The sequence below is a fragment of the Notothenia rossii genome (assembly GCF_949606895.1).
Source record: "Notothenia rossii genome assembly, chromosome: 4".
NCBI lineage: Eukaryota > Metazoa > Chordata > Actinopteri > Perciformes > Nototheniidae > Notothenia > Notothenia rossii.
The window spans coordinates 5141804-5257442 of record NC_136902.1 but is presented as its reverse complement, the minus strand read 5'-3'; the positions used below and the strand labels follow the sequence as shown (position 1 = coordinate 5257442).

Genomic DNA, 115639 nt, shown 5'->3' with positions numbered 1-115639 from the left:
AAAGAATGGATTCAAAGCTTTCCGCACTGTACTCTATTGGCCCTTTTTTTGTTGTATGGACTTGTTCAACATGTAATTGTCAAACTCTGTCAATTGCAGACTGATTCTTGGTACATAATACACTCTATCGCTCCTATTCACCTTAGCTGAAATATTTTGCTGTTTTGCTTCATCAATCAATGTTTATTTATATAGCCCAATATCACAAATGTTACATTTGTCTCAGTGGACTTCACAGTTAGTACAGAATATCAGTATGACAATACGACACCCTCTGTCCTTAGACCCTCTGTCCTTAGACCCTCACATTGTACAAGGAAAAACTTCTGGAGAAAAACCAAAGTTTAAAGGGAAAAATGGAGAAACCTCAGGGAGAGCAACAGAGGAGGGATCCCTCTCCCAGGACGGACAGACGTGCAATAGATGCCGTGTGTAAATTGAAAAGATAATACATTTGCAACATAGGTAGTCCAAATGTTTGGAAATGCATGTGTGTATAATAGGAAGATGAATCCATGAGGATATCCATCCAGGACTTATGATCCAGGACTCGCGATCCATGACACAGGACCGCAGGATCATCCATGACTCCGGATCCCGGCGTATATAGACACCAAAAAGAAAGACATTTGGGGAAGCTGGGTTAATCGGAACATGAGAGTACACAGGTATAGACAGAGAGAAGGAAGAAGTAAGATGTCCCCCGACAAACTAAGCCTATATCAGCAAAACTAGGGGCTGAATCTAATCAGCCCTAACTATAAGCTTTATCAAAAAGGAAGTTCTTAAGCGCACTCTTAAAAACGGATAGGGTATCTGCCGCCCAAACACAAACGGGAAGCTGATTCCACAAAAGTGGAGCTTGATAAGAAAAGGCTCTGGCTCCCATTGTACTTTTGGAGACTCGAGGAACAACCAACAACCCTGCATTCTTGGAACGCAATGCCCTAGTAGGACAGTAGGGTATAATGAGTTCTTTAAGGTAAGATGGCGCCTGCCCATTAAGGGCTTTGTAGGCGAGAAGAAGAATTTTAAATTCTATGCTGTGTTCTATAGGGAGTCAGTGTAAGGCAGCCAGAACAGGAGTAATGTGGTCCCTTTTCCTAACTCTGGTTAGTACACGAGCTGCAGCATTTTGAATCAGCTGAAGCGACTTGACTGACTTCTTGGTACACCCTGATAATAAGGAGTTACAATAATCCAGCCTTGAAGTAACAAATGCATGGACTAGTTTCTCTGCATCGTTTTGAGGCAAGATATGCCTGATTTTTACAATGTTACGTAGATGGAAGTAGGCGGTCCTTGAAATAGATTTTATGTGGGTGTTAAAGGATAAATCCTGATCAAATATAACACCAAGATTCCTTACAGTCTGACTGGAGGCCAAATGAATGCCATCCATAGTTAGTATATCTTTAGATAATTTGTTTTGTAGATTCTTCGGGCCAAGTACAATAACTTCAGTTTTGGTCGTGTTTAATATCAAAAAATGTTAAGGTCACCCACGTTTTTAAGTCCTTGAGGCAGTCTTGAATTTCATTTAGATGATTAATTTCATCAGGCTTGATTGATAAATATAGTTTAGTATCATCCGCATAACAATGAAAGTTTACAGAATGATTCCTTATAATATTGCCTAACGGAAGCATATATAGTGTGAACAAAATAGGTCCAAGCACTGAGCCCTGTGGCACTCCATGGCTAACTTTTGTTTGCATGGAAGATTCATCGTTGACACGTACAAACTGAGAGCGTTCAGATAGATAGGACCTAAACCAGCCTAAAGCAGTTCCCTGTATGCCAACTAAGTGCTCTTGTCTTTGCAATAGGATATCATGGTCGATAGTATCAAATGCAGCACTAAGATCGAGCAAGACAAGAATAGAGACAAGTCCCTTGTCTGAGGCTATTAGAATGTCATTTGTGACTTTAACCAGAGCTGTCTCTGTGCTTCATGACTAAAGAGACGATGATTTAGCCTAATATTTATTGAACTAGGAGAGGAACTGTCTTTTTTGTATCATGGGCATCGCAGCCATTATATGACACTTTTTGAAATGATTAGTTTTGACCCCCCCACTTCAACCATGTAGAAAGTCCGTGAATCGGTCTATCCACTCGCCACACTTTGTAGAGAGCTGTGTCAGTGCTTCACTATGAAATCCATTCCACATGCTTATTGGAGAGTGGTTTCTTAGCCTGCTTGTTATGTGTTTCTTAACAGAGAGAGAGGAGAGGGAGAGAGAGGTCAACATGTGTTTTTAGTTTTATGTATTCATGTATTTGTTTCTGTTCAAGAACCCAAATAGAGTTGTTATAAATAAAACATGTTCAGCCCCCTTGCAATTTGGGATTTTATTTTTGGTTGGTAGAGCTGGTCATTTCAAAAGTAGCTCACCAGCCAAAAAAGTGTGGGCACCCCTGACCTACAATATTCTGCTTGAAAAGGACTTTGCGTGCGATTGCCAACCACAACACTCAGGCTGCGACTCGTTCATGGTTCTGCCAGTCTTAATAATGACTTTCTTCACACTGTGGACAAACAGTTATTTTCAAAGTGCCTGTAGAAACTGGTGCTCATGCACTAAATGCCACGAAGTTCCTTGGTGTTTTTATTTCCTTCACATTCTCAAGGCTTTTTTAGTTGGTGTGCTGTGGGTTGCTTTTGTGCTCCTCGATGGAGACTGGTATGTGTGCTGTAGGAATGACGGCTCTGAGAAACAGGTAGTTAGCCTGCAAAGCTGAGGCGAATATCACGGACAACCAGAGTCATCATTGAAGAACTGAAAAACTCTTCCCAGGTGAGTGCTTCCGCTCTCGATCTACTTTATCAGCATCACTTCCATATTAAAAAAAACAACAGGAATGCAGTTTTGCTGTTATAATATAACCATCTTTCTTTATCTTTCTTCAGCATTACGGTGGCTTTTGGGCATTTTGTATCACTATTGTGGCTTTCATCTTGTCATTCTGTGAACGATGCAAATGCGGTGAAAAAGTACCATGTTGTTTCGACAGTAAACATCTGATTGAGGAACTGATATTCACAGAAGAAGAAAATGTGCTGGAAGAGGTTTTGATGAAAGCAGTAAAAGAGAAGTTGGCTGAAGAAGTCAAGGAGAAAACCCGAGATAAGCCATGGAGTGAGTATAAAGGGACTGCCAGAGCGCTGTTTGACGAGGCCATGACGCAACTGAGCAATTCTTAACAAGAGGAACAGCCAGGAGCATGTGAACGAGAACCAGGTAAAGAATACAGGAAAGTCTCAAGGCCTACAGAAAACACATTTTGTAGGTTGGTAACTTTTTTTATGAGCAATTTCTAATAACTAAGTTACTTCATCTAATTCGGTTCAAGCAACAATGAGGTGCAGAGTATTTGTTTTATAACTGTAACTGTTTTAACTGGACATATTTTCTGTTCCTACCAGCAGGTGGATCAAACAGAAAAACGAATTTGGTGTTTGTATTTAACCCTATCTGCAGGTTTACTGATTATGAAGAATGAAAAACATTTGTTTTAATAACTTGCAACAGGTCACATGCTTAAAATGTTTCTATTAAATCAGCAACTCCAAAACGTTTGGTCATGATCAAGTTGCTTTATCTTAGTGTTAGCCGTTTTACTACACCTTCATGCATAAATATGGCTTAACATGATTGCAATTAAAGACATTTTTTGTCAATATGACAACATTTATTTAGCTTTTACTTAGAGATACTGCATATTAAGGAATTAAGAATGTTATACAAAAACTTGCTTGATAATGATCTGATACAAAAAAAATCTGGTTTTAATTAAATAATAAATATATATTTTGATTGAGTTCAGTAAACTTTCTATTTGAACATTTTGTTTTTGTGTCCTTTGTGAATTTTCTTTTTTTACGTGTAATTCAAATGTTATCAAATCAAAATAAATCAAAAACATTTGTAATAGATGGAGCAGGATATTTTCATGCATGTTTTCAGGATAAATCATTTCTGATAATACTGAAACATGACGTGAGGTGAGTCAATATTTATGAGGTGAAAGCAAAAGAAAAGAAGTTTAGGATGATTCTGAAATGTTTTATATATTTGTTGGAACATTTCCAGAGTGATCCATGACGGCACACAGCACGGAGTCACTCACAATGACGGTGAACGGCTCCGACTAAAAAGAGCCTTTTTAAAAACACAGAATATGACAAAACACCAACAATCAAAACTAAATCTGAGCCAGTTCCAATCCCAGTTGTTTAATAACATACTGTACATCAAATAAAAACGTTTATTTTCTCATACATCTGTGCAAAGATCCCCAAATTCCCTCGAACACCACCACCGCCAAAGTGCATAACTGGAAGAACACTGTATGCTATGCATATCTTCAACACTCACATACTGGAGGTTTTACTAAAGCTCAGGACAGTAGGAGTCATTATATGACAACATCCAATGGAATTAGCTTAACGTAACACATGACACCTTACAAACGTGGAAATGTAGGTAGTCTCCTCATGCAACTTTTTTATAGTGTCCTTTTTCGCCTAGTATCACTTTTAATAGGCTTATAATGCAGTCTGTATGAGCTGTTAAAAGTGATACTAAGATTTATGTATTGGAAAAAAATACTTGAGACACAGCAGTCGTTTTCTCACCTAAAGCGAAAAGTACTTTAGTCAATTTGAACCTAAATCGAGAACTCCTTTTCAAGTTGGATCCAGGCCTCGGTCCGGCCCGGCGCTCACTTTGAGCATCATTCATCCATCAAAAAGTACAATAAATGTCACAATTATTAAATAACTTTAAATAATTTTTTTCCACAATACACGTTACTATGTTTAGATCAGATATGTGGGCAGGCAGTCAGGCAACGTGTAAAAAAGCCTCAACCCCAAGTGAGCTACAGTAGTCTTAATGTTAGCGTGTGTGCTAGCTGTAAACACAGTCGGATGGGTGAACAAAACGTCCCCGTTTTCGGTGATGGTACCCGGTTGAAACTCCCGAAAATGTTCCCGTTTTTGAACGTGCGTTAAAAAAAATAGAGCAAGGTGAAATCAAATGTTACATGTCAGTGACAACAGAGTAACAGCGTTGTGCCTGTTTGTAGCGTTAGCGTATTTCTTCTTCTTCTTCTTCTACTTCTTCTTCTTCTTCTTCTTCTTCTTCTTCTTTTGTCTTTATTGGCGAATCGCTTCCCCTTGGATCATATATCGCCACCTACTGTTGATTTATTAAATGTTCATATTAAATCCTTGTCCTCAGACCAGTGTTTTTGAGGAACTTGAAGATCAGCTTGTTTGCTTAATTTCTTGATTTACTTTCGTATATTGACTTGAAATCCATCCACTACAGATAGCACCACACGTGATGGTTACTTGTTATTATTTAGGGCTGAATGGATCAGGTTTTTGCCAAAGCGAGCCCTTTTACTAGAATAATAATATGTTATGTATTATATCAACCATATTGGTACAATGAGTGACATCTCGTGACAGATTTTGGAACATTGATTTGATTTTTCTCATGGCAGTTAGACTCTAGACTAGAGACAAACCAGGGGACTTTATTTTAATTTTTAATCTGTGTCTGTCCATTTGGTGTAGTATTTGATCCAATATTACATTTGGTTTATATATTAGTCACTTTCTTATGACATGCCAGGTTTTAGGCCTTGATTTGAACATTCAATCCTGAAAATAAAAAATCAACCAGATTAATGTTTATTTAATCCTGACTTGACTAGAGGTAAGTAAATCTGTATAGGAAGACGAGTTAAGGGATAGAGGAGAAAAGGTTATGGTATAATTACAGAGCCTGTCCATTTATAAATTGAGGAAATCAATGTTAGTCTGTTAAACAAAGTTCGGCCATCTAATAATGTGCTATCTAATATTAAAGATCAGAGGAAAAGAACAGAACGACAGAGGTAAATCCAGAATAACAAATAAAGAAGCAAAGAGATTGTATAGCAGTGAGAAGGAAAAAAGCTTGGTGTGTCAATTCATTACATTGCCAGTATTTTTCGTTGTTGTGAAAAAAAAATCGCCCCCTCGGATTTTTTAACAGCCCCCTCAGTCATTTCATCCTGGAGCCGGGCCTGCCTCGGTCTCTGATGTGAAAGCCTCCTTACAAAGATCATCTGTTGGAGCGTTACACTCTGTACATCTTTCCCACCTTAATGCACTTTGGGCATCTGCACCAACTCAATCAAAAAGGCTAAAGCTAACTTTAAATAAATGTCTCTTACACTTTAATGTTGGTAATTATCTTTTTGTTTCTTTTTGGACTGACTGATCTATACAGAGGCCACCAGAGGACGCTGCTCTATTCATTTCAGTCCATGACAGCGATCTGTCTGTTCTGGATTAACAATGTGTCACGTGTTCTGAATTGACCAATCAAAATCGAGTATTCAACTAAGCCATGTAATACAAGTCGTGAAATAACTGCACATAATTAACAGGGTTCTTTGTAGTACTTCCATTTACCGACGGTGGGGGCCAGGGACGTGCACAGACATTTTGGGGGGCGGGAGCTCAAGTGAGAAAAAGGGCACTTCCCATAATCATTTATTAATTAATGTAAAACAAAAGGTTAAATGTAGTTTCACATCTCTGACTTACTAACCTGTAGGTATATTGACTTGGAAGCTTGTTATGGTTGGGCTGATTTTAGAAAATTGCCTTTAAGTAGTTTCATCTGAATTGTTGTATTGTTTTATAAATAGTGTTGTATGTAAAATAATCAGGTAGTTTTTGAAAAATAAATTCAGTAGAATAAAAAAAAAGAAGCAATTAGGCAGATAAATAAAAATGTACTTGAATAAGTGTAATATAAATGATCCAAATGAAAACTCTACAATGAAATTGAATGTGAAATGACACCCCAGTATAAGTAGACAGGTGCTGCCCGGCTCTCACACAGGTGTTGCTCGTTCAGCTCATTTGGCAGGGAGTCTACAAATGGTGCCACTTCCTGTGTGATCTAGATCATTCAGTCATGGGGACTCAACTCTACCTAGGTGTGATAGTCGTGACTCTTTTTGCGACGACTGTTGCCAATGCAGGTATGCTTAGCACATGTATGTAAACATCTGCTTTTGTTGGGGAATGTAGGGAAATATATAATAATGATTTGTTTGCAGAAATCAAAGTACAGTGTGAAAAAGACTCCATAAGCATCACATGGACGATCCCCTCGAGGCTGCGGCAATATGCAGCTCGTCACTTCCTCGGAACCTGCATGCCATCTGGGTTTCATGTTCTGCCCAGGGGAGAGGGGAAAGCTGAGTTTAACTACAAACTAGATGACTGCAATTTTAAAAGACTGGTAATGTAACTGCCATGTTTCACCAAAATACCTGTCAGCCTTTTCAATGTCATAATGAGCTTCTTTTTTTTTCTTCAGGTGAAAGGGAAGAATCTCATCTACAAAAATGAGCTGACTTTCAGGCCCCAACCAAGGTCGAGTCCTGCAGCTTATGTGTATCCCATCGAGTGCGTTTATCCAAGGTAGGAGCTTCTTTCTTATTTAAATTCAAGATTAAAGCTGATATATGGGATAAATGTTGTTAATATATTTCAGACCTAAGGGGTGGGTTCCTCCTTTCCTGAACCCGGGGTCAGGTGTTGCCGAAGGCCGAGGAGGGCTGGAGTTCCACATGCTGCTCCTAAATGGTGAGGGCTCATGCGCCCAAAGGCAAAACACTCAAAAAATGCACACTAAGCCGTTTTTACTTTTCCCCTTACAGAACAAATAACAGCGGTAGCAGAGACGAATGTCATCCCCCTGGGTTCCTTCATGCCAATATGGGCAACAGTGGAGCAGAAGTCCCATCAGCCATTGCTGCTGCTCATGGAGGAATGTGTGGCAGCCACTACGCCTGAGCTGCAGGCTAACAGCAATGTGTACCCCATCATTAGAAATAAGGGGTGAGATCCAGTCTCTGATTTCTTTCATTGTTTTCTGGAGTTTAGTCCTTATCGCTGATCTGAATTTCTTCAGGTGTCTCCTGGACAGTGTGAAGGGAAACTCCAGGTTTCTCCCTCGGTACCACTCGTCTGCAATCATCCTCTACCTGCAGTCCTTCAAGTTTGGTCTCGGCGAGGAGGTGAGGGGGTAAAAGTAAAGTGCTCAGAAGAATATTTGGTTCCTAGCAAACATGTATGTTTCATGTGCTCCTCAGGTGTACATTCACTGCAAACTGCTCGCATGGGATCCTGAAGTTCTAAGTGAGAGCAAGAAAGCTTGCCACTATGTAAAGGAAAATGAGCGGTAAGGGAAGAGTTTGATTTGTTGGAAGTATGTGAGAATGTTCTGGCCAGCAGTTTAATATGATGAATGCAACTGATGCCATGAGCAACAAGTATGCACCATTAGCCAAGGATGCTAGCTTATGTTAGCAAAACATATCCCACTTGAAGTAGATCAATGCATGTACTTTGATCAGTATTGTGCTTTTATATATCTATAATAAATGATCTCCTGCTAACTAACAAAGTATAGATAACAATTGTGACGAATGATAATTTTAAAATATTTGAGAATAACAATATATATGTTTTAAAAGGAGGGGCACTCAAATGATCAGCCAACCTAATGAGATTTATGAAATAAAAAAAGCCCTGAGCTTTTGTAAAATGTTGACCTTTTTCTGCACTGTAGATGGAAATATATCTTTTGGTCATTAACTTGATATTTATAATTATAATTACGTTTTGTTTTTTATAGAAACATCACACCATTTTATAACGGCTTTTTTCTTCTGTGTATACAAAATGTTTTAAAGCCATGCTGATGTATTTGAGCCTTAACGATTGCTGCCTCCTCAGATGGGAACTCCTGGATGACCCCATGCAGAGCTCCATGTGTGACTGCTGTTCTAGGACCTGCAACACTCGCTCCAAGAGAGGAGACGAATGGGGTATCTCTTTCATGCTAACTTGTATGCTTTTTTTAATCTAGTCTTTTTCATTATGACGTTATTGTTTTTTTTTTTCCACTTCAGAATCCAACGGCTTCATGCACACTTCTGTGTTGGGTCCCCTGATCATAATGGATCCATCGCAACAAAATGCCCACAATGCATCAGAAGTTTCCATTGCTGACCAAGGTTAATGAGTATTTATTTGTCTTGAAGTTTTGTTCAAAACTTGCCATAAGACTAATGTTGCTAAACATTTTCTCAACAGGAAGTCCAGTCTAAGATTGGAGACTGAACAGAGGGCCCAGGTGGACGACATCCATATGCAGATTAAAGTTGTCTATAATCTCTGTATGAATAAAACTATTAACTCCTGTTGAGTATAAAACGAGTTTCCTTACTTCATATGAAGGTCCTACTGTCCTCAACTGTGTCCATCTGTCCCATCAGTAGAACTTTACTAATTATGTGTGACTTTTGTCATTGAAAGATACCGTCAATTATAATGTAACCTTTAATGGCCATGTGAGTTGGAGTATAGCCCCTGAATTTCTTTCACTTTCCATTTTACATTTTGCTCTGCACATGATATACATTCTGACATTACATACACCAGCAGATTTAAAAGCTATGGTGATCTGTCTGGTATTACAACTATGGCAATTATTTATGTTGAGCCTCATTTGAAAAGACAATTCTGATCTGAATTTATTTTCTGGGCACTCATGCCTGCAGTTGAATGTAGCTTAGTTTACTTTCTGGCCATGAATATAAAACCAATAGGGATGGCCTGCATGGCACGTGTTTATGCAGTTAAAAGAGGACATCATAGCAACACAACTAATATTCAGATGTGTGAGTGTGGATATTTTCTAACTGAATACAACTTAAATGTACCTTTTTCCCTTACCTTGAGTTTCCATTTGGTCAAAGATATAAAAATAACACATTTGAATAGGACAGGACATCTGATAAAGGAATACTACCTTCCCCCAAATGATCATTTGTTTAGAAATGACTCCTTTTAATTCTCAAAGAAAACTTTTTCTTGCATGACTTGAAGTTGAACAAAGAATCCCAACGTATACATATATTAATGTTAATATATATAACAGCAAAACTAAATCAAAACATCAGTAAGACCATGCACTATCATCCTTAAAGTGTTTTAAATAAGAATGTAAGGTAGTCACACAGGATAATAAATTGATTAACAAATGGTGATTTTGTGCTGCTGATGACGCTGAATAAAAATGAATTGGGTGTAAGGACTAATGTGATTGGATGCTCCCCATGCTGTAATCAGTGTGTTATCTGCTGCAGCTGGGACTGTTGACAGGCACCAGGTGAAATACGTTATCTTGATGAATGCCTCTCAGGAACAAGGTATAAGAACATGCACTGTGTCAGTAGCAAGCATTCGGTCATGATGGTTTCATTTTGTCAAGGTGCACTGCTTCTGAGCCTGGCAGCTGCCATGGCGGTATATGCAGGTAAGACTGGAAACAATTAAATCCATGTTATTATCCTTGACTCAAATATTTGAGTCTGAACTTAATTTCTTTGTGTTGCAGACATGAAAGTGGACTGTGGGCCAGATTTTGTGACGCTGATGTGGACAGAAAGCCGACCCCAGGCCGACACGTCGCTTCTCCGTCTGGGTAACTGTTTCCCAACTAGCTTCTCAGCAGGAGAGGCCTACTTCTATGTGGATCTCACTGACTGTAACTTTAGGAGACTGGTATGTGTATATATATTTTAAACCTGCAAGCTGTGAGTCTGCTATATTTCCTACAGCTCTCTCAGGGGGTCTTTGTCTCTCTAACAGGTCACCGGGGATGCACTGGTGTACAGCAATGATCTGACCTACGTTGCTTCTGCGGATTCTTACAATTTGGCTTTCACCCACCCAGTAGTCTGTGCATATGAGAGGTTAGTTTTCGTACCAACATAAGGTGCTAAAGGGTGACCCTACCCTTAACTAACAATTCCAATGTGGCATTTTCATGGCCTGGGAAAGTTAAATGTGTTAATAAGCTTCTCCCTCTCAAAGCCACCAAGCATGGAAGTACGTCTCAAACTTGTGATGTCATCAGGTATAAAGTCTGAAGCTGCTATATAGACAATGAATGGGAGAATGATTTAGAGAATCTACAGCCTGTTTCTGTTCTATTCCCAAATTAGCTTAATCTATTGAAGTATTCTCAACAAAAAAAATGTACATTTACTGAGAACAATCCCTAAGGTACACTGTGTTCCCAATTCATTGTCAATTGAGTTTGTCCCACAGTTTTAATTGAACATCACAAATTTAAGTTCACTCTAGTTTTTTGCATTTTGGAGGAAGTAGTTCATGTCTACTTATTTTTGGGCTATCTTGTAGCATAGGAGTAACAGTTAATAACTAGAGAATGCAATTCCTGAAGAAATTGCAAGTGGGAATACTTTATGCTGATGCTTAAATGTAATATGTAAAAAGAAAGTGAAGAATTTGATTGAAATGATACATGAACACTGGGGGCTTGAATGTCTGAGAAGAAAATAAAGTGGAAAAGCAGCAGAATATTTGAACTGCAAACTATTGAACTAACTTGATGGCAAATTATCTGTCACCATGGCAATGGTATTTGATGACTCCCCATAATACGCTTAGATATGTGCATGGCTTCATTGTTACCAAACCTGTTACATTTTGGGCAGTTTGGAGCGTTTTCACTGAAGAGAACCATGTTTCATGGCGAGCATCGTGTTACCATGGCAACGGAATTTGAAGAAATCTCAACTGTCCCTTCGATGTCTTCACGGCTGGACTGTTAGCACACATGTGAAGTTTTAGCACTTTTTGACCATTTCCATAGGAGTTATAGCAATATTGTGTTATTGCAAGGGATGCGTTCCCATGGCAACAGCTTTTTGAGGAAAATTCACTAATGGCACAGATATGTTGAGGGCTGGACCGTTAACTGTCATCTGAAGTCTGGTGGTGTTTTGACCATTTTCATATCAGTTACGACAACATCGTGTTTTATGACGAGGGATGCGTTTTCATGGAAACAGCCTAAGGTGAGATCTCAGATTTTGCGTAGAGCTGTTAAGGCATGGACCGGTGATATACAAGCGAAGTTTGGGGGACGATTGGACTGTCTCCATTGGCATTACAGCGACATCGTGTTTCATGCCGAGGGATGCGTTTCCATGGGAACGGCATGGGATGAAACCCCATAATTGACACAGAGCTGTTGAGGGCCAGATCATTAACCATTATCTGAAGTATGGTGCTGTTTCAGACCATTTGCTTAGGTATCACGACAACATCGTGTTTTAAGGCGATGGATGCGTTTCCATGGAAACGGCATATGGTGAAATCTCAGATTTGGCGTACAGCTGTTGAGGCATGGACCGGTGATATACAAGTGAAGATTGGGGGACGATTGGACCGTGTCGATTGGAGTTACAGCGACATCGTGTTTTAAGGCGAGGGATGCGTTGCCATAGTAACACTGGCATTAACGAGCTGCGCAAAACACACTAATGTTACGTAACATCAGATTTGATGTAGAGCTGTTCAGGGCCACAGTGTTAACCATCATGTGTTGGTTGGTGGCGTTCTGAGCATGTCAGTTGGCGTTATGACATCATCATGTTCCATCACACAGGTGTTTGAGCTAACGACATTATGAAACGCCTTTCCTTGAGCCCAGAGGTCAAAGGTTTCCATGGTGATGTGCAGTTATCAGTGAGGGGAGAGCCTTTCCATTGTTCTGAATGAGAGATAAACGTGTTGCATGTGAACGTTTTGTCTAAGAACCGTAACATATATCGTTGAAGCATCTCAAGAACCCTTGGCATCTGAAGTTTGCTTTGTTTGTAGTTTTGCATCAGTAATTTGCCATTTTTGGCAGACTAACTAAAGGTGTGCGGCTGCTGCTGTGAGGAAAGATGAGCCTGAATGTACAACATGCTTTAATGGAGCTACGAGATGTTTTTCTACATTTCCCATGAAAAATGATGTCTCAGGAGTGTAGGGTTTGGGAACTGAGGCAGGTTTAAAAATATATATATGAAGGCGAATTTCAAGCGGTCCTCCACTCTAGCTGTGACTCAAGCACTCTAGCATTAACGAGCTGCGCAATACACACTAATGTTAAAATCTGAAGAAGGCCTCTTTATCAAGGTCTGAGCAATGGTTAATATGAATCTGATTTAAAAGTTGAATATGAATAATGTCAGAAAGATGTGTAACATTTTAAAGTTGGAATGAGGTTTCTGAGTGAAAGTGTGAAGGAACAGTTAGCAGTTGAAGTCACATGACGATTTTTGAAGTCTAAAGCGTTCCTCCATTGACTTCCATGTTAAAAATGTGATGAATTATGGGATGTATCTCGGGAATTATGAATGAGAAGTAATATTTGAACGGAATTTCTGCAATGTGGGAGAAGAAGACGGACAAAATAACCCGGCGGAATAAGAATAAAGAATTTGTCCGTAGGAGTAAACAAGCTTGCACTAATAAGTTCAAAGGTTTCACTTTGCAGCATTTTCTGTACCCTTCTGCTTTATTTTGTGCAGGCCCAAAGACTGGTATGCTACGATCTATGACCCGGTGTTTAAAACCTACAGTCTAGGAGATCTGCAGTTTAACATTGGCCTGATGAATGGTGGGTAAACAACATGAGAAACTCTCTACGAACGGCAGCTCTCCCTGACTTTTGTAACTTAATGACTCTTCCTCTGTTTACTGCCCTAGACGACTTCTCAGGTCCTGCTGAATCTACACGCTTTCCTCTGGGCTCCATCATCCCCATCATGGCTAGTGTGGTGCAGAACACCCATCAGCCCTTGCTGCTGCTTCTTGAGGAATGTGTAGCAGCTACCACACCAGAGCTGTACCCTGAAAGCACCATGTACCCTATAATCTCCAATAAAGGGTACTCATGGCAACGAGCATTGATTAAAAAAAAAAACGTATTTTGGTGGAAACCTTGGTAGTAATGCTAATACATTTTCTTAATCCAACAGATGTCTTTTGGAAAGTGTGTCGTCACGATCAAAATTCGAACCAAGGCAAAAGTCATCGGAGATCCGCCTATCACTTCAGACCTTTACGTTTGCTATGGGAGAAGAGGTACATTGGCCTTTACATTTTTTTCAGATTCAAGGTTTTATTGTGGATACTGAGATTAATTTCTGCCATGACGCCTATATTTCCCCTCTACTCAACAGGTCTTTATCCACTGCAAACTTTTGGCTTGGGATCCCAATGGTCTTGACAGCACTAAGAAAGCCTGCCACTTTGTCCAAGGGCATGGGTAAAAATAGTACTTTAATATATCAGAATTTGACTTGTAGGTTAATTTGTTTTACATGAGATGACTTATTCAGCTTAAGCCCAGTCTACTGAAGATACAGATGGATCCCGTTCATAACTATTCAAACTTTGTGGAAACTTTATTTGGAAGAGTTGAGATGCATTTTAATTATCTTTTCATCCAATCTTCATGAACTCAGTTGGGAGTTGCTGGACAACTTGGCCCAGAGCAATCTTTGTGACTGCTGTGAATCGAAATGCAAGTCAAGGAGGCAGAGGAGTGTTGCGTCAGGTATGTACACAACTTCTGCTGTATTACACTTGTTTGGTTGACTTGTACTAAAATATGTATTTTTGCAGAGAACCATGGAATGGTACAAAAAGCAGTCATTGGGCCATTTACCATCATAGATATGAATTCCTGAAGGTAAGGGTTTCGTATTGCAATATAGATTTATTCTGAACGGCTATTATAAACTTTGTTCTCCCAACAGGAATGGATCCATTTCGCTGACTGGTTTCTTCAATCTGAATTTGGTTTTTATTCTTGGTTCTCTTTGCATTTCAGATTGTATTTGGCCAATAAAAATAAAAAAAAGTTTCCAAACTACTTAATTGAAGATCTGAAATTATTGGGTTTGACTTGCCTTTTGTGTGAAATGGTTTAAACTGAGCTGTATTACTGAATCTTGATGACCTTGTCTTATTTCTGGGAACATTTCCAGCTCTGTTCAATGTCATGAACTTTTTTCCTGTGTCAATTTCCCAGAAATATTGATCACTAAATCTTTGAAAGCAATATGATTACGTTCAACTTTTTGTTCAAATTTCCAAACAAGAACTCTAAAATACTTACATGATAAGCATTAACTGTTAATTCTGTATTCTTCAAGCAGGTCAAGGCTAAACTCAGTAATTGTCCAAAGAATATTATGGCTGAACAATGAAAAGAATGGATTCAAAGCTTTTCAGCACTGTACTCAATTGGCCCTTTTGTTGTTTTATGGACTTGTTCCATAAGATTCAACATTTAATTGTCAAACTCTGTCAATTGCAGACTGATTCTTGGTACATAATACACTCTATCGCTCCTATTCACCTTAGCTGAAATATGTTGCTGTTTTGGTTCATGACTAAAGAGACGAGGATTTAGCCTAATATTTATTGAACTAGGAGAGGAACTGTCTTTTTTGCATCATGGGCGTCGCAGCCATTATATGACACTTTTTGAAATGATTAGTTTTGACCCCCCCACTTCTACCATCTAGAAAGTCCGTGAATCGGTCTATCCACTCGCCGCACTTTGTAGAGAGCTGTGTCAGTGCTTCACTATCAAATCCATTCCACTTGCTTATTGGAGAGTGGTTTCTTAGCCTGCTTGTTATGTGTTTCTTAACAGAGAGAGGGAGAGAGGTTAACATGTCAAAAAGTCTTGAGAAAGCAGTCGCAAAACAGCTGTGTGATTACTTAAAACTAGGATTTATTTGAAGATTTTCAGTCCGGCTTTAGAACACAACATAGCACAGAGACAGCTCTGGTTAAAGTCACAAATGACATTCTTATAGCCTCTGACAAGGGACTTGTCTCTATTCTTGTCTTGCTCGATCTTAGTGCTGCATTTGATACTATCGACCATGATATCCTATTGCAAAGACTAGAGCATTTAGTTGGCATACAGGGAACTGCTTTAGGCTGGTTTAGGTCCTATCTATCTGAACGCTCTCAGTTTGTACGTGTCAACGATGAATCTTCCATGCAAACCAAAGTTAGCCATGGAGTGCCACAGGGCTCAGTGCTTGGACCTATTTTGTTCACACTATATATGCTTCCGTTAGGCAATATTATAAGGAATCATTCTGTAAACTTTCATTGTTATGCGGATGATACTCAACTATATTTATCAATCAAGCCTGATGAAATTAATCATCTAAATAAAATTCAAGACTGCCTCAAGAACTTAAAAACGTGGATGACCTTAAATATTTTGATGTTAAACACGACCAAAACTGAAGTTATTGTACTTGGCCCGAAGAATCTACGAAACAAATTATCTAAAGATATATTAACTATGGATGGCATTAATTTGGCCTCCAGTGAGACTGTAAGGAATCTTGGTGTTATATTTGATCAGGATTTATCCTTTAACACCCACATAAAATCAATTTCAAGGACCGCCTACTTCCATCTACGTAACATTGCAAAGATCAGGCATATCTTGCCTCAAAACGATGCAGAGAAACTAGTCCATGCATTTGTTACTTCAAGGCTGGACTATTGTAACTCCTTATTATCAGGGTGTACCAAGAAGTCAGTCAAGTCGCTTCAGCTGATTCAAAATGCTGCAGCTCGTGTACTAACCAGAGTTAGGAAAAGGGACCACATTACTCCTGTTCTGGCTGCCTTACACTGGCTCCCTATAGAACACAGCATAGAATTTAAAAAATTTCTTCTGGCCTACAAAGCCCTTAATGGGCAGGTGCCATCTTACCTTAAAGAACTCATTATACCCTACTGTCCTACTAGGGCATTGCGTTCCAAGAATGCAGGGTTGTTGGTTGTTCCTAGAGTCTCTAAAAGTACAATGGGAGCCAGAGCCTTTTCTTATCAAGCTCCACTTTTGTGGAATCAGCTTCCAGTTTGTGTTCGGGCGGCAGACACCCTATCCGTTTTTAAGAGTGCGCTTAAGACCTTCCTTTTTGATAAAGCTTATAGTTAGGGCTGATTAGATTCAGCCCCTAGTTTTGCTGATATAGGCTTAGTTTGTCGGGGGACATCTTACTTCTTCCTTCTCTCTATCTATCTCTGTCCGGAGTCATGGATGATCCTGCGGTCCGGTGTCATGGATCGCGAGTCCTGGATCTTGAGTCGTGGCTGTGGTCCTGGATCATAAGTCCTGGATGGATATACTCGTGGATTCATCTTCCTATTATACACACATGCATTTCCAAACATTTGGACTACCTATGTTGCACATTTATTATCTTTTCAATTTACACACGGCATCTATTGCACGTCTGTCCGTCCTGGGAGAGGGATCCCTCCTCTGTTGCTCTCCCTGAGGTTTCTCCCATTTCTCCCTTTAAACTGTGGGGTTTCTCTGGAAGTTTTTCCTTGTACGATGTGAGGGTCTAAGGACAGAGGGTGTCGTATTGTCATACTGATATTCTGTACAAACTGTGAAGTCCACTGAGACAAATGTAACATTTGTGATATTGGGCTATATAAATAAACATTGATTGATTGACATGTGTTTTTAGTTTGATGTATTCATGTATTTGTTTCTGTTCAAGAACCCGAATAGAGATGTTATAAATAAAACATGTTATTCAGCCCCCTTGCAATGTGGGATTTTATTTTTGGTTGGTAGAGCTGGTCATTTCAAAAGTAGCTCACCAGCCAAAACAGTGTGGGCACCCCTGACCTACAATATTCTGCTTGAAAAGGACTTTGCGTGCGATTGCGAACCACAACACTCAGGCTGTGACTCGTTCATGGTTCTGCCAGTCTTAATAATGACTTTCTTCACACTGTGGACAAACAGTTATTTTCAAAGTGCCTGTAGAAACTGGTGCTCATGCACTAAATGCCACGAAGTTCCTTGGTGTTTTTATTTCCTTCACATTCTCAAGGCTTTCTTAGTTGGTCTGCTGTGGGTTGCTTTTGTGCTCCTCGATGGAGACTGGTATGTTTGCTGTAAGAATGACGGCTCTGAGAAACAGGTACAGTTAGCCTGCAAAGCTAAGGCGAATATCACGGACAACCAGAGAGTCATCATTGAAGAACTGAAAAACTCTTCCCAGGTGAGTGCTTCCACTCTTGATCTACTTTACCAGCATCACTTCCATATTAAAAAAAACAACAGGAATGCAGTTTTGCTGTTATAACGAGAACCAGGTAAAGAATACAAGAAAGTCTCAAGGCCTACAGAAAACACATTTTGTAGGTTGGTAACTTTTTTTTATGAGCAGTTTCTAATAAATAAGTTACTTCATCTAATTCGGTTCAAGCAACAATGAGGTGCAGAGTATTTGTTTTATAACTGTAACTGTTTTAACTGGACATATTTTCTGTTCCTACCAGCAGGTGGATCAAACAGAAAAAGGAATTTGGTGTTTGTATTTAACCCTATCTGCAGGTTTACTGATTATGAAGAATGAAAAACATTTGTTTTAATAACTTGCAACAGGTCACATGCTTAAAATGTTTCTATTAAATCAGCAACTCCAAAATGTCTGGTCATGATCAAGTTGCTTTATCGTAGTGTTTATGGATTTTTAAACCTATTTTGATATTAGAATGTGCTTTTTATGTTAAAAATCATCATCACATTTATTTAAATAAATGTAAATGCTCTGTGCTCAATGTGACAGGCGTTGGTTCCAGACAGTCTGCTAGTGTGTTTGTTTTCTTCACCTCCTGCTCTCTTTTCTCTTGGATTAGGGGTAAAGTCCAGGATGGTGATGAGATACCCTTGCTCCCTTTATCTACATGGGCTGATAATTGAAGAGGCACACCCTGAAGAGATCTGTCTCTCCATGGATCATGATCTGTTGCTGAATACAGAGCTTAAGTGTAGACAACATCTCCCAGTATGGCTGGCAAATGTTATAGATGCCATTGCTCCCCACCAAGGTAAAGGAAGTGTATGGCAAGAAAATATCTCCATGCAGAAAGGCCATGACCTGCTAAATGCAGGTGGCGAAAAAAAACAAATCTCCAGGTTCATTTTGAAATCTATAAAGAGAGACTTGGCTTTTATCATTTGGAATTGAAAAGTGCACGAAAGTCTTTCTTCTCTGACATCATTGCCAAAAAACAACGCACGTGCCTTGTTTGCTACCGTCGACAGACTAACAAACCCCCCAGTGTCAGTAGCCTCTGAACTTCTATCCACCAGGGCGTGCAATGATTTTAACTCCTTCTTCACTGACAGAAAATCAGAGAATCAGACAAGCAGTCAGTGCCTCTGCATCAGGTACAGCAAATGTGTTGTCTCTCTAACCACCTAAAATAAATTCAAACACCATGACACAATTCCATCAGATTAATGGTAAAAACCTAGAGGACATTATTCAACTTCTGAAATCCTCCTCCAGCTGCCTTGATATTATTCCAAAATGATTTGATGTTTCATTTTCATTTTCATTGCATGGCCTCAGATCTACTTCATATAGTAAACAAGTCTCTTCACTCAGGTGTTTCTCCACAGGCCCTGAAAAATGCAGTCATCAAACCGCTCTTAAAAAATAATAATCTAGATGCTTCAGTAATGAACAATTACAGGCCCATATCAAACCTGCCATTTCTAGGTAAAATCATTGAAAACGTAGCTTTTCAACAGTTGAGTAATTTCTTGCATTCAAATAACTGTTGCGATGTGTTCCAGTCAGACCAAACCACATCACTGAGACTGCTCTTGTAAAGGTCTTCAATGACATCCACTTAAACACAGACAGTGGCAGAACTTCAGTGTTAGTATTAGATCTCAGTGCTGCGTTTGACACTGTTGACCACAACATATTACTAGACCGACTGGAAAACTGGGTGGGACTTTCGGAAACAGTTCTAAATTGGTTTGAATCCTACTTAAAGGACAGAAACCACTTTGTTTCTATAGGTAAATACACATCTGAGTTGACAAATATGACATGTGGGGTTCCTCAAGGCTCCATCTTGGGGCCTCTTCTCTTTAACATCTACATGCTACCTCTGGCTCAGATAATGAAGAACAACAAAATAAGCTACCATACTGTAGCTTGACACACACATTTACATAACCATTTCACCAGGAGACTATGCTCCAATTCTAACACTGAGTAAGTGCATTGAACAAATCAATGGCTGGATGTGTCAGAACTTTCTCCAATTAAACAAAGAAAAAACTGCGGTAATGGTTTTTGGAGCCAAGGCAGAACGTATAAAAGTTAGCGCTGAGCTTCAGTCTGCAATGTTCAAAACAACAGATAAAGCCAGAAGTCTAGGTGTAGTCATGGACTCTGACCTGAGTTTCAACAGTCACATTAAAACAGTTACTAAATCAGCTTACTATCACCTAAAGAACATATCTAGGATTAAAAGACTGATATCACAGCAGGATTTGGAAAAACTTGTCCATGCTTTTATCTTCAGTAGACTGGACTACTGCAATGGTGTCTTCACAGGTCTCACTAAAAAATATATTAGAAAGCTGCAGCTGATTCAGAACGCTGCTGCTCGAGTCCTCACTAACATTAAGAAAGTGGATCACATCACTCCAGTTCTGAAGTCTTTACACTGGATTCCTGTGTGTCAAAGAACAGATTTCAAAATACTGCTGCTGGTTTATAAAGCTTTGAATGGTTTAGGCCCAAAATACATTTCTGACCTCCTGCTAAATTATGAACCATCCACAACTCTCAGGTCTTCAGGGACTGGTCAGCTTTCTGTCCCCAGAGTCAGAACTAAACATGGAGAAGTTTAGTTATCATGCTCCAAATATCTGGAACAAACCAGAAACCTGCAGGTCCGCTGCAACTCTTACTACTTTGAAATCCAGGCTGAAGACTTTTCTTTTTGTCACTGCTTTTAATTGATATATTCATATCTTAAACTGCACTGTAACTTTTATTCATGTTTTATAATATTTGCTTTTAAATTAATGTCTTAAAATGCCATTTAATACATTATTTCTTAATTCTCTTAAAGGTCCCCTATTACACTGTTTTTCATCAATAAATTATACAAAACATGTCTCTGAAGTTTTTGGCTCCAGACACCAAACAGATCATTGCAGCATTACCCATAATCCCCTCTGTTTCAGCCCTGTTTCCAAAGTGCTGATTCTCTGTCTGTTACTTTAGATGAAAATAAGGAGCCTCTCCCCACGCCCCTCTGCAGGGCCGTGGGAAGTAGGGGTGCTGGGGGTGCTGCAGCACCCCCTGGTGGAGGACAGGGGATCTGCACTTCCACAAGATATCATTTAAAAAAACGAATTTTCAGCCTTGATGTAACAACATTCATAATTAAGTAAAGATAACAACCTTTTCACCCCGGTTACATTTTCCATTTGCCCTGTACGATGGGCGCTGTAGTGATGAAAGTGAGGGATGTTGGCTTCAGGCGCCCGCAGCTCACAGCCAAAGTGAGAGAGATAGAGAGAGGGGGTGCACTGGTGCCGGCGGGGATTGTTGTTAGCTTCTGCTGCGCTAACGGATATAAGAAGCTGTTTCTACAATAATGTGGAGGGAGAGTCCTCTCCTGTCAGACTGAGAGGCTCAGTGAGGTAAAGGACTCTGAGGGCTTAGATATTTCACTTTAGTCTAAGTTATCTCAGTGAGTCTCAAACGTATTGATCACAATTATGTAAACAAATATTTCCAAGGCACTCCTTTATAATTATTAGGATCAATAAAAACAGTTTTGAAATCATTCCAATGTATAGCCTACTATAGGACAGTAAACCAAAAATATCGTTTAAAACTGGAGAGATTTAAAAATATGCAAAAAAAATAAATGTTAACTGATAAAATAAGATATAAATGAACAACAAAAATAAAATAAGTTACATTTATTTGTTATTGGCTATGGTAGGTTATTGGAAATGTTCACATACCTGCTGATTTGATTAATAAAATGCAAACCGATCTTTTTCATATGGGTGTTTAGAGTTTATCCCTGAGATCAGTCTCTAGTAATTGGGCGCTCAAAGTGCACCAGATTGAAGCATTTTACTTTAAAATGTTAAAAATATCTTCCCGGGGGGGCACCCCCGGACCCCCCTAGAGGATGTGAAGTCCACCCCCCAATTAAAACATGTTATAATACTAAATACATTTGAAGCCTTGTTATATAAGCTGTCCACCATGTCAATATGTTTCTCTGTTTGTAACTTTTGCAGAGGTTTTTCATTGCCAGCTAAAATCTTGCCTATAGGGCAGCACATTGGTCAGAACCAGCCCTGGTGTCATCCCCACAGCACCCCCCATTTGAAACATGTTCCCACGGCTATGCCCCTCTGAGAGACATTTGGTTACAAAGAACACAATGCTGCTCTAAGAGGAGATTCAGGTGATAAGGGGGGGGGGGGGGGGGGGGGGGGGGTTACCTTGGTTGCTGATTGGCTAATGGTTACTCAAGCCAAAACATTGTTATGACATCATAAAGTGGCCAAAATCTGATCAGCTCATTTTCAGACAGGTTTTTATAGAAATGGATCAAAAAGAGAGAGAATCTTTGTTCCTGAAACTTTCAGATTCTCTTTCCACAGAGGGGACACATGTTGATGTAGAAGAGACATGAAGAAGAGGGGACACATGTTGATGTAGAAGAGACATGAAGAAGAGGGGACACATGTTGATGTAGAAGAGACATGGAGAAGAGGGGACACATGTTGATGTAGAAGAGACATGAAGAAGAGGGGACACATGTTGATGTAGAAGAGACATGAAGAAGAGGGGACACATGTTGATGTAGAAGAGACATGAAGAAGAGGGGGCACATGTTGATGTAGAAGAGACATGAAGAAGAGGGGACACATGTTGATGTAGAAGAGACATGAAGAAGAGGGGACACATGTTGATGTAGAAGAGACATGAAGAAGAGGGGGCACATGTTGATGTAGAAGACATGAAGAAGAGGGGACACATGTTGATGTAGAAGAGACATGGAGAAGAGGGGACACATGTTGATGTAGAAGAGACATGAAGAAGAGGGGACACATGTTGATGTAGAAGAGACATGAAGAAGAGGGGACACATGTTGATGTAGAAGAGACACAAACTGTATTCTTGTTTGTTAATAACAACTTTTTTTACTGTCATATAGTATTTTATACTATAAGTTAACTTATTTTTGTATAACTATAATGATCATATAAAGGTGTGCCTTTACCTCACTGAGCTGAGGTTATCAGAGCCGCTCAGTCTTTCAGGAGAGAGCTCTCTAAAGCTCTCCCCCCCGTGGCCGCTTACACAGTAAATTCCAATGTTAATAAAAGCTGTATACGTTTTTTGGGAGTTAGATTTATTTTAAATGAACACAAATACAACATTTAAAACCTATAATTGCACACTAAAACCATTATTTCAAAAAAGAACTATTTCACATAAACCCATAGTTTATGGGCGCTGTACGCAATATAGGCGTAGTTCTGTTAGTATAAGATAATAAGATGTACTTTGTTGATCCAAAATCGGGAAATTGTGTTGTTATGAAATTAAATAAAAAATAAAAAAATTAATTTCTAAATTTTTTTAAATTTTTTTGATTTTTATTTTTGGCGTCCCCCATTGATTGATGCTCCCTTAGCATTCGCCTATACTGCCTATGCCAAGGGCCGGCCTTGTCTACACCGGCTGATAATCTAGAAAGCACAGCCTTTAGAGTTCTGTCTCTCCATGGATCATGATCTGATGCTGACTGCAGAGCTGAAGTGTACCTTGTTTAAAATGTCAACTGTAAAATGTGTTATACGAGGTTTAGGACTTTAGGTGGTACATCTCTTCCTCACGTAGTTCAGCTTTATTTAGGTTTATTGGTCTTTGCCTAGGCGAGATTTCAGCTGGCTCAGTCTGACAGGAGAGGACTCTCCCTCCATATTATTGTAGAAACATCTTCTTCTTATATCCGTTAGAGCAGCTAGCACCAGATTCTAATAATAACAGGCCGGTACTGGTGCACCCTCCCTCTCTCCCTCACTCACTCGCACTTTGGCTGTGAGCTGCGGGCGCCAGATAAACCAACATTCGCCATTTTCATCACTTACAGCGCCCATCGTACAGGGCAAATGAAACGTGTAACCTGGGTGAAAAGGGTGTTACATTTATTTAATTATGAATATTGTTACATCAAGGCCGAAAATTAGGATGAGCACCAACGCTCAAAAAAAAAGTTTCCCTCCCAGAACTGCCAGCGCAGCGCCTCCCCAGATCTGGCGCCCGAGGCGAACATCTATAACGCCAGTGCTGCGGGCCGGCCCTGTGTATAGTGGATCTAGGCTGCAGTAGCTCAGTCTGTACAGACGGTGCTTTGTAACGGAGGGGCGCCGTTTTACTACACCTTCATGAATAAATATGGCTTAACATTATTGTAATTAAAGACATTTGTTGTCAATATGACAACATTTATTTAGCTTTTACTTAGAGATACTGCATATTAAAGAATTAAGAATGTTGTACAAAAACTTGCTTGATAATGATCTAATGCAAAAATCTGGTTTTAATTAAATAATAAATATATGTTTTGATTGAGTTCAGTAAACTTTCTATTTGAACATTTTGTTTTTGTGTCCTTTGTGAATTGTCTTTTTTTACGTGTAATTAAAATGTTATTAAATCAAAAACATTTTTAATAGATGGAGCAGGATATTTTCATGCATGTTTTCAGGATGAATCATTTCTGATAATACTGAAACATGACGTGAGGTGAGTCAATATTTATGAGGTGAAAGCGAAAGAAAACAAGTTTAAGATGATTCTGAAATGTTTTATATATTTGTTGGAACATTTCCAGAGTGATCCATGACGGCACACAGCACGGAGTCACTCACAATGACGGTGAACGGCTCCGACTAAAAAGAGCCTTTTTAAAAACACAGAATATGACAAAACACCAACAATCAAAACTAAATCTGAGCCAGTTCCAATCCCAGTTGTTTAATAACATACTGTACATTAAATACAAACGTTTATTTTCTCATACATCTTTGCAAAGATCCCCAAATTCCCTCGAACACCACCACCGCCAAAGTGCATAACTGGGAGAACACTGTATGCTATGCATATCTTCAACACTCACATCCTGGAGGTTTTACTAAAGCACAGGACAGTAGGAGTCATTATAGGACAACATCCAATGGAATTAGCTTAACGTAACACATGACACCTTGCAAACGTGGAAATGTAGGGAGTCTCCTCATGCACCTTTTTTATAGAGTCCTTTTTCGCCTAGTATCACTTTTAATAGGCTTATAATGCAGTCTGTATGAGCTGTTAAAAGTGATACTAAGATTTATGTATTGGAAAAAAATACTTGAGACACAGCAGTCGTTTTCTCACGTAAAGCGAAAAGTACTTTTGTAAATTTGAACCAAACTCGAGAACTCCTTTTCAAGTTGGATCCAGGCCTCGGTCTCTGATGTGAAAGTCTGTACATCTTTCCCTACTTAATGCACTTTGGGCATCTGCACCAACTAAATCAAAAAGGCTAAAGCTAACTTTAAATAAATGTCTCTTACACTTTAATGTTGGTAATTATCTTTTTGTTTCTTTTTGGACTGACTGATCTATACAGAGGCCACCAGAGGACGCTGCTCTATTCATTTCAGTCCATGACAGCCGTCTGTCTGTTCTGGATTAACGACGTGTCACGTGTTCTGAATTGACCAATCAGAATCGAGTATTCAACTAAACCATGTAATACAAATCGTGAAATAACTGCACATAATTATCAGGGTTCTCTGTAGTACTTCCATTTACCGACGGAGGGGGCCAGGGACGTGCATAGACGTTTTGGGGGGGGCGGGAGCTCAAGTGAGAAAAAGGGCACTTCCTATAATCATTTATAAAAAAAAGTTTTAAAACAAAAGGTTAAATGTAGTTGCACATCTCTGACTTACTAACCTGTAGGTATATTGACTTGGAAGCTTGTTATGGTTGGGCTGATTTTAGAAAATTGCCTTTAAGTAGTTTCATCTGAATTGTTGTATTGTTTTATAAATAGTGTTGCATGTAAAATAATCAGGTAGTTTTTGAAAAATAAATTCAGTAGAATAAAAAAAAAAAGCAATTAGGCAGATAAATAAAAATGTACTTGAATAAGTGTAATAGAAATGATCCAAATGAAAACTCTACAATGAAATTGAATGTGAAAGGACACCCCAGTATAAGTAGACAGGTGCTGCCCTGCTCTCACACAGGTGTTGCTCGTTCAGCTCATTTGGCAGGGAGTCTACAAATGGTGCCACTTCCTGTGTGATCTAGATCATTCAGTCATGGGGACTCAACTCTACCTAGGTGTGATCGTCGTGGCTCTTTTTGCAACGACTGTTGCCAATGCAGGTATGCTTAGCACATGTATGTAAACATCTGCTTTTGTTGGGGAATGTAGGGAAATATATAATAATGATTTGTTTGCAGAAATCAAAGTACAGTGTGAAAAAGACTCCATAAGCATCACATGGATGATCCCCTCGAGGCTGCGGCAATATGCAGCTCGTCACTTCCTCGGAACCTGCATGCCATCTGGGTTTCATGTTCTGCCCAGGGGAGAGGGGAAAGCTGAGTTTAACTACAAACTAGATGACTGCAATTTTAAAAGACTGGTAATGTAACTGCTGTGTTTCACCAAAATACCTCTCAGCCTTTTCAATGTCATAATGAGCTTCTTTTTTTTCTTCAGGTGAAAGGGAAGAATCTCATCTACAAAAATGAGCTGACTTTCAGGCCCCAACCAAGGTCGAGTCCTGCAGCTTATGTGTATCCCATCGAGTGCGTTTATCCAAGGTAGGAGCTTCTTTCTTATTTAAATTCAAGTTTAAAGCTGATATATGGATAAATGTTGTTAATATGTTTCAGACCTAAGGGGTGGGTTCCTCCTTTCCTGAACCCGGGGTCAGGTGTTGCCGAAGGCCGAGGAGGGCTGAAGTTCCACATGCTGCTCCTAAATGGTGAGGGCTCATGCTCCCAAAGGCCAAACACTCAAAAAATGCACACTGAGCCGTTTTTACTTTTCCCCTTACAGAACAAATGACAGCGGTAGCGGAGACAAATGTCATCCCCCTGGGCTCCTTCATGCCAATATGGGCAACAGTGGAGCAGAAGTCCCATCAGCCATTGCTGCTGCTCATGGAGGAATGTGTGGCAGCCACTACGCCTGAGCTGCAGGCTAACAGCAATGTGTACCCCATCATTAGAAATAAGGGGTGAGATCCAGTCTCTGATTTCTTTCATTGTTTTCTGGAGTTTAGTCCTTATCGCTTATCTGAATTTCTTCAGGTGTCTCCTGGACAGTGTGAAGGGAAACTCCAGGTTTCTCCCTCGGTACCACTCGTCTGCAATCATCCTCTACCTGCAGTCCTTCAAGTTTGGTCTCGGCGAGGAGGTGAGGGGGTAAATGTAAAGTGCTCTAAAGAATATTTGGTTCCTAGCAAACATGTATGTTTCATGTGCTCCTCAGGTGTACATTCACTGCAAACTGCTCGCATGGGATCCTGAAGTTCTAAGTGAGAGCAAGAAAGCTTGCCACTATGTAAAGGAAAATGAGCGGTAAGGGAAGAGTTTGATTTGTTGGAAGTACGTGAAAATGTTCTGGCCAGCAGTTTAATATGATGAATGCAACTGATGCCATGAGCAACAAGTATGCACCATTAGCCAAGGATGCTAGCTTATTTTAGCATAACATATCCAACTTGAAGTAGATCAATGCATGTACTTTGATCAGTATTGTGCTTTTATATATCTATAATAAATGATATCCTGCTAACTAACAAATTATAGATAACAATTGTGACGAATGATATTTTTAAAATATTTGAGAATAACAATATATTTGTTTTAAAAGGAGGGGCACTCAAATGATTAGCCAACCTATTGAGATTTATAAAATAAAAGCCCTGAGCTTTTGTAAAATGCTAACCTTTTTCTGCACTGTAGATGGAAATATATCTTTTGGTCATTAACTTGATATTTATAATTTTACCAGTTTTTGTTTTTTATAGAAACATCACACCTTTTTATAACGGCTTTTTTCTTCTGTGTATACAAAATGTTTTAAAGCCATGCTGATGTATTTGAGCCTTAACGATTGCTGCCTCCTCAGATGGGAACTCCTGGATGACCCCATGCAGAGCTCCATGTGTGACTGCTGTTCTAGGACCTGCAACACTCGCTCCAAGAGAGGAGACGAATGGGGTATCTCTCTCATGCTAACTTGTGTGCTTTTTTAATCTAGTCTTTTTCATTATGAAGTCATTGTTTTTTTTTTCCACCTCAGAATCCAACGGCTTCATGCACACTTCTGTGTTGGGACCCCTGATCATAATGGATCCAACGCAACAAAATGCCCACAATGCATCAGAAGTTTCCATTGCTGACCAAGGTTAATGAGTATTTATTTATGGTATTTGTCTTGAAGTTTTGTTCAAAACTTGCCATAAGACTAACGTTGCTAAACATTTTCTCAACAGGAAGTCCAGTCTAAGATTGGGGAGACTGAACAGAGGGCCCAGGTGGACGACATCCATAAGCAGATTAAAGTAGTCTATAATCTCTGTATAAATAAAACTGTTGTTAACTCCTGTTGAGTATAAAACGAGTATCTTTACTTCATATGAAGGTCCTACTGTCCTCAACTGTGTCCATCTGTCCCATCAGTAGAACTTTCCTAATTATGTGTGACTTTTGTCATTGAAAGATACCGTCAATTATAATGTAACCTTTAATGGCCGTGTGAGTTGGAGTATAGCCCCTGAATTTCTTTCACTTTCTATTTTAGATTGAGCTCTGTACATTCTGACATTACATACACCACCAGATTGAAAAGCTATTGTGATCTGTCTGGTATTACAACTATGGCAATTATTTATGTTGAGCCTCATTTGAAAAGGCAATTCTGATCTGAATTTATTTTCTGGGCACTCATGCCTGCAGTTGAATGTAGCTTAGTTTACTTTCTGGCCATGAATATAAAACCAATAGGGATGGCCTGCATGGCACGTGTTTATGCAGTTAAAAGAGGACATCATAGCAACAACTAATATTCAGATGTGTGAGTGTGGATATTTTCTCAATTACAACTTAAATGTACCTTTTTCCCTTACCTTGAGTTTCCATTAGGTCAAAGATATAAAAATGACACATTTGAATAGGGGAGGACATCTGATGAAGGAATACTACCTTCCCCCAAATGATCATTTGTTTAGAAATGACTCCTTTTAATTCTCAAAGAAAACCTTTTCTTGCATGACTTGAAGTTGAACAAAAAATCCCAACGTATACATATATTAATGTTAATATAAATAACAGCAAAACTAAATCAAAACATTAAGACAACCCATGCACTATCATTAAAGTGTTTTAAATAAGAATGTAAGGTAGTCACACAGGATAATAAATAGATTAACAAATGGTGATTTTGTGCTGCTGATGAAGCTGAATAAAAATGAATTGGGTGTAAGGACTAATGTGATTTGATGCTCCCCATGCTGTAATCAGTGTGCTATCTGCTGCAGCTGGGACTGTTGACAGGCACCAGGTGAAATACGTTATCTTGATGAATGCCTCTCAGGAACAAGGTATAAGAACATGCACTGTGTCAGTAGCAAGCATTCGGTCATGATGGTTTCATTTTGTCAAGGTGCACTGCTTCTGAGCCTGGCAGCTGCCATGGCAGTATATGCAGGTAAGACTGGAAACAATTAAAGTCTTGTTATTAACCTTGACTCAAATATTTGAGTCTGAACTTAATTTATTTGTGTTGCAGACATGAAAGTGGACTGTGGGCCAGATGTTGTGACGCTGATGTGGACAGAAAGCCGACCCCAGGCCGATACGTCGCTTCTCCGTCTGGGTAACTGTTTCCCAACTAGCTTCTCAGCAGGAGAGGCCTACTTCTATGTGGATCTCACTGACTGTAACTTTAGGAGACTGGTATGTGTATATATATTTTAAACCTGCAAGCTGTGAGTCTGCTATATTTCCTACAGCTCTCTCAGGGGGATCTTTGTCTCTCTAACAGGTCACCGGGGATGCACTGGTGTACAGCAATGATCTGACCTACGTTGCTTCTGCAGATTCTTACAATTTGGCCTTCACCCACCCAGTTGTCTGTGCATATGAGAGGTTAGTTTCCGTACCAACATACTGTAAGGTGCTAAAGGGTGACACTACCCTTAACAAACAATTCCAATGTGGCATTTTCATGGCCTGGGAAAGTTCAATTTGTTAATAAGCTTCTCCCTCTCAATGCCACCAAGCATGGAAGTACATCCCAAACTTGTGATGTCATCAGGTCTGAAGCTGCTTTATCGACAATGAATGGGAGACTGATTTAGAGAATCTCCAGCCTGTTTCTGTTCTATTCCCAAATTAGCTTTATCTATTGACGTATTCTCAACAAAACATATACCCATTTACTGAGAACAATCCCTAAGGTACACTGTGTTTTCCCCAATTCATTGTCAATTGAGTTTTTCCCATAGTTTTAATTGAACATCATACATTTAAATTCACTCTAGTGTTTTGCATTTTGGAGGAAGTAGTTAATGTCTACTTATTTTTGGTCTATCTTTTAGCATAGGAGTAACAGTTCATAACTATAGAGAATGCAATTCCTGAAGAAATTGCTAGTGGGAAAACTTTATGCTGATGCTGAATTGCTATGCTGAAATGTAATATGTAAGAAGAAAGTGAAGAATTTTAGATTGAAATCATACATGAACACTGGGGGGGGCCTGGAATGTCTGAGAAGAAAAGAAAGTAAAAAAGCTTGGAAAAGCAGCAGAATATTTGAACTACAAACAATTGAACTAACTTGATGGCGAATGATCTGTCACCATGGCAATGGTATTTGATGACTCCCCATAATACGCTTAGATATGTGGATGGCTTCATCATTACCAAACCTGCGAAGTTTTGGGCAGTTTCATTTTCACTGAAGTTATGAGAACCATGTTTCATGGCGAGCATTGTGTTGCCATGGCAACGGAATTTGAAGAAATCTCAAAGCTGTCCCTTAGGTGTCTTCACGGCAGTACTGTTAGCACACATGTGAAGTTTTAGCACTTTTTGACACTTTTCATTGGAGTTATAGCAATACTGTGTTTTATTGCAAGCTTTTGAGGAAAATTCACTAATTGCACATTGACATATTGAGGGCTGGACAATTAACTGTCATCTGAAGTCTGGTGGTGTTTTGACCATTTTCATATCAGTTACGACAACATCGTGTTTTATGGCAAGGGGTGCGTTTCCATGGAAACAGCCTTTGGTGAGACCTCAGATTTTGCATAGAGCTGTTTAGGCATGGACAGGTGATGTACAAGCAAAGTTTTGGGGACGATCGGACCGTGACCATTGGAGTTACAGCAACATCGTGTTTTATGGCGAGGGATGCATTTCCATGGAAACGGCACATGATGAAACTCCATAATTTACATAGAGCTGTTGAGGGCCAGACCATTATCTGAAGTCAGGTGCTGTTTTAGACGATTTGCTTAGGTATCACAACCTCATTGTGTTTTAAGCTGAGGGATGCATTTCCATGGAAACGGCATATACTGAAATCTCAGATTTGGCGTAGAGCCATTGACCGGTGATATACAAGTGAAGATTGGGGGACGATTGGACCGTGTCCATTGGAGTTACAGAGATATCATGTTTTATGGTGAGGGATTCGTTGCCATAGTAACACCAGATTACTGCAAATCAGATTTGATGTAAAGCTGTTCAGGGCCACAGTGTTAACCATCATGTGTTTGGTGGCGTTCTGAGCATGCCAATTGGAGTTATGACATCATGATCCATCACACAGGTGTTTATATTTGAGCTAACAACGTTATGAAGCACCTGTCCTTGAGCCCAGAGATCAAAGGTTTCCATGGTGATGTGCAGTCATCAGTGAGAGGAGAGACTTTTCATTGTTCTGAATGAGAGATAAACCTCTTGTATGTGCACGTTTTGTTGAAGAACCGTAACAGTTATCGGTGAAATTTCAACGTGTGAAGCATCTCAAGAACCCTTGGAATCTGAAGTGTGCTTTTTTTGTTGTAGTTTTGGGTCAATAATGTGGCATTTTTGGCAGACTAACTAAAGGTGTGCGGCTGCTGCTGTGAGGAAAGATGAGCCTGAATGTACAACGGGCTTTAATGGAGCTACGACATGTTTTTCTACGTTTCTCATGAGAAAGGATGTCTCAGGAGTGTAGGGTTTGGGAATTATGGCAGGTTTAAAAATATATATATATATGAAGGCGAATTTCAAGCAGTCCTCCACTCTAGCTGTGACTCAAGCACTCCAGCATTAACGAGCTGCGCAATACACACTAATGTTAAAATCTGAAGAAGGCCTATTTACCAAGGTCTGAGCAATGTTTAATATTTCTAAAAGTATAAATCTGATTTAAAAGTTGTTTAATATGAATAATGTCAGAAAGATGTGTAACATTTTAACACTAGAACCGCCAGAGGTCGCTGTATACCTAAAACCGCCAACGGGTAAAATGTACCCACTATTGATTTTCAAGGTCCAATGTTCTTTTATTTATCATACAGAACAGTGAGTTTTGATCGCACAGGGATGAAACTTATACCAATAGAATATGTGGACTCTCAGCTTTTCATATGATATAGTTTGTGCAGATTACATGAAGTATAAAATATCGCTAAGAGTGCTGATTTAAACGCCTGGTGTTAGACTTGTGTTTTGTTTAGGTACAAATCTCTCTATCTATAACTATATATCGATCTATCTGTAATGTTCTGTTCAATGGACATATAATTGTCTACAGTACATAAACAGACGACGCGGACTACTTCTCTCATTCCGAGTGTCCATCTTTATTCAACTGACACGTAACCTGCACACATGCATTACGTCCTCAACGTGAGCTCAGTCATCCAAAATCTTGTATTCTCCAAGATGTTACACTATCTATAACTCTCTCTCTCTCTCAATCTCTCTATCATAAGGAACCGCAGTAGACAAAAGGCGTTGCTATAGCAACACTTCATGTTTACGCTGCATTTTCAATGAGGTAAATATTACCCGCTGGCGGATATAGGTATAAATGGCATTTTTTGGGGCGATTTTTTTCAATCTGACTTCATATTGACAATTGTTAACAACAGAGGGTGCTACATAACACACTTTCAGGAAATGTCACGGACTGGGAGACTTTAATATGTTATTGAAAACAAGTTACATACAATCAAACAGCTGCAGGTAAAATTTACCCGTTGGCGGTTCTAGTGTTAAAGGTAGAATGATGTTTCGGAGTGGAAGTGTGAAGGAACAGTTTGCAGTTGAAGTTGCATGACGATTTTTCAAGTCTGAAGAGTTTCTCCATTGACTTCCATGTTAAAAATGGGAAATTCTGGGATGTATCGCGGGAATTATGAAAGTTATGAATGAGAAGTAATATTTGAACGGAGTTTCTGCGATGTGGGAGAAGAAGATGGACAAAATAACCCGGCGGAATAAGAATAAAGAATTTGTCCGTAGGAGTAAACAAGCTTGCTCTAAAAAGTTCAATAGTTTCACTTTGCAGCATTTTCTGTACCCTTCTGCTTTATTTTGTGCAGGCCCAAAGACTGGTATGCTACGATCTATGACCCGGTGTTTAAAACCTACAGTCTAGGAGATCTGCAGTTTAACATTGGCCTCATGAATGGTGGGTAAACAACATGAGAAACTCTCTACGAACGGCAGCTCTCCCTGACTTTTGTAACTTAATGACTCTTCCTCTGTTTACTGCCCTAGACGACTTCTCAGGCCCTGCTGAATCTACACGCTTTCCTCTGGGCTCCATCATCCCCATCATGGCTAGTGTGGTGCAGAACACCCATCAGCCCTTGCTGCTGCTTCTTGAGGAATGTGTAGCAGCTACCACGCCAGAGCTGTACCCTGAAAGCACCATGTACCCCATCATCTCCAATAAAGGGTACTCTCGGCAATGAGCATTGATTTTGGTGGAAACCTTGGTAGTAATGCTAATACATTTTCTTTAACCCAACAGATGTCTTTTGGAAAGTGTGTCGTCACGATCAAAATTCGAACCAAGGCAAAAGTCATCGGAGATCCGCCTATCACTTCAGACCTTTAAGTTTGCTATGGGAGAAGAGGTAAATTGGCCTTTACATTTTTTTCAGATTGAAGGTTTTATTGTGGATACTGAGATTAATTGATGCCATGACGCCTATATTTCCCCTCTACTCAACAGGTCTTTATCCACTGCAAACTTTTGGCTTGGGATCCCAATGGTCTTGACAGCACTAAGAAAGCCTGCCACTTTGTCGAAGGGCATGGGTAAAAATAGTACTTTAATATATCAGAATCTGACTTGTAAGTTAATTTGTTTTACATGAGATGACTTATTCAGCTTAAGCCCAATCTACTGAAGATACAGATGGATCCCGTTCATAACTATTCAAACTTTGTGGAGACTTTATTTGAAAGAGTTGAGATGCATTTTAATTATCTTTTCATCCAATCTTCATGAACTCAGTTGGGAGTTGCTGGACAACTTGGCCCAGAGCAATCTTTGTGACTGCTGTGAATCGAAATGCAAGTCAAGGAGGCAGAGGAGTGTTGCGTCAGGTATGTACACAACTTCTGCTGTTTTACACTTGTTTGGTTGACTTGTACTAAAATATATATTTTTGCAGAGAACCATGGAATGGTACAAAAAGCAGTCATTGGGCCATTTACCATCACAGATGTGAATTCCTGAAGGTAAGGGTTTCGTATTACAATATACATTTATTCTGAACGAAAATATTAAACTTTGTTCTCCCAACAGGAATGGATCCATTTCGCTGACTGGTTTCTTCAATCTGAATTAGTTTTTTATTCTTGGTTCTCTTTGCATTTCAGATTGTATGTGGCCAATAAAAAAAAATAAAAAAGTTTCCAAACCACTTAATTGAAGTTCTGAAATTATTGGGTTTGACTTGCCTTTTGTGTGAAATGGTTTAAACTAAGCTGTATTACTGAATCTTGATGACCTTGTCTTATTTCTGGGAACATTTCCAGCTCTGTTCAATGTCATGAACTTTTTTCCTGTCAATTTCCCAGAAATATTGATCACACTAAATCTTTGAAAGCAATATGATTACGTTCAACTTTTTGTTCAAATTTCCAAACAAGAATTCTAAAAATACTTACATGATAAGCATTAACTGTTAATTCTGTATTCTTCAAGCAGGTCAAAGCTAAACTCAGTAATTTTCCAAAGAATATTATGGCTGAACAATGAAAAGAATGGATTCAAAGCTTTTCAGCACTGTACTCAATTGGCGTTGTTGTTGTATGGACTTGTTCCATAAGGTTCAACATGTAATTGTCAAACTGTCAATTGCAGACTGATTCTTGGTACATAATACACTCTATCGCTCCTATTCACCTTAGCTGAAATATGTTGCTGTTTTGCTTCATGACTAAAGAGACTATAATTTAGCCTAACAGGAGTCATTTGGGATAAAAGGTTGGGAACCACTGCTCTAAAGAATACTTGGTTCCTAGCAAACATGTATGTTTCATGTGCTCCTCCAACCCAGTCTCATGGCAGTTTGTGTTCACCAACACGATTTTCCCCTTTTTTTCGTGTTGCACAGCACGATTTTAAAAGCAATGTATTTCTACTGGTAATGTGTTTCGTGCCTGCAGCACGTCTTTTTCTCCGGTCGGGTTGTGGAAGACCGGAAGCTGTGTGGTTCATAAAAACATGTTCTTACCCAATATCAAGCCACAATTATTGCTTTTATTTTAAATCGTATAATTTCGGACTTTTGTTTCCGTCTGAGGAAAATAAATGGGGCCCAGAGCCTCAGAACATTGAAATCTGTATTTTTTAAATCTTTTTTTCCTTCTAATTTGTTATTCTTTTCTAAATAACACTGTTATTTACTCACCAATAACACACAATTATCCTTGCTTTTATTTATTGGTTTGATTCTATAATCTCGGGCTTTTTTGGTGTCCGTCAGGAACTGAATTTCAAAATAAAAATAACCGGAAACAGACGTAGGCATTTCGAGCGATTACCCAAGATCCTCAGCTGTGGTTTAAGCTCGCTGATTGGATGTTTTAGCCGCAATGCATGCTGGGATTTGGTGTTTATATGATATGAAATCCGGAAAACATTTTAAAAGAATAAAATAATACTTAATTCCGAGTGTTTTTGCTTTTCTCTTTGAAAGTCATCACATAACGGCATTGTAATACACGGTTCGGCTGCAATAAATATTACAGATCTGCCGTAGTTCTTTATTTATAGAGCCCTGATGAGAAGACCTTTGGAAAAACTGGAAGAAATGCCGCCGAAACTGAATACTTAACGTGGATCATAAATATATCAACAATTAAACAACATCTTCAATTTCTCTTCACACAATACGTCTCCTTGCAGTATCGACCTTAATTCGGCCTACTTTTATATTTGATCTAATTCGTAGATAGGTTATATTTACACCATAACGGTGCACAGCTGATATAAAAGGACTTTGATTTTCTTTGAATATAAGAATGTAAATACTGAGTCTGAAATAGTATAGCAATATGCTATAAAATTATGTGAAAACATGAATAAAACTACACATCTTCAGATGTTGTACATACATAAGTGTCCTACACTAATAATACAAAGTCATTATGGCTGCGTGTACCTTGTGTGCACCGCCTAGTGGTTAAAGCACGTTATTGAATTATTGTTTTTATGTGTTATATTTGATTAAAAAAATATTAAGAGTACATACTTTCATAGGGGGAAAGTAGAAGGTCTGTGATAGAAATATAGAATATAAAAAATCAAGAAGATACTGTAAGTGATCTCTACAATAAAACAGTTTCGAGCAGGATGTACAAAGATATTAATAGGAGGAGGTGCAAAACAGAAAAACGAATTAACCTTTATTTAAACATTAAATAATACTTTAGATTAAGGTCCTCTTTTGAATAAGAAAAAAACTTTGGGGGTATCTCCAGATAAATATTTAGCCTGACAAAGTACTTAACGTCTAATATATTGCTTTCCTGCAATGTTAACTATGTTGAAGCACTTATTTTAACTGATATTATACATATAAATTATACTCTTATGTATGTAGATAGTATAAGAAATGTGCAGAATATGACAGTTTAATGGTGGAGGTACAAACACATATTGATAGATGTCTTGTAATGTGCTGTTGAGGAACCTGTGACCCAAGATTTTCATTCATTGCATACACCGTAGTTGTGTATATGATATGTCAATAACCTTTGAAAATCTTGAAATCTTGAAAGGGATGTGCAAAATAGCCATTATACAGTCTTTAATTAACTATTAGTAGAGAATAACAAGTAATGAATATACTTTATTACTCGTTTCCATTCATGTCAATTGCAGATAAATGTTTAGTCTTCTCAAGCACCAACTATCAAATATCTCTCCTGATTGTTGGCACTTGGCAATCAGGTTAACCTCTGAATTGTGGAGTAGAATTACAAAGTAACAATGAGCTGTCACGTGGGTATATATTAATGCTGCGCATTATGGACACAAGCGATTTTCACCCATTTATTAATTATATGTTTTACATTTGATAACACCAATGTGTTTAATAATGGCAACTTCTAATTGTGGGAAAAACGAAAACGTTCAGTCGAGACGTCCCATGGAACATTTTGCGAAACACAATAGCCAGCATGTGTAGTTCTGGGGGGGGCGTTCGATTCCAGTTTTGGATAGTCTGGCGTGGTTTTGTTCCATTTCAAACAGCTGTTTGAAGCTCGGCGTAGCCTTGGCGCACTGCCACTCCAACATCCAATCCCAGCGCTTGAAGATTAATCATGGGGACTGTAGTCCTAAACGATAGCTGGGGATTATGGGTAGTGTAGTGTCTTCGGCCATCCTAAACTCCTAGAGGCCTACGTCTGTTTCCGGTTATTTTTATTTTGAAATTCAGTTCCTGACGGACGCCAAAAAACCCAGAGATTATGGAATTAAACCAATAAATAAAAGCAAGGATAATTGTGTGTTATTGGTGAGTAAATAACAGTGTGTTATTTTGAAAAGAATAACAAATTAGAAGGAAAAAAAGATTTAAAAATACAGATTTCAGTATTCTGAGGCTCTGAGCCCCATTTATTTTCCTCACAGGCGGCAACAAAAGTCCGAAATTATACGATTTAAAATAAAAGCAATAATTGTGGCTTGATATTGAGTAAGAACATGTTTTTATGAACCACACAGCTTCCGGTATTCCACGACCCGACCGGAGAAAAAGACGTGCCCGTAGGCACGAAACACATTACCAGTAGAAATACATAGCTTTTAAAATCGTGCTGTGCAACATGAAAAAAATGAGAAAATCGTGTTGGTGAACACGAAATTACATGAGACTGGGTTGGCTCCTCAGGTGTACATTCACTGCAAACTGCTCGCATGGGATCCTGAAGTTCTAAGTGAGAGCAAGAAAGCTTGCCACTATGTAAAGGAAAATGAGCGGTAAGGGAAGAGTTTGATTTGTTGGAAGTATGTGAAAATGTTCTGGCCAGCAGTTTAATATGATGAATGCAACTGATGCCATGAGCAACAAGTATGCACCATTAGCCAAGGATGCTAGCTTATTTTAGCATAACATATACAACTTAAAGTAGATCAATGCATGTACTTTGATCAGTATTGTGCTTTTATATATCTATAAAAAAGAGAGGAGACGAATGGGGTATCTCTCTCATGCTAACTTGTATGCTTTTTTAATCTAGTTTAGTCTTTTTCATTATGAAGTTATTGTTTTTGTTTTTTATAGAAACATCAAACCATTTTATAACGGCTTTTTTCTTCTGTGTATACAAAATGTTTTAAAGCCATGCTGATGTATTTGAGCCTTAACGATTGCTGCCTCCTCAGATGGGAACTCCTGGATGACCCCATGCAGAGCTCCATGTGTGACTGCTGTTCTAGGACCTGCAACACTCGCTCCAAGAGAGGAGACGAATGGGGTATCTCTCTCATGCTAACTTGTATGCTTTTTTAATATAGTCTTTTTCATTATGAAGTTATTGTTTTTTTTTCCACCTCAGAATCCAACGGCTTCATGCACACTTCTGTGTTGGGACCCCTGATCATAATGGATCCAACGCAACAAAATGCCCACAATGCATCAGAAGTTTCCATTGCTGACCAAGGTTAATGAGTATTTATTTATGGTGTTTGTCTTGAAGTTTTGTTCAAAACTTGCCATAAGACTAACGTTGCTAAACATTTTCTCAACAGGAAGTCCAGTCTAAGAATGGAGAGACTGAACAGAGGGCCCAGGTGGACGACATCCATATGCAGATTAAAGTTGTCTATAATCTCTGTATAAATAAAACTGTTGAGTATAAAACGAGTATCTTTACTTCATATGAAGGTCCTACTGTCCTCAACTGTGGCCATCTGTCCCATCAGTAGAACTTTACTAATTATGTGTGACTTTTGTCATTGAAAGATACCGTCAATTATAATGTAACCTTTAATGGCCATGTGAGTTGGAGTATAGCCCCTGAATTTCTTTCACTTTCCATTTTACATTGAGCTCTGCACATGATATACATTCTGACATTACATACACCACCAGATTGAAAAGCTATTGGTGATCTGTCTGGTATTACAACTATGGCAATTATTTATGTTGAGCCTCATTTGAAAAGGCAATTCTGATCTGAATTTATTTTCTGGGCACTCATGCCTGCAGTTGAATGTAGCTTAGTTTACTTTCTGGCCATGAATATAAAACCAATAGGGATGGCCTGCATGGCACGTGTTTATGCAGTTAAAAGAGGACATCATAGCAACAACTAATATTCAGATGTGTGAGTGTGGATATTTTCTCAATTACAACTTAAATGTACCTTTTTCCCTTACCTTGAGTTTCCATGAGGTCAAAGATATCAAAATAACACATTTGAATAGGACAGGACATCTGATAAAGGAATACTACCTTCCCCCAAATGATCATTTGTTTAGAAATGACTCGCCTTTTAATTCTCAAAGAAAACGTTTTCTTGTATGACTTGACGTTGAACAAAGAATCCCAATGTATAAATATATTAATGTTAATATATATAACAGCAAAACTAAATCAAAACATTAAGACAACCCATGCACTATCATCCTTAAAGTGTTTTAAATAAGAATGTAAGGTAGTCACACAGGATAATAAATTGATTAACAAATGGTGATTTTGTGCTGCTGATGAAGCTGAATAAAAATGAATTGGGTGTAAGGGCTAATGTGATGGGATGCTCCCCATGCTGTAATCAGTGTGCTATCTGCTGCAGCTGGGACTGTTGACAGGCACCAGGTGAAATACGTTATCTTGATGAATGCCTCTCAGGAACAAGGTATAAGAACATGCACTGTGTCAGTAGCAAGCATTTGGTCATGATGGTTTCATTTTGTCAAGGTGCACTGCTTCTGAGCCTGGCAGCTGCCATGGCAGTATATGCAGGTAAGACTGGAAACAATTAAAGTCTTGTTATTATCCTTGACTCAAATATTTGAGTCTGAACTGAATTTATTTGTGTTTCAGACATGAAAGTTGACTGTGGGCCAGATTATGTGACGCTGATGTGGAAAGAAAGCCGACCCCAGGCCGATACGTCGCTTCTCCGTCTGGGTAACTGTTTCCCAACTAGCTTCTCAGCAGGAGAGGCCTACTTCTATGTGGATCTCACTGACTGTAACTTTAGGAGACTGGTATGTGTATATATATATTTTAAACCTGCAAGCTGTGCGTCTGCTATATTTCCTAAAGCTCTGTCAGGGGGATCTTTGTCTCTCTAACAGGTCACCGGGGATGCACTGGTGTACAGCAATGATCTGACCTACGTTGCTTCTGCGGATTCTTACAATTTGGCCTTCACCCACCCAGTTGTCTGTGCATATGAGAGGTTAGTGTTCATACCAACATAAGGTGTTAAAGGGTGACCCTACCCTTAACTAACAATTCCAATGTGGCATTTTCATGGCCTGGGAAAGTTCAATTTGTTAATAAGCTTCTCCCTCTCAAAGCCACCAAGCATGGAAGTACATCCCAAACTTGTGATGTCATCAGGTATAAAGTCCGAAGCTGCTTTATAGACAATGAATGGGACACTGATTTAGGGAATCTACAGCCTGTTTCTGTTCTATTCCCAAATTAGCTTTATCTATTGAAGTATTCTCAACAAAAAAAAAGTACATTTACTGAGAACAATCCCTAAGGTACACTGAAAAAAGGGGGACTGGCCATCTGTTGGATTTATCCAAGCCTATTGTGTGAATGTTATACAATTGCCTCATGTTCCGAAGCAAAATGTAATAGTATTGAGTAGAATCTACATTTTATGTGGAGAGAGTACATGAACTTGTTTAGGTCATGTTGGGATAAAATGAGTCAATCAAATAAATGTATCAATTCCACCGCAATATACCCCGCGAAATCGCGCAATGCATTTCTTTGTGGAAGAAGACAGCAGCAAGGAAGGCAGCTCTGTCCCGCCATTACCCAGCTTGGATCGGTAAGTATGGATGGTTGGAATATATTGGAATATTAGTTAATGCGTAACTATATGTAATATAATGCATTGAAAGTCACCAACATAAGTTAATGAACTGTCATGAAGTTATTTGCTCTCGTGCTGTTGAATTACCATGTGCTACGTTTCCTCTGTGAAAATGGCGGGTGGGGCCCGCCGCAAGGTGTTGGTTCGTAGTTACTTAATGCTATCTGTTAATTTAGCCATTGTTAGCTAACGTCGCATTAGGATTAACGTTAGCTTTCAAACGAAAGCTTTGGTCAACGAGCAGTATGAGTTTACATTACTGTCTTTTAATTAAGAGGCTGGGGCGCTCACTTTTTAACCAAGCCACGCTCCAAAGTTATGCTAAATTTTAGCAAGGGAAAAACGGCAATACTTTTTTAATGTCAATGCTGTTGTTGCTGCTGCAGATTGCTGCTGTAGATTGCCGTCAGACGACCGTAGTGCCTCTGCTGTGGCTCAAGTTCTGTGGTGAGTATGTATTTTATCTGTAAATAACAGGATTAGAAGTGTGGGTATCGTTTATCAGAATTATGATACCAGTAGGCTACCCTTAAAACCTGATTGGGGTATGTTAGAAATTAAAATCAATGTTTTAATGGGGAAATGTAGTTTAAACATGCCGTCAGTTTTAATGCTCTTTTATACTGAAAAACCAGAAATTCTTGTGCACAAGCAGTTAAGCTTTTATTCTGAAAATCCTTCATCTCCGGTTAGCATTTAGCATGTGGCTAATATACGATTTCCTAAAGAGGTGAATTTAGTAGCGAAATGATATGGAGTGGTGAAAACCGAAGCCTACTGATTTAACACTACAACTATAGATGTCGAGATACTACCATGCTGAATATTAAATGAAGGTACAGTTTATTTGAATACATTATTGTTTACAGACGAGAGTAGCATGTGACAACATCCGGAATGACCGGAAACCAAACGAGCCGAGAAGTATTGTTTAGAGTATTGATTACAGCGTTTAGAATGTGTTAAATGAAAAGTGATGAAAGAGAATATGAGGAGAAACGGCGTGTTAAGCATATATTGAATGTGAAAAGAACCTATCCTCTGTTTAAATGCAATAACGGACATTGGAGACGAGTTGAGCCGGCTGGCGGGGAGGAGCCAGCAGAGGATATATAAACAGCACCGGAGGAGAGATCCATTCTCTTCTCTTCCCTATCGAGGAGAGCCAGATCACAGCTGTTTGTCTGACTGAACAATATCATGCTTGTGACCAACCCGCGCCTTTTTAAATTAAAGTACCCAATTGAACTTTCACAGAGACTCCATTTAGTCTCCTATTTTAAAGCTTCTCTCCTGGTCGGGAGAATAACGAACACAGTTAACAGGTACTAACGGGGCTAACGGCTACTTAGGGCCTAACGGCTTAGCATGGTTAGCAGTCCGGTGCATCAGCTTTAGGGCATATATGTTTGTGCGTCATTCTAGGGGATACAGACAGGCTATATGCTCTAGTTACCAGAAGCACATGGCTAATTATTATGCAGCACATGGTTAATTATTATGCAGACTGACATCATCTGACTTTCCCAGTGCCCCATGTAGCAGTGATTATTATGATAAGGATAGGTATCCTTTGACTTGAGAAGTCGATACTACTTGGTACCAGATTATTTCGGTAGGTACCCAGCCGTATATATACATGTACATTGAAGGGAGCAATGGTGTCATTTACATTTTCAGATGCAGACATGTATATTGGCTATTTGTTGATCTGCTTTAAAAAAGATTGGCATCATCCCTCAAAATAACATAATCTGTTGACCTGTAGAGTCATAGCCGCGGGAAGTCATTTTACTTAGGGGGTGAGGCCAAAAGTGGGGAGAGATTTCAACAGTAACATGAACATAATAGTAACCAGCAAAAAATGTACACCATTCACCAACAGGGGGTGCTGCAGCACCTCCAGAACCCCTACTTCCCGTATGTGTAGAGTATTTACAATTTTTGTCTATAGAAATACTGTTTTGCATTGTATAAGTGTTTTTTGTGTTGCTCTTTGTTGCAGCAGATTGAAACGCGAACTCTGTGCGTGTCTGGAGTCGGCGCTTTTACTGTGGGCTCAAATTGATATGGTGAGAATACAATTGTATTTTGGTTTAACCCTGTCCCACTCGGTGTGATTGGCCATTGTGTGATGTGTCACACTTTTTGAAATGCTTTTTATAAACAGTTGTGTCACTACTGTTACTTAGACCTTCCCCATTTTATTATTGATTGATGTTTTTTATTTCATTTTGAAAGCTTGTCTTACATTTTTGTCAGAATTTTCTCATTAGACATTAATCCTTCTTTGTTTCCATTTGTCTTTTGCAGTGAATGGTGCTGCAAGTTTGCCAGAATGTTGCTGTGAATGTGGCGTTGTAAGGCCTGCCCCTCAGTTTTACCAAGTAGGTCCCAAATATTAAAACATTATCGAGTGAAACATAGATATTATGGGAATAATAATCGTTTTCCTTGTGTATATGTAAGCTGCCCCTGCACTTTTAAAACGTGGAATGCTTTTTTAATTCATTTGAATAGATTTCATGTGACTAAAACCAGTCATCAATCCAAGAGCTGTATATTTAGGTGCCAGTTATGTCCTTGTAAGGATCTTGTCTCGGAAAGGTATTACTGGGCTCACATTAATGCACACCTTAACAAAAATGAGGTTGTAACTTGCATGTTTTTAGATTGCAACTTTCAAACAAATATCTACGGAACATTTAAATCCCACTGGAGCAGAAAACATACTTATTATTCAATTACAGATTTTAAACCAGAAATTGTGACATCAACCACCTTTGTTTCTCTGGAATCTGCGCAAAATACTTCAGATGATGAAATAGGTGAGGCATACTCTGATGCACAACCAGATTGCAGTGTTTATGCCCCGAATGACCTTCCAAATGTAATTGAACAAACTTTTGCAGCAGCTTTGTTAAAGTTGGAACATTTAACGCATGTACCAAGCACAGCAATCAATGATTTTTTGCTAGAGCTTCACAACTTAACTAGCTCTCTCTCGAGTTCCCACACTGATGGCGTTCTAGTTGATATTTTTCAGAAGCACAAACTCCAGGTTGACAGAGCTATCATAGAGGAAATAACCACTTCTCTGTGCACTGGGAATCCTATAAATAAAGCCATAGAGAAGGGTGGTCCTTTGAGTTCTACATATCAACGTAAGCAGTATTACAAGGCAAACTTTAATATTGTTGAACCAGTTGAATGTATTTTGGATGCTAAAGAGAAGAAAACCTTCCAGTATGTCCCCATTCTTGAATCTCTACAGGTGCTGTTGAATAGGAAAGATATTGTGGACAAGTTAGTTTGTAGTCACGAAACGCAAAGGGAAACAGAGACAGCAAAAGAAATTGTGTTCAAGTGTTTCAGGGATGGTCTGCATTGTAAGCAAAACAGTTTATTGTCAGGTCAAGAGTTAAGGGTATCTATTGGTTTGTATGTTGATGACTTCGAGATCTGTAACCCTCTTGGCACCTCCCGTAAAACCCACAAACTTTGTGCTGTGTACTGGGTGCTGAGTAACCTACCCCCAGGGTCTCATTCCTCTTTGTCCTCCATTTACTTAGCTATTTTGTGCAAAACAGACAATGTTAAGACCTATGGCTATGACAAGGTTTTAGAGCCACTTCTACGTGATCTCAGGTCTTTGGAAGTTGATGGAATTTTTGTCCCACAACTGGGAACATCGCTCAAAGGTACAGTTCAAACTATTGCTGCAGACAATATAATCTTTATAATCATCTTTGATGTTTATAACAAACCAAGCCGTTTGAAAATTGAGCAAACTATGGTTATTTAAATAGTAAACCATAATGTTATGAATGAGCGAGCTGACTGCAGCAAGATGGCGGCCATGTTGCAACGTCGGTCTCCATTGGCCAGCAGCATGGGTGAGCCATCTATTGTTTATATCTATGGGTTCAAATGTGAACAGTACCCAACCCTATACATTGGTCCAATAACATTGTTATTGTTCTTCACAATGAACCCTTTTAAAAAATGACAAGCATTCACTCTTCTACCAAGGCCCATGTACTTGAAATAAAACTAATTCTAAACCTTTTATTGTTTATATACTCTCTTTCCTAACAGACGGTGAAGAAAGACCATGATGACATCAGCTGTTCTCAGAGTAATCCTAGGGGCTGACAGCTGTCAGAGGGTGGTGATTTCTGCTGGCCTGCCTTCAACTGTGAATGAACTGGAGAATGAGATAAAGACTCAGTGTAATGTAAAGGAACCCTTTCGGCTGCAGTTCATGGACACGCTTTTTGGCGATGAATTTATGAACTTAACTTCCATGGGAGAAATACAAGACAAAGCTACAGTCAAGGTCATATACACATCATGCAGACCTCTCAATGCTGATGCAGATCAATGTGTGGACAGTTGCTCCTTTCCACCAACCAGTCATCCTGATGACACCACATCTTCTCTAGGCGACAGCACCGGGATTCTCACATCTCCAGAGTCCACTTCTTCACGGTCTTCATGGCCAGGTGTGTTCCATGTTCCCCGTTTTTCGTATGATGCAGAGATTAAGCTTGAAAAGGCCCACAGAGTTCTCAGAGAAGAAGGGACACTGTTGATCCCTGATTCAAAGCTCAAGTCTGATATACTAGAGGGGTTGATTCAGGAGGTAGTTAAGCACAAAGTCTACGCCACGGACAGGGAGTTTGACCAAGTTGCAGAGGCGCTCGTCATGAAGCATCCATGTTTACAAGAAAAAGGCTCAGCCTCTGGCTATGGGGGATGGAAGACTAGTCTCAAATACAAGTTGTCCAACTACCGCACACATCTCCGGAAAGTGGGATGTCCTGAAGTATGTGTAAATACTTTGAAACATAAACCAGAAGGGAAACGTTCTCCTGCTTTTAAAGTTAAGAAACCAAAGAGGGGTGAAGTGGCCTACTGCCCTGACTTTCCACTTGGAGAATGCGCCCAGTCCTTAGAGAAGATGAGGGTTGAACTCCTTTCAGATTACAAGAAGCGTAATAACAGAGAGACAGTTAAGGCTAAAATGGAGAAAACATTTGCATTGAGAAGACAAGAAGTCATTAGTGATGTTCCCATGACCAGTGATGTACAAGAGAGATGGCCAGCTCTCTTTGGTGTAATGGAGGTGAGTACACAGATAATGGTGTAACTTTTTGTGCTGTAGATGGTATATGCAACTGTTAGAGTAAAGCTTGGCCCCATTACGATGTTGTTCAGAAGTAGGTGCAAATGAAGGCTGGATGTTGAAAAGCTGATGCTTCACTGCATTGCTGGCTTAAATGTGTAAGAAGAAGGTGAAGTAGTAGGAATATTTGAAAAAGTGGGAACATGATTGAAGCAGATGAGTAGGGCTTGAGTTTAAGGATGTCCGTCATCCCTGGGGCCGAAAAAAATAGGATTGAGGAGGAGGAACATTTATTTAGCGAGGAATTTGGGCCTAGAGTTAAAAGGAAAAATACCGTGATAACGTCATAAATTAAAATGACTGCAAGTTTTGTTTAGCACAAGTTCTTATTAAACCTCCTTGAGAACAGAAACACACAGCACATACTGCTGGTGTCATGTCCCTACTGGTTTTCAGACTAACTGGTTTCCACATGTTGTGTTTACCGAACACAACAGTTGTGGTCTGCCTCTGTCATCAGATTCGTCACACATTCACAAACATATTATTGGCGATTTTCAGGTCCAAATCTCGTATCTACTGTGGCGAATATGATTGTATAAGTTAGCACTACATCAAAGCCGCCTAAAAAAATAAGTTTGTCTAAAATATATCAGATCGCGTCGAGCTGGATTACATCTCGGTAGAGCAAAATGCTTTCAGCATTCACACCCAATATTCCATAGCCGAAATCAAATGCTGAGCAAACATGCATAGTGCATACAGTTATGTGATTGGCAGCTGTAAGTTTAATGAAACAAATGTGTGTATGTGAGTGGGCCGTGTTGTTAAAAAATGGTTTCATTTTTTTTTCAGGTTAACGCAGAGTTCAAGCGGATTACAACTATGGCTCTACAGTCAAGGTTCCTGTCACAGCTTGACCTACAATCCGCAAGTCTGCTGAGGGTGTTCTCGAAAAAATCGGGGCAGCAGGGCAAGAAGTTAAAAGACATGGCTGCCATGATGACGGTAAGAACTTTTGAACTGTGTGTATATGTGTAGATATGTGTGTGTGTGTGTGTGTGTGTATATATATAATATTTCCTTTTTGGCATTAGGTCAGTCTAAAATCAATTACAATGGTAAATTATCCCAAAATGTGACCACTCCATAGGTTCAATTTGATTAAAATGTCCCTATATTCTTTGTTTTAATCCTTAAGGAAGACATCGATGTTGACAGGGAGTGCCTCATTAAAGGACTCTGCATCTACCTCAATGAGGATCCTGAGGATCTGGTGAAGGAGTACATGGTGAGTGTGTGCTAAAGTAGTAATCCACATACAAAAAAGAAGTTAGTTTGAACATGTTTTTAAGAAGAAAAATAGCCTCAGTTAAAAGAACCTCATTTGACCAGATATACCAGACCATATTACCAGACATGTTACTTAGCTGTCTTCCTGAAATTGATATTATAATAGGTTTTGTTAGAATTAACATGCTCTGTCATGATTTGTGTTCTTCTGATTCCAGAGACACATTCAAATACTAATGCAATAGTCTTAAGGACAGCTCTATCCTCCTCAGGCTGCCGTATCTTCCACCTGTGGGGCTTATATTACATTACATAGGGTGAATTATGAATCAGGAGTAGTACCTAATGCTTTGCTCATTAGTCTCCAGCATTTGGTGTCATTTCATTTCACCTGTTTATTCTCTCCAACCTTCTCCTCTTTTTAAAGTCGCTGATATATATATTACCAATAATAATTACCATTCACTCAATTGAATGTACAACCTACAATCTGTTAGCCAGGCTGGTGAAACCCACAGGTGAAAACAAACCAGGTATTCTTCTTCGCAAGCATTGTGCTAATTAGTGTAGTGCCACAGTAGAGTCAAATAAGCAAATTGTGTCTTAATGAGGTCCGAGTAAAAAAAATCTTATCCTTAAAGAAATCATTTGTCTTCCACCAGGACATGACTGAGGCCAACACACTACGTGAGGTAGAAAAAACAACAGTGGGGATCTATGTTGCCAGAGAGACTCCCAGCAGTGACTACTCTGATGTCGGAGTTATCCTCGAGGGTGTGGTGGTGCTTCAGGATCTGGAGAATGTGGCTCTTGCAGCTGTAATGTTGTTTGGACTCATGTATGCCCTAAACATGAATTACCCGTTGAAGCTCCGCAACACCTTAGAAGTTATTCAGAAGCTTATAATGGAGGTGGATGCATCTGACCTTTCAAGAAAGGCCCAAAACTTGAAGAGGAAAATGCACGAGTGAAGAGAGCTCACTGTCCATGTTCACTGTCCATGTTCACGGCTCGCTGTTCCTACACTGTTCTTGTAGTTGAGATGCAGAGTATACATTCCTGGACTGAGTGGTGTGGCTGGTTCTCCCACCATCGCAGTTATTGATGCCTTATAAAAAGCAGGGGATGCTTTATTTATATATATATATATTGTTTTTTTGTTTACGTTGTTGTTGTTGTAATGAAATTGCTTAACGATATGTAAGGTCCTTTTTAATATTTGTACTTCTCAAATTGGAGATTAGTTTTGGAAAGACTTGAGTGATTATTTAATCTCCAGGTTCTTGAATAAAGGTCTTGAAACAAAACTTTCTAATCGTTTTCAATGCAAAAAAAGTGGGTTATGTTTACTTTTAAAATCTGTTTCATATTTACATTAAATTATATTTATAAATATAATGTATAACAAAAAAGATTACAATTCTGAAAACATGTAATAGACATGGGAATATTAAAATAACAAATATTGCTAGAGTTATGTGATCAAATAGTGTTGGAATAAAAGGGATTGAATTGTGTTTGAATAAAGTGATCAAAATGGGTTGGAGTAAAATGATGAAAGTGTTTAATTTACTTTATTGAAACACATTTCAATAACTTTGAATCAACACAAAGTAATTGCGTTGATTGGACATAAATCGTTTGTGTTGATTTAAAACAATTCTATAGGTTGCTGCCAAAGCAAATTATTTGTGTGCAACAAATGTCCACAATTGAATTGAGTAAATCCAATGTGTTCTTGTTTTCAGTGTACACTGTGTTCCCAATTCATTGTCAATTGAGTTTTTCCCCATAGTTTTAATTGAACATCACAAATGTAAGTTCACTCCAGTTTTTTGCATTTTGGAGGAAGTCTTTTAGCTTGGGCGTAACAGTTCATAACTAGAGAATGCAATTCCTGAAGAAATTGCTAGTGGCAATACTTTATGCTGATGTTGAATTTCTATGCTTAAATGTAATGTGTAAGAAGAAAGTGAAGAATTTAGATTGAAATGATACATGAACACTGGGGGCTTGAATGTGTGAGAAGAAAAGAAAGTAAAAAAGCTTGGGAAAGCAGCAGAATATTTGAACTGCAAACTATTGAACTAACTTGATGATGAATGATCTATCGCCATGGCAACGGTATTTGACACCCCATAATATGCTTAGATCTGTGGATGGCTTCATCGTCATCGAACTTGTGAAATTTTGGGCAGTTTGGAGCGTTTTTCACTGAAGTTATGAGAACCATGATTCATGGGGAGCATTGTGTTACCATGGCAACGGAATTTGAAGAAATCTCAACTGTCCTGTAGATGTCTTCACGGCTGGACTGTTAGCACACATGTGAAGTTTTAGCACTTTTTTACCATTTTCATAAGAGTTATAGCAACATCGTGTTTTATGGCGAGGGATGCGTTTTCATGGAAACAGCCTATGGTGAGATCTCAGATTTTGCGTAGAGCTGTTAAGGCATGGACCAATATAGTGATATACAAGTGAAGATTGGGGGACGATTGGACTGTCCATTGGCGTTACAGCGACGTCATGTTTTATGGTGAGGGATGCGTTTCCATGAAAACGGCATAGGATGAAACCCCATAATTGACAGAGCTGTTGAGGGCCAGATCATTAACCATTATCTGAAGTCTGGTGCTGTTTAAGACCATTTGCTTAGGTATCACAACAACATCGTGTTTTAAGGCGAGGGATGCGTTTCCATGGAAACGGCATTTGGTGAGATCTCAGATTTGGTGTACAGCTGTTGAGGCATGGACGGTGATATACAAGTGAAGATTGGGGGACGATTGGACCTTGTCCATTGGAGTTACAGCGAAATCGTGTTTTAAGGCGAGGGATGCGTTGCCATAGTAACATCAGATTTGATGTAGAGCTGTTCAGGGCCACAGTGTTAACCATCATGTGATGATTGGTGGAGTTCTGAGCATGTCAGTTGGCGTTATGACATCATCATGTTCCATCACACAGGTGTTTGAGCTAACGACGTTATGAAACACCTGTCCTTGAGCCCAGAGATCAAAGGTTCCCATGGTGATGTGCAGTTATCAGTGAGAGGAGAGCCTTTCCATTGTTCTGAATGAGATAAACATGTTGCATGTGAACGTTTTGTCGAAGAACCGTAACATTTATCGGTGAAATTTCAACGTGTGAAGCATCTCAAGAACCCTTGGCATCTGAAGTGTGCTTTGTTTGTAGTTTTGGGTCAATAATGTGGCATTTTTGGCAGACCAACTGTGTGCTGCTGTGAGGAACGATGAGCCTGAATGGGCTTTAATGGAGCTACGAGATGTTTTTCTACATTTCTCATGAAAAATGATGTCTCAGGAGTGTAGGGTTTGGGAATTATGGCAGGTTTAAAAATATATATATGAAGGCGAATTTCAAGCAGTCCTCCACTCTAGCTGTGACTCAAGCACTCTAGCATTAACGAGCTGAGCAATACACACTAATGTTAAAATCGGAAGAAGGCCTCTTTACCAAGGTCTGAGCAATGTTTAATATTTCTAAAAGTATGAATCTGATTTAAAAGTTGTTTGATATGAATAATGTCAGAAAGATGTGTAACATTTTAAAGTTGGAATGATGTTTCTAAGTGAAAGTGTGAAGGAACAGTTTGCAGTTGAAGTTTCATGACGATTTTTCAAGTCTGAAGAGTTTCTCCATTGACTTCCATGTTAAAAATGGGAAATTCTGGGATGTATCGCGGGAATTATGAAAGTTATGAATGAGAAGTAATATTTGAACGGAGTTTCTGCGATGTGGGAGAAGAAGATGGACAAAATAACCCGGCGGAATAAGAATAAAGAATTTGTCCGTAGGAGTAAACAAGCTTGCTCTAAAAAGTTCAATAGTTTCACTTTGCAGCATTTTCTGTACCCTTCTGCTTTATTTTGTGCAGGCCCAAAGACTGGTATGCTACGATCTATGACCCGGTGTTTAAAACCTACAGTCTAGGAGATCTGCAGTTTAACATTGGCCTCATGAATGGTGGGTAAACAACATGAGAAACTCTCTACGAACGGCAGCTCTCCCTGACTTTTGTAACTTAATGACTCTTCCTCTGTTTACTGCCCTAGACGACTTCTCAGGCCCTGCTGAATCTACACGCTTTCCTCTGGGCTCCATCATCCCCATCATGGCTAGTGTGGTGCAGAACACCCATCAGCCCTTGCTGCTGCTTCTTGAGGAATGTGTAGCAGCTACCACACCAGAGCTGTACCCTGAAAGCACCATGTACCCTATCATCTCCAATAAAGGGTACTCTCGGCAATGAGCATTGATTTAAAACAAAAAAAACGTATTTTGGTGGAAACCTTGGTAGTAATGCTAATACATTTTCTTTAACCCAACAGTTGTCTTTTGGAAAGTGTGTCGTCACGATCAAAATTCGAACCAAGGCAAAAGTCATCGGAGATCCGCCTATCACTTCAGACCTTTACGTTTGCTATGGGAGAAGAGGTAAATTGGCCTTTACATTTATTTCAGATTCAAGGTTTTATTGTGGAAACTGAGATTAATTTATGCCATGACGCCTATATTTCCCCTCTACTCAACAGGTCTTTATCCACTGCAAACTTTTGGCTTGGGATCCCAATGGTCTTGACAGCACTAAGAAAGCCTGCCACTTTGTCGAAGGGCATGGGTAAAAATAGTACTTTAATATATCAGAATTTGACTTGTAGGTTAATTTGTTTTACATGAGATGACTTATTCAGCTTAAACCCAGTCTACTGAAGATGCAGATGGATCCCGTTCATAACTATTCAAACTTTGTGGAGACTTTATTTGAAAGAGTTGAGATGCATTTTAATTATCTTTTCATCCAATCTTCATGAACTCAGTTGGGAGTTGCTGGACAACTTGGCCCAGAGCAATCTTTGTGACTGCTGTGAATCGAAATGCAAGTCAAGGAGGCAGAGGAGTGTTGCGTCAGGTATGTACACAACTTCTGCTGTATTACACTTGTTTGGTTGACTTGTACTAAAATATATATTTTTGCAGAGAACCATGGAATGGTGCAAAAAGCAGTCATTGGGCCATTTACCATCATAGATATGAATTCCTGAAGGTAAGGGTTTCGTATTGCAATATACATTTATCCTGAACGGCTATATTAAACTTTGTTCTCCCAACAGGAATGGATCCATTTCGCTGACTGGTTTCTTCAATCTGAATTTGGTTTTTATTCTTGGTTCTCTTTGCATTTCAGATTGTATGTGGCCAATTTAATAAAAAATAAAAAAAAAAAAAAAAGTTGAAGTTCTCAAGTTATTGGGTTTGACTTGCCTTTTGTGTGAAATGGTTTAAACTGAGCTGTATTACTGAATCTTGATGACCTGGTCTTATTTCTGGGAACATTTCCAGCTCTGTTCAATGTCAAGAACTTTTTTCCTGTGTCAATGTCCGAGAAATATTGATCACACTAAATCTTTGAAAGCAATATGATCACGTTCAACTTTTTGTTCAAATTTCCAAACAAGAACTCTAAAAATACTTACATGATAAGCATTAACTGTTAATTCTGTATTCTTCAAGCAGGTTAAGGCTAAACTCAGTAATTGTCCAAAGAATATTATGGCTGAACAATGAAAAGAATGGATGCAAAGCTTTCCGCACTGTACTCTATTGGCCCTTTTTTTGTTGTATTGACTTGTTCAACATGTAATTGTCAAACTCTGTCAATTGCAGACTGATTCTTGGTACATAATACACTCTATCGCTCCTATTCACCTTAGCTGAAATATGTTGCTGTTTTGCTTCATCAATCAATGTTTATTTATATAGCCCAATATCACAAATGTTACATTTGTCTCAGTGGACTTCATAGTTTGTACAGAATATCAGTATGACAATACGACACCCTCTGTCCTTAGACCCTCTGTCCTTAGACCCTCATTGTACAAGGAAAAACTTCTGGAGAAAAACCAAAGTTTAAAGGGAAAAATGGAGAAACCTCAGGGAGAGCAACAGAGGAGGGATCCCTCTCCCAGGACGGACAGACGTGCAATAGATGCCGTGTGTAAATTGAAAAGATAATACATTTGCAACATAGGTAGTCCAAATGTTTGGAAATGCATGTGTATAATAGGAAGATGAATCCATGAGGATATCCATCCAGGACTTATGATCCAGGACTCGCGATCCATGACACAGGACCGCAGGATCATCCATGACTCCGGATCCCGGCGTATATAGACACCAAAAAGAAAGACATTTGGGGAAGCTGGGTTAATCGGAACATGAGAGTACACAGGTATAGACAGAGAGAAGGAAGAAGTAAGATGTCCCCCGACAAACTAAGCCTATATCAGCAAAACTAGGGGCTGAATCTAATCATCCCTAACTATAAGCTTTATCAAAAAGGAAGTTCTTAAGCGCACTCTTAAAAACGGATAGGGTATCTGCCGCCCAAACACAAACGGGAAGCTGATTCCACAAAAGTGGAGCTTTATAAGAAAAGGCTCTGGCTCCCATTGTACTTTTGGAGACTCGAGGAACAACCAACAACCCTGCATTCTTGGAACGCAATGCCCTAGTAGGACAGTAGGGTATAATGAGTTCTTTAAGGTAAGATGGCGCCTGCCCATTAAGGGCTTTGTAGGCGAGAAGAAGAATTTTAAATTCTATGCTGTGTTCTATAGGGAGCCAGTGTAAGGCAGCCAGAACAGGAGTAATGTGGTCCCTTTTCCTAACTCTGGTTACTACACGAGCTGCAGCATTTTGAATCAGCTGAAGCGACTTGACTGACTTCTTGGTACACCCTGATAATAAGGAGTTACAATAATCGAGCCTTGAAGTAACAAATGCATGGACTAGTTTCTCTGCATCGTTTTGAGGCAAGATATGCCTGATTTTTGCAATGTTACGTAGATGGAAGTAGGCGGTCCTTGAAATTGATTTTATGTGGGCGTTAAAGGATAAATCCTGATCAAATATAACACCAAGATTCCTTACAGTCTCACTGGAGGCCAAATTAATGCCATCCATAGTTAATATATCTTTAGATAATTTGTTTTGTAGATTCTTCGGGCCAAGTACAATAACTTCAGTTTTGGTCGTGTTTAACATCAAAAAATGTAAGGTCATCCACGTTTTTAAGTCCTTGAGGCAGTCTTGAATTTTATTTAGATGATTAATTTCATCAGGCTTGATTGATAAATATAGTTGAGTATCATCCGCATAACAATGAAAGTTTACAGAATGATTCCTTATAATATTGCCTAACGGAAGCATATATAGTGTGAACAAAATAGGTCCAAGCACTGAGCCCTGTGGCACTCCATGGCTAACTTTGGTTTGCATGGAAGATTCATCGTTGACACGTACAAACTGAGAGCGTTCAGATAGATAGGACCTAAACCAGCCTAAAGCAGTTCCCTGTATGCCAACTAAGTGCTCTCGTCTTTGCAATAGGATATCATGGTCGATAGTATCAAATGCAGCACTAAGATCGAGCAAGACAAGAATAGAGACAAGTCCCTTGTCTGAGGCTATTAGAATGTCATTTGTGACTTTAACCAGAGCTGTCTCTGTGCTTCATGACTAAAGAGATGATGATTTAGCCTATTATTTATTGAACTAGGAGAGGAACTGTCTTTTTTGTATCATGGGCGTCGCAGCCATTATATGACACTTTTTGAAATGATTAGTTTTGACCCCCCCACTTTAACCATGTAGAAAGTCCGTGAATCGGTCTATCCACTCGCCACACTTTGTAGAGAGCTGTGTCAGTGCTTCACTATCAAATCCATTCCACTTGCTTATTGGAGAGTGGTTTCTTAGCCTGCTTGTTATGTGTTTCTTAACAGAGAGAGAGGAGAGGGAGAGAGGTTAACATGTGTTTTGAGTTTTATGTATTTGTTTCTGTTCAAGAACCCAAATAGAGTTGTTATAAATAAAACATGTTATTCAGCCCCCTTGCAATTTGGGATTTTATTTTTGGTTGGTAGAGCTGGTCATTTCAAAAGTAGCTCACCAGCCAAAAAAGTGTGGGCACCCCTGACCTACAATATTCTGCTTGAAAAGGACTTGGCGTGCGATTGCGAACCACAACACTCAGGCTGCGACTCGTTCATGGTTCTGCCAGTCTTAATAATGACTTTCTTCACACTGTGGACAAACAGTTATTTTCAAAGTGCCTGTAGAAACTGGTGCTCATGCACTAAATGCCACGAAGTTCCTTGGTGTTTTTATTTCCTTCACATTCTCAAGGCTTTCTTAGTTGGTCTGCTGTGGGTTGCTTTTGTGCTCCTCGATGGAGACTGGTATGTTTGCTGTAAGAATGACGGCTCTGAGAAACAGGTACAGTTAGCCTGCAAAGCTGAGGCGAATATCACGGACAACCAAAGAGTCATCATTGAAGAACTGAAAAACTCTTCCCAGGTGAGTGCTTCCGCTCTCGATCTACTTTACCAGAATCACTTCCATATTAAAAAAAACAACAGGAATGCAGTTTTGCTGTTATAATATAACCATCTTTCTTTCTTTATCTTTCTTCAGCATTACGGTGGCTTTTGGGCCTTTTGTATCACTATTGTGGCTTTCATCTTGTCATTCTGTGAACGATGCAAATGCTGTGAAAAAGTAGGGGAGAGCGGGGCTGGTTGGCACACAGTTATTTCCCAGGCCTGTAGAGGGCACTGTCCAAAAAATGTTACATTAAAATGATTGACCTCTTGACCTGAACATTCTAATTCTATCAAAACATCTGAAGGTCACTATCTTTTGAGGTGAGGACAACTTTTACATTTTGCAGTGTCAAAACAAAAAAAATGCCCCCCCCACTGAATACATTATAGAGCTGTGTTACATAGAGATATAGAAAATATATTCATTTCAGTTGATAGACATAGGAATCAGCTATATTTGTATATGACATTTGAAAGTTTGTGGTGAGTGGTGCAAGCTGGCTAACATCATTTTAGTTAAGAGGTGTGTCCTAATATGGGTGGGGTTGGTTGGCACACTGATTTTGGGGTTGGTTGGCACATGTGCCAACCAACCCCGGTATAGCCATTTGTTTACAATTGTATTAACTTATGCATTTTACAAATGTTAAACATAATGAATATTATATAATACTATTATATTATGTTTTATGTTATATTATAATACATTATCTGTGTCTTTTTTATCAGGATTGTATGTTCATTGCTCAAGATCTATTAAATGTATTGCATATTAAATTAAATGTATTGCAAATATTAATTTTGTATTTGGAATCATTTTTAAACATTTAAAATGTTCTTGTAGGGGTTAAAATGGTCAGGAATTTTTTAAGAAAAACAGAGCGAGGAAAGACACCAGCACAGGTTATGCTAGAGGCAGCCAGACAGGTGAAGACACAAAACCAAAGCATCAGGAGTACAGCTAAGGACTTCCAAATACCATACCGCACACTTAGCAGATACTGCCAAAAAATAAGCCAGGATGAAATTGAAGGCAAGAAAGAGCTAAGTGTAGCTGTTGGTTACATTAAGAACCGACAAATGTTTTCCACAGATGTGGAAAGGGAGCTGGTTGCATATCTGTGCAAGTCAGCCGACATATATTTTGGCCTTTCACCCAGGGAGGTGAAAAAGCTAGCCTTTCAGCTTGCTGTGGCACGCAACATCAAGGTGCCTGAGTCTTGGATAGAGCTACAGCAGGCCGGCTGTGATTGGTTTACTGGCTTTTTGAAGAGGCACCCTTCTCTTTCCATCAGGAAGCCAGAGGCCACAAGCCTTGCTCGTGCCACGAGCTTCAATAAGGTGAATGTCCCAGCCTTCTTTGACAACCTTGAAATGGTGATGCGCAGGCACAAGTTTCCTCCAGGTGACATCTGGAATATGGACGAGACAGGTATAACAACTGTCCATAGACCGAACAAGGTCATTGCCAGGCGGGGGTACAAGCAAGTGGGGTCAATTACCTCTGCTGAGCGAGGGACACTCGTGACCCTCGCCTGTGCCGTTTCAGCCACAGGGAACAGCATTCCTCCATATTTTGTCTTCCCGAGGGTGCATTTCAGGGACCATTTTATTCAGAATGGTCCTACGGGTTGCAAAGGAGGTGCAAACCCATCAGGATGGATGAAAGAGGACAATTTCATTGAATTCCTGAAGCATTTTGTGGCAAACACAAAATGCACAAAAGAGAAGCCATGTCTTCTAATGCTTGACAACCATGAGTCCCATCTCTCCATCGGTGGCTTGAACTATGCCAAAGAGAATGGTGTCGTCATGCTGTCATTCCCCCCCCCACTGTTCCCACCGGCTACAGCCTCTTGACCGCACAGTGTATGGGCCTCTAAAGAGGTATGTCAACACAGCTTGCGAGGCATGGATGCTTAACAACCCTGGCAAACCCATGTCAATCTATGATGTGCCTGGCGTTGTCGCCACAGCATACCCATTAGCTGCAAGCCCAATGAACAGCCAAGCAGGATTCAGGGTGACAGGAGTTTTCCCCTTCAACAGAGATGTGTTTCCAGAGCAGGACTTTGCCCCATCTTTTGTTACAGACCGGGCAAACCCAGTCCCAACTGCGAATCTTGTTGCTGCCCCTGATGAGCTGCACCCTGACACTGACAATGCTGTGCAACAGCTTCACCCAGATACTGACAATGCTGTGCAACAGCTTCACCCAGATACTGACAATGCTGTGCAACAGCTTCACCCAGATACTGACAATGCTGTGCAACAGCTTCACCCAGATACTGACAATGCTGTGCAACAGCTTCACCCAGATACTGATGATGCTGTGCAACAGCTTCACCCAGATACTGACAATGCTGTGCAACAGCTTCACCCAGATACTGACAATGCTGTGCAACAGCTTCACCCAGATACTGACAATGCTGTGCAACAGCTTCACCCAGATACTGACAATGCTGTGCAACAGCTTCACCCAGATACTGACAATGCTGTGCAACAGCTTCACCCAGATACTGATGATGCTGTGCAACAGCTTCACCCAGATACTGACAATGCTGTGCAACAGCTTCACCCAGATACTGACAATGCTGTGCAACAGCTTCACCCAGATACTGACAATGCTGTGCAACAGCTTCACCCAGATACTGATGATGCTGTGCAACAGCTTCACCCAGATACTGACAATGCTGTGCAACAGCTTCACCCAGATACTGACAATGCTGTGCAACAGCTTCACCCAGATACTGACAATGCTGTGCAACAGCTTCACCCAGATACTGATGATGCTGTGCCTGGACCAAGTGGTTTTTCTGCAGGCACTGGGAGAGGTCTCTGCACCCCAGAAGACCTGCGGCCTTTCCCTAAAGCTGGACCTAGGAAAGTTGGTGGTGCCGTCAGGAGGAAGAGGAAGACCGCCATCCTGACTGACACACCAGTCAAAAGACAACTCGAAGAGCAAAAGGCCGGAACAAAAAAGAAGAGGCTTTTCAAAAAGAGCAAGAAACCACAACCAAAAGCTCCATCCAAAGCTCCTGCTCCTAAAAAGAGTAAGAAAATTAGATCATCTGAGTCGGAGTCTGAGGATGATGACTACTGTTTGGTGTGTTTAGAGTCCTATGGGAATAGCCGGCCTAGGGAATTGTGGCTTCAGTGCCTATTTTGTAAGAAGTGGGCACACGAGTTATGCACTGCAGGTCAACCAAACTTTATCTGCCAGCATTGTGATTCATGTGACTCTGATTGAGATACAGGCATTGAAACACTAATTTGTATAATCTTAAATCATACTGCATTAATTCTGTCACTTCTAACACCACACACACAGACACAGACACAGACACAGACACACACACACACACACACACACACATACACACACACACACACACACACACACACACACACACACGCCCACACACACACACACAGACGCCAACACTCACACACATACAAACACGCACATCCACATTCATACACATACTCACATTATACAAACTGTTATTTGGTTCAAATTAATATGGTCTCGTTTGTTTAGAGGTCTATGGGAATAACCGGCCTGGGGAAGTTTGGCTTCAGTGCCGCTCATACACATACACACACCCACACACACTCACACATAGACTTCACATCACACACACTATACAAACTGTTATTATGTTAAAAATGGGCAAACATTGTGTTGAATGTTTATGTTTTCTGGTTCTTGTATGAATTAAATACTCAAATTAGTTTTTTTTGTCAACAGGTCACATGCTTAAAATGTTTCTATGAAATCAGCAACTCCAAAACGTCTGGTCATGATCAAGTTGCTTTATCTTAGTGTTAGCCGTTTTACTAAACCTTCATGCATAAATATGGCTTAACATGACTGCAATTAAAGACATTTTTTGTCAATACAACATTTATTTAGCTTTTACTTAGAGATACTGCATATTAAGGAATTAAGAATGTTATACAAAAACTTGCTTGATAATGATCTGATACAAAACAAATCTGGTTTTAATTAAATAATAAATATATATTCTGATTGAGTTCAGTAAACTTTCTATTTGAACATTTCGTTTTTGTGTCCTTTGTGAATTTTCTTTTTTACGTGTAATTCAAATGTTATCAAATCAAAATAAATCAAAACATTTTTAATAGATGGAGCAGGATATTTTCATGCATGTTTTCAGGATAAATCATTTCTGATAATACTGAAACATGACGTGAGGTGAGTCAATATTTATGAGGTGAAAGCAAAAGAAAATAAGTTTAAGATGATTCTGAAATGTTTTATATATTTGTTGGAACATTTCCAGAGTGATCCATGACGGCACACAGCACGGAGTCATTCACAATGACGGTGAACGGCTCCGACTAAAAAGAGCCTTTTTAAAAACACAGAATATGACAAAACACCAACAATCAAAACTAAATCTGAGCCAGTTCCAATCCCAGTTGTTTAATAACATACTGTACATAAAATAAAAACGTTTATTTTCTCATCTGTGCAAAGATCCCCAAATTCCCTCGAACACCACCACCGCCAAAGTGCATAACTGGAAGAACACTGTATGCTATGCATATCTTCAACACTCACATACTGGAGGTTTTACTAAAGCACAGGACACTAGGAGTCATTATATGACAACATCCAATGGAATTAGCTTAACGTAACACATGACACCTTACAAACGTGGAAATGTAGGTAGTCTCCTCATGCATCTTTTTTTATAGTGTCCTTTTTCGCCTAGTATCACTTTTAATAGGCTTATAATGCAGTCTGTATGAGCTGTTAAAAGTGATACTAAGATTTATGTATTGGAAAAAAATACTTGAGACACAGCAGTCGTTTTCTCACCTAAAGCGAAAAGTACTTTAGTCAATTTGAACCTAAATCGAGAACTCCTTTTCAAGTTGGATCCAGGCCTCGGTCCGGGCCCGGCGCTCACTTTGAGCATCATTCATCCATCAAAAAGTACAATAAATGTCACAATTATTAAATAACTTTAAATAATTTTTTTCCACAATACACGTTACTATGTTTAGATCAGATATGTGGGCAGGCAGTCAAGCAACGTGTAAAAAAGCCTCAACCCCAAGTGAGCTAGTCTTAATGTTAGCGTGTGTGCTTAGCTGTAAACACAGTCGGATGGGTGACCAAAACGTCCCCGTTTTCGGTGATGGTACCCGGGTTGAAACTCCCGAAAATGTTCCCGTTTTTGAACGTGCGTTAAAAAAAATAGAGCAAGGTGAAATCAAATGTTACATGTCAGTGACAACAGAGTAACAGTGTTGTGCCTGTTTGTAGCGTTAGCGTATTTCTTCTTCTATTTCTTCTTCTTCTTCTTCTTCTTCTTCTTCTTCTTCTTTTGTCTTTATTGGCGAATCGCTTCCCCTTGGAGCATATATCGCCACCTACTGTTGATTTATTAAATGTTCATATTAAATCCTTGTCCTCAGACCAGTGTTTTTGAGGAACTTGAAGATCAGCTTGTTTGCTTAATTTCTTGATTTACTTTCGTATATTGACTTGAAATCCATGTTGTTTGACATCAACAAAAAACAAGACAAACAACTACAGATAGCACCACACGTGATGGTTACTTGTTATTATTTAGGGCTGAATGGATCAGGTTTTTGTCAAAGCGAGCCCTTTTACTAGAATAATAATATGTTATGTATTATATCAACCATATTGGTACAATGAGTGACATCTCGTGACAGATTTTGGAACATTGATTTGATTTTTCTCATGGCAGTTAGACTCTAGACTAGAGTCAAACCAGGGGACTTTATTTTAATTTTTAATCTGTGTCTGTCCATTTGGTGTAGTATTTGATCCAATATTACATTTGGTTTATATATTAGTCACTTTCTTATGACATGCCAGGTTTTAGGCCTTGATTTGAACATTCAATCCTGAAAATAAAAAATCAACCAGATTAATGTTTATTTAATCCTGACTTGACTAGAGGTAAGTAAATCTGTATAGGAAGACGAGTTAAGGGATAGAGGAGAAAAGGTTATGGTATAATTACAGAGCCTGTCCATTTATAAATTGAGGAAATCAATGTTAGTCTGTTAAACAAAGTTCGGCCATCTAATAATGTGCTATCTAATATTAAAGATCAGAGGAAAAGAACAGAACGACAGAGGTAAATCCAGAATAACAAATAAAGAAGCAAAGAGATTGTATAGCAGTGAGAAGGAAAAAAGCTTGGTGTGTCAATTCATTACATTGCCAGTATTTTTCGTTGTTGTGAAAAAAAAATCGCCCCCTCGGATTTTTTAACAGCCCCCTCAGTCATTTCATCCTGGAGCCGGGCCTGCCTCGGTCTCTGATGTGAAAGCCTCCTTACAAAGATCATCTGTTGGAGCGTTACACTCTGTACATCTTTCCCACCTTAATGCACTTTGGGCATCTGCACCAACTCAATCAAAAAGGCTAAAGCTAACTTTAAATAAATGTCTCTTACACTTTAATGTTGGTAATTATCTTTTTGTTTCTTTTTGGACTGACTGATCTATACAGAGGCCACCAGAGGACGCTGCTCTATTCATTTCAGTCCATGACAGCGATCTGTCTGTTCTGGATTAACAATGTGTCACGTGTTCTGAATTGACCAATCAAAATCGAGTATTCAACTAAGCCATGTAATACAAGTCGTGAAATAACTGCACATAATTAACAGGGTTCTTTGTAGTACTTCCATTTACCGACGGTGGGGGCCAGGGACGTGCACAGACATTTTGGGGGGCGGGAGCTCAAGTGAGAAAAAGGGCACTTCCCATAATCATTTATTAATTAATGTAAAACAAAAGGTTAAATGTAGTTTCACATCTCTGACTTACTAACCTGTAGGTATATTGACTTGGAAGCTTGTTATGGTTGGGCTGATTTTAGAAAATTGCCTTTAAGTAGTTTCATCTGAATTGTTGTATTGTTTTATAAATAGTGTTGTATGTAAAATAATCAGGTAGTTTTTGAAAAATAAATTCAGTAGAATAAAGAAAAAGAAGCAATTAGGCAGATAAATAAAAATGTACTTGAATAAGTGTAATATAAATGATCCAAATGAAAACTCTACAATGAAATTGAATGTGAAATGACACCCCATATAAGTAGACAGGTGCTGCCCGGCTCTCACACAGGTGTTGCTCGTTCAGCTCATTTGGCAGGGAGTCTACAAATGGTGCCACTTCCTGTGTGATCTAGATCATTCAGTCATGGGGACTCAACTCTACCTAGGTGTGATAGTCGTGACTCTTTTTGCGACGACTGTTGCCAATGCAGGTATGCTTAGCACATGTATGTAAACATCTGCTTTTGTTGGGGAATGTAGGGAAATATATAATAATGATTTGTTTGCAGAAATCAAAGTACAGTGTGAAAAAGACTCCATAAGCATCACATGGACGATCCCCTCGAGGCTGCGGCAATATGCAGCTCGTCACTTCCTCGGAACCTGCATGCCATCTGGGTTTCATGTTCTGCCCAGGGGAGAGGGGAAAGCTGAGTTTAACTACAAACTAGATGACTGCAATTTTAAAAGACTGGTAATGTAACTGCCATGTTTCACCAAAATACCTCTCAGCCTTTTCAATGTCATAATGAGCTTCTTTTTTTTTCTTCAGGTGAAAGGGAAGAATCTCATCTACAAAAATGAGCTGACTTTCAGGCCCCAACCAAGGTCGAGTCCTGCAGCTTATGTGTATCCCATCGAGTGCGTTTATCCAAGGTAGGAGTTGCTTTCTTATTTAAATTCAAGTTTAAAGCTGTGGGATAAATGTTGTTAATATGTTTCAGACCTAAGGGTTGGGTTCCTCCTTTCCTGAACCCGGGGTCAGGCGTTGCCGAAGGCCGAGGAGGGCTGGAGTTCCACATGCTGCTCCTAAATGGTGAGGGCTCATGCTCCCAAAGGCAAAACACTCAAAAAATGCACACTGAGCCGTTTTTACTTTTCCCCTCACAGAACAAATGACAGCGGTAGCGGAGACAAATGTCATCCCCCTGGGCTCCTTCATGCCAATATGGGCAACAGTGGAGCAGAAGTCCCATCAGCCATTGCTGCTGCTCATGGAGGAATGTGTGGCAGCCACTACGCCTGAGCTGCAGGCTAACAGCAATGTGTATCCCATCATTAGAAATAAGGGGTGAGATCCAGTCTCTGATTTCTTTCACTGTTTTCTGGAGTTTAGTCCTTATCGCTGATCTGATTTTCTTCAGGTGTCTCCTGGACAGTGTGAAGGGAAACTCCAGGTTTCTCCCTCGGTACCACTCGTCTGCAATCATCCTCTACCTGCAGTCCTTCAAGTTTGGTCTCGGCGAGGAGGTGAGGGGGTAAATGTAAAGTGCTCTAAAGAATATTTGGTTCCTAGCAAACATGTATGTTTCATGTGCTCCTCAGGTGTACATTCACTGCAAACTGCTCGCATGGGATCCTGAAGTTCTAAGTGAGAGCAAGAAAGCTTGCCACTATGTAAAGGAAAATGAGCGGTAAGGGAAGAGTTTGATTTGTTGGAAGTACGTGAAAATGTTCTGGCCAGCAGTTTAATATGATGAATGCAACTGATGCCATGAGCAACAAGTATGCACCATTAGCCAAGGATGCTAGCTTATTTTAGCATAAGATATCCAACTTGAAGTAGATCAATGCATGTACTTTGATCAGTATTGTGCTTTTATATATCTATACAAAATGATCACCTGCTAACTAACAAAGTATAGACAACAATTGTGACGAATGATAATTGTAAAATATTTGAGAATAACAATATATTTGTTTTAAAAGGAGGGGCACTCAAATGATCAGCCAACCTAATGAGATTTATAAAATAAAAAAAGCCCTGAGCTTTTGTAAGATGCTAACCTTTTTCTGCACTGTAGATGGAAATATATCTTTTGGTCATTAATTTGATATTTATAATTTTACCAGTTTGTTTTTTATAGAAACATCACACCATTTTATAACGGCTTTTTTCTTCTGTGTATACAAAATGTTTTAAAGCCATGCTGATGTATTTGAGCCTTAACGATTGCTGCCTCCTCAGATGGGAACTCCTGGATGACCCCATGCAGAGCTCCATGTGTGACTGCTGTTCTAGGACCTGCAACACTCGCTCCAAGAGAGGAGACGAATGGGGTATCTCTCATGCTAACTTGTGTGCTTTTTTAATCTACTCTTTTTCATTCTGAAGTTATTGTTGGTTTTTTCCACCTCAGAATCCAACGGCTTCATGCACACTTCTGTGTTGGGACCCCTGATCATAATGGATCCAACGCAACAAAATGCCCACAATGCATCAGAAGTTTCCATTGCTGACCAAGGTTAATGAGTATTTATTTATGGTGTTTGTCTTGAAGTTTTGTTAAAAACTTGCCATAAGACTAACGTTGCTAAACATTTTGTCAACAGGAAGTCCAGTCTAAGAATGGGGAGACTGAACAGAGGGCCCAGGTGGACGACATCCATATGCAGATTAAAGTAGTCTATAATCTCTGTATAAATAAAACTGTTGTTAACTCCTGTTGAGTATAAAACGAGAATCTTTACTTCATATGAAGGTCCTACTGTCCTCAACTGTGTCCATCTGTCCCATCAGTAGAACTTTACTAATTATGTGTGACTTTTGTCATTGAAAGATACCGTCAATTATAATGTAACCTTTAATGGCCATGTGAGTTGGAGTATAGCCCCTGAATTTCTTTCACTTTCCATTTTACATTGAGCTCTGCACATGATGTACATTCTGACATTACATACACCACCAGATTTAAAAGCTATTGGTGATCTGTCTGGTATTACAACTATGGCAATTATTTATGTTGAGCCTCATTTGAAAAGACAATTCTGATCTGAATTTATTTTCTGGGCACTCATGCCTGCAGTTGAATGTAGCATAGTTTACTTTCTGGCCATGAATATAAAACCAATGGGGATGGCCTGCATGGCACGTGTTTATGCAGTTAAAAGAGGACATCATAGCAACACAGCTAATATTCAGATGTGTGAGTGTGGATATTTTCTCACTGAATACAACTTAAATGTACCTTTTTCCCTTAACTTGAGTTTCCATTAGGTCAAAGATATCAAAATGACACATTTGAATAGGACAGGACATCTGATAAAGGAATACTAACTTCCCCCAAATGATCATTTGTTTAGAAATGAGTTGCCTTTTAATTCTCAAAGAGAACTTTTTCTTGCATGATTTGAAGTTGAACAAAGAATCCCAACGTATACATATATTAATAATATATATAACAGCAAAACTAAATCAAAACATTAAGACAACCCATGCACTATCATCCTTAAAGTGTTTTAAATAAGGATGGAAGGTAGTCACACAGGATAATAAATTGACTTGAACAAATGGTGATTTTGTGCTGCTGATGAAGCTGAATAAAAATGAATTGGGTGTAAGGGCTAATGTGATTGGATGCTCCCCATGCTGTAATCAGTGTGCTATCTGCTGCAGCTGGGACTGTTGACAGGCACCAGGTGAAATACGTTATCTTGATGAATGCCTCTCAGGAACAAGGTATAAGAACATGCACTGTGTCAGTAGCAAGCATTCGGTCATGATGGTTTCATTTTGTCAAGGTGCACTGCTTCTGAGCCTGGCAGCTGCCATGGCGGTATATGCAGGTAAGACTGGAAACAATTAAAGTCTTGTTATTAACCTTGACTCAAATATTTGAGTCTGAACTTAATTTATTTGTGTTGCAGACATGAAAGTGGACTGTGGGCCAGATTTTGTGACGCTGATGTGGACAGAAAGCCGACCCCAGGCCGACACGTCGCTTCTCCGTCTGGGTAACTGTTTCCCAACTAGCTTCTCAGCAGGAGAGGCCTACTTCTATGTGGATCTCACTGACTGTAACTTTAGGAGACTGGTATGTGTATATATATATTTTAAACCTACAAGCTGTGAGTCTGCTATATTTCCTACAGCTCTCTCAGGGGGATCTTTGTCTCTCTAACAGGTCACCGGGGATGCACTGGTGTACAGCAATGATCTGACCTACGTTGCTTCTGCGGATTCTTACAATTTGGCCTTCACCCGCCCAGTTGTCTGTGCATATGAGAGGTTAGTGTTCATACCAACATAAGGTGCTAAAGGGTGACACTACCCTAAACTAACAGTTCCAATGTGGCATTTTTATGGCCTGGGAAAGTTCAATTTGTTAATAAGCTTCTCCCTCTCAAAACCACCAAGCATGGAAGTCCGTCCCAAACTTGTGATGTCATCAGGTATAAAGTCTGAAGCTGCTATATAGACAATGAATGGGAGACTGATTTAGGGAATCTACAGCCTGTTTCTGTTCTATTCCTATATTAGCTTTATCTATTCTCAACAAAAAGTACCCATTTACTGAGAACAATCCCTAAGGTACAAGTCTTTTAGCTTAGGTGTAACAGTTCATAACTAGAGAATGCAATTCCTGAAGAAATTGCTAGTGGCAATACTTTATGCTGATGCTGAATTGCTATGCTTAAATGTAATATGTAAGAAGAAAGTGAAGAATTTAGATTGAAATGATACATGAACACTGGGGGCTTGAATGTGTGAGAAGAAAAGAAAGTAAAAAAAGCTTGGAAAAGCAGTAGAATATTTGAACTGCAAACTATTGAAATAACTTTATGATGAATGATCTGTCGCCATGGCAACGGTATTTGACACCCCATAATATGCTTAGATATGTGGATGGCTTCATCGTTATCGAACCTGTGAAATTTTGGGCAGTTTGGAGCGTTTTCACTGAAGTTATGAGAACCATGTTTCATGGCAAGCATTGTGTTACCATGGCAACGGAATTTGATATCTCAAATGTCCCGTAGATGTCTTCACGGCTGGACTGTTAGCACATTTGAAGTTTTAGCACTTTGACAATTTCCACAGGAGTTATAGCAACATCGTGTTTTATGGCGAGGGATGCGTTTCCATGGAAAGGCATAGGATGAAACTCCATAATTGACATAGAGCTGTTGAGGGCCAGATCATTAACCATTATCTGAAGTATGGTGCTGTTTCAGACAATTTGCTTAGGTATCACAACAACATCGTGTCTTAAGGCGAGGGATGCGTTTCCATGGAAACGGCATATGGTGAGATCTCAGATTTGGCGTACAGCTGTTGAGGCATGGACCGGTGATATACAAGTGAAGATTGGGGGACAATTGGACCGTGTCCATTGGAGTTACAGCGACATCGTGTTTTAAGGAGAGGGATGCGTTGCCATAGTAACACCATATCACGCAACATCAGATTTGATGTAGAACTGTTCAGGGCCACAGTGTTAACCATCATGTGGTGATTGGTGGCGTTCTGAGCATGTCAGTTGGAGTTATGACATCATCATGTTCCATCACACAGGTGTTTGAGCTAACGATGTTATGAAACACCTATCCTTGAGCCCAGAGATCAAAGGTTTCCATGGTGATGTGCAGTTATCAGTGAGAGGAGAGCCTTTCCATTGTTCTGAATGAGAGATAAACGTGTTGCATGTGAATGTTTTGTCGAAGAACCGTAACATATATCGTTGAAGCATCTCAAGAACCCTTGGCATCTGAAGTGTGCTTTGTTTGTAGTTTTGCATCAGTAATTTGTCATTTTTGGCAGACTAACTAAAGGTGTGCGGCTGCTGCTGTGAGGAAAGATGAGCCTGAATGCGCAACATGCTCTAATGGAGCTACGAGATGTTTTTCTACGTTTCTCATGAGAAAGGATGTCTCAGGAGTGTAGGGTTTGGGAATTATGGCAGGTTTAAAAAATATATATATGAAGGCGAATTTCAAGCAGTCCTCCACTTTAGCTGTGACTCAAGTACTCTAGCCTTAACGAGCTGCGCAATACACACTCATGGTAAAATCTGAAGAAGGCCTCTTTATCAAGGTCTGAGCAATGTTTAATATTTTTAAAAGTATGAATCTGATTTAAAAGTTGAATATGAATAATGTCAGAAAGATGTGTAACATTTTAAAGTTGGAATGAGGTTTCTGTGTGAAGGAACAGTTTGCAGTTGAAGTTGCATGACGATTTTTCAAGTCTGAAGAGTTTCTCCATTAACTTCCATGTTAAAAATGTGATTAATTATGGGATGTATCTCGGGAATTATGAATGAGAAGTAATATTTGAACGGAATTTCTGCGATGTGGGAGAAGAAGACGGACAAAATAACCCGGCGGAATAAGAATAAAGAATTTGTCCGTAGGAGTAAAAAAACTAAGTTCAAAAGTTTCACTTTGCAGCATTTTCTGTACCATTCTGCTTTATTTATTGCAGGCCCAAAGACTGGTATGCTACGATCTATGACCCGGTGTTTAAAACCTACAGTCTAGGAGATCTGCAGTTTAACATTGGCCTGATGAATGGTGGGTAAACAACATGAGAAACTCTCTACGAACGGCAGCTCTCCCTGACTTTTGTAACTTAATGACTCTTCCTCTGTTTACTGCCCTAGACGACTTCTCAGGCCCTGCTGAATCTACACGCTTTCCTCTGGGCTCCATCATCCCCATCATGGCTAGTGTGGTGCAGAACACCCATCAGCCCTTGCTGCTGCTTCTTGAGGAATGTGTAGCAGCTACCACACCAGAGCTGTACCCTGAAAGCACCATGTACCCTATCATCTCCAATAAAGGGTACTCTCGGCAATGAGCATTGATTTAAAAAAACGTATTTTGGTGGAAACCTTGGTAGTAATGCTCATACATTTTCTGTAACCCAACAGATGTCTTTTGGAAAGTGTGTCGTCACGATCAAAATTCGAACCAAGGCAAAAGTCATCGGAGATCCGCCTATCACTTCAGACCTTTACGTTTGCTATGGGAGAAGAGGTACATTGGCCTTTACATTTTTTTCAGATTCAAGGTTTTATTGTGGATACTGAGATTAATTTATGCCATGACGCCTATATTTCCCCTCTACTCAACAGGTCTTTATCCACTGCAAACTTTTGGCTTGGGATCCCAATGGTCTTGACAGCACTAAGAAAGCCTGCCACTTTGTCGAAGGGCATGGGTAAAAATAGTACTTTAATATATCAGAATTTGACTTGTAGGTTAATTTGTTTTACATGAGATGACTTATTCAGCTTAAGCCCAGTCTACTGAAGATACAGATGGATCCCGTTCATAACTATTCAAACTTTGTGGAGACTTTATTTGAAAGAGTTGAGATGCATTTTAATGATCTTTTCATCCAATCTTCATGAACTCAGTTGGGAGTTGCTGGACAACTTGGCCCAGAGCAATCTTTGTGACTGCTGTGAATCGAAATGCAAGTCAAGGAGGCAGAGGAGTGTTGCGTCAGGTATGTACACAACTTCTGCTGTTTTACACTTGTTTGGTTGACTTGTACTAAAATATGTATTTTTGCAGAGAACCATGGAATGGTACAAAAAGCAGTCATTGGGCCATTTACCATCATAGATATGAATTCCTGAAGGTAAGGGTTTCGTATTGCAATATACATTTATTCTGAACGGCTATTATAAACTTTGTTCTCCCAACAGGAATGGATCCATTATGCTGACTGGTTTCTTCAATCTGAATTTGGTTTTTATTATTGGTTCTCTTTGCATTTCAGATTGTATGTGGCCAATAAAAATTAAAAAAAAGTTTCCGAACCACTTCATTGAAGTTCTCAAATTATTGGGTTTGACTTGCCTTTTGTGTGAAATGGTTTAAACTGAGCTGTATTACTGAATCTTGATGACCTTGTCTTATTTCTGGGAACATTTCCAGCTCTGCTCAATGTCATTAACTTTTTTCCTGTGTCAATTTCCCAGAAATATTGATCACACTAAATCTTTGAAAGCAATATGATTAGGTTCAACTTTTTGTTCAAATTTCCAAACAAGAACTCTAAAAATACTTACATGATAAGCATTAACTGTTAATGCTGTATTCTTCAAGCAGGTCAAGGCTAAACTCAGTAATTGTCCAAAGAATATTATGGCTGAACAATGAAAAGAATGGATTCAAAGCTTTTCAGCACTGTACTCAATTGGCCCTTTTTTGTTGTATGGACTTGTTCCATAAGGTTCAACATGTAATTGTCAAACTCTGTCAATTGCAGACTGATTCTTGGTACATAATACACTCTATCGCTCCTATTCACCTTAGCTGAAATATGTTGCTGTTCTGGTTCAATGAGTTTATTTATATAGCCCAATATCACAAATGTTACATTTGTCTCAGTGGACTTCACAGTTTGTACAGAATATCAGTATGACAATACGACACCCTCTGTCCTTAGACCCTCACATCGTACAAGGAAAAACTTCCAGAGAAAACTCACAGTTTAAAGGGGAAAAAAGGGAGAAACCTCAGGGAGAGCAACAGGAGGGATCCCTCTCCCAGGACGGACAGACGTGCAATAGATGCCGTGTGTAAATTGAAAAGATAATACATTTGCAACATAGGTAGTCCAAATGTTTGGAAATGCATGTGTGTATAATGGGAAGATGAATCCACGAGGATATCCATCCAGGACTTATGATCCAGGACCACAGCCACGACTCAAGATCCAGGACTCGCGATCCATGAAACAGGACCGCAGGATCATCCATGACTCCGGATCCCGGCGTATATACAGTAGACACCAAAAAGAAAGAAATTTGGGGAAGCTGGGTTAATCGGAACATGAGTACACAGGTATAGACAGAGAAGGAAGAAGTAAGATGTCCCCCGACAAACTAACAAACTAAGCCTATATCAGCAAAACTAGGGGCTGAATCTAATCAGCCCTAACTATAAGCTTTATCAAAAAGGAAGGTCTTAAGCGCACTCTTAAAAACGGATAGGGTGTCTGCCGCCCGAACACAAACTGGAAGCTGATTCCACAAAAGTGGAGCTTGATAAGAAAAGGCTCTGGCTCCCATTGTACTTTTAGAGACTCTAGGAACAACCAACAACCCTGCATTCTTGGAACGCAATGCCCTAGTAGGACAGTAGGGTATAATGAGTTCTTTAAGGTAAGATGGCGCCTGCCCATTAAGGGCTTTGTAGGCGAGAAGAAGAATTTTAAATGATATCCTGTGTTCTATAGGGAGCCAGTGTAAGGCAGCCAGAACAGGAGTAATGTGGTCCCTTTTCCTAACTCTGGTTAGTACACGAGCTGCAGCATTTTGAATCAGCTGAAGCAACTTGACTGACTTCTTGGTACACCCTGATAATAAGGAGTTACAATAATCCAGCCTTGAAGTAACAAATGCATGGACTAGCTTCTCTGCATCGTTTTGAGGCAAGATATGCCTGATTTTTGCAATGTTACGTAGATGGAAGTAGGCGGTCCTTGAAATTGATTTTATGTGGGCGTTAAAGGATAAATCCTGATCAAATATAACACCAAGATTCCTTACAGTCTCACTGGAGGCAAAATTAATGCCATCCATAGTTAGTATATCTTTAGATAATTTGTTTCGTAGATTCTTCGGGCCAAGTACAATAACTTCAGTTTTGGTCGTGTTTAACATCAAAAAAAGTAAGCTCATCCACGTTTTTAAGTTCTTGAGGCAGTCTTGAATTTTATTTAGATGATTAATTTCATCAGGCTTGATTGATAAATATAGTTGAGTATCATCCGCATAACAATGAAAGTTTACAGAATGATTCCTTATAATATTGCCTAACGGAAGCATATATAGTGTGAACAAAATAGGTCCAAGCACTGAGCCCTGTGGCACTCCATGGCTAACTTTGGTTTGCATGGAAGATTCATCGTTGACACGTACAAACTGAGAGCGTTCAGATAGATAGGACCTAAACCAGCCTAAAGCAGTTCCCTGTATGCCAACTAAGTGCTCTCGTCTTTGCAATAGGATATCATGGTCGATAGTATCAAATGCAGCACTAAGATCGAGCAAGACAAGAATAGAGACAAGTCCCTTGTCTGAGGCTATTAGAATGTCATTTGTGACTTTAACCAGAGCTGTCTCTGTGCTTCATGACTAAAGAGACGATGATTTAGCCTAATATTTATTGAACTAGGAGAGGAACTGTCTTTTTTGTATCATGGGCGTCGCAGCCATTATATGACACTTTTTGAAATGATTAGTTTTGAACCCCCCACTTTAACCATGTAGAAAGTCCGTGAATCGGTCTATCCACTCGCCACACTTTGTAGAGAGCTGTGTCAGTGCTTCACTATCAAATCCATTCCACTTGCTTATTGGAGAGTGGTTTCTTAGCCTGCTTGTTATGTGTTTCTTAACAGAGAGAGAGGAGAGGGAGAGAGGTTAACATGTGTTTTTAGTTTTATGTATTTGTTTCTGTTCAAGAACCCAAATAGAGTTGTTATAAATAAAACATGTTATTCAGCCCCCTTGCAATTTGGGATTTTATTTTTGGTTGGTAGAGCTGGTCATTTCAAAAGTAGCTCACCAGCCAAAAAAGTGTGGGCACCCCTGACCTACAATATTCTGCTTGAAAAGGAATTTGCGTGCGATTGTGAACCACAACACTCAGGCTGAGACTCGTTCATGGTTCTGCCAGTCTTAATAATGACTTTCTTCACACTGTGGACAAACAGTTATTTTCAAAGTGCCTGTAGAAACTGGTGCTCATGCACTAAATGCCAGGAAGTTCCTTGGTGTTTTTATTTCCTTCACATTCTCAAGGCTTTTTTAGTTTGTCTGCTGTGGGTTGCTTTTGTGCTCTTCGATGGAGACTGGTATGTTTGCTGTAAGAATGACGGCTCTGAGAAACAGGTACAGTTAGCCTGCAAAGCTGAGGCGAATATCACGGACAACCAGAGAGTCATCATTGAAGAACTGAAAAACTCTTCCCAGGTGAGTGCTTCCACTCTCGATCTACTTTACCAAAAAAAACAACAGGAATGCAGTTTTGCTGTTATAATATAACCATCTTTCTTTCTTTATCTTTCTTCATCATTACGGTGGCTTTTGGGCATTTTGTATCACTATTGTGGCTTTCATCTTGTCATTCTGTGAACGATGCAAATGCTGTGAAAAAGTACCATGTTGTTTCGACAGTAAACATCTGATTGAGGAACTGATATTCACAGAAGAAGAAAATGTGCTGGAAGAGGTTTTGATGAAAGCAGTAAAAGAGAAGTTGGCTGAAGAAGTCAAGGAGTAAACCCGAGATAAGCCATGGAATGAGTATAAAGGGACTGCCAGAGCGCTGTTTGACGAGGCCATGACGCAACTGAGCAATTCTTAACAAGAGGAACAGCCAGGAGCATGTGAACGAGAACCAGGTAAAGAATACAGGAAAGTCTCAAGGCCTACAGAAAACACATTTTGTTGGTGGGTAACTTTTTTTTGAGCAATTTCTAATAACTAAGTTACTTCATCTAATTCGGTTCAAGCAACAATGAGGTGCAGAGTATTTGTTTTATAACTGTAACTGTTTTAACTGGACATATTTTCTGTTCCTACCAGCAGGTGGATCAAACAGAAAAACGAATTTGGTGTTTGTATTTAACCCTATCTGCAGGTTTACTGATTATGAAGAATGAAAAACATTTGTTTTAATAACTTGCAACAGGTCACATGCTTAAAATGTTTCTATTAAATCAGCAACTCCAAAACGTCTGGTCATGATCAAGTTGCTTTATCTTAGTGTTAGCCGTTTTACTACACCTTCATGCATAAATATGGCTTAACATGATTGCAATTAAAGACATTTTTTGTCAATATGACAACATTTATTTAGCTTTTACTTAGAGATACTGCATATTAAGGAATTAAGAATGTTATACAAAAACTTGCTTGATAATGATCTGATACAAAACAAATCTGGTTTTAATTAAATAATAAATATATATTTTTGATTGAGTTCAGTAAACTTTCTATTTGAACATTTTGTTTTTGTGTCCTTTGTGAATTTTCTTTTTTTACGTGTAATTCAAATGTTATCAAATCAAAATAAATCAAAAACATTTTTAATAGATGGAGCAGGATATTTTCATGCATGTTTTCAGGATAAATCATTTCTGATAATACTGAAACATGACGTGAGGTGAGTCAATATTTATGAGGTGAAAGCGAAAGAAAACAAGTTTAAGATGATTCTGAAATGTTTTATATATTTGTTGGAACATTTCCAGAGTGATCCATGACGGCACGCAGCACGGAGTCACTCACAATGACGGTGAACGGCTCCGACTAAAAAGAGCCTTTTTAAAAACACAGAATATGACAAAACACCAACAATCAAAACTAAATCTGAGCCAGTTCCAATCCCAGTTGTTTAATAACATACTGTACATAAAATACAAACGTTTATTTTCTCATACATCTGTGCAAAGATCCCCAAATTCCCTCGAACACCACCACCGCCAAAGTGCATAACTGGAAGAACACTGTATGCTATGCATATCTTCAACACTCACATACTGGAGGTTTTACTAAAGCACAGGACACTAGGAGTCATTATATGACAACATCCAATGGAATTAGCTTAACGTAACACATGACACCTTACAAACGTGGAAATGTAGGTAGTCTCCTCATGCAACTTTTTTATAGTGTCCTTTTTCGCCTAGTATCACTTTTAATAGGCTTATAATGCAGTCTGTATGAGCTGTTAAAAGTGATACTAAGATTTATGTATTGGAAAAAAATACTTGAGACACAGCAGTCGTTTTCTCACCTAAAGCGAAAAGTACTTTAGTAAATTTGAACCTAAATCGAGAACTCCTTTTCAAGTTGGATCCAGGCCTCGGTCCGGGCCCGGCGCTCACTTTGAGCATCATTCATCCATCAAAAAGTACAATAAATGTCACAATTATTAAATAACTTTAAATATTTTTTTTCCAGAATACACGTTACTATGTTTAGATCAGATATGTGGGCAGGCAGTCAAGCAACGTGTAAAAAAGCCTCAACCCCAAGTGAGCTACAGTAGTCTTAATGTTAGCGTGTGTGCTAGCTGTAAACACAGTCGGATGGGTGACCAAAACGTCCCCGTTTTCGGTGGCTGGTACCCGGTTGAAACTCCCGAAAATGTTCCCGTTTTTGAACGTGCGTTAAAAAAAATAGAGCAAGGTTAAATCAAATGTTACATGTCAGTGACAACAGAGTAACAGTGTTGTGCCTGTTTGTAGCGTTAGCGTATTTCTTCTTCTACTACTTCTTCTTCTTCTTCTTCTTTTGTCTTTATTGGCGAATCGCTTCTCCTTGGAGCATATATCGCCACCTACTGTTGATTTATTAAATGTTCATATTAAATCCTTGTCCTCAGACCAGTGTTTTTGAGGAACTTGAAGATCAGCTTGTTTGCTTAATTTCTTGATTTACTTTCGTATATTGACTTGAAATCCATGTTGTTTGACATCAACAAAAAACAAGACAAACAACTACAGATAGCACCACACGTGATGGTTACTTGTTATTATTTAGGGCTGAATGGATCAGGTTTTTGCCAAAGCGAGCCCTTTTACTAGAATAATAATATGTTATGTATTATATCAACCATATTGGTACAATGAGTGACATCTCGTGACAGATTTTGGACCATTGATTTGATTTTTCTCATGGCAGTTAGACTCTAGACTAGAGACAAACCAGGGGACTTTATTTTAATTTTTAATCTGTGTCTGTCCATTTGGTGTAGTATTTGATCCAATATTACATTTGGTTTATATATTAGTCACTTTCTTATGACATGCCAGGTTTTAGGCCTTGATTTGAACATTCAATCCTGAAAATAAAAAATCAACCAGATTAATGTTTATTTAATCCTGACTTGACTAGAGGTAAGTAAATCTGTATAGGAAGACGAGTTAAGGGATAGAGGAGAAAAGGTTATGGTATAATTACAGAGCCTGTCCATTTATAAATTGAGGAAATCAATGTTAGTCTGTTAAACAAAGTTCGGCCATCTAATAATGTGCTATCTAATATTAAAGATCAGAGGAAAAGAACAGAACGACAGAGGTAAATCCAGAATAACAAATAAAGAAGCAAAGAGATTCTAGAGCAGTGAGAAGGAAAAAAGCTTGGTGTGTCAATTCATTACATTGCCAGTATTTTTCGTTGTTGTGAAAAAAAAATCGCCCCCTCGGATTTTTTAACAGCCCCCTCAGTCATTTCATCCTGGAGCCGGGCCTGCCTCGGTCTCTGATGTGAAAGCCTCCTTACAAAGATCATCTGTTGGAGCGTTACACTCTGTACATCTTTCCCACCTTAATGCACTTTTGGCATCTGCACCAACTCAATCAAAAAGGCTAAAGCTAACTTTAAATAAATGTCTCTTACACTTTAATGTTGGTAATTATCTTTTTGTTTCTTTTTGGACTGACTGATCTATACAGAGTAGGGATGTGCATCTCCATCACTGAGGCCGATGCGATGCGCATCTCGATACGTTACCACGATACGATACATTAACGATACCTTTGAAACACCAGGCGATGCGATACGATACGATTCACCCCTGTTGCGATACAGTTCGATACGATTTGATTCAACATTATGCGATTCGGGGCGATACGATGCGATTCAACACGATGCAAAAATAATGATACTTCAATATGGTACGACAGAGGATTTTTGTTTTATTCCTTATATGCAGCAAATCATACATTAACAAAAAAGTGCTTTACATATTTGGTACTGCACATCCCATCATGCCGTTTATTTTTTTACCTTTAAAAGCTCTCCAGAGTACAATTGTATAACACCTCACAGTTAAACAATGTAAGGATGCATTGCTCATGATTAACAATGTGCAAATAACAGCTACCATAGAGCAATGCCCATACAGCTGCCAGCCTGATGTGCTTAACACTCAGAGGCTAACACACCAGTGAGCAGAAAGCATTGGTTTCTATCTGAACAATAAAGACAACAAATAACCTTTCACAAACAGGTATTTCATAACTGCTTACAGTAAGGAAGACATTTAAATTATTATTGGCCGTCACAGGCTGCTGTAAGCTAAACACCTCTCTCTGACAGAACACCTCACTGAGTGATTTAACTCATATGTCTCACTTTCAAGTTTCTCTTTTCAGCCGCAGACCCCATGTCGCCTCTTTATGTGCGTCGCTAAGTTCCTCGTACTACTTGTGTACTTTAAAGCGGCTCGGCATCGTTAACAATTTGCGAGTGATTTTTCAAGTTGACCGTCTGTAGTAATAGTGCCGCGCACATATACCATCAGGACGTTACTGATGGGGTGCGGCTGCGGAGTGATACTGTGTGTATGCAAGTCCGCATCTAGGACGGATCTATGTATCATGGCTGTAGACCTGTTAAGTAATAAAGATACCTCATACAAAGGTCTACGGATACCTTATTACTCTCCATGACCTGCGGTCAACTATATAGCATAAATGACTATTACACCGTCTTTCTTGAACAATCCGAAGTGTTGCCAAACGTTTGATTTGTAGGTATTTTTCGCTGCGCTGTGTTTCTCTTTCTCCTCAACTTCCGTGTGTGTTGATAACTGAGACTCTCGTTTTCCGTAGTGGCGAAGCAAATATCAAAGATCGTCTCTGCTGAACGTTGACAAGATAAGGGGATTTTATATGAATGAATCGGTTTTTTACCGATGCAAAGACGCTACGCAATCGATGCATCGCGAGTTCAACCCAAACTGTAGCCGATGTGCACGCTTTCAACCGGTGCACTCGCATCTTGAACGTTTATGCCGGTGCACCGATGCGAATCGGTGAATCTTAACATCTCTAATACAGAGGCCACCAGAGGACGCTGCTCTATTCATTTCAGTCCATGACAGCGATCTGTCTGTTCTGGATTAACAATGTGTCACGTGTTCTGAATTGACCAATCAAAATCGAGTATTCAACTAAGCCAGTGGTTCTCAAAGTGGGGGGCGCGCCCCCCCTGGGGGGCGCAGAGGCATACCAGGGGGGACGCGAGAGACCAGGAGGAAAAATGGTAAAAATAAAAAATGTAAAAGATAAAAAAATAAAAAATCATACATTTAAAAATTATTTATTCGAAAATAATATGATGCAGTACTATTCCGTCTGGGTCTCTGTGTTTCATTAAAGCTCGGCTCTGTGTGTGTGTGGAACGAGCCCTTTTGTGTGCGCGAGCGAGAGAGAGAGAGCGCACTGGTACCGGGGATCGTTGTTGTTAGCTTCTGGTGCTAGCGAGCTACGCTAACGGATATAAGGAGCTTTTTCAACAACAAAGTGGAGGAGAGTCCTCTCCTGTCAGATTGAGAGACTCAGTGAGCTAAAGCAGGGGTTCCCAACCTTTATTGTGCCAAGGACCGGCAGATACATAAAAAAAAAATCGCGGACCGGTTGTCAATTTTAGCTGATTTTAATATTTACTCACCAGCAGGTGGCAACAGAGGCTAATTGTTTTTAACAGCCTGAAGAAATACTAATATGCATCCAAAACATATTAATAACGTTTAAAACCAGGATACAATTAAAACAAAAAATTAGGACCGCTTTACAAATATTAATATAATATATAATATAATATAGCCTAATATGGCAATATGAGGCTGTTACATTGTATGTAACAAATAATAGAACAATATGCATCCAAAACATATTAACAACGTTTAAAACCAGGATACAATCAAAACAAATTAGGACCACTGTACACATATTGATATAACTGAAATGTCAGGGAGACCCCTAGGCTTGTTTGCCAGCCATAATAACGTCATACCGGGGCGTTCGTTCCGGTGCACTCCGACAGCATTTAGAACTACATCGAGATTAAGATTAAACTAACTTCTTTTGGGAACACCCACATACCTATGGAGTTGGCCAGATGTGTGTAAATTACTGTTCATGGTAATTTGAAAACAAATGCCGTTGTTGGACACACACAAACACACCGAACATACACACACACACAGCGGAGCTGAGCAGAGCACATACACACACACATCATGTGCCTTTGTGACCAGACATTTCCTTCATACAACGAGTAATAGGGGTAATAATCAGGCCGTTCGGTGTGTGTGTGTGTGAAACGTAGCAGCCTGCAGTGGGGAACACAGTGAAGGCTGTGTGTACACGCTGGTGCTGCACTTCTCAGAGGCTGCCTCCTGATGCTGCAGCCATTTCATGAAGTGAAGAAGGTTTTACAAATTAAAAAAATAGCTCTACACCCCTGGCCGCAATGTCCTTAAAATGAAGTCCGAGTTCGAAATATATCTCAAATAATGTATGCACTGCCACTTCCCCACATAAACATAACAGCGCAGACTGTTATTAAACGGTTGTCCCCTGTGTGCTCCACTTCCTATTGGCGCACCGGTAACTTTCTCTGTGCATAAATGAACAATGATAAAATATTTTTAAATATTTCTAATTCTGCAAATATTACGATAAACTCACAGCCATTTCGCGGCCCGGCAGTAACACCTCCACGGCCCGGTACCGGTCCGCGGACCGGGGGTTGGGAACCCCTGAGCTAAAGGACTCAGTGTTTAGATAGTTCACTTTAGTCTAAGTTATCTCAGTGGTTCTCAAACGGTTTGGTCACGATTAATGTAAACAATTATTTCTGAGGCACACGTTTATATGATCATTATAGTTATAAAAAAATAAGAGAATAAATGAAAAACAGGTATGAAATACTATATGGCAGTAAAACAAGAATAACGTTTAAAAGGGTGATTTGTAAAATATCCATAAAGAAAAAGTAAATCTGTTTACAGTTCTGTTTCATATCGGTGTTGAGAGAGGTATCCATAGATCTCTTCATTTTGCTCTCAAAGTGCTCCAGATTGATGCATTTAACTTCAATATTTAAAAATAAATCTTCCCGGGGGAGCTTGCCCCCGGACCCCCCTATGTGAGGTCCACACACCACCTATAAAAATAGCACTTTACCCTATGCCGTGAGCTGATTATCGAGCCTTCATTGTAACTGTCTCACTGTGTATATGCGTGGGGAATGTTGCAGTAGAAAATTCCACTGTAGCGCCCGGTACATTAATGGGAAACCCTAAATGTTTGAGCACCCTCTATGAAACGTCAAGCTACCCCACAGCACCCCCAAAAGAAATTTCTGGCGCCGCCACTGAGCCTGACTATTTGTGTTGGGGGGGCCCGACTTTTTTTTTTCTCCAAAGGGGGGGCCTGACAGAAAAAGTTTGAGAACCACTGAACTAAGCCATGTAATACAAGTCGTGAAATAACTGCACATAATTAACAGGGTTCTTTGTAGTACTTCCATTTACCGACGGTGGGGGCCAGGGACGTGCACAGACATTTTGGGGGGCGGGAGCTCAAGTGAGAAAAAGGGCACTTCCCATAATCATTTATTAATTAATGTAAAACAAAAGGTTAAATGTAGTTTCACATCTCTGACTTACTAACCTGTAGGTATATTGACCTGGAAGCATGTTATGGTTGGGCTGATTTTAGAAAATTGCCTTTAAGTAGTTTCATCTGAATTGTTGTATTGTTTTATAAATAGTGTTGTATGTAAAATAATCAGGTAGTTTTTGAAAAATAAATTCAGTAGAATAAAGAAAAAGAAGCAATTAGGCAGATAAATAAAAATGTACTTGAATAAGTGTAATATAAATGATCCAAATGAAAACTCTACAATGAAATTGAACGTGAAATGACACCCCATATAAGTAGACAGGTGCTGCCCGGCTCTCACACAGGTGTTGCTCGTTCAGCTCATTTGGCAGGGAGTCTACAAATGGTGCCACTTCCTGCGTGATCTAGATCATTCAGTCATGGGGACTCAACTCTACCTAGGTGTGATAGTCGTGACTCTTTTTGCGACGACTGTCGCCAATGCAGGTATGCTTAGCACATGTTTGTAAACATCTGCTTTTGTTGGGGAATGTAGGGAAATATATAATAATGATTTGTTTGCAGAAATCAAAGTACAGTGTGAAAAAGACTCCATAAGCATCACATGGACGATCCCCTCGAGGCTGCGGCAATATGCAGCTCGTCACTTCCTCGGAACCTGCATGCCATCTGGGTTTCATGTTCTGCCCAGGGGAGAGGGGAAAGCTGAGTTTAACTACAAACTAGATGACTGCAATTTTAAAAGACTGGTAATGTAACTGCCATGTTTCACCAAAATACCTCTCAGCCTTTTCAATGTCATAATGAGCTTCTTTTTTTTTCTTCAGGTGAAAGGGAAGAATCTCATCTACAAAAATGAGCTGACTTTCAGGCCCCAACCAAGGTCGAGTCCTGCAGCTTATGTGTATCCCATCGAGTGCGTTTATCCAAGGTAGGAGCTTCTTTCTTATTTAAATTCAAGATTAAAGCTGATATATGGATTAATGTTGTTAATATATTTCAGACCTAAGGGGTGGGTTCCTCCTTTCCTGAACCCGGGGTCAGGTGTTGCCGAAGGCCGAGGAGGGCTGGAGTTCCACATGCTGCTCCTAAATGGTGAGGGCTCATGCTCCCAAAGGCAAAACACTCAAAAAATGCACACTGAGCCGTTTTTATTTTTTTCCCCTTACAGAACAAATGACAGCGGTAGCGGAGACAAATGTCATCCCCCTGGGTTCCTTCATGCCAATATGGGCAACAGTGGAGCAGAAGTCCCATCAGCCATTGCTGCTGCTCATGGAGGAATGTGTGGCAGCCACTACGCCTGAGCTGCAGGCTAACAGCAATGTGTACCCCATCATTAGAAATAAGGGGTGAGATCCAGTCTCTGATTTCTTTAATTGTTTTCTGGAGTTTAGTCCTTATCGCTGATCTGAATTTCTTCAGGTGTCTCCTGGACAGTGTGAAGGGAAACTCCAGGTTTCTCCCTCGGTACCACTCGTCTGCAATCATCCTCTACCTGCAGTCCTTCAAGTTTGGTCTCGGCGAGGAGGTGAGGGGGTAAATGTAAAGTGCTCTGAAGAATATTTGGTTCCTAGCAAACATGTATGTTTCATGTGCTCCTCAGGTGTACATTCACTGCAAACTGCTCGCATGGGATCCTGAAGTTCTAAGTGAGAGCAAGAAAGCTTGCCACTATGTAAAGGAAAATGAGCGGTAAGGGAAGAGTTTGATTTGTTGGAAGTACGTGAAAATGTTCTGGCCAGCAGTTTAATATGATGAATGCAACTGATGCCATGAGCAACAAGTATGCACCATTAGCCAAGGATGCTAGCTTATTTTAGCATAACATATCCAACTTGAAGTAGATCAATGCATGTACTTTGATCAGTATTGTGCTTTTATATATCTATAATAAATGATATCCTGCTAACTAACAAAGTATAGACAACAATTGTGACGAATGATAATTTTAAAATATTTGAGAATAACAATATTTGTTTTAAAAGGAGGGGCACTCAAATGATTAGCCAACCTAATGAGATTTATAAAATAAAAAAAGCCCTGAGCTTTTGTAAAATGTTGACCTTTTTCTGCACTGTAGATGGAAATATATCTTTTGGTCATTAACTTGATATTTATAATTTTACCAGTTTTTGTTTTTTATAGAAACATCACACCATTTTATAACAGGTTTTTTCTTCTGTGTATACAAAATGTTTTAAAGCCATGCTGATGTATTTGAGCCTTAACGATTGCTGCTTCCTCAGATGGGAACTCCTGGATGACCCCATGCAGAGCTCCATGTGTGACTGCTGTTCTAGGACCTGCAACACTCGCTCCAAGAGAGGAGACGAATGGGGTATCTCTTTCATGCTAACTTGTATGCTTTTTTTAATATAGTCTTTTTCATTATGAAGTTATTGTGGTTTTTTTCCACCTCAGAATCCAACGGCTTCATGCACACTTCTGTGTTGGGACCCCTGATCATAATGGATCCAACGCAACAAAATGCCCACAATGCATCAGAAGTTTCCATTGCTGACCAAGGTTAATGAGTATTTATTTATGGTATTTGTCTTGAAGTTTTGTTCAAAACTTGCCATAAGACTAACGTTGCTAAACATTTTCTCAACAGGAAGTCCAGTCTAAGATTGGGGAGACTGAACAGAGGGCCCAGGTGGACGACATCCATATGCAGATTAAAGTAGTCTATAATCTCTGTATAAATAAAACTTTTAACTCCTGTTGAGTATAAAACGAGTATCTTTACTTCATATGAAGGTCCTACTGTCCTCAACTGTGTCCATCTGTCCCATCAGTAGAACTTTACTAATTATGTGTGACTTTTGTCATTGAAAGATACCGTCAATTATAATGTAACCTTTAATGGCCATGTGAGTTGGAGTATAGCCCCTGAATTTCTTTCACGTTCCATTTTACATTGAGCTCTGCACATGATATACATTCTGACATTACATACACCACCAGATTTAAAAGCTATGGTGATCTGTGTGTTATTACAACTATGGCAATTATTTATGTTGAGCCTCATTTGAAAAGACAATTCTGATCTGAATTTATTTTCTGGGCACTCATGCCTGCAGTTGAATGTAGTATAGTTTAGATTATAAAACCAATAGGGATGGCCTGCATGGCACGTGTTTAGTTAAAAGAGGACATCATAGCAACACAGCTAATATTCAGATGTGAGAGTGTGGATATTTTCTCAATTACAACTTATATGTACCTTTTTCCCTTACCTTGAGTTTCCATTTGGTCAAAGATATAAAAATGACACATTTGAATAGGACAGGACATCTGATAAAGGAATACTACCTTCCCCCAAATGATCATTTGTTTAGAAATGACTCGCCTTTTAATTCTCAAAGAAAACTTTTTCTTGCATGACTTGCAGTTGAACAAAAAATCCCAACGTATACATATATTAATGTTAATATAAATAACAGCAAAACTAAATCAAAACATCAGTAAGACAACCCCTGCATTATCATCCTTAAAGTGTTTTAAATAAGAATGTAAGGTAGTCACACAGGATAATAAATAGATTAACAAATGGCGATTTTGTGCTGCTGATGAAGCTGAATAAAAATGAATTGGGTGTAAGGACTAATGTGATTGGATGCTCCCCATGCTGTAATCAGTGTGCTATCTGCTGCAGCTGGGACTGTTGACAGGCACCAGGTGAAATACGTTATCTTGATGAATGCCTCTCAGGAACAAGGTATAAGAACATGCACTGTGTCAGTAGCAAGCATTCGGTCATGATGGTTTCATTTTGTCAAGGTGCACTGCTTCTGAGCCTGGCAGCTGCCATGGCAGTATATGCAGGTAAGACTGGAAACAATTAAAGTCTTGTTATTAACCTTGACTCAAATATTTGAGTCTGAACTTAATTTATTTGTGTTGCAGACATGAAAGTGGACTGTGGGCCAGATTTTGTGACGCTGATGTGGACAGAAAGCCGACCCCAGGCCGATACGTCGCTTCTCCGTCTGGGTAATTGTTTCCCAACTAGCTTCTCAGCAGGAGAGGCCTACTTCTATGTGGATCTCACTGACTGTAACTTTAGGAGACTGGTATGTGTATATATATATTTTAAACCTGCAAGCTGTGAGTCTGCTATATTTCCTACAGCTCTGTCAGGGGGATCTTTGTCTCTCTAACAGGTCACCGGGGATGCACTGGTGTACAGCAATGATCTGACCTACGTTGCTTCTGCAGATTCTTACAATTTGGCCTTCACCCGCCCAGTTGTCTGTGCATATGAGAGGTTAGTGTTCATACCAACATAAGGTGCTAAAGGGTGACACTACCCTTAACTAACAATTCCAATGTGGCATTTTCATGGCCTGGGAAAGTTCAATTTGTTAAGCTTCTCCCTCTCAAAGCCACCAAGCATGGAAGTACATCCCAAACTTGTGATGTCATCAGGTATAAAGTCTGAAGCTGCTATATAGACAATGAATGGGAGACTGATTTAGGGAATCTACAGCCTGTTTCTGTTCTATTCCCAAATTAGCTTTATCTATTGAAGTATTCTCAACAAAAAAATGTACATTTACTGAGAACAATCCCTAAGGTACACTGTGTTCCCAATTCATTGTCAATTGAGTTTTTCCCATAGTTTTAATTGAACATCACAAATTTAAGTTCACTTTAGTTTTTTGCGTTTTAGAGGAAGTCTTTTAGCTTAGGTGTAACAGTTCATAACTAGAGAATGCAATTCCTGAAGAAATCGCTAGTGGCAATACTTTATACTGATGCTGAATTGCTATGCTTAAATGTAATATGTAAGAAGAAAGTGAAGAATTTAGATTGAAATGATACATGAACACTGGGGGCTTGAATGTGTTAGAAGAAAATAAAGTGGAAAAGCAGCAGAATATTTGAACTGCAAACTATTGAACTAACTTGATGACGAATGATCTGTCGCCATGGCAACGGTATTTGGCACCACATAATATGCTTAGATATGTGGATGGCTTCATTGTTATCGAACCTGTTACATTTTGGGCAGTTTGGAGCATTTTCACTGAAGAGAACCATGTTTCATGGCAAGCATCGTGTTACCATGGCAACGGAATTTGAAGAAATCTCAACTGTCCCGTAGATTTATTCACGGCTGGACTGTTAGCACACGTGAAGTTTTAGCACTTTTTTTGGAACGTTTCCATAAGAGTTATAGCAATATCGTGTTATTGCAAGGGATGCGTTCCCATGGCAACAGCCTTTTGAGGAAAATTCACTAATGGCACAGATATGTAGAGGGCTGGACCATTAACTGTCATCTGAAGTCTGGTGGTGTTTTGACCATTTTCATATCAGTTACGACAACATCGTGTTTTATGGCGAGGGATGCGTTTTCATGGAAACAGCCTATGGTGAGATCTCAGATTTCACGAAGAGCTGTTAAGGCATGGGCCGGTGATATACAAGCGAAGTTTGGGGGACAATCGGACTGTGTCCATTGGCGTTACAGCGACATCGTGTTTCATGGCGCGGGATGCGTTTCCATGGAAACGGCATAGGATGAAACTCCATAATTGACGTAGAGCTGTTGAGGGCCAGATCATTAACCATTATCTGAAGTATGGTGCTGTTTCAGACCATTTGCTTAGGTACCACGACAACATCGTGTTTTAAGGCGAGGGTTGCGTTTCCATGGAAACGGCATATGGCTAGATCTCAGATTTTGCGTAGAGCTGTTAAGGCATGGACCGGTGATATACAAGCGAAGTTTGGGGGACGATCGGACTGTGTCCATTGGCGTTACAGCGACATCGTGTTTTAAGGCAAGGGATGCGTTGCCATAGTAACACCACATTACGTAACATCAGATTTGATTTAGAGCTGTTCAGGGCCACAGTGTTAACCATCATGTGATGGTTGGTGGCGTTCTGAGCATGTCAGTTGGAGTTATGACATCATGTTCCATCACACAGGTGTTTGAGCTAACAACGTTATGAAACACCTGTCCTTGAGCCCAGAGATCAAAGGTTTCCATGGTGATGTGCAGTTATCAGTGAGAGGAGAGCCTTTCCATTGTTCTGAATGAGAGATAAACATGTTGCATGTGAACGTTTTGTTGAAGAACCGTAACATATATCGGTGAAATGTCAACGTGTGAAGCATCTCAAGAACTGACTAAAGGTGTGCGGCTGCTGCTGTGAGGAAAGATGAGCCTGAATGTAAAACGGGCTTTAATGGAGCTACGAGATGTTTTTCTACGTTTCTCATGAGAAATGATGTCTCAGGAGTGTAGGGTTAGGGAATTATGGCAGGTTTAAAAATATATATATGAAGGCGAATTTCAAGCGGTCCTCCACTCTAGCTGTGACTCACGCACTCTAGCATTAACGAGCTGCGCAATACACACTAATGTTAAAATCTGAAGAAGGCCTCTTTACCAAGGTATGAGCAATGTTTAATATTTCTAAAAGTATGAATCTGATTTAAAAGTTGTTTAATATGAAGGATGTCAGAAAGATGTGTAACCTTTTAAAGTTGGAATGATGTTTCTGAGTGGAAGTGTGAAGGAACAGTTTGCAGTTGAAGTTGCATGACGATTTTTCAAGTCTGAAGAGTTTCTCCATTAACTTCCATGTTAAAAATGTGATTAATTATGGGATGTATCTCGGGAATTATGAATGAGAAGTAATATTTGAACGCAGTTTCTGCGATGTGGGAGAAGACGGACAAAATAACCCGGCGGAATAAGAATAAAGAATTTGTCCGTAGGAGTAAACAAGCTTGCACTAATAAGTTCAAAAGTTTCACTTTGCAGCATTTTCTGTACCCTTCTGCTTTATTTTGTGCAGGCCCAAAGACTGGTATGCTACGATCTATGACCCGGTGTTTAAAACCTACAGTCTAGGAGATCTGCAGTTTAACATTGGCCTTATGAATGGTGGGTAAACAACATGAGAAACTCTCTACGAACGGCAGCTCTCCCTGACTTTTGTAACTTAATGACTCTTCCTCTGTTTACTGCCCTAGACGACTTCTCAGGCCCTGCTGAATCTACACGCTTTCCTCTGGGCTCCATCATCCCCATCATGGCTAGTGTGGTGCAGAACACCCATCAGCCCTTGCTGCTGCTTCTTGAGGAATGTGTAGCAGCTACCACACCAGAGCTGTACCCTGAAAGCACCATGTACCCTATCATCTCCAATAAAGGGTACTCTCAGCAATGAGCATTGATTTAAAAAAACGTATTTTGGTCGAAACCTTGGTAGTAATGCTAATACATTTTCTGTAACCCAACAGATGTCTTTTGGAAAGTGTGTCGTCACGATCAAAATTCGAACCAAGGCAAAAGTCATCGGAGATCCGCCTATCACTTCAGACCTTTACGTTTGCTATGGGAGAAGAGGTCAATTGGCCTGTACATTTTTTTCAGATTCAAGGTTTTATTGTGGATACTGAGATTAATTTATGCCATGACGCCTATATTTCCCCTCTACTCAACAGGTCTTTATCCACTGCAAACTTTTGGCTTGGGATCCCAATGGTCTTGACAGCACTAAGAAAGCCTGCCACTTTGTTGAAGGGCATGGGTAAAAATAGTACTTTAATATATCAGAATTTGACTTGTAGGTTAATTTGTTTTACATGAGATGACTTATTCAGCTTAAGCCCAGTCTACTGAAGATACAGATGGATCCCGTTCATAACTATTCAAACTTTGTGGAGACTTTATTTGAAAGAGTTGAGATGCATTTTAATGATCTTTTCATCCAATCTTCATGAACTCAGTTGGGAGTTGCTGGACAACTTGGCCCAGAGCAATCTTTGTGACTGCTGTGAATCGAAATGCAAGTCAAGGAGGCAGAGGAGTGTTGCGTCAGGTATGTACACAACTTCTGCTGTATTACACTTGTTTGGTTGACTTGTACTAAAATATGTATTTTTGCAGAGAACCATGGAATGGTACAAAAAGCAGTCATTGGGCCATTTACCATCATAGATATGAATTCCTGAAGGTAAGGGTTTCGTATTGCAATATACATTTATTCTGAACGGCTATTTTAAACTTTGTTCTCCCAACAGGAATGGATCCATTTCGCTGACTGGTTTCTTCAATCTGAATTTGTTTTTTATTATTGGTTCTCTTTGCATTTCAGATTGTATGTGGCCAATAAAAATTAAAAAAAAGTTTCCGAACCACTTCATTGAAGTTCTCAAATTATTGGGTTTGACTTGCCTTTTGTATGAAATGGTTTAAACTGAGCTGTATTACTGAATCTTGATGACCTTGTCTTATTTCTGGGAACATTTCCAGCTCTGTTCAATGTCATGAACTTTTTTCCTGTGTCAATTTCCCAGAAATATTGATCACACTAAATCTTTGAAAGCAATATGATTAGGTTCAACTTTTTGTTCAAATTTCCAAACAAGAACTCTAAAAATACTTACATGATAAACATTAACTGTTAATTCTGTATTCTTCAAGCAGGTCAAGGCTAAACTCAGTAATTGTCCAAAGAATATTATGGCTGAACAATGAAAAGAATGGATTCAAAGCTTTTCAGCACTGTACTCAATTGGCCCTTTTGTTGTTGTATGGACTTGTTCAACATGTAATTGTCAAACTCTGTCAATTGCAGACTGATTCTTGGTACATAATACACTCTATCGCTCCTATTCACCTTAGCTGAAATATGTTGCTGTTCTGGTTCATCAATGAGTTTATTTATATAGCCCAATATCACAAATGTTACATTTGTCTCAGTGGACTTCACAGTTTGTACAGAATATCAGTAGGACAATACGACACCCTCTGTCCTTAGACCCTCACATCGTACAAGGAAAAACTTCCAGAGAAAACCCAGTTTAAAGGGAGAAACCTCAGGGAGAGCCACAGAGGAGGGATCCCTCTCCCAGGACAGACAGACGTGCAATAGATGCCGTGTGTAAATTGAAAAGATAATACATTTACAACATAGGTAGTCCAAATGTTTGGAAATGCATGTGTATAATAGGAAGATGAATCCACGAGGATATCCATCCAGGACTTATGATCCAGGACCACAGCCACGACTCAAGATCCAGGACTCGCGATCCATGAAACAGGACCGCAGGATCATCCATGACTCCGGATCCCGGCGTATATAGACACCAAAAAGAAAGAAATTTGGGGAAGCTGGGTTAATCGGAACATGAGTACACAGGTATAGACAGAGAAGGAAGAAGTAAGATGTCCCCTGACAAACTAAGCCTATATCAGCAAAACTAGGGGCTGAATCTAATCAGCCCTAACTATAAGCTTTATCAAAAAGGAAGGTCTTAAGCGCACTCTTAAAAACGGATAGGGTGTCTGCCGTCCGAACACAAACTGGAAGCTGATTCCACAAAAGTGGAGCTTGATAAGAAAAGGCTCTGGCTCCCATTGTACTTTTGGAGACTCTAGGAACAACCAACAACCCTGCATTCTTGGAACGCAATGCCCTAGTAGGACAGTAGGGTATTATGAGTTCTTTAAGGTAAGATGGCGCCTGCCCATTAAGGGCTTTGTAGGCGAGAAGAAGAATTTTAAATGATATCCTGTGTTCTATAGGGAGCCAGTGTAAGGCAGCCAGAACAGGAGTAATGTGGTCCCTTTTCCTAACTCTGGTTAGTACACGAGCTGCAGCATTTTGAATCAGCTGAAGCGACTTGACTGACTTCTTGGTACACCCTGATAATAAGGAGTTACAATAATCCAGCCTTGAAGTAACAAATGCATGGACTAGCTTCTCTGCATCGTTTTGAGGCAAGATATGCCTGATTTTTGCAATGTTACGTAGATGGAAGTAGGCGGTCCTTGAAATTGATTTTATGTGGGTGTTAAAGGATCAATCCTGATCAAATATAACACCAAGATTCCCTACAGTCTCACTGGAGGCAAAATTAATGCCATCCATATTTAGTATATCTTTAGATAATTTGTTTCGTAGATTCTTCGGGCCAAGTACAATAACTTCAGTTTTGGTCGTGTTTAACATCAAAAAAAGTAAGCTCATCCACGTTTTTAAGTTCTTGAGGCAGTCTTGAATTTCATTTAGATGATTAATTTCATCAGGCTTGATTGATAAGTATAGTTGAGTATCATCCGCATAACAATGTAAGTTTACAGAATGATTCCTTATAATATTGCCTACCGGAAGCATATATAGTGTGAAAAAAATAGGTCCAAGCACTGAGCCCTGTGGCACTCCATGGCTAACTTTGGTTTGCATGGAAGATTCATCGTTGACATGTACAAACTGAGAGCGTTCAGATAGATAGGACCTAAACCAACCTAAAGCAGTTCCCTGTATGCCAACTAAGTGCTCTAGTCTTTGCAATAGGATATCATGGTCGATAGTATCAAATGCAGCACTAAGATCGAGCAAGACAAGAATAGAGACAAGTCCCTTGTCTGAGGCTATTAGAATGTCATTTGTGACTTTAACCAGAGCTGTCTCTGTGCTTCATGACTAAAGAGACGATGATTTAGCCTATTATTTATTGAACTAGGAGAGGAACTGTCTTTTTTGCATCATGGGCGTCGCAGCCATTATATGACACTTTTTGAAATGATTAGTTTTGACCCCCCCACTTCTACCATGTAGAAAGTCCGTGAATCGGTCTATCCACTCGCCACACTTTGTAGAGAGCTGTGTCAGTGCTTCACTATCAAATCCATTCCACTTGCTTATTGGAGAGTGGTTTCTTAGTCTGCTTGTTATGTGTTTCTTAACAGAGAGAGAGGAGAGGGAGAGAGGTTAACATGTGTTTTGAGTTTTATGTATTTGTTTCTGTTCAAGAACCCAAATAGAGTTGTTGTAGTTATAAATATAACATGTTATTCAGCCCCCTTGCAATTTGGGATTTTATTTTTGGTTGGTAGAGCTGGTCATTTCAAAAGTAGCTCACCAGCCAAAAAAGTGTGGGCACCCCTGACCTACAATATTCTGCTTGAAAAGGACTTTGCGTGCGATTGTGAACCACAACACTCAGGCTGCGACTCGTTCATGGTTCTGCCAGTCTTAATGACTTTCTTCACACTGTGGACAAACAGTTATTTTCAAAGTGCCTGTAGAAACTGGTGCTCATGCACTAAATGCCACGAAGTTCCTTGGTGTTTTTATTTCCTTCACATTCTCAAGGCTTTTTTAGTTGGTGTGCTGTGGGTTGCTTTTGTGCTCCTCGATGGAGACTGGTATGTTTGCTGTAAGAATGACGGCTCTGAGAAACAGGTACAGTTAGCCTGCAAAGCTGAGGCGAATATCACGGACAACCAGAGAGTCATCATTGAAGAACTGAAAAACTCTTCCCAGGTGAGTGCTTCCACTCTTGATCTACTTTACCAGCATCACTTCCATATTAAAAAAGAACAACAGGAATGCAGTTTTGCTGTTATAATATAACCATCTTTCTTTATCTTTCTTCAGCATTACGGTGGCTTTTGGGCATTTTGTATCACTATTGTGGCTTTCATCTTGTCATTCTGTGAACGATGCAAATGCTGTGAAAAAGTACCATGTTGTTTCGACAGTAAACATCTGATTGAGGAACTGATATTCACAGAAGAAGAACATGTGCTGGAAGAGGTTTTGATGAAAGCAGTAAAAGAGAAGTTGGCTGAAGAAGTCAAGGAAAAAACCCGAGATAAGCCATGGAGTGAGTATAAAGGGACTGCCAGAGCGCTGTTTGACGAGGCCATGACGCAACTGAGCAATTCTTAACAAGAGGAACAGCCAGGAGCATGTGAACGAGAACCAGGTAAAGAATACAGGAAAGTCTCAAGGCCTACAGAAAACACATTTTGTAGGTGGGTAACTTTTTTTATGAGCAGTTTCTAATAACTCAGTTACTTCATCTAATTCGGTTCAAGCAACAATGAGGTGCAGAGTATTTGTTTTATAACTGTAACTGTTTTAACTGGACATATTTTCTGTTCTTACCAGCAGGTGGATCAAACAGAAAAACGAATTTGGTGTTTGTATTTAACCCTATCTGCAGGTTTACTGATTATGAAGAATGAAAAACATTTGTTTTAATAACTTGCAACAGGTCACATGCTTAAAATGTTTCTATTAAATCAGCAACTCCAAAACGTCTGGTCATGATCAAGTTGCTTTATCTTAGTGTTAGCCGTTTTACTACACCTTCATGAATAAATATGGCTTAACATGATTGCAATTAAAGACATTTTTTGTCAATATGACAACATTTATTTAGCTTTTACTTAGAGATACTGCATATTAAGGAATTAAGAATGTTATACAAAAACTTGCTTGATAATGATCTGATACAAAACAAATCTGGTTTTAATTAAATAATAAATATATATTTTGATTGAGTTCAGTAAACTTTCTATTTGAACATTTTGTTTTTGTGTCCTTTGTGAATTTTCTTTTTTTACGTGTAATTCAAATGTTATCAAATCAAAAATAAATCAAAAACATTTTTAAAAGATGGAGCAGGATATTTTCATGCATGTTTTCAGGATAAATCATTTCTGATAATACTGAAACATGACGTGAGGTGAGTCAATATTTATGAGGTGAAAGCGAAAGAAAACAAGTTTAGGATGATTCTGAAATGTTTTATATATTTGTTGGAACATTTCCAGAGTGATCCATGACGGCACACAGCACGGAGTCACTCACAATGACGGTGAACGGCTCCGACTAAAAAGAGCCTTTTTAAAAACACAGAATATGACAAAACACCAACAATCAAAACTACATCTGAGCCAGTTCCAATCCCAGTTGTTTAATAACATACTGTACATAAAATAAAAACGTTTATTTTCTCATCTGTGCAAAGATCCCCAAATTCCCTCGAACACCACCACCGCCAAAGTGCATAACTGGAAGAACACTGTATGCTATGCATATCTTCAACACTCACATCCTGGAGGTTTTACTAAAGCACAGGACAGTAGGAGTCATTATATGACAACATCCAATGGAATTAGCTTAACGTAACACATGACACCTTACAAACGTGGAAATGTAGGTAGTCTCCTCATGCAACTTTTTTATAGAGTCCTTTTTCGCCTAGTATCACTTTTAATAGGCTTATAATGCAGTCTGTATGAGCTGTTAAAAGTGATACTAAGATTTATGTATTGGAAAAAAATACTTGAGACACAGCAGTCGTTTTCTCACCTAAAGCGAAAAGTACTTTAGTAAATTTGAACCTAAATCGAGAACTCCTTTTCAAGTTGGATCCAGGCCTCGGTCCGGGCCCGGCGCTCACTTTGAGCATCATTCATCCATCAAAAAGTACAATAAATGTCACAATTATTAAATAACTTTAAATAATTTTTTTCCACAATACACGTTACTATGTTTAGATCAGATATGTGGGCAGGCAGTCAAGCAACGTGTAAAAAATCCTCAACCCCAAGTGAGCTAGTCTTAATGTTAGCGTGTGTGCTTAGCTGTAAACACAGTCGGATGGGTGAACAAAACGTCCCCGTTTTCGGTGATGGTACCCGGTTGAAACTCCCGAAAATGTTCCCGTTTTTGAACGTGCGTTAAAAAAAATAGAGCAAGGTGAAATCAAATGTTACATGTCAGTAATAACAGAGTAACAGTGTTGTGCCTGTTTGTAGCGTTAGCGTATTTCTTCTTCTACTTCTTCTTCTTCTTCTTCTTCTTCTTCTTTTGTCTTCATTGGCAAATCGCTTCTCCTTGGAGCATATATCGCCACCTACTGTTGATTTATTAAATGTTCATATTAAATCCTTGTCCTCAGACCAGTGTTTTTGAGGAACTTGAAGATCAGCTTGTTTGCTTAATTTCTTGATTTACTTTCGTATATTGACTTGAAATCCATGTTGTTTGACATCAACAAAAAATAAGACAAACAACTACAGATAGCACCACACGTGATGGTTACTTGTTATTATTTAGGGCTGTTTGGATCAGGTTTTTGCCAAAGCGAGCTCTTTTACTAGAATAATAATATGTTATGTATTATATCAACCATATTGGTACAATGAGCGACATCTCGTGACAGATTTTGGAACATTGATTTGATTTTTCTCATGGCAGTTAGACTCTAGACTAGAGACAAACCAGGGGACTTTATTTTAATTTTTAATCTGTGTCTGTCCATTTGGTGTAGTATTTGATCCAATATTACATTTGGTTTATATATTAGTCACTTTCTTATGAAATGCCAGGTTTTAGGCCTTGATTTGAACATTCAATCCTGAAAATAAAAAATCAACCAGATTAATGTTTAATTAATCCTGACTTGACTAGAGGTAAGTAAATCTGTATAGGAAGACGAGTTAAGGGATAGAGGAGAAAAGGTTATGGTATAATTACAGAGCCTGTCCATTTATAAATTGAGGAAATCAATGTTAGTCTGTTAAACAAAGTTCGGCCATCTAATAATGTACTATCTAATATTAAAGATCAGAGGAAAAGAACAGAACGACAGAGGTAAATCCAGAATAACAAATAAAAAAGCAAAAAGATTGTAGAGCAGTGAGAAGGAAAAAAGCTTGGTGTGTCAATTCATTACATTAACAGTATTTTTCGTTGTTGTGAAAAAAATCCCCCCTCGGATTTTTTAACAGCCCCTCAGTCATTTCATCCTGGAGCCGGGCCTGCCTCGGTCTCTGATGTGAAAGCCTCCTTACAAAGATCAACTGTTGGAGCGTTACACTCTGTACATCTTTCCCACCTTAATGCTCTTTGGGCATCTGCACCAACTCAATCAAAAAGGCTAAAGCTAACTTTAAATAAATGTCTCTTACACTTTAATGTTGGTAATTATCTTTTTGTTTCTTTTTGGAGTAACTGATCTATACAGAGGCCACCAGAGGACGCTGCTCTATTCATTTCAGTCCATGACAGCAGTCTGTCTGTTCTGGATTAACAACGTGTCACGTGTTCTGAATTAACCAATCAAAATCGAGTATTCAACTAAGCCATGTAATACAAGTCGTGAAATAACTGCACATAATTAACAGGGTTCTTTGTAGTACTTCCATTTACCGACGGTGGGGGCCAGGGACGTGCACAGACATTTTGGGGGGCGGGAGCTCAAGTGAGAAAAAGGGCACTTCCCATAATCATTTATTAATTAATGTAAAACAAAAGGTTAAATGTAGTTTCACATCTCTGACTTACTAACCTGTAGGTATATTGACTTGGAAGCTTGTTATGGTTGGGCTGATTTTAGAAAATTTTCTTTAAGTAGTTTCATCTGAATTGTTGTATTGTTTTATAAATAGTGTTGTATGTAAAATAATCAGGTAGTTTTTGAAAAATAAATTCAGTAGAATAAAAAAAAAGAAGCAATTAGGCAGATAAATAAAAATGTACTTGAATAAGTTTACTAGAAATGATCCAAATGAAAACTCTACAATGAAATTGAATGTGAAAGGACACCCCAGTATAAGTAGACAGGTGCTGCCCTGCTCTCACACAGGTGTTGCTCGTTCAGCTCATTTGGCAGGGAGTCTACAAATGGTGCCACTTCCTGTGTGATCTAGATCATTCAGTCATGGGGACTCAACTCTACCTAGGTGTGATCGTCGTGGCTCTTTTTGCAACGACTGTTGCCAATGCAGGTATGCTTAGCACATGTATGTAAACATCTGCTTTTGTTGGGGAATGTAGGGAAATATATAATAATGATTTGTTTGCAGAAATCAAAGTACAGTGTGAAAAAGACTCCATAAGCATCACATGGACGATCCCCTCGAGGCTGCGGCAATATGCAGCTCGTCACTTCCTCGGAACCTGCATGCCATCTGGGTTTCATGTTCTGCCCAGGGGAGAGGGGAAAGCTGAGTTTAACTACAAACTAGATGACTGCAATTTTAAAAGACTGGTAATGTAACTACCATGTTTCACCAAAATACCTCTCAGCCTTTTCAATGTCATAATGAGCTTCTTTTTTTTTTTTCTTCAGGTGAAAGGGAAGAATCTCATCTACAAAAATGAGCTGACTTTCAGGCCCCAACCAAGATCGAGTCCTGCAGCTTATGTGTATCCCATCGAGTGCGTTTATCCAAGGTAGGAGCTTCTTTCTTATTTAAATTCAAGTTAAAGCTGATCTATGGATAAATGTTGTTAATATGTTTCAGACCTAAGGGGTGGGTTCCTCCTTTCCTGAACCCGGGGTCAGGTGTTGCCGAAGGCCGAGGAGGGCTGGAGTTCCACATGCTGCTCCTAAATGGTGAGGGCTCATGCTCCCAAAGGCCAAACACTCAAAAAATGCACACTGAGCTGTTTTTACTTTTCCCCTTACAGAACAAATGACAGCGGTAGCGGAGACAAATGTCATCCCCCTGGGCTCCTTCATGCCAATATGGGCAACAGTGGAGCAGAAGTCCCATCAGCCATTGCTGCTGCTCATGGAGGAATGTGTGGCAGCCACTACGCCTGAGCTGCAGGCTAACAGCAATGTGTACCCCATCATTAGAAATAAGGGGTGAGATCCAGTCTCTGATTTCTTTCATTGTTTTCTGGAGTTTAGTCCTTATCGCTGATCTGAATTTCTTCAGGTGTCTCCTGGACAGTGTGAAGGGAAACTCCAGGTTTCTCCCTCGGTACCACTCGTCTGCAATCATCCTCTACCTGCAGTCCTTCAAGTTTGGTCTCGGCGAGGAGGTGAGGGGGTAAATGTAAAGTGCTCTAAAGAATATTTGGTTCCTAGCAAACATGTATGTTTCATGTGCTCCTCAGGTGTACATTCACTGCAAACTGCTCGCATGGGATCCTGAAGTTCTAAGTGAGAGCAAGAAAGCTTGCCACTATGTAAAGGAAAATGAGCGGTAAGGGAAGAGTTTGATTTGTTGGAAGTACGTGAAAATGTTCTGGCCAGCAGTTTAATATGATGAATGCAACTGATGCCATGAGCAACAAGTATGCACCATTAGCCAAGGATGCTAGCTTATTTTAGCATAACATATCCAACTTGAAGTAGATCAATGCATGTACTTTGATCAGTATTGTGCTTTTATATATCTATAAAAAATGATCTCCTGCTAACTAACAAAGTATAGATAACAATTGTGACGAATGATAATTGTAAAATATTTAAGAATAACAATATATTTGTTTTAAAAGGAGGGGCACTCAAATGATTAGCCAACCTAATGAGATTTATGAAATAAAAAAAGCTCTGAGCTTTTGTAAAATGTTGACCTTTTTCTGCACTGTAGATGGAAATATATCTTTTGGTCATTAACTTGATATTTATAATTTTACAAGTTTGTTTTTTATAGAAACATCACACCATTTTATAACGGCTTTTTTCTTCTGTGTATACAAAATGTTTTAAAGCCATGCTGATGTATTTGAGCCTTAACGATTGCTGCCTCCTCAGATGGGAACTCCTGGATGACCCCATGCAGAGCTCCATGTGTGACTGCTGTTCTAGGACCTGCAACACTCGCTCCAAGAGAGGAGACGAATGGGGTATCTCTTTCATGCTAACTTGTGTGCTTTTTTAATATAGTCTTTTTCATTATGAAGTTATTGTTTTTTTACACCTCAGAATCCAATGGCTTCATGCACACTTCTGTGTTGGGACCCCTGATCATAATGGATCCATCGCAACAAAATGCCCACAGTGCATCAGAAGTTTCCATTGCTGACCAAGGTTAATGAGTATTTATTTGTCTTGAAGTTTTGTTAAAAACTTGCCATAAGACTAACGTTGCTAAACATTTTCTCAACAGGAAGTCCAGTCTAAGATTCGGGAGACTGAACAGAGGGCCCAGGTGGACGACATCCATATGCAGATTAAAGTTGTTTATAATCTCTGTATAAATAAAACTGTTAACTCCTGTTGAGTATAAAACGAGTATCTTTATTTCATATGAAGGTCCTACTGTCCTCAACTGTGTCCATCTGTCCCATCAGTAGAACTTTACTAATTATGTGTGACTTTTTTCATTGAAAGATACCGTCAATTATAATGTAACCTTTAATGGCCATGTGAGTTGGAGTATAGCCCCTGAATTTCTTTCACTTTCCATTTTACATTGAGCTCTGCACATGATATACATTCTGACATTACATACACCAGCAGATTGAAAAGCTATTGGTGATCTGTCTGGTATTACAACTATGGCAATTATTTATGTTGAGCCTCATTTGAAAAGACAATTCTGATCTGAATTTATTTTCTGGGCACTCATGCCTTCAGTTGAATGTAGCATAGTTTACTTTCTGGCCATGAATATAAAACCAATGGGGATGGCCTGCATGGCACGTGTTTATGCAGTTAAAAGAGGACATCATAGCAACAACTAATATTCAGATGTGTGGATATTTTCTCACTGAATACAACTTAAATGTACCTTTTTCCCTTACCTTGAGTTTCTATTAGGTCAAAGATATCAAAATGACACATTTGAATAGGACAGGACATCTGATAAAGGAACACTACCTTCCCCCAAATGATCATTTGTTTAGAAATGACTCACCTTTTAATTCTCAAAGAAAACTTTTTCTTGCATGACTTGACGTTGAACAAAGAATCCCAACGTATACATATATTAATGTTAATATAAATAACAGCAAAACTAAATCAAAACATTAAGAAAACCCATGCACTATCATCCTTAAAGTGTTTTAAATAAGGATGTAAGGTAGTCACACAGGATAATAAATTGATTAACAAATGGTGATTTTGTGCTGCTGATGAAGCTGAATAAAAATGAATTGGGTGTAAGGGCTAATGTGATTGGATGCTCCCCATGCTGTAATCAGTGTGCTATCTGCTGCAGCTGGGACTGTTGACAGGCACCAGGTGAAATACGTTATCTTGATGAATGCCTCTCAGGAACAAGGTATAAGAACATGCACTGTGTCAGTAGCAAGCATTCGGTCATGATGGTTTCATTTTGTCAAGGTGCACTGCTTCTGAGCCTGGCAGCTGCCATGGCGGTATATGCAGGTAAGACTGGAAACAATTAAAGTCTTGTTATTAACCTTGACTCAAATATTTGAGTCTGAACTTAATTTCTTTGTGTTGCAGACATGAAAGTGGACTGTGGGCCAGATTTTGTGACGCTGATGTGGACAGAAAGCCGACCCCAGGCCGACACGTCGCTTCTCCGTCTGGGTAACTGTTTCCCAACTAGCTTCTCAGCAGGAGAGGCCTACTTCTATGTGGATCTCACTGACTGTAACTTTAGGAGACTGGTATGTGTATATATATATTTTAAACCTACAAACTGTGAGTCTGCTATATTTCCTACAGCTCTCTCAGGGGGATCTTTGTCTCTCTAACAGGTCACCGGGGATGCACTGGTGTACAGCAATGATCTGACCTACGTTGCTTCTGCGGATTCTTACAATTTGGCCTTCACCCGCCCAGTTGTCTGTGCATATGAGAGGTTAGTGTTCATACCAACATAAGGTGCTAAAGGGTGACACTACCCTAAACTAACAATTCCAATGTGGCATTTTTATGGCCTGGGAAAGTTCAATTTGTTAATAAGCTTCTCCCTCTCAAAACCACCAAGCATGGAAGTCCGTCCCAAACTTGTGATGTCATCATATAAAGTCTGAAGCTGCTATATAGACAATGAATGGGAGACTGATTTAGGGAATCTACAGCCTGTTTCTGTTCTATTCCTATATTAGCTTTATCTATTCTCAACAAAAAGTACCCATTTACTGAGAACAATCCCTAAGGTACAAGTCTTTTAGCTTAGGTGTAACAGTTCATAACTAGAGAATGCAATTCCTGAAGAAATTGCTAGTGGCAATACTTTATGCTGATGCTGAATTGCTATGCTTAAATGTAATATGTAAGAAGAAAGTGAAGAATTTAGATTGAAATGATACATGAACACTGGGGGCTTGAATGTGTGAGAAGAAAAGAAAGTAAAAAAAGCTTGGAAAAGCAGTAGAATATTTGAACTGCAAACTATTGAAATAACTTTATGATGAATGATCTGTCGCCATGGCAACGGTATTTGACACCCCATAATATGCTTAGATATGTGGATGGCTTCATCGTTATCGAACCTGTGAAATTTTGGGCAGTTTGGAGCGTTTTCACTGAAGTTATGAGAACCATGTTTCATGGCAAGCATTGTGTTACCATGGCAACGGAATTTGATATCTCAAATGTCCCGTAGATGTCTTCAAGGCTGGACTGTTAGCACATTTGAAGTTTTAGCACTTTGACAATTTCCACAGGAGTTATAGCAACATCGTGTTTTATGGCGAGGGATGCGTTTCCATGGAAAGGCATAGGATGAAACTCCATAATTGACATAGAGCTGTTGAGGGCCAGATCATTAACCATTATCTGAAGTATGGTGCTGTTTCAGACAATTTGCTTAGGTATCACAACAACATCGTGTCTTAAGGCGAGGGATGCGTTTCCATGGAAACGGCATATGGTGAGATCTCAGATTTGGCGTACAGCTGTTGAGGCATGGACCGGTGATATACAAGTGAAGATTGGGGGACAATTGGACCGTGTCCATTGGAGTTACAGCGACATCGTGTTTTAAGGAGAGGGATGCGTTGCCATAGTAACACCATATCACGCAACATCAGATTTGATGTAGAACTGTTCAGGGCCACAGTGTTAACCATCATGTGGTGATTGGTGGCGTTCTGAGCATGTCAGTTGGAGTTATGACATCATCATGTTCCATCACACAGGTGTTTGAGCTAACGATGTTATGAAACACCTATCCTTGAGCCCAGAGATCAAAGGTTTCCATGGTGATGTGCAGTTATCAGTGAGAGGAGAGCCTTTCCATTGTTCTGAATGAGAGATAAACGTGTTGCATGTGAATGTTTTGTCGAAGAACCGTAACATATATCGTTGAAGCATCTCAAGAACCCTTGGCATCTGAAGTGTGCTTTGTTTGTAGTTTTGCATCAGTAATTTGTCATTTTTGGCAGACTAACTAAAGGTGTGCGGCTGCTGCTGTGAGGAAAGATGAGCCTGAATGCGCAACATGCTCTAATGGAGCTACGAGATGTTTTTCTACGTTTCTCATGAGAAAGGATGTCTCAGGAGTGTAGGGTTTGGGAATTATGGCAGGTTTAAAAAATATATATATGAAGGCGAATTTCAAGCAGTCCTCCACTTTAGCTGTGACTCACGCACTCTAGCCTTAACGAGCTGCGCAATACACACTCATGGTAAAATCTGAAGAAGGCCTCTTTATCAAGGTCTGAGCAATGTTTAATATTTTTAAAAGTATGAATCTGATTTAAAAGTTGAATATGAATAATGTCAGAAAGATGTGTAACATTTTAAAGTTGGAATGAGGTTTCTGTGTGAAGGAACAGTTTGCAGTTGAAGTTGCATGACGATTTTTCAAGTCTGAAGAGTTTCTCCATTAACTTCCATGTTAAAAATGTGATTAATTATGGGATGTATCTCGGGAATTATGAATGAGAAGTAATATTTGAACGGAATTTCTGCGATGTGGGAGAAGAAGACGGACAAAATAACCCGGCGGAATAAGAATAAAGAATTTGTCCGTAGGAGTAAAAAAACTAAGTTCAAAAGTTTCACTTTGCAGCATTTTCTGTACCATTCTGCTTTATTTATTGCAGGCCCAAAGACTGGTATGCTACGATCTATGACCCGGTGTTTAAAACCTACAGTCTAGGAGATCTGCAGTTTAACATTGGCCTGATGAATGGTGGGTAAACAACATGAGAAACTCTCTACGAACGGCAGCTCTCCCTGACTTTTGTAACTTAATGACTCTTCCTCTGTTTACTGCCCTAGACGACTTCTCAGGCCCTGCTGAATCTACACGCTTTCCTCTGGGCTCCATCATCCCCATCATGGCTAGTGTGGTGCAGAACACCCATCAGCCCTTGCTGCTGCTTCTTGAGGAATGTGTAGCAGCTACCACACCAGAGCTGTACCCTGAAAGCACCATGTACCCTATCATCTCCAATAAAGGGTACTCATGGCAATGAGCATTGATTTAAAAAAATGCGTTTTGGTGGAAACCTTGGTAGTAATGCTAATACATTTTCTTTAACCCAACAGATGTCTTTTGGAAAGTGTGTCGTCACGATCAAAATTCGAACCAAGGCAAAAGTCATCGGAGATCCGCCTATCACTTCAGACCTTTACGTTTGCTATGGGAGAAGAGGTACATTGGCCTTTACATTTATTTCAGATTCAAGGTTTTATTGTGGATACTGAGATTAATTGATGCCATGCTATATTTCCCCTCTACTCAACAGGTCTTTATCCACTGCAAACTTTTGGCTTGGGATCCCAATGGTCTTGACAGCACTAAGAAAGCCTGCCACTTTGTCGAAGGGCATGGGTAAAAATAGTACTTTAATATATCAGAATTTGACTTGTAGGTTAATTTGTTTTACATGAGATGACTTATTCAGCTTAAGCCCAGTCTACTGAAGATACAGATGGATCCCGTTCATAACTATTCAAACTTTGTGGAGACTTTATTTGAAAGACTTGAGATGCATTTTAAATATCTTTTCATCCAATCTTCATGAACTCAGTTGGGAGTTGCTGGACAACTTGGCCCAGAGCAATCTTTGTGACTGCTGTGAATCGAAATGCAAGTCAAGGAGGCAGAGGAGTGTTGCGTCAGGTATGTACACAACTTCTGCTGTTTTACACTTGTTTGGTTGACTGGTACTAAAATATGTATTTTTGCAGAGAACCATGGAATGGTACAAAAAGCAGTCATCGGGCCATTTACCATCATAGATATGAATTCCTGAAGGTAAGGGTTTCGTATTGCAATATACATTTATTCTGAACGGCTATATTAAACTTTGTTCTCCCAACAGGAATGGATCCATTTCGCTGACTGGTTTCTTCAATCTGAATTTGGTTTTTATTCTTGTTTCTCTTTGCATTTCAGATTGTATGTGGCCAATAAAAATTAAAAAAAGTTTCCGAACCACTTAATTGAAGTTCTCAAATTATTGGGTTTGACTTGCCTTTTGTGTGAAATGGTTTAAACTGAGCTGTATTACTGAATCTTGATGACCTTGTCTTATTTCTGGGAACATTTCCAGCTCTCTTCAATGTCATGAACTTTTTTCCTGTGTCAATTTCCCAGAAATATTGATCACACTAAATCTTTGAAAGCAATATGATTACATTCAACTTTTTGTTCAAATTTCCAAACAAGAACTCTTAACAGTTAATGCTTACCATGCAAGTATTTTTATTCTGTATTCTTCAAGCAGGTCAAGGCTAAACTAATTGTCCAAAGAATATTATGGTTGAACCATGAAGAGAATGGATTCAAAGCTTTTCAGCACTATACTGGTGGTTCATGACTAAAGAGACAATGATTTAGCCCAATATTTATTGAACTAGGAGAGGAACTATCTTTTTTGCATAACCAGCATACACAAGTATTTCAAGCGACTGAACAGATAAAGGCAACCTCTGGGATCCCCTTTAATACCATAGGCCTACTTTTTCCAGGCACATTTAATATCTTGAACATTATAATTTGAATATTTCCATTGCCAAATTTGCTCAAAGGAAAAATCATACTATGATAAAACTTGGCACTATGATACACTCAGTGCCAGTGCTGGGGTACACTGAAAAAAAAAGAGGCTGGATTCACATGATTTTAATATGGAAATTGGTTGCACATATTAAAAACATGTGTACTCAAAACTATTCAATTAATGTAAAGACACACAGCTATGTTATGTCAAATAAACATGAGATTGTTATTTTGATTTGAATATTTCCTTTAAGGATATTCATTTACCCTATGTTTAACCAACATTACTTTTTGGTCGTAGACTTTACTGATTTAGAATATATCCAGACTCAATGTAAGAGCTTGTGGGGGGTGCTAACATTTAAACATACACTAAATAAAACAGGAAGTTAAAGGTGGGGTATGTAATTTATTTCAGAAACATGTTTTGTTATATTCCATGGAATGCTCTTAACATCCCGATAGCAATGAATATATTAAATGCTTTGACAATAAATACATAAAATGTCATCTGTGGAAGCCGTAGTTCTGTAAAAAGCACGACCAATCATCTGAGTCGGCACGGCTAAAATAACTGGATGGCCTACCTGCCTGTCAGCCTTCCATCTGTGCACAAACTTATCTCGTGCCCTCATTGGTCATGTGCACGTTCGTGTGTGTTGTGGAGGAGGGGCTCTGTGAGGAAGTGGCAGATTTTTTCCGGTTGTGTATTTTCAAATTCTAGCGCACTCGAGCTGGTTTCTCCAAAATTACATGCCCCACCTTTAACATAAAATACATTTAAGACACAACTGCAACGAAAGTAACAAAAACATATCCTTTTCAGCTTCACAGAACACTAATTGGATTATTTACATAATATGTTTACATGATTTTGTTGTGCAATAAAACAACCAGAGAAGCGATCTGCAAGGAAACATAGCACACTGTGTCCTCATGCTCCTATTTCACCTGCTTAATACAGGTATCATCACTGCTACTGACTTCGATAGAGCATTTGTGATTAATTGTGATTGAAGCTTTGGGAGTTACTGCTCTTTAGAGTTGCTCAGGACTGACTGAGGAAGATGCTCTGAGGCTGGCCTTTTATATGTCCACGTTACCATGACACATGGGAAACGCTTGAGCTACTCAAATTCGGCTGTCTTCGCCGATACCGTGGTCCCATCTCGATGTCATTGTACTATAATACGATGACTACACGGCGGCATTGCGAGGGCTTCACGTAGACGTGTTGCCTTCCTAAGACAATCGGGCAGCTTCTTGTTTCCTTCGTATTGTCTTCGTGAGGCGAAAAATGCCCGATGGCACCGATGGTCACACGAGGTAAACGACAAGATTTGACAAGATGCCCTCACGATGGCCTTACGAAGGGAAAAATGGACACACTAATTCAACACGAAAATGAACCTTTTTTACCAAAAAGGTATTTTGGCAATGCTTTGTGATGCCAAAGATTTTGCCACCGCTCACGAAGTTGCTGCCGGAGCCTGAGAAACTCCACCGGCGGTCATACGATGGCTTAAGATGCCCTCACGAATGGCCCGATGTTGTTACGATCAGAGCCGAAATTTGAACATTTCCTTTATCGTGTGTCCAACTTATTTCCCACAATTTCATGCAAATTAATTGATATCTCTTATATGATGCACATTTCTGGATATCCTTTTTTATATTCTGTCTCTTGTTAGTAAAATAAACGTACCATTAAAATGATAAACTGTTAATTTCTTTGTAAGTGGTTAAACTTACAAAATCGGCAAGGGATCAAATAATTATTTCCTCCGCTGTATTTGAGTCCGGACAAGAGTGGTGGAACGAAAGGCAGACTAATTTTTCCATCTCTAGATCCATGTCTCTGGCATGGCTTGATTGAGAAATAGAAATTATAAGACAAAAAAATGTTTGCTTCATTGTTCTTTATGTTTTTTTAATGTCCAGGTCTAGTTTCATAAATAAGGGCATGAGAATGAGCAGACAGCTGTCCACCAGCTGTCCACCATCATCCCGGTTCCCGAGAAAACAGGATCTCAGGATTAAACGACTACAGACCCGTCGCCCTGACCTCTGTGGTTATGAAGTCCTTTGAGCGCCTTGTCCTGTCCCACCTAAAATCCATCACAGACCCCCTCCTGGACCCCCTGCAGTTCACCTACAGAGCCAACAGGTCTGTTGATGACGCTGTCAACATGGCCCTTCACTTCCTCCTCCAGCACCTGGACACAGCAGGAACCTACGCCAGGATCCTGTTTGTGGACTTCAGCTCTGCCTTCAACACGATCATCCCGGCGCTGCTGCAGGACAAGCTCTCCCAGCTGCACATGCCCGACTCCACCTGCAGGTGGATCTCAGACTTCCTGTCTGACAGGAAGCAGCACGTGAGGCTGGGGAAACACGTCTCTGACCCCCGGACCATCAGCACTGGTTCCCCTCAGCCAAGGGCGCCGGAAGCGGGGGGGCCAGGGGGCAATTGGCCCCCCCACTTTTCAGCCCTGCCCAGCATTTTCGCAGCAGCAGATGCCGCGGAAAACTGTACAAATCCCTTTTCAATAATTCCCCTCTACTCTAAAGTCACATCTAAAACGCGATCTGATCTAGCTGTGTATATTTTGTTATTTTTTATAGTTATATTCAATCTCACTAGCTACAAGCATGTTTGAAGCTTGTAAAGGGAAGATGACAGCTCTCACTCGCCACTCTGCTGTTCCTCAGCGCCGCTCCCCCTCCCTCCTGCTGAAATTATGAATGTAAGGTGTATAGTAATCATAGGATAGATAACACGGCAGGGTCTGTTACAGTTTGTTTTTTATCTGATTTCAAATAAGCAAATTCTTGGCTTTCAGAATATTAAACTTGTTTCGGCAAATTCAGATGATAAATAGGCCTACAAATTTGAAGCTTGTAACGACATAATTATAAGCGGAGGAAAGGAGTAATTTAACGTCACTGCAGGCATAACAACAGCCGGTGTTTCTCGTGAGTGTTTTCCCCGGGAAAAAAACACAATACACACAAACGCAAAAATACACAAACACACGCGGCGCGGAACACTGTACAAATCACGTTTCAATAATTCCCCTCTACTCTAAAGTCACATCTACAACGCGATCTGATCTAGCTGTGTATATTTTGTTCTTTTTTATTGTTATATAGCCTACATATTCAATCTCATTAGCTACACGCATTTTTTAAGCTTGTAAAGGGAAGACCACAGCTCGCCTCTCACTGGCCTCTCTGATCTTCCGCAGCGCCGCTCCCCCTCCCTCCCGCTGAAATTATGAATGTAAGGCATATAGTAGGCTAATCATATATAACACGGCAGGGTCCGTTACAGTTTGTTTTCATCTGATTTCAAATAAACAAAGTCTTGGCTTTCAGAATATTAAACTTGTTTCGGCAAATTCAGATGATAAATATAACTTTGAAGCTTGTAACGGCATAACAAGCGGAGAATGGAGTAACTTAACGTCACAACAGGAACAACAGCCGGTGCTTCCCGTGCAGTAGGCCTAATCCAAACGAAAATATCTTCCCTCCGTAGTATTTTGATCATTTGCTCCGCTAATAATCAATCAGATCGATGGATTCCAGAGAAGAGAAAACTTTAAAGACCTTTTTCTCAAAATGATGACTCTGTAATAGTCATTATATAATATGACATATTTTGCTTAATATTTGGAGTACAAAAACAATCCTGATATCATTAGAAAGCTAGGAATCAAAATGTGTTTCGGGTCAATGCGACTGATTTCGATGGAGCAGGTCACTTTGCATTAGGTAAAATAAAGCAGGCAGACCTAACAGGAAGAATATGTACATTTTAACCCAATCAAATAGGACATTGTCACACCATTCAAATGTATCCATGTAAATTACAACCAATAAAAAAGCTTAGATTTGTTTATTTGTTACGTTGTTTACTTTATTTGTTACGTTGTTATTACATTACATTACATTGCATTTAGCTAACGCTTTTATCCAAAGCGACTTACAATAAGTGCATTCGACCAGGAAGTTACAACCTTGAAGAAAACAGAATCATATAAGTACATCAGGTTTCATAGAGCCAAACATTTCAAGTTGTTCTGTGTGTCAGCCGTTAACCTAGATAGAAAGAATATATAGCCTACGCTTGCAAACATGTCAGAAGAACCAACGCAGAAGAAAACTAAATACAGTCAATCTAAACTTAAATTTAACAACTGGAAGGTCACATCCCTGACATCCACATCTCCGGAGCGTGGACCTTCTTCAAACAGCAAAGCCAGATGAACCCAAAAGAAGCAGCTCTGCGGCCGCAGAAACTGTCAAAACCGCCGCCGCCCCCACACAATTAAAGATGTTTGGAGTTTTATTTGAGTTATTCATTTAAACATTTTTTCAAACAGATGCTGATTTGAAGCCGTTGTTAGGCCTACATATGACGGTATTTCCTGTTTCTGCCGGAGAGAGGGGAGTTTGTCCCAAAGCTTGCCGCTCTAATCACTCCCTCCATCCGACAGGAGGGAGCCTCATGTGTCACTCCACGGAGTTCACTCCGTCACGGAGGGGGAGTGTGTAGGGGTAGGGTGTAAGGCGTGGTTTGGGATTGGGCCATAAAAACGCAATTTTTTTGGCCCCCCCACTTCTAAAATGAATCCGGCGCGCCTGCCCTCAGCTGCACCTCCAGTCACCAGTCTCCTGAAATTCGCACCTAGAGCTCAATGCTCTCAAGACAGTGGAGATGGTTGTGGACTTTAGGAAGAACGCAGCCCCACCCGCCCCATCACTCTGTGTGACTCCCCAGTAACTGCTTTGGAGTCTTTCCACTTCCTGGGCACCATCATCGCCCAGGACCTCAAATGGGAGCATAACAGCTGCTCCCTAATCAAAAAAGCCCAGCAGAGGATGTTGTTCCTGAGGCAGCTGAAGAAATTTAACCTGTCAAAGACAACGATGGTGAACTTCTACACTTCCATCATCAAGTCCATCCTCACCTCCTCCATCACCATCTGGTACGCCGCAGCCAAGGATAAGGGCAGGCTGCAGCGTGTCATCCGCTCTGCAGACAAGGTGATCTGCCATCCCTCCACGACCTGCCCGCCTCCAGAACCCTGAGGCGGGCAGGGAAGATAGTGGCCGACCCCTCCCACCCTGGGCACAAACTGTTCACCCCCCTCCCCTCTGGCAGGAGGCTGTGCTCCATCAGGACCAAACCTCTAGCCACCTGAACAGTTTCTTCCTCTCCTACCGGCCTCTTAAACAAGGCCCGGCCCCCCCACTGACACTTTACCTCAGTCATAATGCAGACTCTATACGCATTACATTAATGCACACAATGTTTAAATATTGTTCAAATATTGCTTACTGCACATATTTCGTATTTTATATTCTATAATTCACTGCATTCTATTTTGCTGTAAATTACTGCTTTATTGCTAAATATCCATATTGCTTTACAGTGTTCTTAATATAGTTCGCTATCTGTGTAGTTTTTTTAATTTTATATACGTGTGACCCTGCAATAAACCCGTTTCTGATTCTGATTCTGATGTTTGTTGCTTACAGATTTCAGATAAAACATTCAAATCAATCTGTGTTTGCATATAGTTAGGAAGGCTGAAGCAGCTCAACAATCGATCAACTCCGAGGCTAAACCTGACAATACATCTGTTCTCCTTGGAGATCAACAATACTGTCAAAATACTGCATGGAATGAGTCAAACACCTCAATCAGGTGACAAAACAAACCTTAAATACCTGTGCCATGGGGAGTCGGACAGCGACACCCTGTGGCACACACAGTGAATAACACCCAATTGTGACAGCCCAAAACCCAAACATGAACTCTCATCTCCGGCCCCTAAGCGACAGGCTAAAGTAAATGTACTAAGTTTATACAGTATATACTGTATATGTTCACTTTTTTTTTACTGTGTCTGTACCTATTTACCCCTGATGTCAACGTGTTGTGTGTATATAATGTTTGATGTGAATATATATTTTCTTGAATAAAGGAGAACCAATATCGATATATCTACATTGAGAGTCAGTTGGCTAAAAAGTGTCTAAAATCAGGGAAACCAATAATCCAACATGTGAGAAATCATTGAATAAATCATTCAAATAAATACCATCTCTTTATTGGATATAGTTTATTCTGCATCGTGATTATCTTTTTAAAACAGAATATTAATTTCATGATGATACACGGCAAAAAACAACATCAAATCTTATAATAATAGTTAAGAAACTGGAACCAGCAAATATTCAGCTTTGTTGCCAGAAGGATGTTTGAGTAACGTAAAACGATTATTGATACTTTAAAGAAATTTGCTTCAAGTTTATATCCTTAATAAGGATGACAATAATATAATTCATTATTTTCTATTTTAATTATTTGAAGATATTCTCACATTGCATACATTACATATTTTGTGGTTGCAATTCAATGAAAACTGATATTTAATTTGTTTGAACGTTAAAGGTAATCATTTTTATTTAGTATCTTAATTTATAATCTAATAATATCTAATCTATCAAATGTCACACAAAAGAGTAAAATGCCTGTTATATATCCCACAGCCAGAGGGAATTAAAACCAGAAGAGATTCAGTTTATGACCACGTAGCACAAAGAAAAGAATTACATCTTCATATTCTGGAAGCTGATTCACCAATTAGAGGAACATATCTTAAAGTTTGCATCCCTAAAGAAAAGGAGCATAAGAATAATAAACACAATGTTTAAATAATTTGAAGATATTAATAACAGTGAGTAATTGTACAACACATTTTTAGGATGGAATATTTTAGCTTCAAATGTAGAATTAGATTGTATGAAAATGACTTTAAAGATGCATTATGTCATCATCTTAATTGGTAATAAGATTTCCTGGAATTGCCCTCTATTAAATCTAATATTATTTTAAAATGTCTCATTATATTCTTTCTGAAAAAAACATATAAAAAGTCACAAAATAAGAAATAAATCCTGTTTTTCGCAGGTCAAGCAGATACATGAACATTTAAAACCCCAAACATATTAACTTCAAAACCATATAGAACAAGAGAAAACATTACAGCCCTTATCTTATCTCACTACTGATAGATTATTCAGATCATTGTTGCAGCTGAATTCTGTAACACGAGGACTTTGAGGAAAGAAACACACTTTTCTCTGATAAAAGCCGACACAGCAATTCAGCTTTAGAGCTCATCCCTCTTCTTCTTCTTCTCCTCCTTCTTGAAGACTTGTCCACCCGGCTGCTTCCTCCAGGCCAATTGGACGTTGTCGTCCAATCCCTGGGCCCTTAGGTTCTTTTTCGCCTGAGACACAAAAACTCATGATCGTTATCGTTCCAATAAAAACAGATGATGTATCTTTAGTTCACTCATCTGAAATGGTAGCTGTTCGCCTTATTTCTTCCAGTGTAAAGGCTTACCTCAGGTTATGGAATAGTATTTGTACATGTTCCTAATGCATTTGGTGGCATGTGGCTAAGTTTCTGCTATTTACTTCTGCACATATTTACACGTCTTCTTCCTAAATGCTTGGGTCCTGTTATTTGTGGCCAAAGTATTGAATGTATAATGGATATAGAATTTCATTCATGTTCCTCTTGGTCCATTTCATTCATATTGAAATTCATTTACTGCATTTTCTTTCGTTGAATTCATTATTCTTTAATAGATATTTATTTGTTTCCTTCCTCTTTCGTCTCTTGTTCTCATGTCATGTGAATTTCCTTTCTGGTGATGGTTTTGCATAAAAGTAGAAAACATGATTTACCTCCACCAACATCGCATCCAGAAAAGCGGGGTCGTTCAGATCCACACCGTTTGGTTTCTCCACCCTCACCTTGATCACTTGCATTGAAACAGGCACAGCAGCTAGAAACACAAACAAACTTCATCAGTCACAACGTTTATGGTGTCTTCTTTTTCAACAGACTCAATATCATCACTTGCTTTGACGTAGCTGTGAATTTTACTCACTGTAGCAAATGAATGGTTTCTCCAGTCCACAGTCCGAGTCCTCCCATTTTCCAGAGTTGTCGAAAGCTGCAGCCACACAAACCTTTGAAGTACTGAGGTCAGGTTTATTTTCTGCCCAGTACTTGAAGGAGGAGCTACTTCCATCGGACCACTTCCAGGACTTAGGGTTAGGGACAGGGGAGTCTCTGGAGAGGCCGATCCAGACGTTAAAATGTCCCCCTACAGAAAACAGCTCAAGAATCTGCTGGTTTTCCGCCTCGTTTCTCACACTGGCCAGGTCTGTGTGGTGTTCTCTGCAGTAGCTCTGGGCCTCAGTCCATATCATGTGGGTGTTGATGAAGACAAATGTTGCACTCGGCCCTGAAAATGGACCCCAGAGAAGCTGAGTAGAGGCACCACGACATACAGCCTGACATCAATGCCACATCTCTGGAGGTATTGATGCCTTTATAATATAAAATATTACATTTAAATCCCACATATTTGTACTTTGTAATTTGTAGTTCTGGGGTTTTTCAACACATGAATGTTGGCAAGAAACTTTAGTAGTATCAGTGGAAGAAGTATTGAGATCTTTTAGTAAAAGCAGGAGTACAACGATGTGAATATACTGTGTTACAGGTTAAAGCTTCATTCAAATGATATTGATTCTATATTGTTCTTATTCTGTTTAGCACAGATCTATAAGATGTAAAACGTAACTTCAATTCTAAAACAAGTTTGCAAAAAAGTGTATATACATAATTTCCTTTTACGTTATCATTTAAAAGTTACCATGTGAGAATTTTAGTGAAAAGGGAAATGTCTTTAGTGGAACTGCTAACAAAAGAAAAAAAGGAACAAAGAAAAAACGTTGTGAACCGCTAGTTAGATAAAGACCAATGCATTGTATTTCAGAAGCTTAAAATATGATTTTAAATGTGTAATATTAATTTAAAGTTTATTTTCTTACCTGTGACATCAAAGCAGACCACCCTGCGTGTTTTATGACAATATGTATCACCCCATTTTCCAAGAAGAAAATATGCGCATTGGTAACTTTGCCTGTTGCTTGGTTGTCCAGTCCCCCATGGTCTGAACTCCGTCTCCCCCGGTCCGTAGAACCTTGGGTCTGACATCGACCACTTCCAGGTGTCCCAGTCATCGTGCAGCCCTATCCAGGCTAACTGAAAGCAAGACATTGTTATAATTATTACATCCTGTTGAAGCTTTTAAAGCTGCTGCTTGAGAAAATGTGTATGTTTAATAAAGAGAAGGTTTGTTTTGCCTTCATGAGACCAGCCTTGGTACGTGGTGATCTAAAGGGAATCCCCTCAAGTCAACATTCATTTACAGCCTTGTTACTCTGAACCTCTTCCACTTTATTACAGGGTTTGATGCTATAGCTTTGGCTTAAAACATTTTCAACTCTGTTTTAATACTCAGGTTCCCATAGGACTTTAAAACAGGTTTAGCTTTCTGTAATAATCTCTCCTTTTTAAATTTGATTTTAAAATAAATGTAATTCATTTGAATCAAAAGACAGAGAGAAGTGACCTCACTTGGTTGTATTGGCCTGACATGTTGTTCAGGAGCTCCACAACCTCCATGCTGTCTACAGTGGCCAGGTCTGTGTGTTTCTCTCTGCAGTATCTCTGGGCTTCAGGCATGGTCTTTGCTTCATAAACAAAATGGTACTGACGTTCAGCATGTGAGGAGACAGCGCTCAGCCCTGTAGAGACACAGACATTCATTTGGGCTTAAACTTGACTTTTGAATCACATTTTACTGTAATATGGCGCGTCTTTATCAATATACATTTTGACTTCTACTTCAAACAATTCACAGTGAAAAATGTAGCTTTCAGCTGAACTTCATTTAGTTGTTTTTAAGCAAGTACCTTTCTAGCAATATAAAAGGTGTTAAGAATGCAAAACAAGTAATTTTCAAATATAATCAGAAATATCTTCTCTAGTTATTTATCTCCCCACCCCTCAGGTTTACATGTAATAATAAATAATGAAATAAAAAGATATCCAAATAAATAAAACACTTGCCTGCAGCTGCCATGGTCAGCAGCAGAACTACGTCCATCGTTGTTTGCTCTCTGACTGCAACTGGTCTTACAACTGATTGTGTTTCACATAAATGTCTTTCAGTTAGCCGTTGTCATCCGTCTTCATGCAAATAGGTCAGACGCAAAAGTTGTTTGCATATGGGCAAATAATAAGCATGTAGCTGAAAATACATATTTGAGACTTCAGCTTTGATAAAAAAACTGTTTTAATACGATATTATTGAACTATAGCAACAAAAAGTCACTACAATAATATATCTATTACATTAGTAAAGCTTCACACCATCTTTTCATGTTTGCATACTTAATAAAAGGGTTCGACATGATTAAATATACACCCAATACAACAGTAGTGAAATTACAACTAATTAAACCATTAAAGTTTTTTTTTGCCTAAATAACAGTTCATTGTTACATTTATAGTTATAGTGATAATTCTTCATGTGGACGGCCATTATGAATCTATAGTCATGCTAGCAGCTAAGTTAGGTTGTACTTTGGCTCAGATGCTGATAATAAGCAGTGTTCGCATGCTAACATTTGCTAATTAGCACTAAACTAATCTTTGAGAAATGTCAATATTAAATAATAATATTGAACAAAAGA

The 115639-nt window shown here is 39.4% G+C and overlaps 10 protein-coding genes and 2 long non-coding RNA genes across 17 annotated transcripts; 11 read left to right on the top strand and 1 right to left on the bottom strand.

Moving 5' to 3' along the window:
* Positions 1-6494: 6494 nt before the first annotated feature.
* Positions 6495-9285, top strand: LOC307037248 (zona pellucida sperm-binding protein 3-like). Its single transcript, XM_079678029.1, has 11 exons — positions 6495-6527; positions 6912-7053; positions 7132-7316; positions 7395-7498; positions 7572-7663; positions 7738-7918; positions 7992-8097; positions 8173-8261; positions 8819-8910; positions 8995-9099; positions 9179-9285. Exons 2-11 carry the CDS (start codon positions 6987-6989, stop codon positions 9190-9192), a joined length of 1035 nt encoding a protein of 344 aa, XP_079534155.1. The 5' UTR covers positions 6495-6527; positions 6912-6986; the 3' UTR covers positions 9193-9285.
* A 1496-nt stretch (positions 9286-10781) lies between these two features.
* LOC307037740 (zona pellucida sperm-binding protein 3-like) lies at positions 10782-15125 on the top strand (the record flags this gene model as incomplete). The annotated part of the gene is made up of 7 exons (XM_079678801.1): positions 10782-10842; positions 13480-13568; positions 13658-13838; positions 13930-14035; positions 14134-14219; positions 14419-14510; positions 15115-15125. Exons 2-7 carry the CDS (start codon positions 13562-13564, stop codon positions 15123-15125), a joined length of 483 nt encoding a protein of 160 aa, XP_079534927.1. The 5' UTR covers positions 10782-10842; positions 13480-13561.
* Positions 15126-26171: 11046 nt separating this feature from the next.
* Positions 26172-30228, top strand: LOC307037736 (zona pellucida sperm-binding protein 3-like; the record flags this gene model as incomplete). The annotated part of the gene is made up of 13 exons (XM_079678798.1): positions 26172-26253; positions 26332-26516; positions 26594-26697; positions 26770-26861; positions 26936-27116; positions 27190-27295; positions 27371-27459; positions 28013-28104; positions 28187-28291; positions 29424-29486; positions 29675-29841; positions 29930-30033; positions 30168-30228. Exons 1-13 carry the CDS (start codon positions 26187-26189, stop codon positions 30226-30228), a joined length of 1416 nt encoding a protein of 471 aa, XP_079534924.1. The 5' UTR covers positions 26172-26186.
* Positions 30229-41160: 10932 nt separating this feature from the next.
* LOC307037866 (uncharacterized protein) lies at positions 41161-49206 on the top strand. 5 transcript variants are annotated; one of them, XM_079679061.1, is made up of 8 exons: positions 41161-41433; positions 41865-41925; positions 43487-43550; positions 43792-43865; positions 45577-46606; positions 47462-47614; positions 47808-47897; positions 48562-49206. In XM_079679061.1, the coding sequence occupies exons 5-8, from the start codon at positions 45593-45595 to the stop codon at positions 48868-48870; spliced, it is 1566 nt and encodes a 521-aa protein (XP_079535187.1). In that variant the 5' UTR covers positions 41161-41433; positions 41865-41925; positions 43487-43550; positions 43792-43865; positions 45577-45592; the 3' UTR covers positions 48871-49206. The 5 variants fall into 5 exon arrangements, with proteins under 5 accessions (XP_079535187.1, XP_079535184.1, XP_079535186.1 ...); XM_079679058.1 differs by having other exon boundaries at positions 43484-43550; XM_079679060.1 differs by having other exon boundaries at positions 41865-42803; positions 43484-43550.
* Positions 49207-51935: 2729 nt separating this feature from the next.
* Positions 51936-53155, top strand: LOC307037869 (zona pellucida sperm-binding protein 3-like). Its single transcript, XM_079679065.1, has 6 exons — positions 51936-52159; positions 52255-52360; positions 52459-52544; positions 52744-52835; positions 52904-52970; positions 53038-53155. Exons 1-5 carry the CDS (start codon positions 51951-51953, stop codon positions 52966-52968), a joined length of 558 nt encoding a protein of 185 aa, XP_079535191.1. The 5' UTR covers positions 51936-51950; the 3' UTR covers positions 52969-52970; positions 53038-53155.
* Positions 53156-63054: 9899 nt separating this feature from the next.
* On the top strand, positions 63055-65828 carry LOC307037936 (zona pellucida sperm-binding protein 3-like). The gene is made up of 10 exons (XM_079679166.1): positions 63055-63070; positions 63454-63595; positions 63674-63858; positions 63937-64200; positions 64275-64455; positions 64529-64634; positions 64710-64798; positions 65353-65444; positions 65525-65629; positions 65718-65828. The coding sequence occupies exons 4-10, from the start codon at positions 64089-64091 to the stop codon at positions 65729-65731; spliced, it is 699 nt and encodes a 232-aa protein (XP_079535292.1). The 5' UTR covers positions 63055-63070; positions 63454-63595; positions 63674-63858; positions 63937-64088; the 3' UTR covers positions 65732-65828.
* Positions 65829-67305: 1477 nt separating this feature from the next.
* LOC307037877 lies at positions 67306-70540 on the top strand. Its single transcript, XR_013807798.1, has 4 exons — positions 67306-67392; positions 69589-70142; positions 70241-70326; positions 70526-70540. It is a non-coding gene; the product is annotated as an uncharacterized lncRNA (long non-coding RNA).
* An 11546-nt stretch (positions 70541-82086) lies between these two features.
* LOC307037720 (zona pellucida sperm-binding protein 3-like) lies at positions 82087-84086 on the top strand (the record flags this gene model as incomplete). The annotated part of the gene is made up of 8 exons (XM_079678782.1): positions 82087-82301; positions 82380-82483; positions 82556-82647; positions 82724-82904; positions 82978-83083; positions 83159-83247; positions 83802-83893; positions 83977-84086. The coding sequence occupies exons 1-8, from the start codon at positions 82215-82217 to the stop codon at positions 84084-84086; spliced, it is 861 nt and encodes a 286-aa protein (XP_079534908.1). The 5' UTR covers positions 82087-82214.
* A 1282-nt stretch (positions 84087-85368) lies between these two features.
* Positions 85369-88726, top strand: LOC307037160 (uncharacterized protein). The gene is made up of 3 exons (XM_079677938.1): positions 85369-85631; positions 85722-85825; positions 88374-88726. Exons 1-3 carry the CDS (start codon positions 85467-85469, stop codon positions 88468-88470), a joined length of 366 nt encoding a protein of 121 aa, XP_079534064.1. The 5' UTR covers positions 85369-85466; the 3' UTR covers positions 88471-88726.
* A 68-nt stretch (positions 88727-88794) lies between these two features.
* Positions 88795-89402, top strand: LOC307037161. The gene is made up of 3 exons (XR_013807619.1): positions 88795-88927; positions 89026-89111; positions 89311-89402. It is a non-coding gene; the product is annotated as an uncharacterized lncRNA (long non-coding RNA).
* A 7151-nt stretch (positions 89403-96553) lies between these two features.
* LOC307037699 (zona pellucida sperm-binding protein 3-like) lies at positions 96554-99161 on the top strand (the record flags this gene model as incomplete). The annotated part of the gene is made up of 10 exons (XM_079678756.1): positions 96554-96591; positions 96976-97117; positions 97196-97380; positions 97462-97565; positions 97637-97728; positions 97803-97983; positions 98057-98162; positions 98238-98326; positions 98881-98972; positions 99052-99161. The coding sequence occupies exons 2-10, from the start codon at positions 97051-97053 to the stop codon at positions 99159-99161; spliced, it is 1026 nt and encodes a 341-aa protein (XP_079534882.1). The 5' UTR covers positions 96554-96591; positions 96976-97050.
* Positions 99162-111101: 11940 nt separating this feature from the next.
* On the bottom strand, positions 111102-115139 carry LOC307037711 (putative C-type lectin domain family 20 member A). Of its 2 annotated transcripts, none has more exons than XM_079678771.1 (6): positions 115014-115139; positions 114519-114688; positions 113930-114143; positions 112978-113337; positions 112772-112872; positions 111102-112308 (listed from the first exon to the last, which is right to left on the bottom strand). In XM_079678771.1, the coding sequence occupies exons 1-6, from the start codon at positions 115048-115050 to the stop codon at positions 112189-112191; spliced, it is 1002 nt and encodes a 333-aa protein (XP_079534897.1). In that variant the 5' UTR covers positions 115051-115139; the 3' UTR covers positions 111102-112188. The 2 variants fall into 2 exon arrangements, with proteins under 2 accessions (XP_079534897.1, XP_079534898.1); XM_079678772.1 differs by having other exon boundaries at positions 114017-114143.
* Between the last annotated feature and the right edge of the window lie 500 nt (positions 115140-115639).

Coding starts and splice junctions, on each gene's coding strand:
- LOC307037248 (XM_079678029.1), top strand. CDS start 6,987: ATGGGGACTCAACTCTACCTAGGTGTGATAGTCGTGACTCTTTTTGCG. Junction 7,919..7,991: donor CCCATCATTAGAAATAAGGG/GTGAGATCCAGT, acceptor GAATTTCTTCAG/GTGTCTCCTGGACAGTGTGA. Junction 8,098..8,172: donor AGTTTGGTCTCGGCGAGGAG/GTGAGGGGGTAA, acceptor TGTGCTCCTCAG/GTGTACATTCACTGCAAACT.
- LOC307037866 (XM_079679061.1), top strand. CDS start 45,593: ATGATGACATCAGCTGTTCTCAGAGTAATCCTAGGGGCTGACAGCTGT. Junction 47,615..47,807: donor ACATGGCTGCCATGATGACG/GTAAGAACTTTT, acceptor TTAATCCTTAAG/GAAGACATCGATGTTGACAG. Junction 47,898..48,561: donor ATCTGGTGAAGGAGTACATG/GTGAGTGTGTGC, acceptor GTCTTCCACCAG/GACATGACTGAGGCCAACAC.
- LOC307037869 (XM_079679065.1), top strand. CDS start 51,951: ATGACTCTTCCTCTGTTTACTGCCCTAGACGACTTCTCAGGCCCTGCT. Junction 52,361..52,458: donor CGTTTGCTATGGGAGAAGAG/GTAAATTGGCCT, acceptor TCTACTCAACAG/GTCTTTATCCACTGCAAACT. Junction 52,545..52,743: donor CACTTTGTCGAAGGGCATGG/GTAAAAATAGTA, acceptor TCATGAACTCAG/TTGGGAGTTGCTGGACAACT.
- LOC307037936 (XM_079679166.1), top strand. CDS start 64,089: ATGTTGTTAATATGTTTCAGACCTAAGGGTTGGGTTCCTCCTTTCCTG. Junction 64,456..64,528: donor CCCATCATTAGAAATAAGGG/GTGAGATCCAGT, acceptor GATTTTCTTCAG/GTGTCTCCTGGACAGTGTGA. Junction 64,635..64,709: donor AGTTTGGTCTCGGCGAGGAG/GTGAGGGGGTAA, acceptor TGTGCTCCTCAG/GTGTACATTCACTGCAAACT.
- LOC307037160 (XM_079677938.1), top strand. CDS start 85,467: ATGAAAGTGGACTGTGGGCCAGATTTTGTGACGCTGATGTGGACAGAA. Junction 85,632..85,721: donor ACTGTAACTTTAGGAGACTG/GTATGTGTATAT, acceptor TCTCTCTAACAG/GTCACCGGGGATGCACTGGT. Junction 85,826..88,373: donor GTTGTCTGTGCATATGAGAG/GTTAGTGTTCAT, acceptor TATTTTGTGCAG/GCCCAAAGACTGGTATGCTA.
- LOC307037711 (XM_079678771.1), bottom strand. CDS start 115,050: ATGGACGTAGTTCTGCTGCTGACCATGGCAGCTGCAG. Junction 114,144..114,518: donor TGTCAGGCCAATACAACCAA/GTGAGGTCACTT, acceptor TCTTGCTTTCAG/TTAGCCTGGATAGGGCTGCA. Junction 112,873..112,977: donor GAAACCATTCATTTGCTACA/GTGAGTAAAATT, acceptor TTGTGTTTCTAG/CTGCTGTGCCTGTTTCAATG.